The 144,179-nt window shown below is 35.4% G+C and overlaps 8 protein-coding genes, 2 long non-coding RNA genes and 1 other non-coding gene across 14 annotated transcripts; 3 read left to right on the top strand and 8 right to left on the bottom strand.

Annotated features, from left to right (window-relative positions):
* Positions 1-6,070: 6,070 nt before the first annotated feature.
* Positions 6,071-6,652, bottom strand: LOC110883278. The gene is made up of 2 exons (XM_022131077.1): positions 6,536-6,652; positions 6,071-6,421 (listed from the first exon to the last, which is right to left on the bottom strand). Exons 1-2 carry the CDS (start codon positions 6,650-6,652, stop codon positions 6,071-6,073), a joined length of 468 nt encoding a protein of 155 aa, XP_021986769.1.
* A 7,178-nt stretch (positions 6,653-13,830) lies between these two features.
* On the top strand, positions 13,831-15,500 carry LOC110883454. Its single transcript, XR_002560473.1, has 2 exons — positions 13,831-14,052; positions 15,077-15,500. It is a non-coding gene; the product is annotated as an uncharacterized LOC110883454 (long non-coding RNA).
* Positions 15,501-29,597: 14,097 nt separating this feature from the next.
* On the bottom strand, positions 29,598-30,686 carry LOC110875166 (F-box/kelch-repeat protein At3g23880-like). The gene has a single exon (XM_022123366.1). It carries the CDS (start codon positions 30,684-30,686, stop codon positions 29,598-29,600), a length of 1,089 nt encoding a protein of 362 aa, XP_021979058.1.
* Positions 30,687-35,019: 4,333 nt separating this feature from the next.
* On the bottom strand, positions 35,020-35,512 carry LOC110918081. The gene is made up of 2 exons (XR_002581058.1): positions 35,405-35,512; positions 35,020-35,326 (listed from the first exon to the last, which is right to left on the bottom strand). It is a non-coding gene; the product is annotated as an uncharacterized LOC110918081 (long non-coding RNA).
* Positions 35,513-35,540: 28 nt separating this feature from the next.
* On the bottom strand, positions 35,541-35,985 carry LOC110918901. The gene is made up of 2 exons (XM_022163179.2): positions 35,749-35,985; positions 35,541-35,684 (listed from the first exon to the last, which is right to left on the bottom strand). Exons 1-2 carry the CDS (start codon positions 35,962-35,964, stop codon positions 35,541-35,543), a joined length of 360 nt encoding a protein of 119 aa, XP_022018871.2. The 5' UTR covers positions 35,965-35,985.
* Positions 35,986-75,276: 39,291 nt separating this feature from the next.
* LOC110917983 (zinc finger MYM-type protein 1-like) lies at positions 75,277-78,160 on the top strand. Its single transcript, XM_035983155.1, has 2 exons — positions 75,277-76,607; positions 76,697-78,160. The coding sequence occupies exons 1-2, from the start codon at positions 75,277-75,279 to the stop codon at positions 77,262-77,264; spliced, it is 1,899 nt and encodes a 632-aa protein (XP_035839048.1). The 3' UTR covers positions 77,265-78,160.
* Positions 78,161-90,661: 12,501 nt separating this feature from the next.
* On the bottom strand, positions 90,662-95,546 carry LOC110918300 (scarecrow-like protein 30). 3 transcript variants are annotated; one of them, XM_022162636.2, is made up of 4 exons: positions 95,398-95,546; positions 92,788-94,988; positions 92,600-92,693; positions 90,662-91,044 (listed from the first exon to the last, which is right to left on the bottom strand). In XM_022162636.2, the coding sequence occupies exon 2, from the start codon at positions 94,986-94,988 to the stop codon at positions 92,847-92,849; it is 2,142 nt and encodes a 713-aa protein (XP_022018328.1). In that variant the 5' UTR covers positions 95,398-95,546; the 3' UTR covers positions 90,662-91,044; positions 92,600-92,693; positions 92,788-92,846. The 3 variants fall into 3 exon arrangements, with proteins under 3 accessions (XP_022018328.1, XP_022018329.1, XP_035839384.1); XM_022162637.2 differs by having other exon boundaries at positions 92,793-94,988; XM_035983491.1 differs by lacking the exon at positions 95,398-95,546 and having other exon boundaries at positions 92,788-95,389.
* Positions 95,547-116,855: 21,309 nt separating this feature from the next.
* On the bottom strand, positions 116,856-121,038 carry LOC110914996 (telomere repeat-binding protein 4). 2 transcript variants are annotated; one of them, XM_022159614.2, is made up of 10 exons: positions 120,794-121,038; positions 119,666-119,772; positions 118,857-119,577; positions 118,623-118,784; positions 118,456-118,518; positions 118,295-118,374; positions 117,938-118,182; positions 117,535-117,846; positions 117,378-117,441; positions 116,856-117,289 (listed from the first exon to the last, which is right to left on the bottom strand). In XM_022159614.2, exons 2-10 carry the CDS (start codon positions 119,747-119,749, stop codon positions 117,104-117,106), a joined length of 1,917 nt encoding a protein of 638 aa, XP_022015306.1. In that variant the 5' UTR covers positions 119,750-119,772; positions 120,794-121,038; the 3' UTR covers positions 116,856-117,103. The 2 variants fall into 2 exon arrangements, with proteins under 2 accessions (XP_022015306.1, XP_022015307.1); XM_022159615.2 differs by having other exon boundaries at positions 119,666-119,775; positions 120,794-121,037.
* An 8,508-nt stretch (positions 121,039-129,546) lies between these two features.
* TRNAR-CCG lies at positions 129,547-129,619 on the bottom strand. Its single transcript has one exon. It is a non-coding gene; the product is annotated as a tRNA-Arg (tRNA).
* A 2,517-nt stretch (positions 129,620-132,136) lies between these two features.
* On the bottom strand, positions 132,137-136,195 carry LOC110918182. Its single transcript, XM_022162532.2, has 10 exons — positions 135,896-136,195; positions 135,759-135,824; positions 135,185-135,265; positions 135,055-135,108; positions 134,916-134,984; positions 134,759-134,821; positions 133,997-134,079; positions 133,857-133,922; positions 133,306-133,400; positions 132,137-132,351 (listed from the first exon to the last, which is right to left on the bottom strand). The coding sequence occupies exons 1-9, from the start codon at positions 136,052-136,054 to the stop codon at positions 133,358-133,360; spliced, it is 684 nt and encodes a 227-aa protein (XP_022018224.1). The 5' UTR covers positions 136,055-136,195; the 3' UTR covers positions 132,137-132,351; positions 133,306-133,357.
* Positions 136,196-138,834: 2,639 nt separating this feature from the next.
* On the top strand, positions 138,835-141,053 carry LOC110918181 (expansin-A4). The gene is made up of 3 exons (XM_022162531.2): positions 138,835-139,044; positions 139,270-139,588; positions 140,486-141,053. The coding sequence occupies exons 1-3, from the start codon at positions 138,882-138,884 to the stop codon at positions 140,793-140,795; spliced, it is 792 nt and encodes a 263-aa protein (XP_022018223.1). The 5' UTR covers positions 138,835-138,881; the 3' UTR covers positions 140,796-141,053.
* Positions 141,054-144,179: the final 3,126 nt, after the last annotated feature.

The raw sequence follows: 144,179 nt of genomic DNA, 5'->3' as shown, positions 1-144,179 counted from the left end.
AAATTATACATTTGTGAACAACAACTGTAAAAAGTGGTGACAATGTGAATATGTTACAAACATGTGTGAATGATGATAAACTGAAAGTGAAAAATGAGTGTTTTTAAGGTTGATGTAAGAATTATAAATAAAAATTTGAAGTTACATGTATCGAAGTAGCTATATATCAATGATCAATTTAAGTATTTGAATGACTATGAAATTATTGTTTTTTTTTTCATTATATTAATCCGAATATATAAATATTAAAAGAATACTATATTAAATATGAATAAATTTCGTTATGTAGAAATAATCTTGATTTTTAAATTAGCCGCTACCGAACTTAACATAATTCATTGAAAGAGTGGCTTATCATTAATAAGTGACTAAATGAATATAAAAACCACTAGATTCCTCTAATCTGTCTCATATGCGCCGTTTAGACTTTACAATTAGATAAACAATTAAGAAATTTATTTAGTTAAGATGGGGAGATTTGTTTTTTCTTCACAATTTGGAATGTAGTTGAAGTTGTTTTTTTTTTTTTTTTTTTTTTTTTTTTATTATAAGTATAAGCCAACCGCCTATCAAACAAAATGAACGATTGACTTTTTCATTAGGCCTATTTAAGGTTTGATAAAATTAACGACTCTTTAAAATTTTAATCATACGTTTGTCTAGGTAACATATGAAACTATAAACAAAGAATCTTGCTACTTTAGATTGGGTTCGGGCCTTGAAGTCGTGTTAATCACATCTGGCCGTCTTCAAGCCATTGATAGACTTGCAACATACATACAATCCGCTAAAGTGAGGCTGTAACCTCCAACAACCAAGTTAGTGTGGATTACAGATACATGTATCGTATAAGTAATATATATTTTAGAGGACACAAAAATAGTATAATATATATTATATAATATATTAATACGTGGTTATTTTTTTATCTATAATTTTGAGACCTCGAGCTGGAATTGGAAATTTGAACCTCTTCATTAATATTAATCCAGTAACAAAGACAACTAAAAGCCTAAAAATATTTGGAGACATACATCTAAGTTATCTAACTGAAATCCTAACATATATATTTTAAATGAATACAATAATGAGGTGTATGTTTGAAAAATTACATACGAAAAAAATATGAAATAAAACCATAAGTCCATGAAGGGGTATGGTCCCAAAAACCCGCACAAAACTTCCTCCGAGTTGCGCGAAGGACCATACTCCTTAATCAATTACATTTTTTGACCTCAACCTCACGCGGGTAGAGCAACACTCGCCAACGCCGCGCGGGGTCTAAGCAAGACAAAGCAACAACTTAGCATTCTGAAGTCGAGCCTCCAAGCGCCCATACCTTGCGCAGGCCAGTTCCATGTGCAGCTAGAGCCGCGCAGGGATGCAGCGTAAAGACGTCTTAAAGTACAAAGGGTACAAGTGTCAGAAGAAAAGAGCCAATCCACATCCTCCAGGCTCTGCACAATCGTGCTCCACGATCATCTGACGTGCAGGAGAAAAAAGTACTCAAGGACGCCCACGTGGCACCAATCACGGGACAGAGACATCTGCACCACGATCTCCACTAGCTGGCTGATGACAGAGACCGACAACAGTGACACGTGGCTCCACTCATGGTGCGCCAGCATCAAGAAAAGTCCAGAAGACACTAACGGTCGACACCAGTGAGACAAAAGGCATATCCATTCTATTGTCGTCTTCCGGCCCAAGGCCCATCAGCCCACATCCTTTACACCACTCCGGCTATAAATAGAGCATTTCATCCACAGGTTAATTCATTCTATTCCCTCTACTCTCACTCATTACTCACTTTAATCTCCTCGAGATAGTTACTTATTCTCACGCCGGAGCCTGGTTAAGAGGGAAACCCCTATATTTCCCTCTTAACGAGCTAACGGTGTTCTGTTTTGTAGGATAATCAGTCACTAAGAAGCTCAAGAAATCAAAGAAGATTAACTCTTATGGTAGAAACATAAACCAAACTAATTATCCCTAAGATTAGTTACGTGTTTCTTCAGTCCACAACCAACCCATATATTTGTAGCAAACTGAAATATGTTTTGTCCCCCAACCACCATTTAATAAAGATATAAGTTTTTAGTATTGTCTCCCTTCGCTAATTATTATTTAATTAAAAGGGATTTCTTGAATATTTTGGAAACATCTCCCACGAGACATGCATTTGGGTGTGAAACTACTATCTTCGACTAGTCGACATTATCCACACGATTACACGAACATTTTCATTTTTAAATTTCAATCACACCACCCATATTTTATTTTATTGAAAAAAAAAATAAAGAAATAAGTAGTTAGGATTTGAGGATTTTGAAGGGTATATATGCTCGTGAGGTAGCAAGCACCTCACGCCTCACACTATCATTATTCATCCGAATACAACAATATGATAACAAGGAATCTCACCTACAAAAATTTAAGACTAGATGTTTTTCGTTATAAGACCATGTGTAGTGGGGCGTTTTCTTTAAAAAATTTCAAAAAAAACGCCCTATAACGCCCTAAGGACCATTACAGTAGGCGTTATCTTTAAAAAAAATTTCAAAAATTGGGTTTTGGCGTTATGAGGAAAACGCCACTACACATTTGACTATCCAATGTTTGCTTTTTCCTAAGTTTGACTATCCAATAGTTGTTGGCAGTTGCTTTTTCTTTCTTTCTTTTTTTTTTTTAATAATTGAAAGGGGCATTATTTGGGCATTATCCCCACTACACCACTTTATGCTATAATGCCTCATGCTGACTGGGTTGCCACGTGTCGGATAATGTCCCATGGTGGGGGCATTATAACAAGTTACCACTACACATGGTCTAAGACATATAGCCTAATAAATCATTCTTATTCATTACATATTTCTTCTTCTATTTTTTATTCATTTTATTACACGTCTATATCATATTCTAGTGTTGATTTTTAAGCGCTTCACACGTTTGAAACAACTCTATCTAGAGTACCATTAGCGCACGCCCTCCGTGATTGTTTGTATCACATGACTAGACTTTGACATGAGAATTAGAGGTGTCAATCTTGTCGGTTCGATGGGTTGGCGGGTTGCGGGTTGGTGGGTTGAAATGTTCAACCTGAATCCGACCCATATTATTATTCGGGTCAAACATTTCAACTCTAACCCGCATTCTTATAATTTTGGGTCAAACATTTCAACCCTAACCCGCACTCATATAATTTCGGGTCAACCCGAACCCAACAGTGGCGGATCTAAAAACTTTTTTTACTGGGTTCCTTTTGGTAGATTCTCACTATTTTTTTCCAAATCATACGAGGTTCTCACTAATTTTTCATGTTTTTCTAAACTGAATGGTTTCCTGGGAACCCACAAAAGTGACCTAGATCCGCCCCTAGAACCCGGCCCATTTAACCCATATTTTTAAATGAGTTCTACAATTGACGATTTTAAGCGAGTTGTTGGGTTTTAAATGAGTTATTGATTACATGTTCAATGATGAGTATAGATGTGACAAGTAAATAATAGTTGTTTGACAACATCTGAATGGTTAATTGCTGAACCAGTAAGAGGTCTGAACATTAAGTGCTGAACCAGTAAGAGGTCTGGACTATTAAGAGCCTGTATAATGCTTAACCGTTCAGAGGCAAATGTCTGACCAATTCAGATTAGAGACCATTCAGATTTTGTATAATGCTTAACTATTTAGAGGCAAAAGTCTGAATCATTCAGACATTTGTTCATGAAACAAACAGTCTGAACCATTAAGAGTCTCATTAAGAGTTAAACAAACAGCCCTAACAATATTATGACTAACCATATAAAATAGAAACGGAAAAAACAAAAATATAAGGTTTTTTTAATCTAAATAGTTAAATGGGTTGACGGATCAACCCGTTTTTATACTGGTCAACCCGAACCCGACTTGTTTTTAATACGGGTCAACCCGAACCCGGCTCATCTTAATAAACGGGTCGTGTTAGTTGATCCAAACCTGTTATTTTCGTGTCGAGTTGGCGTATCGTGTCAAGAATTGCCGCCCCTAAATTGGGAATAGGTAATGTACTAATGTGTGACTGAGCAATGATATTAAACTCTGAATTATTTACAGTCTTGGTTGAGCATGCATCAGTTTTTATTTGAATTCATCTATCAACAGTCAATTTAACGAGTAACCACTCAGAGACTTCTAAATTATTCTACTTATGTAAGAGAACCTTTATAACAGACAAATCCAAGTTTGTTTAAAGTTTACAACACAAGTTCGTACACACATGTGACAAAAAACGATATGACAGTCTTAAGATATTCTATTAACTATGCAACTACTCAGACTAGTAATTTATATATAAAAAAATAAAATACGATAAAAAATATCTACCTTTCAAGTTGTTTTAGTTTTATTGCAAAATGTTTGACCAAGATTAATGGTGTAGAACCATAACATGCAATTTGCACATGGGATCATGCATGCAAATGCTCCTCCTCTCAAAACACAATTCTAATTTGTTTTTGTTTCTATTGTTTAATTCACACTCATGTCAATTTAAAAGGCCACCTTTGATTAACTAATTAGACTGACCTGAAATTACAGGAAAATTAGATTTCTCCATTTACAATGGGCATGTATAATGGTATCAGTCAATGAACTCTCACTCATTGTATTTCACTTTTAGTGTATAAGACTATGTATATTGGTGATTCAACCCAACCCAACATTTTATTAAAAAATTAATATCTTTTTCTTTTCACCTACAGAAGCTAACCCTACTCAATTTTTAAAACACATTCACAACCCATCCCAACCTAAAAATATATGTTTGTGAATGAACTCGGTTTTTTTAAAAAAAATTATATCAGGATGTTCACAAAAAAAATTAAGAAATACTGTGTTTTTAGTTTTTTTTTAAGTTTAAATATTATAAGTTATTGGATTAATTAAATTATTAGGGGTATTAGTTTGGGTTGCAACAAGGTTGCTTCACCACCCTGGTTGTCAACATTGGTTGGTTTGAGTTTCTTTTTAAATTTTATAATTACTCAAACTTTTGTCTTATTGGTGACCAACCTAATACTAGGTCACTAATGAACATAGCCTAATAGTTTCATAAATTTTCACTACTTATTAAAATAACATTCAAATGAAATAAATAAAAAAATAAAAAAGAAATGATTTGACTGGTTGATTACATTGAGGCCCACCAAACCTCCTCCTTCAGAGGCGTAAACTGACTAACGCTTCATCCTTTCACGTCCTCTAACGCCACCGCTATACAGATGATGACGCTGACCGCTCATGCTTTCAACCATTCCCTTTAACGTTGGTAACGCTGACTGCCATGTTAGTCGGTTACGGATGGCCTAATGTACGAGAGTTCGACCGTGTATTTAGTTTATTTTCTTTTATAATATTTTTTACTCTAAATCGTAAAGATTTGAATATTCAAGAGAACAAGGTGGGTAAATAGTGTCGATTCCCTATTCGCATAGTGTCACAAAGTTTTTACCCCATCAAAATGGTGTGAGTTCAAATCACGTAATGTGACAATAGGTAGGTTGAGGTGTGTATGTTCCCTGTTAAAAAAAAGAGTGGGTAAATAGTTTAATTTCACCTTGCTTATTGGAACATGGTCTCCGGGTCGAGCCTTTATGTAAAGACTAACACCATACTTAAATCCTGATAAACTGGTTATATATGTGTGTGTTTACTAGTTCGGTCCAGAATTAAACGACGAAATACCCAATCTTAAATTTCAGTGTTTATAAGACCATACTAAGTAAGGCCCGTTAAATGCAGGAAGCTACTATGACAGGCCCAGCCCAGACCAATTATCCATAATCACGTATGATATGATACGGATATCATATATACTCCTGTGGTGTCAAAAAGTGTTACCAAAATTAGTATATAACCTTTTTCTTTTTTTTTTTTGAAAATCAACTTTCATTAACCAAAAACCGGCTAACTATCTCCAAGGCCTCCAAAGTCGAACCAAACCAAAAATTACATAAAGTCAAATTTCCACCATTTCTCCCAATCAACCAAACCCGTTTTAAATCTATGCTTATACCGTAACAAAACAATCTCTTTAATCTCCGCTGCCACTTGAACCACCGTCTTCTTTTTGTTCGAGAATTGCCTTTCGTTTCGTTTCCTTCCAAATACTCCAAGCCGTTATAATAACAATTCCTTGAAAAACCTTCTTCATTACCGCCGATCCATTTATATATGTATGCCTCTCAACCAAATCCTTTACCGGGAACGCATATACCAAAGGAACACCACACCACTTCGAAATATATTGCCAAACTCCGGAAGCGAAACCACATGCTATTAATAGATGATCAATCGACTCTTTCCCGTCCTCGCATAACACACAAATGGCGTTCACCAAATGAATGTTCCTCCTTCTTAGCGCTTTCTTAGTCGGGAGTCTATCCTGTTCCGCTCACCATAAGAATATGTTGCATTTGCTCGGCGTCCACTTACACCACTTATAAACATACGCTCCTCATTAGTCCCATTAACATTTATGATTTAACCATTGTTTTACCGCAGCAATAGAGAAATTACTACCCGCCTCCGCATTCCAATTCCAGCCGTCCGCAGCTGTACCTAAGCGGACCCCAATCAGCAGCTGCAAACAACACTCAAGTTCCTGCAATTCCATCTCTGTACTCGGTACGGCTAACCAGTCCCACCCACCGTATTATTCTCCCCCTACTGGAACTTAGCTGCCACATGCTATTAGTAGATAACTAGATACAAATAAGAAACCTCTAAACCATAATTTCTTTTTGAGTAGTTTCTAATAATTGTTAATGGAAATACAAATTCATGTAAAGTGATCCAGATCTTTAAAAAAACAACAAATGCTGCAGGAAACAGAAAAACGAAAACAGGACAAAATTATTGCTACTTGGTTACATTATATTTATTTTAAATTTGACTATAAAGTATTGCTTTATTCTTTTCATTAAAAATATCGTTCTTTTTTTTAATGTTGAAGTACTAATCTGACTTTGAATAGGAATGTTTACTTTAAAAAAAAAAAATTGTGACACTAACAGTGGTGCATCCAAATTCTCATGATCTGATGCATGAAGAGATTATGCGATATGATGATGTGTCCTGTAACACCCAACAACTTTATATTTTGAGTAATTAGATGATAAAGACACTAATGGGCTTAATATTAGTTAAAATGTGATTATGAGTTAAAAGCCCAAAAATGAAGGAACAAGGAAGCCCAAAAGGTAAAAACATGTAAAAGCTCTCATGTTTTCATGGATCCATGTATGTTATGATGTTAAGGTGTGCTTTCAAATTGTTTTTCATCATAAATTATGAACCCTAACGTTAAACTTAGCACCCGAACGCGAAAAGCTTCTGTGGGTGAGTTCTTGGGGTCTACGTGAGGTTGCGCGCCATTATTTATGAGCAACCTACGTTGCGCTTCATTGTTCAGGAGCAACTTACATTATGCGTCACTGTTCAAGAACAACCTATGTTCCGCATTACTGTTCATAAGCAACCTATGTTTAGCGAGAAAGTAATTTGTGATACGCAAAAGTTGTGCGAACCTTTAACCAAGCCAGTTGACATTGTCATAGGGTCAAGAGAGTTCGTTAATTTGTAAAGTTCAAGCATTGGATCACAAGTGAGTTCGATATGCGATCTTTTATAGCTTTTAGTATTTCGGGTTGATATGCATGCTACCTTAAATGGTTATACATCCATAAATGATTGATAGTTATTACGTGTTATTTATTGATGATATACGTGTAATAATGTTTTATTAAAGTTTAAAATTTTGATGAATGATGATTGGCGATTTTATGATTGATGTAAACGATCAATGACTAGCATTTGTTGCTAGTATTTATTTGATGGTACCCTATGAGCATCACGATGTAGCAGTTATGGATGGAATGTTATATTGGTATAAGCATGTTTGGCTTTGTGTCAAGCAGTTGATCGTGAAGCTTGCTTCAACGTTTAATGATCTAATTCATGATTGAAGTTGACGTGAATGTTTGATGTTAAAATGTGGTTTGATGACAACTACTTAATGTTTTACGTTAACTCCTTGGATTTTTAAAAATTGGGATTCTTTAGCGTATCTGAATTTATAGCATTCATGTCAAGTTGACATGTATTGATGCTTCATAAGAGGTCCGCGATGGATTGAAGGCTACCCTACACAAAGGACAAACATCCTATTGACCATAGATGACCTATTATGCTATTTGATTGTTTTGTATGAACTCAATGACTTGATGTACTTGATATTTGATATTTTCTTTGCTAGGTATGGTATTTATCAGTTTAAAAAGTATGTTTTTGATACTTAAGATCCAACTCTGAGGTCTCCCGAATTTTAGGCTTTACATGTCCACAATATTATAGTGATGTGTCGAAACTATTACAATAGCACATGGGTCACATATGAATACTTGATAAGCTTTACACACATAAATCGCTCTGCACATTAACATGCCTAGTATATATCGCATTTTTGTTTCAAATTGTTAATCTACTCTTATTAGGGTTGCAAACGAACCGAACAAACACGAACACGACCTTGTTCGTGTTCGTTTGTTAAGAAATATATGTGTTCGCGAACCGGTCACGAACACTTATTGAACGAGATTTTATGTTCGTGTTCATTTGTTAAGGAAATGAACTTGTTCATGTTCGTTTGTGTTTGTTAATTTTAGGCAACGAACAAAAACAAATGTTGACGAACACAAATGAGCACAAACTAATGTTCATGAACACAAATGGAAATAAATGAACACAACCAATCGTTCATGAAGAGAATATATAATACACTGACACCTATTAAATATTTAATTTGTCGGAATTCTGAAGTATTTAAATACATATAAAACCTAAAAACACTAATTAACTATCGAGCACATTACCGAACGTTCACGAACATAAACGAACAAACATGACCTCTGTTCATGTTTGTTCATTTAACTAAACGAATGAGATTTCTTGTTCGTGTTCGTTTGTTTAATAAACGAACGAACACAAACGAACTTCCCGCCGAACGGTTCACGAACGGTTCGTCGAACGTTTGGTTCGTTTGCAGCCCTAACTCTTACTTATAGTGGATCAAGCAAGGTGGTGGTGTAGCATTCCCTTCATGTTTCAAGGTGACGAATCATGTCCCAACCATAACCCAACACCCTTTAGCCTAATAAGTTTCTTTTTTTTTATATTTCATGAATTAATAAATTAACTCTAACCCTCTCAATAAGATAATGACGTGTGGAGTATTTCACCTATCACCGAATACTATATTTAAAAAATTGAATATATGTTCCTATTATTTTTTTGAACGGCAAGGAACGACATGCGAACCATCGTTACACCACCAGGTGTTGTGGCCAAGGTCGACTATTAGACTGCCGCCAGCCCCTTGGCTCTCCCAGATTCGCAGAAACCCGAACTCCACCCGCCCGAAGGCACGACAGTGGAATAATCGGTTTTACCTCGTCTCCCATCCAAGACGAACCGGCGCCACCCGTATTCGCCCTTCACCCGGATGCCGGAGAAAATGATAGGGAAAGTGGGAGTCGAACTTGGGTCACAAGGAACATCAACTCTTTCCCCAACCACTCCACCACGACCTCATATGTTCCTATTATATTAGATATTAGTGGTGGCCACGGGTATTTAAGTTCCACCTATGGTTGGCTCGAGTGAATTTTCCCTTCCAGGTCTCAAGTTCAAGTCAGTTCAAGTCTTGGTGATAGGGGTTTTCTCATTGAGGGGTTTAAATAGGGATCTATTATGCGAGAGGGGCTCTCTAGCGCGGATCCGGTTAAGAGAACGTATGCTATACCTCCCGATATTCACGAATAATTCATACCTTTTAAAAAATAAAAAAAACCCCAGTCTTCATACTTGATTTCTAGAATTAGATATTCACTTATATTCTATTTGTGTTTTATTAAAACCCCGTAGGAAAAATGGAACTCGTCAAAAAAGCCTACAATTATTGGTATGGATTATCATGATACAATTGAATTTTTAAAATCATTTCTTTTTTTTTTTTTCTAACTTCGAGTAGACTGTTAGCTGTCCTGAAACTTTTGTTAAGAATAAAGACTATTTCACCCTCCTTTTGAAAGAATAGTCGGCTCACCAAAAGGCTTTTATGTTTCGGTTTTCCAAAATTAATTTAAACTACCTCAAAAAGATTCAACAAAAACCAAATCACCTGCTCCGAAAATAAAAATCATTGTAGCCTTACATGTAATTTAAGCAAGGATCTAGAAAAAATGAAAAAAATTAGGAGTATCCTAATTTTTTTTAGGAGAAAATCTGAATAATTTATTAATCAGGGCAAATTACATAAGAATAACTGGTAGACGAGCAACAAACTACGCCGTCATCCCCTTCTGAATAGAAAATTCTAATTTATTTTTAATTTTAGATTAGGGGTATTCTAATATTCACTCACGGGTAAAATATACATAAAACGAAAAAGAAAAAAAAATTACACTAATACTATACTTCGCCGACAAAGTTGAAGGGTAGTACAAACTTCCACTAACTTACTAAAGAAACACAAATGAAATAACAAAAAGGGGGGCTACAATCTAATAACGAGAGTCAAGCAGCTACTAAAACTTGTATACAATTACAAATCTAACTTATTACAAACTAACAATTCAAGAAAATATGAACAACGATGAAGAAAACATAATACCGGAGTCAATCAATGGCAAAACCAGAACTTCTTTAGTCAGAGTCATCATAAGGTTTTCTTTTCTACCCACAACAACCAAACGGTCTAAATCATGTTTTTTTTTTCAAGAAAACTGAAGAGATTATATATATAAAAAATCCAACGAATCTCTATGACCGCAAAGTCAGCAGACCCTCTTGACTGCCTCTGGTTTCGCCAAATGCTCATGCACAAGCACCTCTTCTGCATGCCATTGCAAAGAAAATCTCAATATCTGGTGACTGAAAATACCCACTTGCGGGAGGCATCTTCTGCTTCGATTTAACAGTTTTTTTCTTCGGCGCCGCCGGACATTTCATCGGAACACGAAACCCACTACGTTTGGGTGTCCGGCAACCGTCATCCGCCGACAAATAACCACCGTCAACCTCCATGTATTATCAAAAATATAAGAAAAACAAGATTTAAGGTAGAAGAAAGAATGAAAGGGGTTTTGAACTTTTGATTAATTAGTTCATTTATTTATGGCTCGTTTGTTCCTGAAGCCGCTATTAAATTTGAGTCTGATCCTACATGGAGAATAAAAAATGGAATATATTTTATGGGATAGTTACACGTGTCGTGTTGTCATAAAGGGAATGGTAAGGGAATTTATTCGAATCTGGGCCACAGTCTTCTTTTCCCGCTTCTTTTTCATTGGGATAAAATCACCGTACCTTGTAAAACAAGTTTTTACTTAAAAAAGATAACGTTTTTTATACCGGTTTATTTATCTTTTATCCATTTTTTTTATTTAAGGGTGTATGGGGAGCAGGGGAGGTATGCGGGGAACCCGTTAAACGAAGAGTATTATTGTCAATAACAATAATATCCTTCATTTTCCTTCATTTAACCTGTCTGACTTAACTGAGTTTTAATTTTTAAACTGAAGTGGCACGTTTCCAGTTTGTCAGGGAGGAAACTGATGCATTTTTGAAAATTGGCCTAAAATGACAAAAGTAAACAACGCATAGCGACGAAAATGACAGTTAACTCGAAATATTAAATATTAAGGCTTTGGGATCATTGGGTTCTGAGTTCCATTTCCACAAGTGAGTTTTTCCTAGATTTATTGTGTTTTTACTTCTGAATTAGTATATAGTCATTATTGCCTTGTGGACATGGATATGATCGGGTGGTTCCGCTGGTGACACGATAATATTCAGTGATCCAAATTTGCCATTTAAAAAACGATTTATAAAACAATATGGTTTATTCCTGTTATTTTTTGAATTAACAAATATAATACGAATCTAACTTATAATAAAAGACTACAAATAATGTCATATGGCATTCTCTTCTTCAACCTTACAAATTTTATTTATAATTATTTAATAAATTTCTTTTAGTATTAATATTAATAACTAATATATAGATATCATTTATTTTTATCCTTATCTTTATCTAAGATTAATAAATAACTTCAATCTTTCAATTTAGACCCTTTGTTTTTTTTACTTTTAACCCAAAATTTTTCATCTTTTGCAATTTAATCTCAACTCTTTTTTATTTTCAATTTTGGTCCACAATACTTATCATTTTTCCCAAGTTTTTCGTTTCGTTCTAAATTTTGTGAGTTAATGCACCGTAACGTGCGTGTGGGGTTCAACATTTTTTTCGTATATTTTTCCAGTTTGACTGGCCGTCACAGCACATCTATTTTTCTCCGTTTAACAAGTTCGACCAACGCGCGGGTTCTGGATTGACTTAGTTATTTTTTTTCTATGTTTTACGTTTCGGTTTAATTTCTCTGCAACGAGCATTCGTGATTCAAAGATTTTACGTCTGCTTTTCGCTCGACATTATTTTTTTCGTTTTTATTTAATTTGTTTTTACGAGCTTTTCCGATGTTGGTGGTAGCTGACAGTGGTATAGCATTGGTACTACTTGACATAGTTTTACACCAACCGCTGCAACGCAGAGGCTTAATACTAGTGTATTAAATAAAAGAAACGAATCACATAATTTTATGCTTACATATGTATAACATGTGGTACAACTAGTTATCTGTTTATTAGGTATAGATAGATAAATAGATATAGATCCTTGTATGTTTACTCTTCTTACAAAGATATGTAAACTTTTTTTAAATAATTTTTTTTTCCGTTTGCTGAAAGAGGTTGAAAAGAATACAGAAAAACAAGGTGACAAATTATTTGTGGAGTTGCTTTTTAATTTTATTCTATTATTTGATGCTTATTCTGTATTGGTATGTGATCCGGAAATTCTGCAGATAAGGGTGATTGTGGCTTTGTTTGGTTTTACCCTCTGCAGATAAGGGTGATCAGGAAATTCTATCGATGGGTTCATCGAATCAAGATTTTTGGTTCTCTGTTAGGACTTTTTCATTGCGAATTTAAAATCGAAATGAATTCAAATGTGAAAACCAAAGAAACTAGTTTAATACCCGTCCGTTGGACGGGTTACGCTAAGGTAACAAACAAAGACAATGTATATTCATGGTTTTTCGGTTTACTTCTCCTTTTCCTCGTTTCCATCTCCTATTTGAAAATAGTACAACAATCGAACTTTTTTTTTAATTTTAAAACCAGTGAAACATATTTTGCAAAAACATTATCCAAACACTACAGAAATGACATATTAAATTTTAAGAAGCCAAAAACTTAAAAGCAGGTCAAAATAAAAATTACAAACGCACACATTAAGTGAACACAAAACTAAAGTGGGGATGAGCGAATACCGATCCCGTCCCGATCCCACCCCGACACCGATAATTCCTATCCGAAATTTCATGAATACATGATACAAATACAGAAACATGTCGGTTCGGTTAGATATCAGAATTTTAAGGGAAAATATCGGTATTTTACCGGTACAACACCATACCGATAACGAAAAAACCAAAATGTGGATACCAGTTCCAATACCGAAACATGTCAGGATCAGAATTATCGATATCAGGATCGGGATGACATCAATATTTTATACCATTTGTTCATGGCCGGTCTAAAGAATATTATAAACAAAAAATAACAATTTTAATTTATATACAAAAAACAATATTTACCCTTATGGATAAACATCACGTTCACCATTTATAATCTACCCACCGTTTGGGTTTCTCCATGCACCTCAATAGTCAATAGGCTATTATAACAGCCACCCACTACTTCCATTTCTCGATACACATCAAACCCCCTCAATCCATCAGATCAAAACACAGAGAGAGAGAGAGAGAGAGAAAGAGAGAGAGGAAGAGAAGAAGCACAGACACCACGACACAGAGAAGACGGTGAACTTCCGATCGGCGAGACCACTCCGGCAAATGCACATCTTCAACTGCTAAATCGCGGAAAGCTGCAAAGGTCAGATTCGTATATGGCATAATTAGGGTTTCGTGGTTGGGTTGTGATCAGAAAAAACAATGAACCTTCATTTACTTTTGTTTTGTGTTCATCTAGGTTCTTCAATACACAAAGAGAAACCTGTTTGTTGGTTTTCTTTTTTTTTTTCTTTTTATGCTTATTATTACTATTATTTGTTGGATGCAAATCTGCGATTAAAGTCTGAAAAAGTATTAGTACGATTCATAGATTTGATATTTGTTCCTGTTGTACGCCTTTCTGAGCATACTCAACTTTCAAAATCGTTTATATCTTGTGTTTTTACATGAAGAATGTTAGATGTAACATATGGACTACTATTTGTGAGGCAGGCGTTTATGTGATGAAAGAACATGAACTATTCTGTTGATTTTGATTATATTGAACTTATGACTAATTTTAAATAGTTGTTTAATTTTTAACTAAATACATGTTAGTAATCTCCTGTTGATACATTATATATGAGTGTTCTAATACTTATGGGCTTATTCAATAGTTGAACTTGCTTCTTTTGACATCGGTGCATAGTTAGTAAGCTTGTTTTTTTTTTCAGGTGCATAAATGTGTTTTAAGTGTGTCTACATGGTTAAGTATTATGCCTCTGTGTCTACTTTACTTTCATCTTTGTTTTTAATGTTGTTTAACAACACACCTTGTTGAGGGGTTTGAAGCCGATAACACACCTTCACAAGATTCTGGACAAAGGCTGTTGTTTAACTTATTCTAAACCCACAAAGATTTTACCTTGATGCATACTACTATACTAATAGTTGTAATGAACTGAAAAAAGTTTACACAGGAAATAAAAAAATAAACTAAAGTTTAACTTATTAACTTAAGAACAAAAAATAAGTAGTTTTAATATTTGATCAACGGTGAAAAAAAAATAACATCAGCCATTAAAATAAAAGGTTCATTCGTTCATTTCGTCATCACAGTAGGTATGAAAATTTATACCAGCACATGAATTTCGGTTCGTCTTACTATGGATGTTTTTATTGTACAGAATGGCTGCGGATGTAAAGATACGCAAAAACAAACTACGAAGGCGAGAACACTTGACAACCTCCTAGAAGATTGTGCGGTGCACATAAGGAAGTGATCGATGAGAACGATCAATTGCAGCTGAATGAATATAACCCTAGTGGTGGCAGCTACGTAATTAGCGAGCTCTGGAATTTCAAGGAAAACCGAAAAGCTACACTAAAGGGGTTATCAGCTACATTCTGAAGTGCACCAATCAATAAAGATCCACAATTTTGTTACACCAGTACAGCGCCTTGTTTACGTTGTATGTTACGGTGTATGTTACAGTGTATGTTACGGTGTATGTTACGGTGTATGTTACGGTGTATGTTACGGTGTATGTTACGGTGTATGTTACGGTGTATGTTACGGTTTTTTGATATCAAGTCTGAAAGTTCTGTCAAGATTACCAAGTTTTACTTAGTAATATGTTCTGTCCATGTTTGATGCTTGACTATTTAACTTTTAGTCTTGAGCTCGTTTAAGCTCGATTGGAACGCACCGTGAGTTAGTTTTCTTGAAGCATTTCAAAGGAGTGGTCTTTGCATTTAAGTAACTTATAACAACCTGGTATTAGTTGATTAAATTTGATTAAAGTAAAAAAAATTCGTCTTATATCTTACCTTAATGTAGAAGAAACTTAAAATAGTAAACCCATTCTCTTCGAATCCAACTGAGGTTATTTTACCATGTGATTATCGTTGAAACTGAACTAATTAAGCTTCTTTGAATGTTTATTTACTTACATTTGATGAATTGGAGTGTTTAAAGTTTTTCATGTGAAACTAATAAAGGGGTATCATATAAAAATAGGGTAACATGGGAATGACAATTATGTCACTACAATGGATTTTCTGAAAATAATTTTTTTAATAACAGAGGACTCAAACTGTTATGAATCTATAAGCTCAGCGGCTAAAAAAACCAAATAATAAATTTACGAGCTTAGGTTGATGTTTCACACATATCAAAAGGACGCAAATTGCATTTTGCTCTAATTTATAAAAGGAAAACCTACGTGAACGGTGTACAACCAGAAACAATATAAAATAAAACTGATAGAGAGATAAAACTTGAAATATTGTCGTTTTAATGCAAAAGTAAATGTTAAACAACACGGTGGAAAAGTGTTATAACAATCAAACGTAGTTTACTGCTTCAATTTTCTCGGCTTTTGGATCGTCCTCTTTAACCTCGAAGATAGCCTCTTTTCGACTTGTTGAGTTGATGCACGATGCTCATTTGTCAAAGATGGGATATTTTTGGCATCGTCTACTGACACATCCTGATCGTTCACATCAACAACCACTTGAAAGTTAAGTATGAAAGCAAGGAATAGAAAGTATAAATATGAAGTTTGTTTACATGTAAAAACAACTACCAATTCTTCTTGACTTGTTGCATTGTGAACATCTGATGAAGTTGGTGTACATCTAGCATCATCTACCCGGGAACATTTAGAATTGCCAGTGTCGACCTCATGTTCCACATTATCAACCACCTAAAGTTGTTACACAAATCTGAATGTAAGCAATATAAAGTATATGCACAAAGGTTTTTAGATATAAAAAACATTACCGATGACGTATTTTCTTCTTGTTGAGTTGTCGTCTGCTCCGCATCTGACAAATTTGGCGTATTTTTGGGATCATTTGTTGGGGCAAACTGAGAATTAGCATAACCAACCTCATGTTCCGTATCAACAATCGCCTAAAGGTATTACACACGCATTAAGAATAAACAAAAAAAGTATATATAGGAAGTTGATTTACACGTGAAATGAATTACCGATGACAACGACGTTTTAGATTCTGTCGGCAAAATACGTGGTCCCCATAATGACTCGTGTATCATGTCCCATTCATCATCATTGATCCGACATAAAAACTCGCTAGCTTCGTCATGGAGAAGATCACCAGAAGGACATGTTGAAGGAAGTAAAGTGGTAGCAAGATTATTAATATCGTCACCCAAGTATTTTGATACGGTGAAGCGTGGACTGTAAGTAGGTGCCAAATTGTAATCATCAACTCTTATCCTAAAAATCACATGCCGAGCACATAAAGCGTCCATCAGAAATTCATATATCCAATACGGATCATTAGCACCCTATAAAAACACCAAGACACAGTATTATAAATTAGAAAAAAAGATAACATAAGCATGAAAAAAAAATCATGAATGAGTATATAGATATGGCCATTTTTAAGTATAAAGATCCGAAGACATATATGTCATAATTAGTACATGATAATATATAAAAATATACCTCTGATAAGGTCTTTATAATCAATTGTTCAGCCGTAAGTCCGAGAAGAAGATTTGCAGCATCGTCAAAGAGAACACATGTAATCTCTTTTTCTTGGTTCCATAATTGAACAGCCAGTTTATACCTAAATAAAGAAAACGATAACAATATATAACAATAAAAAAGTCAGATCCACGAATAACAGTCAAAACCCTTTGTGTGTAACACCACAGTATTAAAGTATCAACCGGAACCGGTACCGAATGTCCGAATCAACTGAACGGGTACTTTACCGGTACCAATTCAATACAAAGGGACGACACTTTTCCGGTGCCGCCTACGTTATTGGTCGAAACCGGTTTTACCAATTTATGTCGACAAATATATGTGCCGATCAGGAACTGAAACGTACCGTACCAAGTACATTAGGTATCGGTACCGCTACCCAGTTGTGGGGCTTTTAGGTACTGTTTGTTACCGAGGTGATCCCTAGTTGTAAAATCCTACAGAAACTTACGAATGACGGGGATTGACGACATATCTATTGCATTTCAAACAAAGGTAGCGTGCATCTGAAAAAGTCGTCTTCTTACGACATATGGTACACCGAACGTACTTCCAATCCTCCTCCAAATCAACACCAATTATTGTGCCCTCAACATTGTACATTTTTCCCTTTAAAAAGATATGAAGAAATTTAGGCGTGACCATGGTAAAAGCTGCTGGTTGTAGACTAAAAAGCACTAACAATACCTTAGCAAGACCATCTTTAATATAATTATAGATGTCAAATACACTAACAACAGACATGTCCTCGTTGCTTTGATCATCCAATGTGAACATAACAGGCGGCACTACACTGTTAACATAAATAAATAAATAAAGTTAGTATTTACAAGTAGACTAATCATTTGTTACAATGAACAGAAAATTAGGAAAGAATTGTTGTACATGTTTTTGAAGGCCTCAATGACAATAGGGAAATCCAGATTGAGATAAAGTTCAGTCGCAACCGTTGACACTAAACACGGACCCCCTGGTAAAATTTGACACAATTATATATAGGTTGAAATATTAACTGATGAAAATACATAGTATTTTAGAAAAAACATACCGTCGAACATTCGGACCTTGCAACCGGTCAAAATAACCAAAATTTGATTATTTCCATAACTGCGGATAGCCTCGTCAGTAAACTTGAGAGCAGCTTTGCCCCATAACGTAACATTAAGTTTGTTGCCACTATATTGTTTAAAGAAACAATGAAAAAAAAACATAGTCACATTATATAACTAACATATACAAAGACAAATTACAATAAAATTTACCGCTCATCAGATAAAACTATGTGACGAATCTCCCGATTACATGATTGAACGTTTGAAGATTCAGTGTTAACAGGACCCCATGCGCGTAGTGCACCAAAAACATCTACATTTAAAAGAAAGTTACACATAATGATGTAGATTAAAACAAATGATAGCGTCGTCGGTAAAACCTGTCAGATAATGATCATCATTTATGCGTTTGGTGAGATCCTCAAATGGAGCCAAATCAAAAACATAGCGTTTAAACAACCACGGTTCAATAGACGAAGCAGCGACTCTCGTCCACCGCGAAAATTCAAGATACTTACAACGTCGCAAAGGACGGTACAACATATCATAGGGATGAACAAAAAAGTTATCAATCATATACACACAGCCCTCTTCCAAACGGTTCTTGAAAATGTAAATCAAATTAGCAGGTATCCTTGCATGAATTGTAAAACCCTAAAAAGAAACAATGTTAAGTCTTAGAAAAAAATGTTATACCGCTATCTATGCACCTAAATATTAGAAGGGGCAATCTTTACACAAAGGCTTCCAAGTGGGTCAATTTCGGTTACGTTTAATATTATATTGGTTCACTTGGGTAAAGATATAATATCATTCGGCCCAAAACTCATACTGACCCGAAACGTTCCCATCCAAAAAACGTTCGGTCCCAAACCCGTTCCATCCCGAACCAAAAACAACCCTTTAGGTAGTTGACCCGGTTATAACAAAACCCGTTTCAAACTGAACTTTCAACCCATGAGTCGACCCAAATCCGGCCCGACCCGTTTGCCTGGTCTAAAAAATATGATCTTACACGTTCATCTGAAAAAATGATGTCGTTAGAAAGAACACGGTTTGTTTTGGGGTTGTATGTTGTCCATATGCGCGAGACCATAACAACTATTCTCCGGTTGTCAGTACGATTGCACCGTAAGTCTGTAATGAAATTATAAGCCATGCTATGGTGATGGGAAACCTGAAAAGTTGGTGAAACATCAGTAAACACAAATATGGTAAACATGAAGACAATATTTTCAAATACACACGTTAAACGAATACATTAGTGACAAGAACAATAATATTGAGTACACAGTAAAATACCACCTTTTATACCATGAAAAGAAGATAGTCCATATTTATTCAAAACTATACAATTACCATCCAGCGACTACATTACACCACGTGTTGCTACAGATGGTAAATTGTAGAACACTTCTTTGTAAACAACATTCCTTGTGAGGTTGTTATTGCACTTCCCAGTATTGTCAATGTAAAACCTTAGGCCATCACGAGACGTGACACGGGATGCAACGACGTATAGTTGACCATGTGTAAAGACAGGATTTACCAAATACGCGCAAACATGTTTAAAAGTTTGCCCTTGACTTTTATTGATAGTCATAGCAAAGCAAACCTTTATTGGAAACTGCCTTCTTTTAAAAGAAAAAGGCCAACATGTATTCGTTGGAGTCATATCGATCCTACCAATAAATGCCTTTTCGCCAACATGTGTACCGGTAATAATTACTGCCTCAATAACACGCCGACTAATTTGTGTAACCACCAACCGTGTACCATTACACAAGCCCTTTTGCAAATTTAAGTTGCGCATCAAAATAACCGGTGCACCGATCTTTAACTGTAACCTATGGTTTGAAATCCCAGAAAAATTCAACGTGTTAAGAAACTCAGGTGGATACAAAGCACACATCTCGTCATAGTTGTTTGTGCTTTGACATATTTCATCAGCACTTAACAATTCTTGAAGTTCACCTGGCATTTTTTCAAGGACGTGAAGGTTGATCTTATCAACCTCATCATTCGTTGGGCACAAAATGCAGCGTTCTTTTAAATAGTGAATGTCATTGACTCTCTCTAAAATATCAGGAAAGGTATTGGAAACCACTGCACCAATCGGATTTTCAGAAACCGGGATTAAAAGATCATTAGGCATTTTGATCCACGTAGGTTCATCTTCCCCCACCAATGAAATTGTAGGCAAGCGACCGGCCCCCATGGCCAAGATCCAATTGCTGAACCTTTTCATTTTTTCAAGCGAATCTCCACTGATATTTGGATTGTGTAAGCGCATATTAGTCGTCAAATGAAATACCTTACATGCATTCCATATTGTGTCTGACTTGTTAACAACAGACGCGACAATCTGACTACGTGGGGCATGCGGAACAACCGGTAAAATTTGACGAAAATCACCTCCAAGAACCACAACTTTTCCCCCAAATACTCGATGCCGAGCGTCAACCATGTTATCACGACAAACATCTCTAAAGGTTCGGTCAACAGCCTCAAATGCATACCTGTGTTGTAAAGGTGCTTCATCCCAAATTATTAGATCAGCAGCGTTGATTAACTGAGCAAGGTTGCTGCCGTAGTCAATCGAACAACATGAATCATTTTCAATATCTATAGGAATGCGAAACCGTGAATGTGCGGTACGACCCCCAGGTAACAACATAGATGCAATTCCGGACGATGCAACGGATAATACAATTTTCCTACGTGAACGAAGGCAAGCAATAAGTGTTCTCCACAAGTACGTTTTACCTGTCCCTCCGCTGCCATATACAAAAAAAACGCCACCATTGTTGTTATTCACTGAATCAAGTATAGCATCAAACACTTGCCTTTGAATCGCATTTAACCCGCTATGTAACTCATTGAATTTCACAGCTTCTTCTTGCACATTATATGTTTTTTCAGCAATAATCAACCCATTGGAACCATCATCCGTTAAATGAGGATCAAGCTGAGGTAGAGTTGGAAAGTCGGCCAATGATTTGTTGTGATTGTTTAAAATTGAATTTATCTCAAGCAACGTGTAGTTAAGTATCTCCTCATCCGTGAACACGACAAGTTGGTTACCTAAAAGTTCTCTCTGTTTGAAAGCAACATCTTCGGATAAGTATTCAAGACAGTCATAAAATAACTTCGACTGATCACTAACTGTGCAGAATAAAAGAATCGTCACAAACAACTCACGCAATTGATTCCCTAACTTCCACTGGTAGGCTTCACGTATAGCCTCAACCCATTCAACATCGTCTCCAAGCAAACTTAGTGCTTTACAAGCTAACATATAATTTGGATACTCGACACCGTCAACCGTACGAATTTCTTTGAAGCTACGTGGACCGCGAACAACATTTAATAACAAACGAAGATAATACTTCTCACCCATAGAAGGATTCACATGATAAATGCGACCAATAGTATTACCACCATACCTTGGCATCCATTGCCTATCCTTTTCATGCCACGTGTAATGAGTTGGGTACTCAACGTAGGTTAAATTCCGACCCTCTGGGTGATTCCGGTTTGCCTCCATCCATGCAGTGAACTTAGAAAAGGCAGATGTTGATCGTTGTGCTACATCAGCAACATCAGCATCATCTCGGAAGTAGACTCTATTACAACCTTCTTCATGGAATGGTAGTCTTTCAACCGCAACTGAACGGTAATTCATGTCAAATGAAAACAGCTTCCAACACGCTTCTATCGCTGAAATGTACCGACAATTTATATATTCTTCAATTTCATTTTCGTTTCGTAACAACGATGCAAAAGACGTTCTACTGTTAGGACCTTCCAAGACTGCAGTTGCACGATCTGGACCTTTGTTAAGATACGTGAATAAGTACTTAACCAACATACCCTGGTTACACCACTCCACATTTATATGGCAACCATATTTGACAAGTAAGTCACGGTTATAAGGAACCACATATCGATTATCAAGCCTAATATCTTGACTACCAACCCGGACTGTTCTTGAATTGTTCGGCCTTTTATAACAGGGCCACCCATCATTTCTTATAAATGTTTCATCACAATAGTTCTTTGGATACCCTTTCGTACATTTCTGATTATGCATACAAGGACTGGATGGATTTAGTTCACCACATGGTCCATGCATCATTTGCTTGCTAATAACTGCAAAAGCAGCAGGATCTTGCAATTCAGAAGGAAGTTCAGCGGATATATATCTATCAATATCTTCCGTTGTACCAATCTTATCCACAGGTTCTAGAAAAAGCAAAGCATGACAATGCGGAAGTCCACGTTTTTGGAATTCAATTGTGTAAATAACTACAAATTAAGCAAAACATATTTTTTAGTTATGAATAATGAAATATATGTTCAATTAAAGAAGGTAAACCTAAAAAAATAAGTAACGTACCAGCCTTCGTCTTGCCAAAATGATTTTTTTTCCTTAAATCTTTAATAAGCTCATCAAGCCGAATTTTAAAAACGCGTGCAAGAATGTCTGGTCTATCTGATGCTGTCCGCCCAGGTGTGGTAGCACTAATGTGACGGTCAACTTCAGGCCATCTCGGGTTGCAAGTCATGGTAATAAAAAGATCTGGTGTCCCAGCCCAACGGCAAATCGCCATTGCATCTTGATATTGTTGTAGCATATACCTTGGCCCCCCAGTAAATGACGCTGGTAGAATAACCCTGCGTCCAACAAACTCACACGTTGTTTCTCCATTACATACATGATCATACAATCCGTTATATAGATCTGAACGAATCGTAGCTTGGTTTCGCCTATACCAATCTAATTCACTCTCTAGAACAGCACTATAAGCATCAACGACATACGTCTGAAACAAACGGCCAGATAAGTGCAACGTTCTAGCTTCAGTATCCCTAACATGTAAACGATACCGATAGTATTCCCTTAAAGATATGCTTTTCCTCCTTGCCGACGTATTACGTGATAAGGGAATGTTTGGATGGTACCCATCCTCTCCATAAGGAAAGAGCAGTGGATATTGCAAAGACATGTAACTTGGGTGCAGCTCCGAAATGCGTTTTGTAGTATAAGTATCTCGCTCTTGAATAAGAATGTCACGCGAGTCAGTTGGATTACCATCACTTGGAATTAATGCAGCCACTTCCGAAGCTGTGGGTAAATTATATTGACGAGGCTGTGTATTTCGTGTGCCAAGCAACCGAAGTCTAACTGGTTGCCTAGACGAATCGTCAAACCTTTCCCTAGCCATCCTAAACGCTTGTACTAATACATTATTTTCATCAAGCATGGCCAGCAAGTCAACCACCAACGAACGAAAAATGGATTCAGCAGAAGATGATGGAACACAGTTTCTTAAAGCATAAAAGCGATTATCAATTTCATGGGCCGTGTCATAAATATATAATTGCGCAAATCTAGGCCGACCATCATCATGAGTTGGAATCAGAGAGCCAATTCTATGATGGTTGTGTCCATTCAAGCGAAAGGCATACGGACCACGACTATCATTTAATTCCGAACATACTCTCCCACCGGTTGAGGTCATCGAAAAAAGTGAATTAAAAACTTTGATATGGTCTCTATAAACTGATGACCGTGGCTCAGAATTGTGATTCAGTAAACTTAGCAATGGCTGCGGAGCATTCATAAGTAAAGGTAAAATGACATTCCCCTCACCGCAACATAAGCTGAATCTAGGAACAGACGGTGCAAAATGTTTCAAAGTTCGTTCTGCATACCACACCATTGCATCACAATGCGAACATACATGATCTGCATCACCACAATCCCAGTATGATTGAACACGACCTTCAATAAGAACGATCAAAGTATAAGTGATGATAAAATTACGAAATCAACAAAAAAATATGAAAAAAAAGTTACATAATGGTAAAAACTTTACCTTGAGTGTTTTCATCTTGATACTGACCATATGCACCGTTTCGCATTTGGTTTTGAGGAGTACATACAGGGACGTTTGAATTCAAACTGATACAACTTGAGGGAGATGGTACTGCAGAAGTTGCTGGAGATAAAGGGCTTATTGCACTTCTACCAACAGCACGACGACGAATTTGTGAAGGTGTGTTGTCATTATTCAAAGAAAGTGGCCGATCTCGTAAGCGAGGACGACCCATTCGTCTCGTAGCTTGTAGTACTCCTTGTGAGCAGAAAATATATGTATTGTGAGACAACATGTATCGGACTAACTATGATAAACGAACATTTGTTACATTTGTGTAACAAAACCTATCATTTACCTTCATTAGTCATATTGATATATGGCACAAACATATATTTCATTTTATCTTATATACCTTGATTCACCACGTATCACACAGCTTATCCAATTCATACCTTCTTTCCCCACATGTCCAGCATCATATCCACTTCATCTTATGTAACTTTCTTAAATTTTATCACGTACAATATAAAACAAAGACCTGACCATCATAATCCGAATCCTAATCCTAATCCTAAGTACGAATATCATAATGACATAAGTATCTTTAAACACGTGTGTATCCAACTAAAAGATATGATTGATGAATCGAGGCAACGAATCAAATATATAACCTGTTTACTACTTTTATGAGTTCATATAATGATACTTTAAATCAAAATAGATGAACAGATAACACAAAAGATATAATCATACCTGTTAATTAGCAGGAAAACTGTAGATTGAATTGTAGAACTTGATGAACCGGCACTTAAGTAAATTCAACCTAATATTACACAACAACTGATTAACAAAGGAGTTACCAATACTAAAACACAATTATGAAAACACTAAACAATATATACCTTTTCGAAGCAACACTTGGAATAGATCAATGTATCTTTTTTTCTGAAAATAAAAATTATATGCAGATAAGTTTTTGATTACCAAAAAAATAGGATATAATGAGGAGTGGAACCATAAACATAGAAGTTAATTAAATGTCTGAATAACCAACTTGTTTAAAAAAAAAACCATGTTTTGTAACTTCTTTACATGGGGAGTGGGTTTCACTGATGAGAACCTTAAAAACACAACTACAAGTCAAGTGTCTTCACAGGTGGTTTCGAATAAGGTGATTAAGTACAAAAAATCAAAAGCTGAAAAGGCTAAATTGTAATTAATCTGTATACTTATTATACATACCTTAAAAATAATCATCGGTGGTCAGTGCAGATGTCCTGGTCTTCCCTCTTTGCTTTCAACATGGCAGTTTGCCTAGGCCATCCCTGTTATCAACGACCCTAAAATCGAAATATTTGTATAGTTACAGCTTTTTTATTGGATTGTTTAATCACAAAATTACCCTTGTTTTACCCTGATATCAATATCTTGTTCACACCATACACCCAGCTTCTCATTCTTGCAGGTCTGATGTTGAACATATAAAATAAATCAGGCAAACACCATATAGTTCCACCATTAAAAATGTGCCCTTCAAATTCACTGCCCATCGCCGATAATCCTCGTACCCCACCCCCAACGCCACCCAGAGCATATCTATCCGACTAACTTACCATATCCGATTATCTAGGTATAGAATCCACCATCATTGCTTGAATCATTTGATTTTGGTAACGAATTGAAAAGCAACTTCAAGGCAGCCGCCGACTGAACTTGGACCCCATACCATCACCACACACTTGGTTGAAAACACTGATCTATAACGATTCAAACGATTTTCAGAACAGATATGTAATAATCCTCGCTTCGTTTTTTAATTTCTCAACATTTGATTTGATTTCAGACAAATGTAGAGCTGTTTTGTAAAGACAGGTAGGTAAAATTGAATGTGAACGATGACTCAGTGAGTGGTTTTGGAACATGATGATGATGTGAAAATCCAAAATAATTTTTCTATGTAACAATATATATAAGAGGTTGTTTTATTAAAAATCATATATCAGTAAAAAATTTTTATTGTTTGGTATTGCCTTTTCTTTTATCAATCACACTGTTTGGGTTAAAATTATCGGTACTTATCAAAATAATTTAAATTTAATACCATTTTTTTAAACAGTAACAGATGTGTTAACATTCTTTCGAATGAATGTCAACTATAAATGAGAACCACTAAGACGGCCCTTTAGTGGGACGTTTTTGTTAAAAAAAATCAAAAAAAAAAAACGCTCAAAATTGATATTTGTTTTGTATTTGTTGACCAATAGTAAACACCTCTTTTTATTCGTATATACAGTGGCAATATCAAGTAATATCAATCGGAACCCGTTTCAAAGAGCAAATAAACCCACTGGTTTACTAATATCAACTAAAGCTTGATTGATGAATAAAATTTCGCCTAATCAACGCAAATCAACCATTGACCCAAATTTTCACATATGAAATTCCATTACAATTACATTACAAATAATATTTATTTAACATTGCCCTAATAATAACAACACAAAACATGAACGGCCTCTCAGGGGTAATTTTGTAATTTAAACATTGAACGATTATTGCTTCACATCTGGTCTTCCCTCTTCACCATTACAACCTAGCTGTTTTGTGTCATGCTTGGCATTGACTACATCTTCAGAGACATAGAGGGTGAGCCCGGCAAGAGATGATAGTATGTTTGGTGGGTTAATTTAACGCCGATGAAGATTAGGGAAATTGATTCTTTGGGCGAGCAGATCTGGTAGCAGAGATGCAGCTGGAGGGTAGGGACACCAACAATCGATCGTCAGTTGTGGAGTCGTCATTGACGAAAAAGACGGAACCTTCTTTCACTCCTCCCAGTGATCAGGTACATATTTCTTTTCTTTGGTAGGGTTTACACAACTTAGAGGGTGTTTGGGTTTGATTTCAGTTTTGGGAGTTTTGAAATTTAGGGTATTGGGTTTTTGACGAAAAAGACAGAACCTTCTTTCACTCCTCCCAGTGATCAGGTACATATTTCTTTTCTTTGGTAGGATTTACACAACTTAGAGGGTGTTTGGGTTTGATTTCAGTTTTGGGAGTTTTGAAATTTAGGGTATTGGGTTTTTGATGATCTAGACTAAACACGAAGTGTATCAAAATATTTATCTCATCAAAGGGTTTTTGAATGGTGAGTTGTTGTTGTATTTGTTGAAAAGTTTTAATCTTGAAGATGGGTTTGGTTAGGGGTTTGGGTTTTCATTTGTGTACTCTAAACACGGATGTGTATTAAAAAAGAAATCTTATCAAGGTGCTTTTAAATGTTGTCTTCTTGCTGTATATGTTGAAAACTTTTGATTAAGATGATGGGTTAGGCATTAATTTTGTGGAATTGAAAATCTAAGTTTTGGTTTTTGGATGGCGGGGGATCCAGGTTATCCAGGATACAAAAGAGACTGATCAACAACGTGGTTCTAAGTTTATCAACTTAGTGAAAAGTGAGTAAGTAGTTCGTTGTAAAAAAACTTTGTCACAGAAACGGTATTGAAGCCCTGCATTTTAAAGAATTACATATTATGGAAACGCACATTTAAGCAGCTTAGATGTGTGAAATAATTTTTTGAACATTGTGTGTGTTCATTGAAATTTGAAGTTTGCAGTAGTTTTTATCAAATTATTAGCCATTACATATTATGGTTACATTTCATACTTGTCTAATTACAGTTAAATGAAGAGGTTGGCTGGCGAGGCATTTGTTTGCAGAATTTGGCAGAACATATCTACTGTCACAGGTAATAACTATGTGTTTTCTATTTTTTGATAGACTCAAAAATTACTTTTATCTAAAAGAAAAAAAAATTAAATTCAGAAGATCAATCATAATCATACTGAACAAAGGAGAAACATAAACAAAACATAAGAAAAACATTTTTCAACTGATAATTATAAGGAAAAACATACTTCAATTGAGAAACCAAACAACCACACAAAAACACTCTTCAAAAAATAATGAAAAAAACCATCGTTAAATTACCATTTAAAAATAAACAGTCATCTTTGGAATCTTCGGAATCTTTGACTTTTTCCTCACTGACCAGATTGAATCTGCCGTATCAGCGTACTCGTCCTCGACATCATTTTCTTTACCCCTGGTGTTGTTAACAACTTGACAACTTTCATTGGAACTACTAATGTCAATAACATCATCCCATTGCCAAGTTAGTATAGCTCTTGCCCGTTTGTTGGATCGATCACACCTTCGAATCTAGTACAAATGAAAGGCTTGGTTTAGTCGAAAATAGACAAAGAATTTTAAGACAAAAAAATGAAATTAAGTTTTACACAAAATCATACCAACTCGCTAATAGTTTCCTCAACTTTGTCACCATGCTGCCACATGGTAAATAAAATAAGATTTGAGCACAATATGTTAATACTCCATGAATGTTAGAGAAGGTGTAAGAGTACCTTTGGCATTGGTTTGACTGTCTTAGTTACCTTCTTTGTTCTATTTCGTGTGGTTTTCTTCTGTTGAGGATGCTCCATTCTTACCAAGACGTAACTGACAAAAGCTAAACAAAACAAAATACCAGTCTGATATGTATAGGGTAAAAAATATAAAAACGAAATGAACCACCACTGAAATCGGTTACACATACCATAAAAAATGGAATATGGCTAGACCCCCACTATCAAGAAGTAATTGAGGTGATTACCCACATTCCACATATCGTGGTATGGTGGTTATTTTTTGATTAGATATTATAAATTATATAGTTTGTAAAAAATAAAGGTAACCAACTTTGTAAAATGTCTCAACTAAGAAATACAAACTATTTTTTATCTCTAAAGTAAATAAACTTCAATTTAGTGTTTCAATAGTGTGTAATTAGCAGATAATCAACTTATTCTTTTTAATTCTATTAATTCTTATATAGTTATTATATATATATATATATCTTACGTGGATTTCATATAAATCAAAACTTAATTTTAAACTACCAAGTGTGACATTTCAACCATCAACCTTATTTTTAAACCTGGTCAACCATGAACCTTTCGTTGACCAACAACAATTGACAATTATTTTCTCTTATTTTATAATTGATTGTAAACTAATCTAGGTTTTGATTTTACACTTGTATGAAACAACAACTGACCAAATACTAAAAAACAATAATAAACCACATATAATGTATAATCAATTCAATGCAAATAGAATGCACGACTAAGAAAACGAAATAAGGTAACAAACGGTAACGTGAAAATAAAAAAACAAAACACGTAACAGAGCTACATATTTGGTGACACCAGAGTTTCCGTAAATACCGCGCCTGCCAACATCGAATAGGAACCTAACACAGGATAGTAACAATCTTCGCCACTTAAAGTTATGTCTAGTTCATTAACGTCTCCATAATCGTCTACGACAAGAAACTTGCCAGTACTAATCACGTATGTAATCGTGCAACCTAAAAGAATCGGCCGAATTGGAGGAAAAACCCAGACTTTAATCCAACTGTCACCGTCCAACCTCCACAAATCTACTGACCAAAAAGGCATCCCGTGAGTAAGAAATATGTGCAGATTGTTATGTATAAGCAATAAATGCCCTTCCAAGTCATCACGTGGAACGTTTGGATAGCGTATCTTATTAAATTTTTCCAACTTCACATCAAAACCAAGTAGCATACTTCCCGAGTGAAAACGATTTTTGATGAAGTCAACCGTAAAATAAACAACACCTTTGCAGAAAGTTCCGTTAGACCATTTAAGCTTCCTTTTGAAATACTTTTGTTCGTCAAGAAAACCTACTTTCCGCCACAACTGACGCCTCAATGAATATATATAAAGCCACATTTTACCACCAAAACGCTTTAAATGTAAAAGCATGTACCCCTTCGAAGAATCTACATAAAAAGCAACAGCATCCAGTCGTGGGTTGCATAAACCACGAATTTTTGAGTTAGCCACCATGTTATACACCTGTGTTAGCGGGTTCCAAATAACCATCTCACCAGTATCACACAAACAAATACATAATAAACCTTCAAAACTCGCAAGAATCCGTACAAGACACGAAGAACGTTCGAATGGAAGTGAAAGTACAATTTTTGAGGAACGACTTAAATGGTCAAAAACAACAGGATAAACGTAACCCGATAACGATCCGATTAATATGAACTTTTGGTCGTAAGTAGTCGATATGTGGCGACAATGCGTGATAGCAAATTGTTGCGTCGATAGTAAAGAAAGCCATTCCCTGCACACACACCTACACTGACCCACACACCTTGCCGGAAGCCTGACTAATATATGAGACACAAGTATGTCAATACCAATATCGTCGATGCACGTCCTACTTTGTGCATGGCGTCTCATATGTAATTTCTTTCTAACTGGATGCAGACAATCCATGAGAAGTATTCACTGCACTTAATATTAATACAAATCAAATAGTGAGTGGAACTATGAATATAGGGGGAGTGGAATTATAAATATAGAAGTTATTTAACTGTTTGAATTGCCAAATTTTAAAAAAAAAAACTAATCCTTGTTTTGTAACTTCTTAAGTTGCATTGGAGAAGTTATACTAACTGGCCATAAAGAATTGAGCGTGGACATTTGATACGGCCGGTTGATTTTGCAATAAGGGGCTTTAAACGACAAGAGCCTTGCTAAGCTATAATGTAAGTATACGAAAACCACATATTTTATCAAATGGACTGCATATTCTATTTAGGCATCATTGTGACCAGGCTAGCGGGGACCAGCATTGAATTTTAACTGATATTTCTGAATGTGTTTCTACTTTTCACAATTGTTTTAAATAGAGGTTACCCTTTACCATCAAATATTATGGGTTTCTACTGTTCACAATTGTTTTAAATATGTATATCAGTATCGAAATGTTTTTTACTGGATTAAAAGGCATTTTTTAATCAAAACAACGTACTTTTGATTGGGTTTTCGTGTAACGTTACACGTCTACCATCAACGTATACAGTTCCCCCTTTTATAATATCTTAAACATCAATGATTTTTGTATACTAAAAATAACACACACAAATATCACATTGCAACGTAATATAAATCCAAATGAAAGATAATACCATAGTTTACATAGAAGACGAAAACACACAATACAAAAATCAAATACCTTAACATTACTAAACTCTATTGATAAACAGAGTCCAAAAGAAATAAAAACATAAGGTAAATGGAAAACCTAATGATAATTGCTTCTAAAAAGACGGTAGCACTCGCCACAAAACGGCATCATTAGAGGCAAATTAACATAAATTTGGCACCCCATACAGGCTTGACCAGCACCAGCAGCACCGTCATCACCCTCACCGTGACCCCCATCATTGTTTGAAGGCCCCATATTTTCTTCAGCCCCAACATTCTCTACAGCCCCGACATTCTCTACAGCCCCAACATTCTGTTCAGCCCCAACATTCTCTACACCCCCACCATTCTCTACAGTCCCAACATTCTCTTCAGCCCCAACATTCTCTACACCCCCATCATTCTCTACAGTCCCAACATTCTCTTCAACCCCCACATTCTCTTCAGCTGCGACATGATCTTCAGTAATCTCATTAACATTACTTTCACCTTCCATGTTATCATCCCTTACCCCTTGCACCATCATCTTTGCATGCTTCTTCCCTCTCAAATGAGCGTCAAGTTGCATAGAACTTGTACAAAAAATATTGCACAAACCACAATGAAAATCGATGAAAGGAAAGGTAGCTTTGTCTACCTGTCACATCAAAATATGAATGAAACGTTATATTATGTACGAATGCAATATAAAATGAAAGATTTTAAAAATAGATGTACCCTGTCAAGATGTTTGCGTGAAGATACATGCACATTATATTGGTGCATGTCAAGGCATATTATATTACAAAGAGGGCAACCTACGAGATCTTCTTCATTGGCACCATTTGCTAGTAAATTGTGTAACTTGGTGTACATTGCCATTGAGATTGAAATTTTTTAGATGATGAAAGAGATATAAAACAATAGAATAGGGTATAGTTATGTAGGTTATGAAGAGAGATTGTGGGAAGGTGGGTAGGTTATGATGAAAGTTTGTGGGGAGATGGGTAGGTTTTGAGGAGAGATTATAGGAGGTGGCTAAGTTATGAGAAGAGGTTATGAACAGGTGGGTAATGTTGATGGAGAAGAAGGTATAAAATTTTGAATTCTAAATCTTTTGAAAATCGATAAAATAAAAAGAGAAAAAATAATGGTATGTTTTTTGCTCAACATTTTAAATTCCACTAATTTATAATTTAATGTTTTATATTTTTAAACTAATCACTATTTTTAATTTTCGAAGAGTGGACAGATAATGGTATGTTTTTTGCTCCACATGTTCAGATAATATATAGTGTTTCAAATTAATCATGCCTGTGTGTATTCATCTAGAATGAAACCATATCATATTTGCCAAAACTCTTAAAAACTAAAAGTATGAGAAGTATTGTTAACTATTTATGAAGCATAACCAATAACTTAGATTATATGGATTGTCACGTGCCTGAAACATATGATGTAACTGACGTGATATTGAATGTAAAAACTATGTATTTATATATCGAACATGACAACACCAATTATATTAGTAGAAATAAAATCGGGTTGTTTTTACCATTATCTTCATTTTGATACATCCCACATAACTCCACACATGACATTATTTGGTGCGTTTGAGAACCGAAACTAAATAGACATAAACTAAAACTTATAAATAGACATAATCCACAAATTAAAATGAAAGAAAAGCCACAAAAGATGCACGGACAAACATAGTAAACAAAACACGAAAAAACAAAAAAAAACAATAAATTCAAAGACGAACAACCCGAGAGCGACTGTGAATTTTAACTGTTGGAATCTTCAAATTCTTATGGAAAGTTTCTAGCGAATCAGCAGTATCATCAAATACACCTTCAGGATCAGCATATTCATCATCATACGGAGTAGAAACCTCATTCCCATCAACATTGCTAGTCATATCATAAAAATCCATTTCTTCTTTAGAGCTGCTAATTTCTACAACATCATCCCATTTCCATTCTAGCAAGTCTCTTTCTCCTTCTCGCTGCTTTTCAAACTCTTGCATCTAAATAACGGAAATAGGTTGAATGTAGCAGTGCTAATACTCTAACAGGAGAAATAAAACTAAACATAATGATGTATTCATCGTGTATTACCTCGGCACTGAACTCACGAGCTAAATGTGATTTGAAAGGACTAAATGGACCGAATGAAATAATCCCTACACTGTCACTACATGACTGAAATAAAAAACAATAAAATTTTAAATTAATTTGACGATAATAAGTAAAAACTGATAAGATAATTGAAAAAAACCTTTGGTAGTTCATTTGGCTGGGGGATCAACTTCTGATCCACGTCCTCAAAGACAGAGATAGCTTTGACAACCTAAAAGACAGAATTAGTAATGGTAGACCCAAACTATTTCATGTAAATAGACAAGACAAACATTAAAGAAAAAGCAAGATAAGTATTAGATGCATATTACATTGACAGATCGATCACTTGTTTTATTTGTGTATTCGTCCATACTTTTAATCGAAAGTATTATTAATTTTTTGGGTTGTGAAGGGGATCCCTATTATATAGGCTGAAAGACAAACTGCTTGTAGGAAATTGCAATCAAAACATATCTTGAGTTGTAAACTACCCTGTAGTTAGTGGACTCATGGGTTGGGTTATCGGTTATCTTAAGAAAATAACTACTTGCAGGGAACAGTAATCAAAACATAACTTATGTTATCAACTACCCTATAGTTAGCGAAGTCATGGGGTTAGTGGAGTGATGGGTTGGTTAGTCGGTTATATTACAAGAAAATAAAAATGTTTACCAAACAGCCAATTACTTTCTTTGTAAAGACCAAGTCAACCCAAATTAGACATTTGGACCAAAACTGCCAGATCAAAGGTCTACATTTGGTTTTTTTTTTATTTTTTTTATTTTAACAACTCAAAATAGAACAAAGGGCTAATAATACACTGGAAGTCTGGGACAGTAACAAACAAACGGGTAATATATTAGATAGCATAATCTTAAAACTTTTGGAAGCTAGGTTGCATATTCTCAATTCTTTAAACTGTGATGGAAGGGTGTTAAACTAATAACATTTTTTTACAATTTGCTATTTTTTTTTGTCTAATTTGACTATTTTATTTCTTCTGTTGTAATTCCAATAGAACAAAGGGCTAGTATAGCTGATATCTATTCAATATAACCTAGGAAAACTTTATTTAAAGAAACACAACAATTAAAGACGTATGCAATATTAAGTACATGAATACTGGGTCAAACATAAATGTTATCCAAAAGATTGTACAGTAGTATATAATAAATAATATAATCTAATTGCTTACAACAGTTGAAACACGAGCCGAATTCTGATCCATTGCATAGCAATCTGATTGTGATCCCATTAATTAGTTGACTCAAGCTTTTAAATACCAAATTACGATAACATAATTACTTTTTACTCAATCAAATAGAAGGAATTCTCCATATAATGTAAACAAATGCCACTAAATCGAAATAACACCTTCCTATATAGCACAAAGGCTAGTGTTACAAAGTCAATCCAATAAATGTTAAACGAATTAACCAAATTAGACAAAAGTGCTAAAAGAGAGGTTAACTTAAAACAGGTTGAACCTTTAAAAGAGGCATTTCATTCAATACAATAAAAGATACAGCCACATGGTCCAGCCTAGGAAAGGAAAAACACAAAAACAACAACGTACAATTTCTAACACCACTACAAGACCCATTAAAAACATTTCTGTTTCTACCCAACAACTTTTGATTCAACAACAAAAGCATGCTTAGCTCTTTTTATCACAGGTGTAACATCCTCTTCTTCATCTTCGGTTTCACTATCAATTTGTATCACTTCATCCCACTTCCATGTCTTTAAAGCATTTGCCCTTTTGTCCAATCTCTTAAACTTGCTAACCTAAAAAAACATTCAAGTAATGAGAATAATAGAATATTAATACGTGTACAAAAGTATAATTTAGTATAATGTATATACTTTTGCCAATTCATAGAAAGATTCACAGATGCTTGCTTGCTGGCTATCCTCGAAACTGGATGAAATGTCTTTGTGACCACCATTCGATGCCTCAAACTCCACGTCATCAATTTCTTGTTTTTTAGACAATAATATATCACTTGAATGATAAATTATAACAATAAAATAACAGGTATAAAAAACCTATCAAATTGATTATAAAACTCCTACTTACCTTATCCGATTCATTTGTAGGTTTACACACGATTGGGCTAAAGAAGGAGTTGTCCATTGATGCAACCTGAAAGAAACAAAAAAGTGGAGATTACAACCAGCAGAAATAAACAGGTATGTCTGAAGCTTACTTTAACAGCTTTATCCATTGTTGCATCTTCAACCTGCTGCTCCATGTTCAGCAACAAAAACCCAGGATGCTGCTCCATGTTCAGCGACATAAACCCAGCGACAGAAGGTAAAGAAAGAAAGCAGGATGTACTGTTGATCGGCAAGGTTTCAATATTTATAAGCACATGTATAACTGCAACGGAGCTAAAATATAGGAAGGTGGAGAACATGGCCATTTTTTTAGGAAAAATAAAAACCATTAATAACACAGGTTTCGGAGGTAACTTCCAGCTAAACAAAACTGTGATTTCCTGAACATAACTTCCACATTTATCGCGGCTTTAATTATTTTGAAAATCCTCCACATTTATCGGTTGCAGGTAGATAATGGGACAAAAATCATGGAGCAAAACCACCAGATCATGGGCCAGAAATATATGGAACGAAACCACCACCGGAAACTACCAGGTAACTTCTCTGAACCGCCGGTGGTAGCGGTTATTTATGCTAGTTTAAACGGACAGGATTTAATCTCAGCAAGTTTAAACGGCCAGGATCGATTTCAAAAACGGTTAGACTTAATGGGTTTAATATATATATATAATTAGGATAATTAATTATTAAATAAGAATATGTATTGTTATGTATACTTTCGGTTTCATTTGAAAATCACAGATTCATAAATCAACTTGAAAACCAAAATTCATAAACTACTAAGTTGAGTAACATTGAATCCGTGTCATTCGATTAGGTTTTGTACCATCATGTTAATTACAGCAAGATAAAACACATATGTTTATAAACATAATATATATGTGTTATTCAGTTTCGGATATACCTATATTATAAAGATAAATAAAAGCACGTAAGAAAAGTGTTTTTATTTTTATTTTTATTTTTTTTTAATATTCTTCGCAAGTTTATTCGCTTTACTAGCTTGGCTAGAATATATTCGAATAACCCACATACTGGGCCCGCAACTAGAACTTGGAAAACATAGTTGAAAAAGAAAATCATTGCTCTTCAATATTTTAAAAACTCGATATTGAATATAACAAGAATATCCATTTAGAAAATATTACAATATTCCAAGTAAAGACATAATTCAAGGTTTGGGATTGTTCATTAATCATTAGATGTAAGTTTTTGCGTTTTGCTTTCAACTATAATATATAATATATAATGGCCATGGATAAATCACTAGTTTTCATATTTGTTTTTCATACATAGAAATACTGTTCATCGTCTTATTATTAATTTTTTAGACTATTTGTAGTGATTAAAATAAAATACTCATTTTATTATTATTTCTATTATAGCTATGAAGGGCATTAACTAGAAAATCATCCGTAATGGTTAATGCCAACTATATCAACATCATATCGTCTTGATTAAAGCCCTTTAATGTTCTTTCGTTCATTACTTTTCATATTTTCTTTCTTATTAGGACATTATTCAAGATACGTTCCCCACTCTTCATGCCCCTATAATACCCATGAGTGATGATATATGGACGGTTATCAAACTCTTTCACACCCCTATAGTCTAATAGTTTAGTAGGCAAATAGAATGAGTGGCTTCGAAGACTCCTCAAGCGTTTCTATTATATAATAAGAAAATTCTTTTGTGTATAATGCATCGAATGAATTAGAAACGTGAATTTGATGTAGGAAATGTTAAAAGTGATATGAAGTGTTTCCATTTTAAAATTGAGGTGATGGTAACATCGTAATTAATAGAGAGTTAAAAATGAATGTAACAACAAAAAGAAAAAAAGAAATATTTATTTAGTGTAATTCTATCGGGTTTTGAAACTCAAGTAGCATCTATATTTACCCTATATAATTTATCAAAATTTCTCATATACACAAAAACACTGTTTAATTTTTTGTCTTTTTATTGGTTCAGCTCATCTTGTTTTTTTTTTGTCTCATCTACTGTCTTTCTTTCACTCTTTTTTCTTCTTTACCCTATATAATTTATCAAAATTTCTCATACACACAAAAACACTGTTCAATTTTGTGTCTTTTTATTGGTTCAGCCCATCTTTTTTTTGTCTCATCTACTGTCTTTCTTTCACTATTTTTTCTTCACCACTACTCTGTTAATTCTTTCCCTCTTAAGTATTTCCTCCTCCAAAAGCAACACACCAACATGCACCATCGATACCTCCTCAGGTGTTTCCCGTTACACAAGACGAAGCGGTGGCGGCATGGCATAACATAGTCAAGATCTACGTTGGTAAAGATAGATGGATTTTGGATTCGCAGGAGATGCGAGTTGGGTCGGTTATGAAATGTAGAAATTCTTCGGCCGGAGGTTACCTCTCTGCTCCACGGCCCGCCGACAGCTAGGTAGTGGTGCTGCACTAGTGTGGTGGTTGTGGTGCCAAGGGGGTTTAGTGCTGATGGAGTTGGAAGTTGGCCGATGGTGGTTGCGGAGGGTGGTGGTTGTGTTAGGTGGCGATGACGACCATGGTTTGTGTATATTATTGTTATTTAAGGGTTTGTATGGATAAATCAACTGAATATTTGTTTGTTGTAGATATGATGAGATGGTGCTCACGGTTGGTTTCCGAGCAGAATTGTTAGAAGGGGATTGGTGCTATGGTTGTGTTATTAGCATTATAGAAGATGTTGGAGATTAACATATAAAATGTTAACTTTAGTTAAGAAAATGTTTGATGTCCACTTTGAGAAAAACAAAGGACCTACAACTCTAGAAGTGTATACACTCATAGATAGATAAAAGAAACAACATGGTATAAAATATATAATGCTTCAATCCAGTATGTTCATTTCTTTAAACCTCTTTAAGAATAAGTGTACAATTTTAACTTTTTACAATAACTATAAAGAATTTAAGTTAATATAATATTCATAATAAGTTGGATTGGAATTAATCTACTAATACTATTCAAGATTAAATGAGATTAAGATCTGTTTAGGAAGATCTTTTAAGTTACAATTAACACATAAATTCAAATCCAATATTATTATTGTCATCATTATTATTACCAGATTTTTAATTGTAGTCATTAACAATTTTTCTTTGACGTGAATTATGTTATGGTTCTTACTTAGCTGTTATTTTCTATGATAATGTTTAAGTAAACACTTCGTAACGCACGTATGTAATTAAACGTTTCAACGTCTACGTTTTTGTTTGGTTTAACGGTCCCGCGGCATAGCGCGGGTCCCAAAAACTCGTTATTATTAAATTGAAGCGACCCACTATACCATGTCCGTGTGTTTGATTTGGTAAGCTATGAAAACCACATACAACAGTTTTATGGTTTGCAATATCGAGATAGCTACATACGAGTCTTATGTCTAGACAAAGACTATGTATTCTTCTGTCACTCGTCACTTAAAAATAATTGAATTTTGTAGAGTTTTTCCTAAACGATAGAAAAAATATTTAATAAAATGGTGTTCCTTAAAAATTATTTATTACATTGGTATTTTTTCTATTTATTTTACGTTTATCTTTTATTCTCTAATCAACATATTAGATTCTTATATATTTTTTCTGTTATTCTTTCATCTATTTTTTATTATACTTATTGTGTTTTTATTCAAACCAATATTTTTTTTCTTCCAAAATAGTTTTTTTCTTCCAAAATAGTTTTTTTTTACCGACTCATTATAATTTTTTTCTTTTTGTTTTCTTCAATCAAACCATCTCAAACATGAACAATAAGAATAAGCCCAAAAAAACAATTAGATAAGTAAAAGGAGTTTAACCTTCGTTTGGTTTGGTAATGACAAAAAAATCTGCTTAAAATTCAAAATGGTGCAAAACAACTTCATATGTAAAATAAAAGATAAACACACAAAAAAAAACTAACATCATTTTATCAATAGTATTATATTTACTATACATTTACATTTACAAGTTGGAAGAATAGTGTCAGGCAGCTTGCTTGCAACTTCTTTATTGATCCAACCAATTTACGATTTTATTCTTAGTTTAAAACTATGGTTTCGCCCTCAATTCACATGCCCTCGGTTCAAAACAAAATTATGTTTTTGCTCCTAACTCAAAATTACGATTTTGCCCTCAGTTCAAAATTAATTTTTTCCCCAGTCCAAAATAAAATTATGCTTTTCCCCGCAACTTAAAATTACGCTTTTGCCCCCATTTAAAAAATACACTTTTTCCACCGGTTAAAAATTGTGATCTTGCCATCGTTTTAGTTTTTTTTTTTTTTTTTTTTTTTTTTTTTTTTTTTTGCAAAACTATAGTAGTGTTTTATTTTACTTGGTTGACTCAATGTAACTTTTATTGTGTCAAGTAGTTGTATAGCACTCGCTCATTAGTTCTGACAAATAAGTATTTTATCCTAGCTCAAAATCACAGATTGACATCGTTTACTTTTTTTAGCAAAACTAGGGTGGTGTTTGGTTTAATTGGTTGCCTCAATGTATTTTTTATTGAGATCGTGTTATAAGTAGTATATACAAGTAACCTAAATACATGTGTGCATGTTATAAAACTAAGAAATATTCGATTTAACGCCCCGCAATGCGGGCAAGCATAACACTAGTTATTATTATTTTTTAATGTAATTCTTTCAGTTTTTGAAACTCAGAAAGCATCTATTATTATTTATACATATTAATTCGAACATTGTTTTTTTTATTATTTTATTAATTATTCATTATTTATAGAACAGTGTTTTTTTTATTATTTTATTAATTATTCATTATTTATTTAATTGTTTAGTAATAAGATAATTATTAGGTATTTGTTCTTTTTATTAGTAGCATTTTGTTTAGCATTCAGTTTGATTTTTTATAATAATTTAAGTTCGGATCACTACGATAGTGACACGATATCAAACAAAAAACCATAAAAATTAGAGTAAATTACAAGTTTTTTTTACATCAAATTTCAGGCGCTGTCCTTTAGGCAAAAAGTTGACAGGCGGTGTCCTTTACATTTCAAAATCTTATAAGTTTTGTCCTTTAATCCAAACCAGGTTAGAATTTTCAGTTAAAATACCTCATGTGTAAGGCACATGAGGGTAAAATGGTCATTCCCTCTTAAATCAATTAATTCCCATTTAATTCCTCATTTATATAAAAACTATTTCTTTCTCTCTCTTTCATATAAACCTGCATCTCTCTCTGTCTTCTCTCTCTCCTCACTCTCATCTGAATCAACCTCCATATTTCTCTTCTCCAGCCGACAATGTCACCTCTTCGTCTTCCCTTGTACAGATCCAGCGACTTCTATCCAGCCAGATCCGACTTTTATCCGGTCAGATCCGACGAGTTTGGTGAATATATTATAGTTTTATTATGCCTGTATCCTCCACTTTATGACTGAAAATGAAGCCAAAAGTGTCCAAATTGAAGAGAAGCTTTCCAACTCACAAAATGAAATCAAGTCTATCAAGAATATTCACGAATTTGCCATTGAATCTCTCCACACATCTATAGAAAATGATCCCGACCTGGACTTCACAGGTGTGTTCATTGCTTTCAATTTATCCTTGATTTTGGAATTAGTATTTCACTACAACCAACCACATATCTTTTGATTTGATATTTTTTCTTCTTCCGTTCAGCCTCATCATCTGAATAATCAATCCAATGCTAACCACTTTGTGAACAAGTGACTTTTAAGGGCAAACCTTGCACTTTCCGATTAAAATTTTGATATACATAAATCTAAGTCAAACCCTTTGTTTTCTTGACAATTCTGGCTTTCGAGTATGGTTCTTCCGATCCGCTGCTATAATTACCGACTTTTGGTGGTGGTGGTTGATGGTGTAGATGGTGGAGTGGAGGTGGTGGGTTGACGACGCAGGTGGTGGTGGTAAGGGATTAGATGTTATGAAATTCGTGTAAGGGGATTTGCAGATTTAAATCATTGAAGAAGAAGAAGGGAAAGTGTAAGGGTGAGGGAAATGACCATTTTACCCTCATGTGCCTTGCACATGACAGTTTTTAACTGAGAATTCTAACTTGGTTTGGCTTAAAGGACAAAATTTGCAAGATTTTGAAACGTAAAGGACACCGCCTGTCAACTTTTTGCCTAAAGGACAACGTCTGAAATTTGATGTAAAGATAAATGACAAAACTTGTAATTTACTCTAAAAATTAATACATACCGGTACCGATGTTGTTCAGTTCGGTACGGTGTGATAGCAATGCGATCTTAGTTTATCGAAAGGAAAAAAATAAAAATAAATCCTGATAATGATACAAATATTGTTCAGTCGGTTTCAGTTTGGGTTGGTACGATAGCGGCACAATAGCCGTTTTCCATAATGTTTATATGACAACGTTGAAAAAAATAAACATAGAATGCAAACCAACCAAACCGATATCAACTAAACAACATACAAATCAAATGATGTGTTGTGAGGGTTGATGTGTTGTATTGCTAGCAGCTGACGCAAGTTCGATTGTTGTTGTGTCCGATTCTATGTTTTGCCAATGTGGAGCTAGGCCACTTGGTGGAGACATATGCCTCTTAAGGGAGATGTTCCAGGTTCAATCCTAGGCAAGAGTGATAAATATTAGAATTATTTGTGAATAGAGCAGACCAGACATTGTCATTCAAAAAAATTGAACAACATCGGTACTGGTATGGATATTCGTTTTTATTGTTTTCGATCCATGTAAGGTTTTCTCTTTCAATTAGTATAACGAGTGTAGGTACCATAATGAACCAAACACGTACCAACCGAATTTTCGCCGCGAAGCGCGAGGGGAAAATTACTAGTTATTAATATTGAAACTCAAGTGTACTAATTTTAATGTTATTTTACTAATTTCGTGAAAATAACGTTAAAAGAGGGGGATGGTTAATCATGCATCATGTGGTGGCGTAGATAGCCGAAAGACAAGGGGGTACATGCACTAATCGGCAGTTGTCTCAGTTGCTAAGTGTTATGTGTCTTATGTCTAAGACTTGATGTAAAACTACTATCGAGTCAGGGGTCTCACTGGAAGCAGCCTCTCTATTCCTATGGGATAGAGGTAAGGCTGTCTACTAGGGGTGTTCATTGAATCAAATATCGAATTTTTCGAATTATTCGAATAGTTTTTATTTTCCCTTGAATTCATATTCGATTCGAATTCAATTAAAATTTACCGAATTCGATTTGAATTCGTATTCGAATAGAAAAACCCAATTCGTATTCGATTAAAATTCAAATTCGAATAAATTCGATTCAATTCAGATTCTTTAAAAACATGTAAAAACCTATCAATATGAAACATAAATTTTAAAGCAGCCATAAAGCATGATATCACGTTAAAAATTTCCAAATAAAGTACCATAAGTCTAAAATTCAAAACGAGAAGTTGGGAATAACCACTCCAGATTACAAGTTAATATTTTTAGGGTTATAAATCTATTAATAGATTTGTTACTTAGATTTTACTTATGGGCCATGTAGTGAGTTTGGTAATGGGTAATTTTAATACTTGGAAAAAATTTGAAAATAATTTATAGTATAGCTTAATAAAAGTTATATATGCATTATATATAAAAATAATAAATAAAAATGTATAATTTTTATTCGAATTTCGAATCGAATCGAATTTGAAATTATAAATTCGTATTCGAATTACTTGACTCGAATTGAATCGAATTCGAATTCGAATTCTTTTAATCAAAACGAATTCTTAATAATCGAATCAAATTTAAACGAATTTCGAATTTTTCGAATTTTTCGAATTCGAAACGAATTCTGAACACCCCTGCATCTTACCCTGCTCAGACCCTAACTTAGCTTTGCTATTGGTGGCATTTACTAAGTATTATTATTATTATTACTATTATTATTAAAATTTACAATATATATTCAAAAAGTTTATTATTTTTAATTTGAGTACTTTATTATTATATTTAGAAAACAATTTTTAATGTTGATATACTGTAATTACAATAGTGCGTCTAAACTGGTTTCAATGTTGCAACTAAATATGTGACAATTGTCAAATTTGCATGTATCCGTACAATAATTAGGCAATGATTAATGCTTAATGACTGTGCTGATTTAACATTTATGACATGAATGTTTCCTGATTATTGTTATCATACATACATGAGCATCCTATATTGCAAAATGTCATATCATTATTGCATGCAACACTTATTGATTCAAATGATGCACAAAACAAAGTTAACACAGTTATCAGACAAATCAGAAAAATGCTGACAGAGTTCAGTACATAGACAGACATGGTATTGAGACACAGAATGAGTCAGAAACCAAGAGTTACACTAGTATAGTGTACATGAAAGTAAGGATCATAAAACTGCCTTCCTAGTGATAGTTTAAGTGCCGGAAAGTGCCTAAAACTCACATAAACTGCAGAATTCAGCAAAAATCACCATTTAAACTACTTAATATCATGCAGAAATATGGTTAAATGGTCCAGAATGCTTTCCTAAGTGTCGGGAATCAAAACTGTCACAAAAGGTAACATAAAGCACACTAAACTGCATAGTTTAGCACCTTAACGAACCGGTAATCAACCGAACAACCGGACACTACTCGAAACACCAAATTTTCACTAGAAGCATTGTTTTATCATTTCCGAGCTAGTTATGGTCCCCGAATATCATAACACACTATATAACATCCTAATAACTAAACACCTAACTAAATCACTTAGATTTCAACTATAAACTAACTATACAATTACAAGCTACGCTAGACCCCCCCCCCCCTCCTATTTACGGTCACCATATGGTGGCCCACACTTGATTTTTTATTTTAATAGATTATCTCCCTTACTTTTTATAACATATTATCCACTAGATTATTTGTTGTTGGAAGTTTATAAGAAAAACCTCAAGACCATAAGCTTATCATTCTCAAACAAACCAACACTTGAACACTCTCTCTTCCTCCTCCTCTCCTCTCGGCCGTGAACCCACGCACACACAACCACCATCACCATCATCATTCAACCTTCATCCATTCTCTTGATATACAAAGGTGTAAGGAGCATAACAAGGAAGCTAGGAGCTCTTGGAAGTGGAAGGACCTCTTGCAAGTGCTATTAACCACCTCATTCATCTTCATCTTGTGTTCATCCCTAGCCTTGAGCTAGTAGTAAGATCATCTACATCTCATTTTACATCTTATTTAGTTGGTTAAAAGATGAAACAAGAAAATAAACATGAAGAACACTAATGATCAAGAACTTAAATCATAAACATAAGACTAAAAATCATAAGAATACATGTTGTTTAAGTGTATGTGTGAGTATTGATTGATGATTACTTGTGTTTATGATGTTAAACATCATATGAACTTGCTAGATGGTGATTAAAGACATAATCTAGCAAGATGAGAGGAGGATTATGTCAGAGATCAAAGTGATTATCCTTATGTAAAAGCATGAACTTGAAGTATAAATTGTTTTCTTGAAAATGATGATCAAAGTGTGATGTAAATCATATAAATGGATGTTTCAAAAACTAATTTCTCAAGAAACTAAGTTAAAATACAAGATTTACATAAACTTGGTTTTTAAAGAAACTAATCACATTCTTAGTGGTTAATCAAGTGTAGAATTATGTATTTAACAAGAAAAACTCAAGAAGAAATTTTTTTAGAAAAATATTTACAAGTTGTAAACATCTAAATTCTTCAAGAATGATGTTTTAAATAAACAACCACGCTTTAAAGGGTAACTAGGCTTACTAAACACACTACCAAGTTACTACAAATTTTTATAAATTTTTAAGTTCATGAAGTAGTGATTAATGCTGGATTTATGGCACTTGGTAAGTATTGTTTGATTTGTTGTTGATTGTGATGATTTATAAAAGCATAGAAACCTCCATTTTTAAGGGGAAACTATGGCAAAATTTTTCTAGAAATTTAATACTTAGAAAAATATTTTTAAACAAATATTTACAAGTATATTTTAATCATGAATTTTCATGTAAAGTTTACCATAATTTTTATTACAAAAATTACAAAGTATTGGAGGTTGGTTTTTGATAATAAAAGTGACTAAATATGTATTTAGAAAAATATATATTTAGATGTCATCATGTGTATGATTATCTGTTATTATTTGTATATTATTTTGGGACTTGAAATAATACAAAATGTTACCGAAATTCCAAGAGATAAATATATAAATTATACTCAGAATATTGGTGAAACCGAACAAGGAATATAACCTACAAAAATATTCTGGAATTTAATTCATAAGTATATTTTGGTAAATGGTATTTTGGACACCAAGAGAACAAAAACATGATTTTTACAACTATTACAAAATTATATCATATTTTTGACAAGACAAAATATATTATTTTTTAGTAAAGAAAAATATGTATGTTTTCTTGAATTACTAGAAAACATATTATTTTTGGGAGAAAATATATATTTTCTTAAATAAACATAGAATACATTATTTTTTGGGTGAAAAAAATATACTTATATATATATTTTCTAAGATAAACTTAGAATGTATTATTTTAGGAGAAAAATGGATTTATATATATTTTCTAAGATAAACTAATATATTATTTTTAAGGTTTAAATGAAAATACAATTATTTTTGCCAAGGGAAGAAGTATAAATAATTTTTCTATGAAAGTTTTCTTAAAATATATATTTTAAGAATATATATTGGTGAGTTTTTAGAAATATTATTCCGGAAAAATAAATACAAAAAATAAGTATAAGAAGACTTAATAAACACAATAAAAATATGTATTCTTGTACGTATAAATACACACCGGAATACGCCACCGATACTTGGTAAAAATATACAAGTTTAAGAATACGAGTATGAATACACCCATCCTTGGGAAGTTATACATGTACAAATACATAAATGTGTCAAGTTCAAATATATTATTTTAGGTAATATTCCAAAAATTTAATAAATATAATTTAAGTTAAAACTAGGATTGCGACCCGCCGCAATGCGGCGGGGATTCTTTAGTTATAACTAAGTCGATTTAGGACCCGCACGTTATGTTAAACCTGTCAAACGTGGAAAAAATAGACGATGTAAAACGTTCACCTACACACGCACGTTGCATAGTGTTAACTCGCAAAATTTAGAACGAAACGTAAAAAACGTTAAGCCAAAGACACACGTTGCGATGTATTAAGTCACAAAATTTAGAACCAAGCATAAAACGAAAAATTTGCGGAAAATGAAAACTATAAAGGACCGAAGTTAAAAGTAAAAAAAAGTTATGAGGATAAATTGCAAAAGATAAAAAGTTTTGGGTTAAATGTAAAAAAAAAAACAAATAGTTTTGGGTTAAAAGTAATTTATGAAATACTTTTGGGTGAAAAGTAAAAAAAAATCATCTTTTTTGGAAAACCCCCGAATCCAACGTTACGACAACCATATGCATAATTATTTTTTCTTTGAAAAACCCTCAAAGCACATCTCGCGTTGCAGCGGGGCGTAAAACGGTGTCAAATAGTACTAATGTCACACAACCGTCATCGACCACCAACACTGACTCGACCTAGGATATGCGTGTTGCGACGAACCTGTCAAACATGGAAAAATAGAGGCAAAAACTTTGAACTACACATGCACGTTGCGTCGTATTAAGTCGAAAAATTTAGAACTATACGTAAAACGAAAATTTGCGAAAGTTGAAAAGTATAAGTGACAAAAGTTGTGAAGTTAAATTGCAAATAATGAAAAGTTTTGGGTTAAAGTTAAAAAAACAAATTATATAGGGTTAAAATTGCAAAAGATAAAAACCTTTGGGTTAAAAGTAAAAAATCAATTTTTTTTTCGAAAAATGTGCAAAGCATAATGTACAACTTGTTGTGCACAAAAAACTTACTGATTTATAATATAATATATAATATATAATATTTATTATTTTAACAAATAATTATATACTTGGAATAATATTGAAGACACAAGAAACGTAACTCAAAGACACTAATTAAGACTAAGTCAAGGCACGACCCACCCGTCTAATAAACCATAATACGTTTGTAGGTAGTTTTGTGATGTGTGTAAAATGCAACATATAAATTACATCAAATGAGGCATAAAACTAACCCTTTTTAAGTATTAATGTTGGAAAAAGAGTGTTTTTGTCTTCCTTTTGTATTTTCAGGATTAAATGAGCTCAAATTAACAAAAGAAGCAAAAAGACAGCTAAATCTAACATAAATACAAGAAAAAAGACATAAGTGGATTGCCCGACCCCTCGACAGCATCCTCCCAAGCAAAATAGAGAAGGCAGAAGACTGAACACGCCCCGTGCTCAGCCAGCACGGGGCCGTGCCCAAGAAGCAGCAGAAAAGACAAACCAGTAGAAGCTTCTATTGCCCACCACGGGGCCGTGCCCAGTGAACACGGGGGTGTGGCGAAAGTACTGCAGGCGCATTAATTGTAATTGCGAATTACAATTAATGAAGAGAGAGAGTGTCAGACAGGCACGGGGCCGTGCCCAGCGGACACGGGGCCGTGTCCAGCCTTCTGTTCAGCCTATAAATAGGAGTGCTTGGTTTCATTGCAACTCATCCCTTGGCACACCACCTCTCTCACACTTCATCCACCACCCACCACCACCATAACACCATCATTCACCACCATCATCCATTGTCCATCATAGAGTGTGTGAGTCGTCTCGGGATCCAAGATTGATCGTAAGAGTTCTTGACAATCAAGGCCATGTTTGCCTAAGTCTCTTACATCACTTGGTGAAGACAAGTGTTTAGTATAATACTTTTTATTTTTAATCTTTTGCACTTTTTATTTGGTTTTGTATTAATGACTTTAATAACTAGTTGCTTATGTTGAAGGTGATCTTTCCTTATCGTTTGTCCGTGGTGTCTTGGCGTTATTTTACTGTCTATATAAAATAAAAGATTTTCACCATTCATATCTCCACGGTCTATATGGAGGTATGTTGGCTACCTGGTCGGGAGTTAAGGGAACGGTTTGGTAAGGGTCTTGCCCTTGTTCAGCGTTTAGAGGTCCTGCAAGGGACCTGGGTCAAATTTAGTAGGATCTCCTTCAATACCCATAGGTATTGGATGGCTGGGATTCAAACTCTTTGACCCCCTCATAAGTTAACTACTATTAATACTATAACCCGGCTATTTAGGACTGTATCCCTGCTGACTCAGACTACTTAGTCGAGGGTAACGTCACCTCCAAAAGAGGGGGCGTACCATAATTTGCATTAATAACTTAATTCATTATCTTTCAATAATCCGACCCTTTAGGATTGCATCCTTGCTGACTCAAACTACTGGGTTGAGGGTAACGTCGCCTTCAAAAGAGGGGCCTACTACAATAACTAAGATAATCTTTTAAACAAGTGCAAAAGTGCGAAAATAATCAAAGGTTATACTAATACACGAGTCGGATCCAAGTGATTCATCTTGTCTATCTGTTTTTATTTTTATTTTATTTTCAGCATTTAGTTAGTTTTTATTTTCTTAGTTTAAAAATCTTTTCTAACATTTTTGATTTGGTTAGACGTTGAGGATAAACCGGTACTTAAAGCTCTTGTGTCCTTGGACGACCTCGGTATCTTACCAACACTATACTACGTGCACGATGGTTGCACTTGCCCATATGTGTGTTTAGTGTTAGTGAATATCGTGTTTTATAAATTTAAAACTTGGCTAAAAGTGTAAAAAGGGCTTAAAATATACATCTAAAATATATTACACTACACACGCATCATTGTGCACACTAGAAGAAGCTTTTAGTTACATCGGATTCAAGACGCAAGATTGTGAGTTCATGTCCCCCTTCTCTTTTTACTGTTTTCGGTTTATAACTTCGGGGGTGAAATGCATGTTACAAAATGTTTACAAACGTTTGCAAATGGTATGGTTAGCTAAGGAGTGAATTGTTAGATCATGTGAATGGGTAGGCGCACACTTAAGACCATTAATCCTCATACAAGGACCGAGGGACATGAGTGATAGATCTATTTGGGTGTAGCGAGCCCCACCCATGAGGACCAGGATTTGGCCCATGAGGTGACTATGTCTTCCAGCCGGAAGCCCAATACAAAATCTGCTAGGTTTGAGCCTTCTTACGCCGTTGCACACATGTTAATGGCCTTGCAAACCATTAATTGATCTGTTTCCTTGTTTGCTTTCATATCGGGGTTTTACAAATACATACATACTTACAATGATCACAAAGTTTATTCGTGCACACATATAAAACACATGAACTCGCTCAACTTTTGTTGATGTTTTCAAACAACATGTATTTCAGGAAAGTAAATGTGGATCTGGCGGGCGCTGAAGTTTTCAAGTCGTGTCTTTGATAAAAGATGTCATCCGAAGTCGAAGGGTTTGAGTTATGTATTTTATCTTGGATAAAATACATGGCTCAAAACCAATTTTGTTAGTGTCTTTTGTGAAGTCCTATATGGAACTTAAAACTTTGTAGGTGTTGTATTTTGAACTTGAAGTCTGTGTTTGGGATTTAAAACAATGTTGTTTGTAATGTTTGAAACTATCTAATGGATGAATATCTTGGTTTTATCATATAGTTGTTTGTTATGGTTGAATGCAATGATATTAAGCAAGTCACACATAATCACGCTTCCGCAAAAGTCAGGGTGTGACAAAATAAGACAGTGTGTTCAACAGTTTGGCGTGCCTATGTTGTCTAGATCAGACGTATTAAAAAAATTATGGGATTACAATAGCACATACAACTTTACAAGGTTGTATCCGAAAATTAAAAAAAAAAATTGGCCCTGTGTGAAATAGAAAATTTGGGCCCTATTCGCAAATCTCCATGTAATTAATATAAACTCATCAATCATTCAATCACATATATAAAAAAAAGAAAAAACCCATAACGCAACGATGATTGTTATGAAATAGATAAAACAAATTAACAAAATTAGTGTACAAAAGTGATCGAACCTACTTACTAAGCGAACAATGTGGTTCTCCTAACGTTTTTTGAAGCAAGACTCTCGATCAACATTTGTAGTCCATTGTATCTTATATTTCACTTTCAATTGGATACTTGAAACCGCTATTGGATTCATTACAAATCACCCATAATTCCAGATGTTGTGCATCGATGATGATGATGATGATGATGATGATGATCTCCTGCAGGTTGCAACGATTGGCTCTTTCAAAACCCTCCAAGCCCCAGCGATTTGTAAAGATTAATAGATGATGATCCTGTAGTCCAGGTCTCCAACGATGTTCGATTTCTTTTTTACCGCCCCTACTTTAATTGGGTTTTGAATTAGATTGTTTATTTATTTGGGATATTCATCAATCCATTACACTTTCACACAATCACACAGTTGGACTTCTCAAAATGATTAAGGGATTTCACTTTTCAGACCCTGTACTTAGTGGATAGGATTGAGTGTTACAAAATCTAGTTTTTTGAAAAACCGGTTCCGGGTATGGACCCGGGTTCGGGTAGGATTAGGTTTTACAAAAACTAGTTTTTTGTAAAACCGGGTCGGGTCTAGGTCTAGGTTTTATACCAAAAATGTATACCCTATATACCTGGGTTAGGGTAGGGTCCGGGTCGGGTTTTCTAAAACCCGGGTATTATAATACCCTATTTTCGGGTTCGGGTATGCATCGAGTTGCGAAAAAACCCGCACCGGGTATTAAAAAACCCGACCGGGTATTCAACATAATCGTGGTAAATTTATTAAACATAGATTCAAAACTGTAATATAACATACTACGTGCAGACCCCATGCAATTGTTTCTCAAGAAAAGATAAATGAATTATTTTGTATAGAAACATCAACAAAGAAAAGATGCATGTGCAGGCTGTTTGTCGTTGCTATTTGTAATTATAAAACCTGGTATTTATAAAACCCGGTTCCGGGTATTTATAAAAACCGGTTTTGGGTATTTATAAATGTCACACCCCCAAAATACCACTTGCGGAAACACCGCGAGGCGTGTGACGTACCAGGATCTAGCCACCAATCATATTGAACCCAGAAATATATTTAAATAAAACTTTCATTCATTAACATAAAGTGCTACAAAACGTTACATAAAATTCATTGTATACATCGGAAGCATAACTCATTTGTTAAGTGTTTTATAAACCACATCTACAAAAACCATTAGACTTGTATCGCGATTCCATGTATCTCGACCCATGACCACTCCAGCCTTCCTGATAGCAAGTTCCCAATGCTATAACCCTATAGATCTGCAAGCATGCAGACAAGTGTGTCAGACGACGCTGGTGAGTTCAAAGTTTTGTTAACACGTCTAGTTACCAGATATGAGTGTAAAACATTTCAATGATTTGGTGTTGTTATTAACCCGATTACTCCAGATGGCTCCAGATTATTTGCCCAAACCCCAATGCTCTATCAGACGTTGGTCAAGTGGTTAAGGTAATTAGTTCACGACCGTCCTCCCCGGTATGGTGGGACTTAATGATAGAAATGAGTGTAATAACCAACATCCCAATAACCCGACGTTCCTCCCCGGAACGATTACCAGATGTCCCTCCCCGAGACGCATGCTTAGAGAAAGAGCGGTGAACTCATCTTGGATTTGCTCGGTATTTAACAAATTACCCGTTCAAGTTAATCAACCAACCCTACCGTGGTTAACAACATTATGAGTTTTGTAAAAGACTAAATCACGTATTTCACGCAGACTGTATTGATCACCAAGTTTACCATATGACATGAATCAAGTACCCAGTTTGTATACACAGCAACACATAACAGTTGGGTCTACTACTACCATAAGTGAAATCAGGTTTCTCATCACAAGTAACAGTCATTCCTAATGAGAAATGCACGTTGACATCTATCAACGTGTGTATCATAATGGTTCACACAACACAGCATTACATGTAACAGGTATTTAGTTTCCATACAGGTCATCATATCCACCCGAATGTTACACAAGTCAAAACAGATTCCTTATTATTAACCAACATTATCATGTACCCAACTAATCATGCACACATTAATATTCACTATTATGATCTTTACAGTGGCACGCCAACGAAAAACCCTCCCATCGACGAAATACCCCTCGACGAAATACCCTATTTTTCGTCATAATCAAGTCGACGAAATACTCTATTGTTCGTCGACTTGGGTTCTTCGTCGGGAACCTTTTTCGCTGAACAGACGGTTTCACTAATCCTTTAATTCAGCCGAAACAGATTCTAACCAGATTGACAGTTTCTAATCAGATCAAATGACAATATATAACCAAGTTCAATAAACCCTAAACGTGTGTTCATCATCAACTAGTAACACCTTAATATCAACATCAATTAAATGCCCAAAATCATAGAATAACCATATCCGATCAGGATTACTAACGTATATATATACTCAATACTCAGATTAGATCAACAAAAGATACGTGGTTTTATCGCTAATTCATATTAACATACAGTCCTAATTCATAATCGTTACCCACGATTAATAAATATTATACCTCACAAGGTCATCGAAAACCTATTGTCATGCAAGATCATCAACGAGTCATCAGAATACTTAACATCAAACAACACAATCAACCATCGTAATCCCAAATCAGTTTATCAGATTTATAAAAACGTGCAAATATTCCTACAGCATATCATATATACATGGATGAAATCACAAGGGATTCAAGTCAAAGCAAAACTAAACACTAACCGAGAGTTTGTGTATCTACGAGTGCCAAGACGAGGAGAAGAGATGGCTCCAGAGGAAGAGGGCTGCCATCAAGGTAGATGGGAGGATCTAGGGTTTGCATTACTGTCAAATATGCGACATACTAAAACCCTCTACGTAATATGTATTTGAGCAAATGGATTGGGCCGTAACTACTTGGGCCTAAGGCCCTTATGGCGAAAAACCCTCATTGACGAAAGATGTATTTCGTCGAGTCTCTGGGTGACGAATATCTAGGTTTTTTGTCGCTAGGGGTCTGTAATGGAAGTCCCATATTTCGTTGGGGTTGACTAGTGGCGAATAACCAATATTACATCTTAATTACACTATAATTTACACCACACATAACACATAACTATAATCAATCACATACACTACACATTTAACATTTAATGCCCAAACACAAAACATTAGTCATTCAGATAAACTACACACGACCCCACGTAAATCAAATTGTAAAAACAGGATGGTGAAGTCAGTGATGTGTATGGGAAAGACCTTGAAATCTTAGATTTGGTTAAACTAAAAGGCATAACAACGAACTCATAGTGGTCGTATCTAGTGCGAAAAGTGGTTTTGGGTATATCCTCCTCTCGGGTAAAGGCGATGCTCAGTGCATTGCAGAGTTGAATTTCAGAAGCTGAAAAGACGTCCTCCTGATTTGTCTCCAATGAATTCACAGCACCCCGCCGTGCTAAAGAGGTTACTGCGGCGCAATCTTCAGAAGTCCTGTGATGAATCTGCAATAGTATCTAGCGAGACCAAGAAATTGCTGTATCTTCGAAGGGATCTTTGGTGTCGATCAGTTTCTAACAAAATTGATCTTAGCGAGATCCACGTGTACTCCTACTTCGTTGTTTATATGACCAAAAATTGTACCTCTCGAATCCAGAAGTTACCTTTTACAAGACTTCGCGTGAAGTGGCTCCGCCCTCAGGGGCTCTAAAATAAGATACATATGCCGCCCATGTTGTTCCTTTCTCCTGGTAATGATTCAAAACGTCGTCAATAAACACGGTCGATTCATGTGGCCCATAAAAGTTGTTGGCGTGTTGATTAACCCAAGAGTCATGGTATACAAAGTCGCAAGGGCCGTATTGCGTTCGATATGCCGTTCCAGTAACATCCCCCTGGACTTCCATCTGATAATAGTTGTAACACCTCGGAATTTTGTGTCCAATAAATAAATGGCACGTGTCGCATACGACAAAAGTGTTGTAAACCGGATGTAATTAAAATGTACGGTAGGATTTTTGAACATGTCGACATGTTAATTTTACCTCTGAGCGACATCTTCATTATAAATCCCAAGACCCTAAGCTTAATTAATAAGCATCTAATATGTCTTAGTCCGGTAATTACTAATAACCAAAAGGATCCAAGTTACTAATCTAAATCCTAAGAAAATAATGCAATGCAAATAATTATTTATAAGTCCATCCTTGTGCAAACCCATGATGCATTATGATACTGACCAAGCATGGGTTAAGAAGAGCCTCATACTGACTTGTTCCAAGCACAAAGATTATTTATTACAAATTGACCATTCAATGCTTGAAAGGTTAATTTTTTTTGCCTCTGTTAAGCTCTTACGGACCGTAAGGGTCCTGTCTTACGGACCGTAAGGGGGTGAAGGGGTAAAAATGTTTCCGCCATAGGCTTACGGACCGCAAGGGCCATGCCATACGGTCCGTAAGCGACAGAAAGTTGGCTGTTGGCTGTTTTAAGCGGTAAAACATTAATGCAAAGATTTTCCAGAGATATGGGTGACCCCTAATCATCTTCTAGCACCAAGGGACAGTTGTTGAGCATCAAGGAGCATTGGTAGGCCTTGTTGTAATGATCTTAAGGATCTACATTGCCTATAAAAGGCCACATTGTGGCAACAAGTTCCTCACACCTTTCTCTTGCACTTCTGATCATTTCTGGAGCTCTCAAGCATTCCTCTAACATCCATAGTCGTGCACCAAGCTTCTGTAAGTGTGCCTAACCTTTTGTGGCTTTGTTTTTGCTTAGTTTAGCTTAAAAGTCAATCCGTCGTAATTAACGATTGACTTTGCGATAAATCACAAATGGTCCAGTGGTTTGTCGAATCAAAGATAGTTATATGATGGTAATCATGTGGGCTTTAAACCCCTAAAGGGGCACCCTCTGATTCCCACTCTAACTAGTCCAAATGTCGAGTCAAACGTGCTTAGAAAAAGTCAACATAAATGCCATTTTGCGATTTAATGCATAATCAGTAATGTAGATGATGTGTAACCTGTTTAAACACTCATAAAACATGATAATAAGTATATTAACTAGTCTAAGCTTGTTTGATCCGACCATTTACTGTTTTGACCCGGTTCGGAGCCGAAAGTCGCAAAGCTTTGACTTTTGCTTTGACTTCAGTTCTGACCCGTTAAAGTATGATTTAGATATGCCTTAGGACTCTCTTAGGACCAGGTTACATGATGGTATAACCCTCTGTGACCGGTTCGTTGTTTGTCCGAGTCTTTTACACCTTTCCGTTAAATGCTTAAAAGTTGACCGTAACGCCCTTTTTAAATTAAAACGAGAATTTCGGACATGTGAAAGGACCATAACCTTGGTTACTGGATTCTAAGCATGTCCCTAAAATTTCACGTCAATCCGAGGTCCAGAATAGGAGTTATGCTAAATAGCGCAATTACGGAAACTTTAGTAATTTAATAGCGCAATTAGCATAACGCCTATCTAAACCCGGATTTCGACACCAAACATTTTACTCACTGATGTAAAATAATATTTTTGGATTTTTAAAGATTTTTTTAACTATTTTTAACTGCTCATAACCTGTGGTTATGGCAACGGTTCGGTAAATATCGAATATACCCTTTTCGGCCATAACTTGAGTTCTACAAGGTCTTTTGACCCGATTCCAGTTGCTACTGATTTTAAATAATAAATAAAGTATTTTAGACTTTATAAACTGTTCGGGAAACTCAGATTTCCTGTAGAACTCAGAAACCTCTTTTATAATCTTTAAAAAGACCGAAATACCCCTACAGGGCATAATATGAACTTAAACTCGTTACGGGAATTATGGAAGGTATACTACTGATACCACAACCTCTTTAAAGCATATTGACTTAGGAAACCAGTGTAGGACTCTTACGGTTAACCGTTACGCCTTTTTGCGCGCATGGTTCGGCTTATGTAACTAGTTTACATAAACTAGCCGAAACGGGTCAAAACCATATTGTTTTGACCCCAAAATCCAGAGTGTGATTATTATACCCATATAAAACAAGTATTCAAACTTGTTGGGTCAAAATCACATTCCATTCCCGGTTTTCGCCTTTCACGCGATTAAACCGTAACTATCCGTTGAAACTGACCGGTCTAAGCTACGGCTAAATTAAAGAACCGTTAGGATTCTAATAGGTTAATTTAAACCTTCGTTCCAGATTAGGAGACCAGTAAAAGCTATCTGCAATTTATTTCAATTAAGGATTTATACTTGCAAAGGTAAATACTTTTAACTTATTTTCCGTTATACGGGCTTGGGTTACGGTACATAGTATACCGCTTGATCGGGCATCAAATTCTCCACCGATTGAGTGGGTAACTGAATAAATTTGATCGGCTTGTTTAAACAGTCTTGTTACTTAAAAGCCTTTGGGGGGTTAATGACCATGTCCCGGATATCCCTGGCATCATTTTACGAAATGGCCATGACCTAAGCGCGGAGTGTAGGCGTACACTCGTCTGTGCATAAATAGTCGCTGTGGTGTGTCTATTGATCTTTAACCCGGACTTGATCCGGGCTACTGAACGCATAAGGAACATGTAATTCGTTCACAAGATTATATATTTAAATAATTCTCCCAAGTTATAAAAGAATTTGTGCCTTGTGCATTCAAATCAATTTTAATAAACATTTTCAAAAGTGTCGGTTGAATGTATTTACCAGTGTAAACTGACGTATTTTCCCAAAAAGACTAAATGCAGGTACTATGCGTAATTGGCTGGATATAGCTCCTTAGCATCTTAAAGAGTCTCGCAAGCTTACGATGCCTTCGTCTGTTGAACAATACTTTTATTACTATTTTGATCCCCTGTGGATTTTATTTCAACAATGGTGATACTTTGATATTACATTAAACGTTGAAATATATTTATCTTTATGCTTCCGCTGTGCATTCATATATTGTGTGGTTTGACTATATTGTTGCCAACTACGTCACGGTAATCCCCCACCGGGCCCACCGGTGAGACACGTGGAAATCGGGGTGTGACAGGTTGGTATCAGAGCCAACATTGAGTGAATTAAACACTATCCTTATGTGTTTAATCTCAATTACACAATTGCACATACTTGAGTCTAGACAAGAACATAGGACAAATTCGAATTGTTATTCCAGTTTGTCTTTTTATTGTTTATTGTTATTTAAAGTTTTGAAAGCAGGAAATATGCCACCAGCAATCAGACGAGGAAGAGGAGGAAGAGGCAAAGGAACTATCATTACTCACAATGATCACGAGGTTGGACCTTCGAACATGCGAGCTCCTTCTAGTACAAGAAGTGAGGAACCACAGAGACGAAGAAGAAACCTCTTTGAACCTGCGAGACATTCTACCTCGCACAGTTCGACACCCTCATACCGTCATTCGTTTGGACCAGATTCGGAAAACAATCCCAATAACCCTCAACCATCCTTTATACCTCTCCAGCGATCTGCTTCGCACCGTTCTTATGGCGATCCTTCACCTTTCTTCGTAGGACAGTTTAACCCGGCGGATTATGTCCAAGAGCCAATAGGGTATAACCCTTTAGGACCAGAGGATCACTTTTCTGAAGACAATGCCGTGGATATGGACGAGGATACAGATCCCGTCGAGCCTGCACGGGTACTCCCAATCATCCAATTGAGATCTCTGATGGGTCATCCTTTCATGGAACACCCGATCAAGGTCCCGACAGCTACCAGGTGAGGTTTGACCAATGTAATTGGTACTTCACACCATCTCATCACTTCTCGCCTCATGACCAACAACAGCAACAGGATCCTTCTGAGGATTCGCGGTTTGTGGCAGTTACGCCACCGCCACCGCCACCGGTACAACCAGTAATTCCAGATCCGCCAAGGCGTAGAAGATCAGGCGCACGGATGTCCACCCGAGGAGGGGAATTCCACTTCAGCACCCCTCGCCACTCGAGTGCGAGTCATTTTCCGTTAGTACCTGAAGAAGAACCACAATTAGGGGAACCTTCTGGTCACCCTGCAGAGGTGAATTCTGCACCAGTTGCACCACCTCCGCCACCCTTCAGATATGACAATCCGATACCAGCGTACGGCGGTTCCACCGCGTACAATCCGTTTGAGCAGCCGACTCACTCGCACTACAACTATAACTATGATGCCGATCCATACGTGGTAGCGGCTAATTACAATGCCCTCCATGGAACCTCTTGGAGACCAGATTACTCAGCTCATGGGTACCCAATACCTCCCAGACCTCCGGTTCAGCAACTGTCGCAGCAGCCACGTTTCTCTCCACCGAAGCAAGAAGAAATACTCCACCGTTTAAACCGTGTGGAACGAGACTTCAAACAATAACGTAAGAGTAATCGTGGATTTCTCAAGGGCCTAGCAAACATGTTAAAAGGGAGGAAGAAACGAGATCATTAGTCTCCTTATATATTGTTGTATTTATAATTTAGTCCCTGCGTGGACATTTGTCGTATTTCAGTCCCTACGTGGACTTATCTTGTATTCCCTACGCGGACATCTATCTTATATTGGTCCCTGCGTGGAATTGTTTTTCTATAAACCTCTGCGTAGGTATTTATTTATTTATTTATTTAAAAAGTCCCGTTTAGGGCAGCGTGTAATCATATTTGAAAATTTGTGGAATGTTATGTTATAAATTTCATTTTTGTTATTATTATTATATATGAAATAAATCAAAAATCATTCCTTTTAAATTTAAATCTGCCTAAATAAAGAATCTTAAGAGTGAAACCTAGCCAGCTGTCTTTATAAGATCCGGCCAAGATGGTAAGACCTGATTAAAAGATTCAGATTCCCAGTTAACCTCTGTAAACATGTTAACGTTCATGGCAGATGTGATTCGTTAAAATCGCACGCGTCATTCTTATATAAGAATCCTTTTAAGGATTCCAAGGCCCGAATTAATGATTTATAAATCATGGGTTAAATCGTCAATGAAGACGATAACTTATTAAACATCCATTAATGATGTAGTGCCTACGTGCCAAACCTATTTAAACATCCATTAGTGATGTAGTGCCTACGGGCCAAACTTATAAACATCCATTAGTGATGTAAAGCCTACGGGCCATAATTATTGTCATATAAGACAAAAGGCGGTGGTAGTCTATGACTCCCTGTCAGAAAAGATAAAAGGACTACGGTTCAACCCTTCATGCCTTGATTCTCTGTAATCCCGGCTAATATTATAAAAACATCCTCGTGACTAGGCTTTCATGCCACTAACAATATTGTTTGTAATTAGGATAAGTTATATTCAAATAAAAAGTGAGTAACAAATTAACCAGATATGGTCTCTGTTTACCATGGTTAATGAATTGCAATAAAAGACAATTCCATAATAACTCCTAAATAAAACTTTTCGTTATCTTCTGTAGCAGATTCAAGTTACCATGGCTGATCCAAGTGGGGAGAATAGTCATTCGAAAGAAGACGAATACGATAACGCCCAGGTTCATTTGACGGGCGCTGAATTAAAAGCTCTTGTCGACGGTGCTGTTAAGGCAGCCCTGGATCGATAATACGAGGAGTATACTGAATCCCGGAGCAGAACCATATCTAAACCACACTCAAAGCCGAAAACCCACTCAAAATCTCACAGCAAACCACCGTCCAAGCCTAAAAAGGACGATGATAATCACTCATCCAATGAAAACAGTGTCCGTCCAGTAAAGGTGTATACTAATGCATCTCGCGCCAGGGGCTGCACCTACAAGTATTTCGTATCATGCAAACCCCGAGACTTCACTGGGGAGAAAGGCGCGGTCAATTGTATGACGTGGCTAGACGAGATGGACACCGTGGTGGACATCAGTGGGTGCGCAGAGAAAGATGTGGTAAACTTTGTTTCACAATCATTCAAGGGCGAGGCCCTGGCTTGGTGGAGGTCTCTGGTTCAGGCCTCGGGGAAGGCTGTCCTATACAGCATGACATGGGAGGAATTCATTTCTCTCATCAAGGAGAATTACTGCCCTCAACATGAGGTTGAAAAGATAGAGACCTACTTCCTATCGTTGGTTATGACGAACCTTGACTGTCAAGCTTACCTCACGAGCTTCAACACGATGTCCCGGTTGGTTCCGTATCTGGTAATCCCGGAGCCAAAGAGAATAGCTCGTTTTATCGGTGGTTTAGCCCCCGAGATAAAGGCAAGCGTAAAGGCCTCTCGGCCAGCGACCTTTAGATCTGTAGCTGACATTTCTTTGTCCCTCACTCTGGATGCGGTCCGACAAAGATCGCTGAGGAACAAAGAGGCTGAGAAGAGAAAGCGTGAAGATGATACTTCACGAAGGTCGGGCAAGAAGCACCGTGGAAACGGTGACAACAAGAGAGGGTCTGAGTCAAGGAAGGATGGGCAACAGTCTGGTGAGAAGCCCAAATGCAAGAATTGCAAGAGACATCACTTTGGAAAGTGTAGACTCGAATCAAACTCGCAGACTCAGTCGAAGTCATTTGCTTGCGGGTTATGCAAGTCCAAGGACCACAAGACCGTGGATTGCAAAAAGATAAAGGATGCAACTTGCTTCAGTTGCAACGAGAAGGGGCACATTAAAACCAACTGCCCTAAAAACGCCAAGAAGCCTGAAGAGACCAAGAAGACCAATGCAAGAGTCTTCAGGATGGAGGCGAAAGAAGCAATGCTAGACGATAACGTAATCACAGGTACTTTTCTCGTAAATGATATCTTTGCAAGAGTACGTTTTGATTCGGGCGCTGATAAGTCTTTCGTAGATCATAAATTTTGCAAATTTCTGAATATGCCTGTCAAAACCTTGAGTGTAAACTATGAGGTAGAGTTAGCAGATGGCACCATAGAAACCGTCTCTACTGTGTTAGATGGATGTGTGATATTCATTAAGAACCACTCTTTTCCTCTATCTCTGCTTCCTTTTAAATTGGCCGGTTTTGACATAGTGCTAGGTATGGACTGGTTATCTCACAACCAGGCCCAAATCGTCTGCAACAAAAAGCAAGTGGTGATAAAAACTCCGTCTGGTGAATCGCTTACCATTCGGGGAGATACCCAATATGGATTGCCTGAGCAAGTGACTATGCTCAAGGCTTCTAAATGTCTAAAGAAGGGTTGTGCCATCTGTTTTGGTCAAAAATTACCGAAGCAATTTAGTGATCAAATTAGTTAAGTGAGGTAGTGTGCTGAGAAAATGTGTTCAAAAATATGTTAAGTGAGTTATTTGCAAAAACAGTTTCAGGATACAGCTCAGGATATAGAGTCGTATCTGTGATCAAACAATGAGCAAAAAGGTAAAGTAAATGACACGCGATGTACGAGGAAAGCCCTTGATCAATCTAGATCGCCGGCATAAAACCTCGGGAGCTGACAATCGCAGCTGCCTTGTTCTTCTATTACTTCAAATATCAGGATACAGTGCAGGATGTGGTGCGGATCAACTAAGTGTTACAACGTGAGTTGGATACAAGTGTGGTGACTGCCGTAATCTAGAGAGCAAGAGTGTACGAGAGTGTTCGTGAAAAATTGTGTGCCTTAAACTGATCCGCCACATCTATTTGTAGTAAAGATAAAGTAACTAACTATCCTAAACTCCTGGGATCCAGCGAATATTCCCACTCGAACGTTGAGGACCAAGTCTTTCGGGTTCAACGGCTTCCTCACAACGAATTCACCCAAGTCTTAAGGAGAAGAAGTCCTGATGACCGTTAGTAGCTTTCAACCATTAACCTGCACGTGTTTAATTAATAAATCTCAGGATATCGCCCAAGATATTAGCAATATCCTCTTCCAGCATCCTGGTCACAAATAAACAAACAAAGGCAGGATATTGGTCAGGATATGTACGCTTAGAAAATGACCCATAACACCATCTACATGGCACAGGTGATTTTTGATGAGCCTAAACCGAAGATAGAAGACATTCCCGTCATTTCGGAATACCCAGAAGTTTTCTCTGAAGATCTACCTGGTTTGCCACTAGATAGGCAAGTGGAATTCAGGATCGATATCATCCCTGGAGCAGCACCTATTGCTAGAGCACCTTACAGGTTAGCACCAACCGAAATGAAGGAGTTAAGGACCCAGCTGGATGAACTGCTAGCTAAAGGTTTCATCAAACCTAGTTCGTCTCCCTGGGGAGCACCAGTCCTGTTTGTCAAGAAGAAGGACGGATCGATGCGTCTGTGCATCGATTATCGCGAGCTTAACAAGGTCACGATAAAGAATAGATATCCTTTGCCGAGGATCGACGATTTGTTCAATCAGTTACAAGGGGCAAGTTATTTCTCGAAGATTGACTTGAGGTCAGGCTACCATCAACTAAAAGTCAGAGATGAAGACGTACATAAAACCGCATTTAGGACTCGTTACGGTTACTACGAGTTCCTAGTGATGCCTTTTGGGCTCACTAATGCACCGGCTGCATTTATGGATCTCATGAATCGCGTTTGCAAGCCGTACTTAGACAAATTCGTCATCGTCTTCATCGACGATATTCTTATCTACTCTAAGAACCGAGCTGACCATGAGAAACACCTTCGCTGTATTCTCAAACTCCTGCATCATGAGAAACTCTATGCCAAATTCTCTAAGTGCGAATTCTGGCTTCGAGAAGTCCAATTTCTTGGACATGTTGTCAGCGAGCGTGGTATCCAAGTGGATCCCGCTAAAGTAGAAGCTGTCATGAATTGGCAAGAGCCAAAGACGCCTACAGAGATTCGTAGTTTCCTGGGGTTAGCAGGATATTACAGGCGATTCATAGAAAATTTTTCAAGGATTGCTGCGCCCTTAACTTCCTTGACCAAGAAGAAAGTAGAGTTCGTCTGGGGCCCTAAGCAGCAAGAGTCCTTTGATATTCTGAAGCAAAAGTTGAGCAACGCTCCGGTACTAACATTACCTGAAGGTACCGAAGACTTCGTAGTTTACTGTGACGCATCACACACTGGCATGGGATGTGTGCTCATGCAGAAAGGCAAGGTTATTGCCTATGCTTCAAGACAGTTAAATGTGCACGAGAAGAATTACACCACCCATGACTTGGAGCCGGGTGCCGTTGTGTTCGCACTAAAACTGTGGAGGCATTATCTGTATGGTATCAAGTTTGTGATCTATTCTGATCATAAGAGCCTTCAACATCTGTTTAAGCAGAAGGAATTAAACATGAGGCAACGCCGTTGGATGGAGACTTTAAATGATTATGATTGTGAAATCATATATCATCCCGGCAAGGCGAATGTAGTCGCTGATGCCTTGAGTCGTAAGGAAAGGGTGAAACCTATCTGAATCAATGCCAAGAGCATTGAAGTGAAGAATAATTTGATTGAAAGGTTGCTAGCTGCACAGAGAGAAGCTGTGTTGGAAGCTAACTATCCTAAAGAGAAGCTGGGAGTAACTGAGGAGCAGTTAACTCTTAGCAAGGACATAATTTTACGACTGAATGGGCGAATATGGGTTCCAATTTATGGGGGACTACGAGATGTTATCCTCCAGGAAGCCCATAGTTCCAAATATTCTGTTCACCCGGGAGCTGATAAGATGTATCAGGATTTAAAGGCAAATTATTGGTGGATAGGCTTGAAAAAGTCTGTAGCCGCTTATGTAGCCAAATGCTTGACTTGTGCGCAAGTCAAAGCAGAGCATCAAAAGCCGTCAGGCTTGCTACAACAGCCTGAACTTCCCGAATGCAAGTGGGAATGTATAACTATGGATTTTATTACCAAGTTACCCAAGACGAGGAAAGGAAATGATACAATATGGGTTATCGTTGATAGACTGACTAAGTCAGCGCATTTCTTACCCATCAAGGAGACTTATAGCTCCGACATGTTGGCCCAGCTGTACGTTGATAAGATTGTAGCCTTACATGGCATACCTGTGTCTATTATCTCTGACCGAGATACTAGATACACGTCTCATTTTTGGAAAAGCTTCCAGCAATCTTTGGGCACACGTTTGAATTTTAGTACGGCTTACCATCCTCAGACAGACGGTCAGAGTGAGCGTACTATTCAGACGTTGGAAGACATGCTACGTGCATGTGCTATCGATTTGGGTGGTAGTTGGGATAAGAACCTACCATTAATCGAATTCTCCTACAACAATAGCTACCATACCAGCATTAAGGCTGCGCCTTTCGAGGCATTATACGGTAGAAAGTGTAGATCGCCTGTTTGTTGGGCGGAAGTTGGAGATGTCCAATTATCAGGACCAGAGAGAGTCTTCGAAACGACGGACAAGATTGTCCAGATTCGAGACCGTCTCAAGACTGCCCGAGATAGGCAGAAAAGTTACGCAGATTCAAAGCGTAAAGATTTTCACTTCGAAGTAGGTGATAAAGTGTTACTCAAAGTATCGCCCTGGAAGGGGGTGATGCGTTTCGGTAAGAAAAGCAAACTAAGCCCGAGATACATAGGACCTTTCGAGGTTATCGAACGTGTCGGGTCAGTTGCCTATAAATTGAACTTACCAGAAGAGCTCAATGGAATTCACAATGTGTTCCACATCTGCAATCTAAAGAAGTGCTTCGCTGATGAATCATTGGTGATACCACATACAGATGTGCATATAGATGAGAGCTTAAAATTTGTGGAAAAACCCTTGTCGATTGAAGATCGACAGGTAAAGAAGCTTCGAAGGAAGCATGTACTGATTGTAAAGGTCAAGTGAGATGCCCGTAGAGGTCCCGAATTCACGTGGGAGGTTGAATCCACGATGAAAGAAAAATACCCTTATTTATTTCAGTAAATCTCGGGTCGAGATTTATTTTAAGGGGGTGAGGATGTAACACCTCGGAATTTTGTGTCCAATAAATAAATGACACGTGTCGCATACGACAAAAGTGTTGTAAACCTGGATGTAATTAAAATGTACGGTAGGATTTTTGAACATGTCGACATGTTAATTTTACCTCTGAGCGACTTCTTCATTATAAATCCCAAGACCCTAAGCATAATTAGTAAGCATCTAATATGTCTTAATCCGGTAATTACTAATAACCAAAAGGATCCAAGTTACTAATCTAAATCCTAAGAAAATAATGCAATGCAAATAATTATTTATAAGCCCATCCTTGTGCAAACCCATGATGCATTATGATACTGACCAAGCATGGGTTAAGAAGAGCCTCATACTGACTTGTTCCAAGCACAAAGATTATTTATTACAAATTGACCATTCAATGCTTGAAAGGTTAATTTTTTTGCCTCTGTTAAGCTCTTACGGACCGTAAGGGTCCTGTCTTACGGACCGTAAGGGGGTGAAGGGGTAAAAATGTTTCCGCCATAGGCTTACGGACCGCAAGGGCCATGCCATACGGTCCGTAAGCGACAGAAAGTTGGTTGTTGGCTGTTTTAAGCGGTAAAACATTAATGCAAAGATTTTCCAGAGATATGGGCGACCCCTAATCATCTTCTAGCACCAAGGGACAGTTGTTGAGCATCAAGGAGCATTGGTAGGCCTTGTTGTAATGATCTTAAGGATCTACATTGCCTATAAAAGGCCACATTGTGGCAACAAGTTCCTCACACCTTTCTCTTGCACTTCTGATCATTTTTGGAGCTCTCAAGCATTCCTCTAACATCCATAGTCGTGCACCAAGCTTCTGTAAGTGTGCCTAACCTTTTGTGGCTTTGTTTTTGCTTAGTTTAGCTTAAAAGTCAATCCGTCGTAATTAACGATTGACTTTGCGATAAATCACAAATGGTCCAGTGGTTTGTCGAATCAAAGATAGTTATATGATGGTAATCATGTGGGCTTTAAACCCCTAAAGGGGCACCCTCTGATTCCCACTCTAACTAGTCCAAATGTCGAGTCAAACGTGCTTAGAAAAAGTCAACAGAAATGCCATTTTGCGATTTAATGCATAATCAGTAATGTAGATGATGTGTAACCTGTTTAAACACTCATAAAACATGATAATAAGTATATTAACTAGTCTAAGCTTGTTTGATCCGACCATTTACTGTTTTGACCCGGTTCGGAGCCGAAAGTCGCAAAGCTTTGACTTTTGCTTTGACTTCAGTTCTGACCCGTTAAAGTATGATTTAGATATGCCTTAGGACTCTCTTAGGACCAGGTTACATGATGGTATAACCCTCTGTGACCGGTTCGTTGTTTGTCCGAGTCTTTTACACCTTTCCGTTAAATGCTTAAAAGTTGACCGTAACGCCCTTTTTAAATTAAAACGAGAATTTCGGACATGTGAAAGGACCATAACCTTGGTTACTGGATTCTAAGCATGTCCCTAAAATTTCACGTCAATCCGAGGTCCAGAATAGGAGTTATGCTAAATAGCGCAATTACGGAAACTTTAGTAATTTAATAGCGCAATTAGCATAACGCCTATCTAAACCCGGATTTCAACACCAAACATTTTACTCACTGATGTAAAATAATATTTTTGGATTTTTAAAGATTTTTTAACTATTTTTAACCTGCTCATAACCTGCGGTTATGGCAACGGTTCGGTAAATATCGAATATACCATTTTCAGCCATAACTTGAGTTCCACAAGGTCTTTTGACCCGATTCCAGTTGCTACTGATTTTAAATAATAAATAAAGTATTTTAGACTTTATAAACTGTTCGGGAAACTCAGATTTCCTGTAGAACTCAGAAACCTCTTTTATAATCTTTAAAAAGACCGAAATGCCCCTACGGGGCATAATATGAACTTAAACTCGTTACGGGCATTATGGAAGGTATCCTACTGATACCACAACCTATTTAAAGCATATTGACTTAGGAAACCAGTGTAGGATTCTTACGGTTAACCGTTACGCCTTTTTTCGCGCACGGTTCGGCTTATGTAACTAGTTTACATAAACTAGCCGAAACGGGTCAAAACCATATTGTTTTGACCCCAAAATCCAGAGTGTGATTATTATACCCATATAAAACAAGTATTCAAACTTGTTGGGTCAAAATCACATTCCATTCCCAGTTTTCGCCTTTCACGCGATTAAACCGTAACTATCCGTTGAAACTGACCGGTCTAAGCTACGGCTAAATTAAAGACCCGTTAGGATTCTAATAGGTTAATTTAAACCTTCGTTCCAGATTAGGAGACCAGTAAAAGCTATCTGCAATTTATTTCAATTAAGGATTTATACTTGCAAAGGTAAATACTTTTAACTTATTTTCCGTTATACGGGCTTGGGTTACGGTACATAGTATACCGCTTGATCGGGCATCAAATTCTCCACCGATTGAGTGGGTAACTGAATAAATTTGATCGGCTTGTTTAAACAGTCTTGTTACTTAAAAGCCTTTGGGGGGTTAATGACCATGTCCCGGATATCCCTGGCATCATTTTACGAAATGGCCATGACCTAAGCGCGGAGTGTAGGCGTACACTCGTCTGTGCATAAATAGTCGCTGTGGTGTGTCTATTGATCTTTAACCCGGACTTGATCCGGGCTACTGAACGCATAAGGAACATGTAATTCGTTCACAAGATTATATATTTAAATAATTCTCCCAAGTTATAAAAGAATTTGTGCCTTGTGCATTCAAATCAATTTTAATAAACATTTTCAAAAGTGTCGGTTGAATGTATTTACCAGTGTAAACTGACGTATTTTCCCAAAAAGACTAAATGCAGGTACTATGCGTAATTGGCTGGATATAGCTCCTTAGCATCTTAAAGAGTCTCGCAAGCTTACGATGCCTTCGTCTGTTGAACAATACTTTTATTACTATTTTGATCCCCTGTGGATTTTATTTCAACAATGGTGATACTTTGATATTACATTAAACGTTGAAATATATTTATCTTTATGCTTCCGCTGTGCATTCATATATTGTGTGGTTTGACTATATTGTTGCCAACTACGTCACGGTAATCCCCCACCGGGCCCACCGGTGAGACACGTGGAAATCGGGGTGTGACAGGTTGGTATCAGAGCCAACATTGAGTGAATTAAACACTATCCTTATGTGTTTAATCTCAATTACACAATTGCACATACTTGAGTCTAGACAAGAACATAGGACAAATTCGAATTGTTATTCCAGTTTGTCTTTTTATTGTTTATTGTTATTTAAAGTTTTGAAAGCAGGAAATATGCCACCAGCAATCAGACGAGGAAGAGGAGGAAGAGGCAAAGGAACTATCATTACTCACAATGATCACGAGGTTGGACCTTCGAACATGCGAGCTCCTTCTAGTACAAGAAGTGAGGAACCACAGAGACGAAGAAGAAACCTCTTTGAACCTGCGAGACATTCTACCTCGCACAGTTCGACACCCTCATACCGTCATTCGTTTGGACCAGATTCGGAAAACAATCCCAATAACCCTCAACCATCCTTTATACCTCTCCAGCGATCTGCTTCGCACCGTTCTTATGGCGATCCTTCACCTTTCTTCGTAGGACAGTTTAACCCGGCGGATTATGTCCAAGAGCCAATAGGGTATAACCCTTTAGGACCAGAGGATCACTTTTCTGAAGACAATGCCGTGGATATGGACGAGGATACAGATCCCGTCGAGCCTGCACGGGTACTCCCAATCATCCAATTGAGATCTCTGATGGGTCATCCTTTCATGGAACACCCGATCAAGGTCCCGACAGCTACCAGGTGAGGTTTGACCAATGTAATTGGTACTTCACACCATCTCATCACTTCTCGCCTCATGACCAACAACAGCAACAGGATCCTTCTGAGGATTCGCGGTTTGTGGCAGTTACGCCACCGCCACCGCCACCGGTACAACCAGTAATTCCAGATCCGCCAAGGCGTAGAAGATCAGGCGCACGGATGTCCACCCGAGGAGGGGAATTCCACTTCAGCACCCCTCGCCACTCGAGTGCGAGTCATTTTCCGTTAGTACCTGAAGAAGAACCACAATTAGGGGAACCTTCTGGTCACCCTGCAGAGGTGAATTCTGCACCAGTTGCACCACCTCCGCCACCCTTCAGATATGACAATCCGATACCAGCGTACGGCGGTTCCACCGCGTACAATCCGTTTGAGCAGCCGACTCACTCGCACTACAACTATAACTATGATGCCGATCCATACGTGGTAGCGGCTAATTACAATGCCCTCCATGGAACCTCTTGATCCCCTGTGGATTTTATTTCAACAATGGTGATACTTTGATATTACATTAAACGTTGAAATATATTTATCTTTATGCTTCCGCTGTGCATTCATATATTGTGTGGTTTGACTATATTGTTGCCAACTACGTCATGGTAATCCCCCACCGGGCCCACCGGTGAGACACGTGGAAATCGGGGTTTTGTTCGTTAATCAACCCTCGAATGAAAGCTTGTCCCACGTGACTAGTCAACAGGTTGTCAATACATGGTCGAGGCAAACGGTTCTTGACTGTCACCTTGTTAAGTTCTCGATAATCAGTACACATACGAAAAGGCTTATCTTTACGGATATCACTGGGGCTCCCCAAAGCGAAAAAGCTAGGTCCGACAAAACTCCTGTTCAACAGTTCCTGTGGTTGATTAGACAGCTCTTGTAACCCTCCTGGTGCAAGACGGTAAGAGTACGAGTAACCAGGGCTGCCTCTAGCATGAGATCAAACTGAGATTCTGCCTAACAGTTGTGGAAGTAAACCTGAAAGTTTCCTAGGTAGCACACCGAGAGGAATCACGAACAATTGGTGGATCCTTGATCCTCACCTCCTTAGCCTTAATGTCAGTAACGGTTGTTAACGTAGCGGGGTAATCCCTCCGTAGACACTTCTGGGCCTTCATAGCTGAAACGGTGCTAACCCTTGCACCACTCTGACGCTTTAGAATAGATAACGATTCTCCACTAGGGAGAAAGATACGCGAAATTTTCTTCTCACAGGGTATATCTACGCGATCTCTGGATAACCAATCCACACTAACTACTGCATCAAAACCATCAAGAATAGTAGAAGGAAGGTCGATGTCGAACACTTGTCCCACAAGGTCGAGTTTGCATCCCAACGAACATATGAGGGTTCATTTGTCTTGCCATCAGCCGATTCCACAACAGGTTCGGTTTCAAGAAGCATCAGGGTTAAACAGAACAGAGACGAAGCGTTTAGCTTCCCATTCAAGCTACCATGTTGCTATAATCCTGGCGTCGCCCATGCCAATCCTAAATGCCCTTCCACGAGCATCATTTCCAGTGTTGTTATTGTCGTCGTTCCCTTGGTTGTTGTCATCTTGATTTTAACAACAGCCAATCCATGTCGTAAGCACCTTCATTTCCATACTGTAGGCCATGGTTACAAATACCTTGATGTCGCCATGACTGCTGTCTCTAACGTTGTTGCTTAAAACGGAGCCCTACGATCTTTCACCAACCAAGTCCATCTTTTCACATTCTGCACCCCGTCCTATCGCGCTACTCACTGTGCTGGTAGTCACACATTCCACACTATAATATGTTGTCATCGCTTATGTCCCGATTGATTCTTAAGAGTTGACCCCCATAAGTCGCTGACTAGGGTTAGGGATTCGGTTGAAGTTAGTCTGCTGGTGTTCGTTGCTGGTAACCAGGGTCGTTCTAATACTGAGGTTGGTAAGGCACTGCGCTCGTCCTCTTGTACATTGTTCTTGCAAGTTGACTGGGTAATACACGGTATGTTTCCAGAGTGTTGCAGAAGTGATCGCACTTCGGGGTCTAAGACGTCAGTACATTAAGTTCCAGCAAACAAAGAAAGGTGAGAAAGGTATAGACCAATCATTTAACGTTGCGACGCTCAACTCAGGGGCGTCCATACAAGCACCTAACATTCTACACAGTTCGCTAGGCGTTCAGATGGGTGTTCAGGTAATACTCGATAGCATCGAGATTCACAAGGATTCAGTGAGAAGTGAAAAGATCATGTTCGAGTAGGAGACTATCACTGCTATGACTCCTAGAGACTGTTGCGTTTCACATCGATCAAATAACTGAACGGGACCCCTTTTTCACTTGTTAAGCCTCACTGGGACTCGCATGCACCCCACATTATTATTATGTGTGCACCCACAATAATATTGCGATTTGCATGCCCATCTCAGTTCCTCCTAACTCATGTCAAATGGTTCCTCAAACTCAGATGTCAAGCAGAGGTTATCGAAATGATAAAATCACAGAATTCCAGGGACTATGACATACTATCAACGCATCATAATGTAAGCAAGCAATTCATGTAATCATGCTATAGTGACAAGTGTGGGTGTATGTCCGTACGCTACATCATAAACAAATGTGTACTAATCATGTAATGTATGCAGTAGGTGAAAAGACGAACCTTGCGATCTGGAGTTAAGTGTCATGGTCGTATTCTCGTTTTCAGAACTGTTTGATTATAGTCTGGTTTTATAAAAACGTTTTTAAAACCAAGTTCACTATAACCACTGGCTCTGATACCAAACTGTCACACCCCCAAAATACCACTTGCGGAAACACCGCGGGGTGTGTGACGTACCAGGATCTAGCCACCAATCACATTGAACCCATAAAGATATTTAAATAAAACTTTCATTCATTAACATAAAGTGTTACAAAATATTACATATAATTCATTGTATACAGCGGAAGCATAACTCATTTGTTAAGTGTTTTATAAACCACATGTACAAAAACCATTAGACTTGTATCGCGATTCCATGTATCTCGACCCATGACCACTCCAGCCTTCCAGACAGCAAGTTCCCAATGCTATAACCCTATAGACCTGCAAGCATGCAGACAAGTGTGTCAGACGACGCTTGTGAGTTCAAAGTTTTGTTAACACGTTTAGTTACCAGATATGAGTGTAAAACATTTCAATAATTTGATGTTGTTATTAACTCGATTACTGCAGATGGCTCCAGATTATTTGCCTAAACCCCAATGCTCTATCAGACATTGGTCAAGTGGTTAAGGTAATTAGTTCACGACCGTCCTCCCCGGTACAGTGTGAGGGTGCCAAACCTAATAGCGCTATCAACTAATAACCCCGTTGCATCCCCGTCAACCAATCGGTATATGGTGGGACTTAATGATAGAAATGAGTGTAATAACCAACATCCTAATAACCTAACGTTCCTCCCCGGAACGATTACCAGATGTCCCTCCCCGGGACGCATGCTTGGAGAAAGAGCAGTGAATTCACCTTGGATTTGCTCGGTATTTAACAAATTACCCCTACCGTGGTTAACAACATTATAAGTTTTGTAACAGACTGAATCACATATTTCACGCAGACTCTATTCATCACCAAGTTTACCATATGACATGAATCAAGTACCCAGTTTGTACACACAGCAACACATAACTGTTGGGTCTACTACTACCATAAGTGAAATCAGGTTTCTCATTACAAGTAACAATCATTTCTAATGAGAAATGCACGTTGACATCTATCAACGTGTGTATCATAATGGTTCACACAACACAGCATTACATGTAACAGGTATTTAGTTTCCATACAGGTCATCATATCCACGCGAATGTTACACAAGTCAAAACAGACTCCTTATTATTAACCAACATTATCATGTACCCAACTAATCATGCACACATTAATATTCACTATTATGATCTTTACAGTGGCACGCCAACGAAAAACCCTCCCATCGACGAAATACCCCTCGACGAAATACCCTATTTTTTGTCTAATCAAGTCGACGAAATACTCTATTGTTCGTCGACTTGGGTTCTTCGTCGGGAACCTTTGTCACTGAACAGACGGTTTCACTAATCCTTTAATTCAGCCGAAACAGATTCTAACCAGATTGACAGTTTCTAATCAGATCAAATGACAATATATAACCAAGTTCAGTAAACCCTAAATGTGTGTTCATCATCAACCAGTAACACCTTAATATCAACATCAATTAAATGCCCAAAATCATAGAATAACCATATCCGATCAGGATTACTAACGTATATATATATATACTCAATACTCAGATCAGATCAACAAAAGATACGTGGTTTTATTGCTAATTCATATTAACATATAGTCCTAATTCATAATCATTACCCACGATTAATAAATATTATACCTCACAAGGTCATTGAAAACCTATTGTCATGCAAGATCATCAACGAGTCATCAGAATACTTAACATCAAACAACACAATCAACCATTGTAATCCCAAATCAGTTTATCAGATTCATAAAAACGTGCAAAGAATCCTACAGCATATCATATACACACGGCTGAAATCACAAGGGATTCAAGTCAAAGCAAAACTAAACACTAATCGAGAGTTTGTGTATCTACAAGTGCCAAGACGAGGAGAAGAGATGGCTCCAGAGGAAGAGGGCTGCCGTCAAGGTAGATGGGAGGATCTAGGGTTTGCATTACTGTCAAATATGTGACATACTAGAACCCTCTACGTAATATGTATTTGAGCAAATGGATTGGGCCGTAACTACTTGGGCCGAAGGCCCTTATGGCGAAAAACCCTCATTGACGAAAGATGTATTTCGTCGAGTCTCTGGGTGACGAATATCTAGGTTTTTCGTCGCTAGGGGTCTGTAATGGAAGTCCCATTTTTCGTCGGGGTTGACTAGTGGCGAATAACCAATATTACATCTTAATTACACTATAATTTACACCACACATAACACATAACTATAATCAATCACATACACTACACATTTAACATTTAATGCCCAAACACAAAACATTAGTCATTCATATAAACTACACACGACCCCACGTAAATCAAATTGTAAAAACAGGATAGTGAAGTCAGTGATGTGTATGGGAAAGACCTTGAAATCTCGGATTGTCACAATAAAACTGGGTACTTTGAATAACCGGGTATAAACCAGGTATAAAAAAACCTGGTTCCGGGTTCGGGTTTTAGATCAGAAATGAATACTCGATCCCTACCCTATGGGTAGGGTCGGGTTCAGGTATACAAAACCCGGTTTTGAGTTTTTATTTTCGGGTCCGAGTCCGAGTTCAGGTTTTTGTGCACCACTACCTGTACATTTTTTAACATATATCCAGGTCATGTATGTTTTTTGGGCACTGAACAGGGGCGCAACATGTGACGCCCGACCCCCCGAACTTTTCGGTTAGTAGTGTTATGTATGTGTTTTTCGTATAGAAATTTTTAGGGATATACGTTTACGACCCCCCGATTTTCAAAAAAAAAATTATGTATATACGTGTCCGTCCCCCCGGTTTTCTAAAAAAAAATATGTATATACGTGTTCGACCTCCCCGATTTTCTAAAAAAAAATTATATAACCCAAATAAAAATAGTAAATTAGCCCAAATAAAAGAGTGTTTTATACTTTTATGTATATTTATCATAAGCCCAAAATATCCAAATCAAAACTCATGGCCCATTTGTGAAATTAAACCCATTTATGAAATTAAACCCAAATAAGAAATTAAACCCAAATAAGAAATCAGTTGTTGCTTGTTGCCTTGTTCGACTGTCACTTTATCGCAGACAAGAAACAGAAGCAAAAAAAACGCAGGGGCTGGGGGAAGCGACTGGCTGGGCTGCTGCTTGTTCGACTGTTCAACTTCAAGAGACTTCAAGTTCGAGATTTTACTTGTTCAATCATCCTCAGGTATGTTAATTTTTATGTTTAGGTTTGATTTAGGGCTCCAATTTATATGAATTAGGTTGAAATTAGGTGTGAGTTTTAGCCCTAAAGTTGTTGAATCTTTCTCTAGATGTTAGAATTTTTGAAACTTAGGGTGATTTTTGTTCACTTTTGTTATTAGATTACCATGGGGAAGAATAAATGCATAACCTCTTTTTTCAAAAGAAAGAATGAAAGTGAAGAACAAGTAGAGGGAAATCAGGGAATTGTTGATGGAAACAATGAGAACAAACGTCAAAAAGCTTCAACAAGTGAACCGGTTAGTGAAGTGAATAATGAGGCGAATCAAAACATTCCACCGGTTAATGAAGCGAATCAAAACATTCCACAGGTTAATGAAGCGAATAATGAGGCGAATCAAAACATTCCTCAAAATCCGACTAACATCAATGAAGTGGATGTTAGTACTCTAGAAAGAGATCCCGCTAAGCGACTCCCAATGTGGAAATATCCAGTTAATATACGGGAACAAGTAAGACTAGCTTATATATCATTAGGACCGTATCAAATAAAGCTAGATGAGTATAAGCCTAGGGGTCCGAAGAACAATCTTCGTAGATTTAAATATGCTTGGTTTGATATGTTCCCTAATTGGTTAGAGTATTCTCCAACGCAACACAAGGCTTATTGTTTCCTTTGTTATTTGTGTAATGATAAACCGAATGAGAGCCACGGTCATAGTGCGTTTACTAGTGAAGGCTTTGACAATTGGAAAAAGGTTAATGATAGGGATAAATGCCCATTGTTGAAGCACATTCAATCTTCAAATCATAAAAAAGCTTTTCTATTGTATACGAACTTGTTGAATCAAGAAGCACACCTTGACAATTTCATAGAAACGAAAAATGAAGGGAAAATTCGGAAGAACCGGTTAAGATTAAAAACCATAATTGATGTAGTTCGTTGGTTGACTTACCAAGCTTGTGCCTTACGAGGACATGATGAATCTTCCACATCTAAGAATCAAGGTAACTTTCGTGAATTGCTAAAACTTTTAGCCCATTATAATGATGATGTTGCAAAGGTTCTTTTCCAAAATGCTCCATATAATTGCAAGTATACGTCTTCTGATATTCAACAAGAAATTCTTAGCATTATGGCTAATAAAGTTCGTAAGCATATACGAAGCGAAGTGGGGGATTCATGGTTTTGTGTCATGGTTGATGAGTCGCGGGATGAGTCGAAAAAAGAGCAAATGACGATAGTTTTAAGATTTGTTGATGCTGAAGGAGTGATACGGGAAAGGTTCTTGGATTTAGTTCATGTTACGGATACTTTATCAGCGACCTTAAAAGTAAATTTGTGGAATACACTATTGCATTACGGTTTTGATGTTAGTAAAATTCGTGGTCAAGGCTATGATGGTGCTAGCAATATGAGAGGAGAATGGAATGGATTGCAAGCACTTGTCCGGGAATATAGTCCTTATGCATATTATGTTCACTGCTTTGCTCACAGGTTACAATATTTGTTCTTTTTTAACTTTCTTTATTCGGTTTAACTACAATATTCTTATGATTATTACATTTTTTGTTTTTTGCTCACAGGTTACAACTTGCCTTGGTTTGTGTCTCAAGAGATGTGACTCCGGTACACCAATTCTTCTCATACCTAGTTTTTATAATTAATGTGGTTTGTGCTTCTAGTAAGCGCCATGATGAGTTACAAATGGCAAAGGCGGATGAGATTAAAAAGTTACTAGAATTGGGTGAAATCAAATCGGGAAAAGGACAAAATCAGGTAGGGACATTAAGAAGGGCCGGTGATACACGTTGGGGTTCCCATTTTAAATCTGTTTGTAGTTTGGTTAATATGTTTGATGTCACCCGTGCTGTTCTCAAGGGAATAATTGAAGACACGGCTCATGCTACTAGTTCTCAACGTGGAGATGCTAATATAGCTTACGGTTACTTGCAATCATTTGAGTTTGTGCTTGTTCTTCACTTGATGAAAGAAGTGATGGCAAAAACGGATACGCTTTGTCAAGCATTACAAAAGAAATCCCAAGACATCCTTAATGCAATGGAGTTAGTTTCTGCAACAAAGGCTAGTTTAACTAATTTTAGAAACAGCGGATGGGATTCTTTATTTGAAAAGGTTCGTTTTTTTTTATGAAAGGCATGACATAGATATGCCTGATATGAGTGCTCCATATACTTCTACTCGGTATCGGCCTCGTAAAAAAGATCTTCATGTTACATTCGAACATTATTATCGGGTAGATTTGTTTACAGAGACATTGGACAAACAACTACATGAGCTGGATAGTAGATTCAATGAGCAAGCGATAGAGTTGTTATCTCTTAGTGCGACTTTATGTTCAAAAAAGATTAATATTGATCAGATTGTTCTTCTTGTTGAGAAATATTATCCTAAAGATTTTACAGAGCATGAAAGGGAGCAGTTACGTGGTCAGTTGGATAATTTTCAAGTTGAAAGGATAAATAATCCTAAGCTAAGTGGGGTATCAACTCTATCTGAACTTTGCAAAACTGTTGTGGAATGTCAGAAAAATAACATGTACAAATTGGTTGAGAGAGTGTGTCGGCTAATCTTAACACTTCCAGTTTCAACTGCAACAACTGAAAGAGGATTTTCAGCAATGAAAATATTTAAGAATCGCCTTCGCAATAAGATGTCCGATCAGTATCTAGCAAACAGTATGGTGATTTACATAGAAAAGGAGATTGCTGAGAACTTTGATTCGGAGTCCATAATTGAAGAATTCAAAAATCTTAAAGGAAGACGAGCAGAGCTATAATTCTTCATCCAACTGAACCGGGTACCCACCTTCCTCTTCTTTTTAATATTTTGGTGTCTTTATTCAATTGTTTCTTAAACAATGTTTATGTTTTAATGTTTGAGAACGGCTTTTAATTTGATATTAATGTTTGACCCGACCCGAATCGAATCACCGACACCCTACCCGACCCGAATCGAATCACCGTTGCCCGACCGAACATAGAAATTTTTTTTAGGTCTAATGCCTTCCGACCCCCCGAAAATTTTTTTTAAGCTTCGCCACTGGCACTGAACATACATTTAGGCCTTGTACATCTTTTGTTCATAAATCCAGTCCTTAGAAGAATATATATATATATATATATATAATTTTAAAAATTCGGGCCCTATATCGATTTGAGCCCTGTGCGAGAGCCCACTCGGCAGTTACCCAGGGCTGACCCTGCAACTTTATCTCAATTCTCAAAGGTGTGTCTAGAATCACATATAGTTAATTGACATGTATACATGATATATTTCAATCCAGCACCCTTTGTACATAATATTAACTTGGTTCTCTCTCTCTCTCAATTTTTCCTTTTTTTGAAACATTAAATACGTCTTTGATGAGGCTCGAACCCTTGACTTTAAGAGAAGCAACACCTTAAATCAAATAATTTTGCTAACTGGGCCCAACCCCCCACCCCTCGATTGATCAATTGAACATCAATTCTAAATTTTTTTTTAGGATAAATACCCAGCCACCCATACTATTTATCACAGAACTTAAATGTATTTAATGTTCACGTACAAGTAAAAGTAGTTTATTAAATATACTAGGGGGAATACCCGTGCGATGCACGACATGCATAATAGTTATTGTTTTTTCCTGGAACGACGACTGATATAGATAGTGCGTGACACGGTACGAAAGTGCGAATATAGTATAGATTTTTAAAACAAAAACCGGGTTTTTTTAAAGTTAGCCGTTTGACCATGGTTATTTTGACCAAAGTCCATTCCTCATTCGGCGCTATGTGGTAGCACCACCAGTCAAAAAAGGCCCAAAACACCCGAGGGTACAGTGTTCCCCCACGTTTTTAAGACGCTTTGAGAGAGGTTTGCACCCCACCACATGTGGTCTCACAAAACTTCAAATCTATGGACGTGTGGTTTCTCAATCCTCTTCAAAAGACGTCACAGTTTTCAAATTTTTTTATTTTTTCTTTTTCATTGTGTTTTAAATGGTGTATAATAGATGTTATATATATATATATATACATATTATACTACATACACATATACATATAAATTTAGTTTTAACATCTAAAAGTCAAATTGCAGGTTTTGTTCCCTTTTATAGATCAGAAAGCAGTTTATAAACCAACAAAATTAACAAATCCTAACAGTTCTTCAAGTGTTTAGTTATATAATCTATATATTTATTTACTAAAATTTATTACAATTAACCCAATACTTAATAAATAGGGTATGCAGGACTTAAAAAGTGTTATCTGGATACGTATGTCACTCCAGCTTGCCAATCTTGTGTACCGACTCCAGGGTAACATTTTCAGATGCCTGCAACACATCTGGTTATAAAAGTAAAAAATAAACAAAAATGATGTTTTAGATTTTTACCCTGGTCTCAAACTTAATGTAGCTGTTTAGTCCATTTAATTAAATTTTATTTTTAGTTGACGCATAGGTACAATGTAGTCCTCTATTTGTGACAATTGTCATTGTGCTTATAGTCATGTGATGTTGTTTTAATACCCGTTAACCAACTCGTTTCGCCTCTATTTCTCAGTTATTTGAAGAAGCAACATATACATCAGAAGTAAATTTCTAAAGATAATGGTGAACCCTCAATGGTACAATAAACTTACCTCAAGACTACCATTTGCTAAACTGGTAGTGTATCCCAGAGTCCAGAAATCCCGTGCTAGAGCTATTTCAATTAATATATGGAGAAAAGGAAGAGCCGCATTGATTAAACATGGTCATAAAGGCTCGTACTATTTCATTAAAGTTAATTGTAATATTAAGTATTAGTTATCTAATAACCAATCAATCCTTTAAGGTGAATTGTTATGAAAAGTCTATAAACCCTAACTTAAACATTTTAATATATGGAGAAAAGGAAGAGGCTCATTGATTAAACATGGTCATAAAGGCTGGTACTATTTCATTAAAGTTAATTGTAATGCATTTAAAGCAACCATAAATTTTGATTTTAAATATAAGATATAGCTAAACTTAGAAATTGTTTACTGAAAGTTGAAGTTGAAATAAATCATATTCAGATAATTATTTTTTATATGCAAATTCAAACAGACCTATCAAAATATGTAGGAAAACTCCATGCAAGTCTAACTCCGTCACGCTTAAATTCATGTAACCTGAATGCGGTTCATTACTTATTTAACCCATTTATTTAAATAGGCGGGTGAGTAGTAATCGGGTTGGTGGCTTGAAAAACTGTGTTAATTTTACCAACATGGTAGAAGTCAATATTCTACCAGCATCATTACATCCAACTTTTTAAAAGTAAACAAATGGTTTGATAATATGAAAACTATTTCAAATGAATATTAGTAATGTATAAATTTAAACGAACATTCAAATGAAAATAAAGAATGGTTACAAACGAACGCAAATAAGAGAGAGGACAGACATAAACGGAAGTCAATCATCGAACATAAATGAACGAAAATAAACGAACATAACATTGAACCTCCAATTCGTTTACGGGTTGCACCTACTTCTGTTTAAAGCAAGATGTATAGATTATGCAACGTACCTTAACCACGCGTGTGTGTGTATGTGAATATATGTTTTTAACTTGATCCGCATAAATAGTTTTGAGTCAATAGAAAGCGAACCGGGGACTAAATAAAAAATGGAACCCAACTAAAAGTGAAAACCAAGGAAACTGAAACCAAACCTAAACGAACCAAAAAACAAAACCAGACCAAAATGAACCTATACAAACTGAATAAATTTACCGAAACAAATAAGCTGAGACAAATAATGTTGCTGAAATGAAAACCGAACCTGAACCAAAAACAAATAAAGCGAATCTAACCGGAAAGGAAACTAAATTTACACAAAACTAAAAAAAAGTGAAAATGGAACAAAAAACGTAAAAGATCTTACTGAAACAAACTCAAAAAACTTAGATCGAAACAAAACAATTGCTGGGAAAAATCAAAACCAAAACGATGCAAAAAAAATAAAACAACCTAAAACCAAACCGAAACCAAAAACTGATAAAAGTAAACAAAATTGATTCAAAATCGACCCGATAATAAAAACGGTCACGTTAATAAAGTATTCACCTTCAGACCTGGCATGGGTGATTAGTATGTGATAGTAAAACAATCAAATAGTTAACGAACAACAAAAATGCAGGTACCTTAACAACGGTAGTGACTCGGTTAGTGACTATCAATTGTTCGGAGATTACTTTGAATCAAGAGTTAGTATGCTAATGGGCTATTAAGCAGTTAGTAATAAATAACCGAGTCACTAACAGCTCTATTAACCAAAAATGTTGCACCAGTTCTACTAAAATTGTTAAATAACAATTGATAGTCCTTATTATTAACTCTAACAACATTAGCATACTAAAATTATTATTGACTATCAGCTAATTATTTATTACTAAAATGTTGTATTAACTTTATTCTGCAACATATTCTTTATAAACTATGCTTACCTTGACATAACCTAATAGCTATATGTCCTTATTAGAAGTCAATGATAATTGAAAATTAGTACATATTATTACCTTGCTGGTGAACACATTTACTCTATGTTTAGGGCACAATTTGATTAGGTTGCTGATACTGAATTGAATATCACACCAAATTACAATAGCAGTTTATATTGCTACTATTCACCCAAATCAAGCACCTTAAATAAGTCAGTGTTTCTCTATATTCAAAAAACGAACTATAACTGACGATCATTAAATTGCAACAGTCAATTCAATCCAAATACTGCAATAGAAACATAAAATCTACCACAATTCGTTGGTTAATCACGTATAGTTCTTAATCGATTAGAATCAGAAAAAGGAAATTGACTCACTGTAACTTAAAATCAGGAAGAAGGCGAACAAAGAGGTGGAGTTTTTCGAAATCAATGACCCCTGGCTTTCATTGTTATTCCTTGAATGAGGTAAGCAAGACCCCATACTACACACTGCATACACATACATAAAAATTGGGTTCAATATTATTTGTATAAACACTGATTGGAAACCCTCACATTGCATTTGATGAAACCCTAATCAATATAAACACACACACTAACACTCACGAATCGAATTTATAACAGGAAAAATTCGGGCTGTTTTTACCTCTTGCTGCTCCAAATCTTCATCACCATACATTATCTTCATCTTAGAAATATATATATATTGCACTTAAAGGTTGCTGGAGAGTCGGAGGATGATGTGTAATTAAAGGAGCAAGTAAATGACCCATTTTGATTCCAACTGAAGTTGCCGACTGATGGAGAGCCTGATGGAGAGCCTGTGCAGGAGATCAATCGAAGATATATGTCTGAGAATTGTGTGCCAAATCTATGAAGATCTTCAATTGGGGAGAAGTTAATTACGATTCCAATTGAGTTGCCGACTGATGGAGAACCTGATGGCGAGCCTGTGCAGGAGATCAATCGAAGATATATGTCTGAGAGTTGTGTGCCTAATCGATGAAGATCTTCAATTAGGGAGAAGTTAATTATGGATTGGAGAGCATATATTGAGAGGCGAAGGATGAGTATCACGGACTCCAAAGTCCCCACAAACGCCAGTTAAACAACCCTTTCACTTCCGGAAGTCCTCTTCTCGTCGTTGCATCCGTCTCCGGCGACTCCTCCACTACCTCATGTTCTTCCTTTGCACATTCTTCAACTAATGAGATGTCGTACGGAGGCGAAACCGAAACCTCTGACGGAGGATTTAAAGCTTTTCCGGCGAACCTCCGATGACTCGCCTTCTCTTTCTTCTGGTTAGGTTTACGGCCGCGACAGTTAACCTGTTCACTACTGGTAAAGTTTTCTTCAATAGCTTCAATTACTTGATGAATTAGCTCTCGGTTAACAGACGTGTCCCACCGGAACCAGTAGTTCGTGTAATAATCGAAGCAATCGCAGTCGAATACCGGAGATTTGTGTGCGGCCGGAGCTTTCTTCTTATTGTTATTATCAGATGATCTAGGATTTGTGGAATTATTTTTGTGGAATTATTTTTGACACAAATGATTAAAGTAATGTAACTTGTGATTATTAAACTGGAATTGTTTTTGACCCAAATGATTAAAGTAATGTAACTTGTGATTATTAAGTAAATTAAATGAAATTAATAGGATTCTTATAGGCTGGTGCATTTAAAAGGAATTTTTACATATATCCCCTTATTAAAAGCCTTTATTACATCTGTCCAATCTTTAAAATCAATTACATATTTCCCCCTTTTTTATGAAATTACCCTTTTACCCTTTTACCCTTTTTCTTAATTTCTTATCTCTTAACTTCAAAATCAATCTAGTCAATACTCTATATGTTGTGATAAAATCTTTAAAATATTTCTTTGAAAAAAAAAACGGTCATACCCATTTTATAAAACAAGTGACCTTTTATCATATCTAGTTACTGGTTAAGTTTAAGTTTACATATTTTTTACAACCGACCCATTATACATTTAAATTTTAGTTAACTACACTAACAATTTACGTTAAAATATCGATTATCTAAAATATCTGATATAAAAAAACATATTGTTATACAATATACGTTTGTTTTTTTCAAGTCGTAATCAATTTTTCTTTAGCCTAAATCTTAGTTCGATCATCAACATTTTAATTGTTTTGAAGCAGGAGCTAAATTTACATTTTTTTTTGTGTAATGCTATTTCAGAAATCTAATTGTCATATTTTAAACATTCAAAATAATATTGAAAAAACTGTTTTACAGCAAAAGTAAATTTTTAAATCATGGTCGCATGACTGTTTTCTTTAAAAAAAAATAATGCTTAAGAGCTATGACATATTATATATAAGCAAAACTTTCAATTTTCACATAACAGAGGCAGAAGCTTATAAAAAAATAGGCAGGGCTTATAAAAAAATGAATTCATATCATTAGGTTAATATCTTATTTGTAAACAATTATATTACACATTAAATCATAAAATATGTAAGTAATGGTATTAGAAAGGGGAAAAATGTAATAATCATTTAATAAGTTCATTAAGGGTAAAATAGTAATTCAATAGGAGTGATTTTAATAAAATGGGTAAATATGTAATATGTATGGTTTAAAAGGTGGAAATATGTAATTGATTTTATGGGTTGGGTATATATGTAATAAATGATCTTAGGAGGGGGATATATGTAAATGACCTCATTTAAAACAACCATAAATTTTGGTTTTAAAATAGAACATATAACTAAACTTTAGAATATATGTTCTATTTCTTTAGCCTAAATCTTAGTTCGATCATCAACATTTTAATTGTTTTGAAGCAGGAGCTAAATTTACATTTTTTTTTTGTGTAATGCTATTTCAGAAATCTAATTGTCATGTTTTAAACATTCAAAATAATATTGAAAAAACTGTTTTACAGCAAAAGTAAATTTTTAAATCATGGTCGCATGACTGTTTTCTTTAAAAAAAAAATAATGCTTAAGAGCTATGACATATTATATATAAGCAAAACTTTCAATTTTCACATAACAGAGGCAGAAGCTTATAAAAAAATAGGCAGGGCTTATAAAAAAATGAATTCATATCATTAGGTTAATATCTTATTTGTAAACAATTATATTACACATTAAATCATAAAATATGTAAGTAATGGTATTAGAAAGGGGAAAAATGTAATAATCATTTAATAAGTTCATTAAGGGTAAAATAGTAATTTAATAGGAGTGATTTTAATAAAATGGGTAAATATGTAATATGTATGGTTTAAAAGGGGGAAATATGTAATTGATTTTATGGGTTGGGTATATATGTAATAAATGATCTTAGGAGGGGGATATATGTAAATGACCTCGTTTAAAACAACCATAAATTTTGGTTTTAAAATAGAACATATAACTAAACTTTAGAATATATATAGATATAGATTTTAGTTAGGGCAAATACCATAAAAACCCAATATACTTTTTAAATTTTCTCATAAAAGTCTCTCAACAATTTTTTGCACGTAAAAAACCAACATACTTTTTATTTTGTCTCACAAAAGTCCCTTTACAGTTTTTTTAAACATTAAAGTCCCTTCACATGTTAAATTTGAACAAAATTATGACAAACTTGTTACATGAATTTATGTTTTAATCTAAGATATGTTTGAAAATTCACAGGTTATTGCTACAGAACCGAAAACAGTTAAAAATGAAAATCGAACAAAATGAATTCGGTTTATATGTAGCTCAGTAAACCAAGTAGCCAAAGCAAACCATACTTTTTATATAGTCGAATAAACTCAATGGGGAAGGTTCAAATGAAAACCACTAGTTATCGCGAAAACTCGAAAACTAACTAAAAAAGCCTAAAAAACATACCACAAAATTTTTTTTTTGCATACTAATTTTCGCTATTTAAATTATATAAATTTTTTTTTGTAGTGCACATGTGCAATAGTACACATGCGTATGTGTACTACACATGTGCACTACAATTTTTTTTTTAAAGAAGTTCTTTTTTATATAAAAAACTAGCGATTTTAATAAAAAAATTGAAAAAGAAAATTTGTGTGTTTTTTAGGCTTTTTTAGTTAGTTTTCGAGTTTTCGCGATAAAAGTGGTTTTCATTTGAACCATCCCCTAAACTCAATTATATGAATTTGTTATATTTGGTTGAAACCGAAAACCAAACCAAATTCGAATGCGATTTGTGAATCAGTTTTGAAGTACTTAAATTCCATTTAGTTTGGTTCCACTTTTAGATTGACCCAAAAATTTTCAAACCAAATAAAAGGAACCAAATAATCGAATACCGAAAAGAACCAATGGACCCACCTCTAACGGTTCCAAGTTGTTTAAATTATTTTTGTTCAAATTTTGTTCAAATTTAACATGTGAAGGGATTTTAATTTTTAAAAAATTGTTGAGAGACTTTTTTTAGAAAAAACAGAAAGTATGTTGGCTTTTCCTATGCAAAAAATTGTTGAGTGACTTTTACGAGAAAATGAGAAAATATATTGGTTTTTTGTGATATTTCCCCTTTCAGTTACCTAGTTACCTGTGATTATCTGTAATCCTTTTCTACTCGGCTATGCCTTTCAATTCTCAAATATGCATACAAATTTCATCCAAATATTTTTTTACTTAATGTTTTAACTTTTAATCTCGAACTATCTTTCAAACATCACAAACTCAAATAAAAACTAAAAAAGGATAATCATATAATGGTTAATTTAAACATAATATAAGCATAATGATTGATGATTTGATAGTTAAAGTATGAAAAATAATAAAAGAGATTGACATTTGTGTTTGTAAATTAGTATAAAAGGTAAGATGCCATTCCTTACGGTTGTCTGTTTATCAAATAGGACCACAACTACAACCATTTTCTTATTTATTAAACAGGTTGATGTGATCATATAGATCAATTATTTAAAGTTAATGAATTTGATTTGACCTTTTCAGTGGTGTTTTTTTAAATAAAAATCTTGTTGTATTTTAAATTTAATGGAATTTTGTAAAATAACCAAAAAGATTTTTCGGGTGCATGAAAACTTCATAAGGTAACCAGAAGTGAAGTTTCATCAGGTGTTTTAATCTTGTAACTTTTTTCGTAGAAGATTTAATATTTTTTTTAAATGAAGTGATGCAAATAAAACCTATATGAATCTTGAAAAATCTGAAGTCTCGCTAATAATAATCAACCTGTTCTGGTGTTTATCAGTGATGGTATACAATCGGGTTACAAACTAGTGAAGATCTTTATACTGAAGCTCTTTTTCTATTATTTATTTATGTCATATCTTTAATAGCGGGTTGGTTACACCTACAACCGAAATGAAATCAAATTTACACGCTGCTCATGAACCAAAATGAAAGTCGATTTCAATCTTCTCTTTCCGCTCAACCAATGAGTGCTTTATGAAGAATTAACCTGATTGATCTATTCTTGCCCTTGCAATGGATGGGATTGATTGATGTACCACTAGACACTAGTAAATGGTAGTTAGGGTGTAAGGAGTGGTTAAACATTTTGAAGTGGCAAACCAAAAAACCGACCAATCAGAGCGTGCCATGTCAATAAGTTAAAAGTGTTTAAACTTTGGTGAAAAGTGTTGGCAATGGTTTAAACACTTGGTGAAGTGGTAAACTATTTTTTTTTTTAAAAAAAAAGGAAAAAATTGTGATTGGTTGAGATAGGAATGGACCCCACCCACAATATCCCCTCTCTCTCTCTCTCACTACCCTCTCTCATGTTACCGATCGGCAATATGTTACCGAGCGACAAAGAAACCGACGCGGCAAAGGGGTTGGCGGCGGTGTTGCCGCGCGGCAAACCACTTTGCCACTTCCCTTTGCCGCACCACACCGTATACCCTTAGGGAATGAGGGTCAATACAACAATACAACAAAGAAAGGGTATACGATAATATAGAGGATATAAATTATATCACTCGTGCCGGTGTTATATCGCTCAACAACAAGCACATTCTCCATAGATGGGGACTTCTATTGCACATGTCTCATGCTATTCATAGTAATTTTCCCTTATTTTTTCTTACTATTTTTTTATAAATTTTCATAAGTATGAATAAAATCTTTTAGGATAAAGTACAATATTATAAATAAAAATAAAGGCTTTATTACATTTCCAACTAACAAGCTTCATATATGTCTCATTTGTCTCAATTTTTTTTATTTGAACATTTCTAAAAAAATTGTTTACGATTGAAACACGTAATAAAAGTTGGCTAACTTTAGATTAAAAAAAAAAAAACTTTGAAAGACTTTAATGAAACACTTAAACTTGATTACTATTATGTAAATTGTTTCTATTTAAAACAACCTAAACGATTTTCTACTAAATAAATGATAAACCAAAGGGCATGTGGCCAAAGGGTATATGACCATGTGTAGTGGTGAGTGAAACAACTGTTCAATCTTTGGGCATGAAGCGACACATGGCGCCTAGTCAGCAAAGGGGCCTGAAGTTAAAAAGGGGTGTAGTGGGGCTTGAACTCTTGCAATGATTAGATATTATAATTGAATTAAATAAAAAATAATAAAAAAACCATCACAAAAGTTCTATTGGTCATCCAAATTGAATCCGGCGTTTTAATCAACACGCCCAACAAAAAAAATGCAAAAAAGCACCCCAGGGGGCGGTGCGCAGGCGTGGATGGGGAAAAAACGCCCAAACTGGGTGCCGCTACGAGTGGTCTAAAGGTTTGTAAATAAGACGTTACTCCCCAGGTAGTTGATGATTTAAAAATTCATAATGGATAAATTTTTGTAGATTTTGAAATAGGACTAAAGAGTGTTCGAGTTAGCCTCTCTCAAAACAAAATTAGATAAATAAAAAATGCAATACATAATTTACAAAAAAAAAAAAAAACAATGGATTTCCCGACGAGTGAATTAATTGATATAAATCCTGGCAAATTGATCTCCTTTTAGTCTTTTACTGAAGGCTGATCTTGTAGCTTTAGGTGATGGTACCAAACCTCCAGAATTAAACACTTACCTATCCAACATCCAAAATCAATATAAATTTGGTTATAAACATATTGTTGATCTCCTTTTACACAATAAACTAATTAAGTTACATACCATTGTTGCAATATAGCATTTTGTTAACAAATGACACGTGAATTCATCATTTTCCCCGCATAAATAACAAGTCTTCGAGTCGTGGTGAAGGAAAATTTTGTTAAAAATGGAGTTGTATTCAAATTTTGGTATTGTAAATTTAGAAAGAAAATTTTAATTTTGTTAATATATTATATGGGTAAACTTTATATTATTAGTTAAAATTATAAGTTATATTTAAAAATATTTCATAATACTTGATGACGTGGGTACTCGGAAATTCCATTCAGCAAAACAAAGACTAATAATAATCGCAATAAGTAACAAAGAGTAATAAACATAAACCGAAAACAAGAAGCTGGAAGCTCCCGATGAGAAGCTGATACACCAATAACTGTTGACCAGAAGCTAAAGTTACTGTACACATTGGAACTTGAACTCAGCATGTCAAAATAATTAGACTTCTCCCTAAAACACGTAAAGATGACCTCAAGACACACAAACCTGAATGTTACCCAAATAGGCAACGCTAACCCTGCAAGCAACGTCAAGGGAAGATAAGCATACCAATTCAAGAAGGTATGAGTTGGCATATGCTCCCTTGGGCAGAGCAGTCTGTCTATAATAGGGGAGTCTTGTTTAACCTAAAATAAGTTCACTTTTCCTATTCTCATTCTCATTTCTTATCCTCTACAATTTCGCTAAAACTCTTAAGAACCACCAATTGATTCTTGTGTGAAGGATAACGGTGTTCTTTGATTGCAGATTCCAATCAAGGAGCTATCTTTTGTAGTTGATCCTGGATCTTCCCCCTGCTATACTCTTGTTGCTTTAACAATACTACATACTAGAAACTAATATTATTATAACAAAGTTTCTTAGACTATCTTCACTGGGTAGACGTGGGAGGTTCCCGTAGCCGAACCACTTGCTGGAAGGGCTTGACTGGAATGGAATGCCCGGCGAGGCATCGCCTTTTTGCAAGAGCGTGAACAGACAAAAATTATGAGTTGGGATGAGAGAGAAAGGAAGGAGTGACTGGTTAAATATGTAGGAGAGATGAGAAAGGCTAGGCACCTGACATTTAGGCCATATAAGGCCATGTCCCCCTCTCACCATTGGAGATTTGGGATGAGCATCTGGAACTTGGTACCGGTATCGATTTTTTTCGGTGCCGATTCAGTACTCACTTTTTGGTGTTTTTGATTCCGGTATTTTGATACGGTATCGGTATTTTACCTAATTTACCATACTAAACGTTTTTACTACCGATACCCATACTTGACGAATTTCAGTACCAGTACCGAGCTCATCCCGATTGGAGAGGGTGGACTTCATGAGATTTCTGACAAGAAAGAACCCCTTTTTAATAAAAGAACTACCATCAACTCTGAGAACAAGGTTGCTCAAAGCCATGCTGCAAAGCATCATCACGCCGTTGATGTTATACATTTTATCGATTCGTCCATTGTATCACTCGATGTTATACATTTTATTGATTCGTCCATTGTATCACTCCAATCTTGTTAACTTTTTATTTTAATATTCAACTATTGATCTCTTTTTTTTTTTCCAAAATTATAATTTGTTGACTTTTAAAAGTTCAATATATTAACAAGTTACCAATTGATTTTCAGATTTTTTTTTTACAAATAAAACGTAGGATGCAACTTGTGACCACGACCTGATCTACTTGAGTATACACCAGACCATAGTCACCTAATTCGCGGTTCGCTCCGGTTCGGGTACGGGGTTCGGATTTGCAATTCGCTAGTTGGGACGAACGGGGTTCGGATTCGCAATTCACTAGTGGGGACGAATTCGGTTCGGAGGGGAGTAGGCATGAATCCGCCCCGTGTCGATACAGCATATATATATATTTTCCCGCTCTTTCACAAGCCCGCCAACATACGTATTGGCGCCGTATCCAACCCTAATACTTATTGACCCTTAAAATTCACTATTATTGCAAACAAATGGTGCAGGAAATTTGCAGAATTGAATGGAATGAAACGCTGAATTCATGGAGCGAATTTGCACCGCATTATACGAAAACGAATTCGGTATGGTACGGAACGTACCAATACAAAATTCGCCACTTTTCTAGGGAATTCTGCGACTATGCACCAGACACACATACCTAGCTAATATTAAACGAGTACACAATATTTTAGTTACCAATACAACCCCCTTTTTTCTTAAACAACAATTCAAGTTTAAAAATATTGAAGATGTTGATGAGGTAACTCGGTCCTTGCGCCTGTAGTTAGCGGTCGACTATATTTGGTTCAATTCCTGTTATCTGGCTTCTCTGATTTGCATCCTCCATGTTGGCCATTAGACCGATAAATGAGCCCTCGAAAGCATGTCACCCTCAATAACTAGATAAAAGCATGGATACAATTAGGCAACTCATATTTATTTAAACCATTGATTAAACCAAAATTGTCTTGTAAATTTGTTAACATGATAGATTAACTAATTTAATCATGTAAAAATGATAACATGATGTATATGCATGATATGAAAAAAAAAAGTAGCTTAATAATAATTAATAAAAACTTAAGGATGATGTACATATGTGTATAAAGTATAAACATAAACCCAAAAACATAAGAATGGAAAACCCACAAAATCATTATATAATAACTCAATTGGTATTAGTATATTGTAATAAGTTGGAAAACCGATATATTAACACTTAATTCGTATTAGTATATTGTAATAAGTCAGTAAAGATCTTGTAATACAAATATCTTGACTATAATATTATTGAATTAAAGATATTGTCGAAAGGGCATATCTGCTAATAAATATACTGACTATAAATAGATAAACAATACCCATTCTCCAAATCCCAATGGTATATTTTATATGCAGATACATTTAACTAAATTCTATATATAGTAATCCATGACGTTGCTACCGTATGAATCACAATCACCCCATGTGACATTATTAAAAAAATGCATTTCATAATATAAAACTTAAAATGGTTTTCATAATTTCAAGATCTTGTTATCAATCATAAGAGGCCTAAATGGTTTTTAAAAATTTAATATATTTGACCGATTTCAGCTGGGTGTGAAGTCAGTAACAGTGAATACTGTGCATATGAACGACGACAGATCAATAGACAATGATCTAATACCAATTGAGTTTCCCTTTTTAGGGCTGTAAACGAACCAAATGAACACGAACAATGCCTTGTTTATGTTCGTTTATTAAGAAATAAACATGTTCATGAACGGTTCACGAACACTTCCCTAACAAGATTTCTTGTTCGTGTTCGTTCATTAAAGCATGAGTATGTTGTTCATGAACACTTGCCGAATGTAAACGAATACAAACAAACGTTATATATACATTTTAAAATAAGCTGCATTTTTCATCGAAAAAATTACAAAGAATCCATCAAAAATAAATGAGTACTTAGCATAACTATCCAAACATAGTTGACATAATTATTATAATCATAGTTAACACAAAAAATAAAAAATTTGTCAAGCTTTAACACAAACCAAAATTAAAATGCTCAAATGAGGGATGATGGCAAAGGCGCGTAGTATAACTATGGTTTAAAATTTTAGAAACCAAAACTAAAAAAATAAATATATAACATAAACAACCTTTAAATAAACCTTTAAATGAACGAAGACAAATGAACATAAACGAGCGAACATAAATGAAAACATTACGAATGTTCAGAAACATAAATGAATGCAGCCTCTGTTCATGTTCGTTTGTTTAACTTATCAAACAAAATTTCTTGTTCGTATTTGTTCATTTATTAAACGAACGAACATAAAAGAACTTCCCACCGAACGGTTCACAGACTGTTCGTTGAACGTTGGTTCGTTTACAACCCTACCTATTTTTACAAATGTCGGTATTGATGTAATATGATGAATGCAGTATGGAAGTTGATATACGTACCCCAGAGAAACAAACACGGATGCTACATTTGTCAAATCTCCATGTATTGCTGGTTTGGCCAACTCAGGAGCAGGCAACTAACTTCTTACATACCCTGCTTGCCAAACACATAATATATCATTTTACTTCATCTTAATTCCACATTGATAATAAAAAAATAAAAATGTAAACCGAAAGATAAAAAGTACCATATATCTTCTTGACAAATCAGGACGCATGAGTTGTAGAAGCATTCGATAAGTTGTTATCAAACGGGCTTCCATGAAGATAACGCGTATATAATGCGACCTTTCCAGCCTTGCAACAACCAATGACCATCTTCATCAATCCCGAAATCTTTATGGTAGCATGATTTTACTCTCTCTTTAGCCAACTTCAAGATGTCTCGATTAAGCGGTAGCTGGCGAAATCCAGCTCTCAAATTACGAACCTGCCACTGTTTATATGTTTCCGGTCTTTCGATTCTCTCGCCACCTTCACAAGCAATGACATTCATTGCTTCACGACCCCAAAAGTTTTTCTCGATAAGCGTTCTCTCTGGCGTCTCACGAGTTGCATTAGCATCAATCATATCAAACATAGACGAGAAGAAAAATAAAGCTTCCCTAAACCTTGTGATAAAAAAGGGGGCGTTGTAAGACCCGTTAATAACACCTTGAATAAACATGTCGGGTTTAATTTTCCTAATAAGGTTCATAACTTTATTCCTCGGACTATCCACCATTACTGTCTCGTCAAGCAAGTATCTAAACCTATACGCACAGTTTACAACTAACGTTTCATCACTATCAAGCTCAAGATCATCGATTGTTATCGTTTCCCACGTTTGAGCTATGGCTTTGAACTTAAACGGAACGTTAAAAGTTTCTGCGTAATTTGCTAGCCGACTTCCGGTCTCCTCAACCCTTTCGGACGGTCTAAAACCGGGACAGGGGAAATCAATGCCGGTGATTCTAAGTTCGGGGGGCCCACCAGGCCTTTTAGAAAGACGTTGAATAAAACAAGGCCATTGGAAGCCGTAAATAATACCAAAATCTATTATATGCAGCTTCTTCTTATTCTCCGCGACATGCAAAATGGTTTTATTAGACAAGAAATTGGAGATTTTCAAAAACGGGCAGCAACTAAGAAACAAATGGTAAGCTTTCAATATATCTACGGCTGATGTATGTCGGGAAAGGAGAGCTTTGTATACTTCTGTTCCCGAGCCAGCCATTCGGGCTTCGAGCCCACCAGAAAAGTAATGGGCCAATCTTTGCATACCATCACCTGTCGGTGAAGCGTGTTCTCTTATCTGTTTCAGTAAATCGACTGCACTCCTTCGGTCATTAGCTGCAACAGCTTGTGCACAGAGGCTTAAAAGCGTTCTCAAATCCACCACATCTTTTTTCACGCCTTTTTTACCGCGTCCTTTACCCGTGCTACCCTTCTGTTGCACTCTACTGACCCCGCTGTGGACAAAACTACCTTGTGGTAGGTTTTTCCCTCCACCGCAAAGCAGCACATCATCAAACATCTTAGACCTCACAGTCGGGTCGTTATAAACAGCAGATTGCTTGAAAATTCTCCCGTCTTCATCAAGATCTTTGGGATAGAGGTTTTTCTTTCCTCTTGATTCTTCTGTGATGGATGAACCGACTTCGTGTTTCTTCTCAGCCTTTGGAACTATACTTTTAGTCACGAGTTGATCTAAAGTTTTATCACTGCTGAGAGGAAAACTACTTGATTCTACAATACCTTTTTGAAAGTGCATATCAGATACACTTTGAAAACTCACAGGTGAGTCAGCAAAATAATCGGTAACACAACTGTTACCACTTGACGAGCAGTAAGACGACTGAAATCCGGGTGGTGAATCATGATTTACAAAAGCAGTTGGTACAAGCGAAGAACCGTAATCACTAACATCACAGCTAAAACCTGTACCACTAACGGATGTATCACCGACAAAATAACCGTAGTCCCTAATCGTAGTACCCTTATTATCATACGGAGGTACTGTAGGCTGGGAACTAGAGAACGGAGGCTCGTTTACCATAAGAGCGTCATAAAACGATTTCTCTGCAGCTTGCAGAGCAGAAGACTCATGAAGCATAGAAGTCTTCTCCTCTATGTTTTCTTCCATGAGCATCTGGTTTATGTACTTAAAAACCACATCACTAAGGGCAAAATCCTCATGTAGCTCACCTTCATGGTTTGAGCTAGAAGGCGGACTAGACCTTCTAAGGCTCCAATCAGGCACCTCTCGAATATGATTCACAGAGTTTCGACATAATAACGTTTCGTCTAGATTCATTGCGTTAAGCAACTTTGGATCCGACAGAACCGCCGGAGTACCATTGTAATTTAACGCGTTCAGATTCAATACCGCGTAATCCTCCATGATCATCTATAAAAATCACATCTCAGAAATCACACCAAACAAATTATATGCTTTTATGTAAATAAGTTTCTATACTTTGCATATCATCTATTTACCACATAAAACAAATAAATTAACATAAAAAATCACATCTCCTCCTCAGATATCAAACCAAAACCAAAACGGATTACATGTTTTTATATTATATTAGACGACTGATTTGTGAACGTATAGGAAACGAAATTGCGTGTTGGATTCAAAACTACTTATACAGATCATCAACAAGAGCTAAAATGATAGCAACAACAAGTAATCAACATGAAATTGTGATGCTCGAGAGTGTTACATATTGTAGGAAATTGAAGTTATCGTGGAATCTAACAAGAAGGAGGAAAATCATGCAAATATATAGAAAGAATAAAAGGGGGAGGTGTACCTGATGGAGAAAAGCCCTAGAACGGTGTAGTGTGTGTGTAGAATATGAGAGAAGGAAGACTCACACTTTTATAGGGAAAATCTCCACCGCTCAATGTTACGATACATGACTTGCTAAGAGTCAATCCGATAGGAATATTCATATTTCATTTAAATATTTAAAAATATTAGGCTCGTTGGTGGTTTAAACTTTAAACTTTAACATTTACATCTCCCTCTTTCTCCCTCTCGCACTCGTTAAAGACTTGGTGGAGCCCCCTTAGCGCACCCTAGACGGTGTTGTGGAGTTTAAAGCGTTAAGTGGGACGGGGGTACTAGCCTACACCATCCAACTTTATAAAGGTTTTCGTCCTCAAGTTAATAAATTTACAAATACTTAATGTATTATTAAAAGAAAAACCCACCACAAAAGACGTTTGCTGAACCGGCGAAATTTATGAGAATTTTGATCATGTAATTGTATGCTCTTGTGATTACTACCCTTATGAGAAAGTTGATGATACAAATTCTTGAATCGATGGAGGAAATGCTTTCAGATATATAAACTTGGTAAACATCAAACATTTCTGATTATACACGACATAAAATTTATTCAGGCATCTGAAAAACGTCTCAAAAATATCATTTTATAATTCTTAAATTTCCATTATTGATTTTTTTTTTTTTTTTGCTTTATTAACCTGGTACATAATACGTAAATAATATATAAAACAATGGTGACTATGAATTTAATATCATGCATATATAAAATAGTAAAAGTTTGCAGTGAGAGAATATTTAAACGACTTAAAAAGATTGGATCTCAAAAATATTAATTAAAATATGGGGTAGTCAGTAGAGTGCTAAACTTTTCTTATAAGCAATTCACATTTCTTGCTAGGATGAGCAAATCCCGATTCTATCTTGATACCGTCCTGATCTTGAAAATCTCGATCCCGAATTTCGTCAAAAGTGGGTACCGATAGGGGTGCAAACGAGCTCGTTTAACATATTAAAGCTCGAGCTCGGCTCAATTCGAGCTTTATTTCTAAATCTCGAGCTCGGCTAGAAGGTAATTTTCAAGTTCGAGCTCGGCTAGAAGGTAATTTTCAAGTTCGAGCTCGGCTCGGGCTCGACTCGTTTAGTATTTATTAATTATTTTATATTAATTAGTATTATACATATAATTTAGTTATTTTTTATATTATATAAATGGTAATTATTATTATATACATATATGTTTAATATATTAATAAAAGAATATATAAATAGAAAGCTCGATTAGGCTCGCGAGCTGGCTCGAGCTCGATAAGCGAAGCTCGGGCTCGGGCTCGTTTACTAAACGAGCTTGTTTTTAGGCTCGGGCTCGAGCTCGAGCTCGTTTAAGCTCGGCTTGTTCGAGCTTTTTTTTCGAGCCGAACTCGAGTAGCTCGCAAGTAGCTCGGCTCGTTTGCACCCCTAGGTACCGATACCGATACCGAAATATGTCGGTATGGACCGTATGGTACGGTATCGGTACGGTAGCGGTATTTGAACGTAAAATTCGGTATTTTACCGATACCGTACCGACACCGAAAATGCCAAAAAGTAGATACCGTTGCCAGTACTGAAAAAATTCAGTACGGTATTTTCGGGATCAAGATTGTGCCGGGATCGGGATTTGATACCAGATACTCATCCCTATTTATTGTTGTTGATGTTCCCTACTATTATCCTATGGCATTATATGCTTATTTTTTTTTTCCTGGATTGACAAGGTTGTAGTTGTTTCATTAAAATTAAATTGCGTAAGTAAGCTATGGAGTATGTACTTAAACCAAGTTGAGTGGTGACTAGCTACTAAAGTTCTATCGTTAAATCGAATTTAAGTCTAAGCTCAAGCATAGGGGCGTAGCTTAGTTGATACCCAGGGATGCATCCTCAATTTTTAAAATTATAAAGGACCCCCCCACACACACACACCCCAATTATTTGGCCTAAATATTTACATAATATATAAATTGGGTCACATGACTTTCCGCACCCTCAGATCTTTTGGTCAAGCTCTGTCACTGTTCAAGCATAAAGTGTCACTCATTCAATAAACGAGTGTGAGACCGGATTTTTATATGTCTAGCTTATCAAGACTCACGAGCCTAAACAAATATATTATTTGTATAAGTACGATACATTTTATTTAATATACTAAATATATATTACATAATAAATATTAGATAGAGATAACTATAATAAAAGTAACTAACTAATACGTTCTCTGTCTGTATATTATAACTACAAATATATAAAAGCAAAAGCTAATTATATAAAGTATAAACTTTAGTAATATAATATAAACGGTGCCACATCAACTGCCTAGAGACCACAACTCGCATACCACTCCACTAGCAGCGGTGTTCCAGTCTAGAAAAACACATACTTGCATGTCTCACTCTCCTTGCCACACACATTACACAACATACTCGCTTCGGTGACTACAGGCTGCATCCTCAACCCGCACAACATACCAGTGGCACCGACGACGATGTTATTGCACGATGAATCCTACGTGGACAGGGGTACCCGCAAGCGTCCCCTCCTCCCTAATTTCTAAAAAATGTTGGAAGTTTTTTGCATGGTGATCTAAACTTTTGATATGATTACATATAAAAAAAAGCTAATAACACTACCAAATAATCTGTAAGCACTATCCATCATTATATTTGTGATTTTAGTACACAAACACACTCAACTGTATGGAGGTCGTCCCCTACCCGTCCCGGCTCGTCGCAGGCATCCCACACTGCCCCCCCTCCTTGGCGTCGCGTCTCCGGCGTTGTGACAACTCGTATTTCAAACCTCTCTTTGTACTTTGATGTAACCGGTGTGAACGTTACGTGATTATGTGAACTTTGATGATTAATGGAATGTTATGTTGTTATGTTATGTGATTTTGTGAAATGCATGTATGTATGTAATATGATCACACAAAACGAGCCCGATCGCACAACACTTGGCCGGTCGCACAAGCCCATTCGGTCTACACTTATTGTACTCGAAAACCAAAAGGGCTGCCCATGTATGGGTGTAACACCTCGTAAAATCACGTCCAATGATGTATTGAAACGTGTAAGAGTCAATCCGATAGGAATATTCTTATTCATTTAAATATTTAAAAATATTAGGCTCGATGGTGGTGGTTTAAGCTTTAACATAACGTTACGTCACATCTCCCTCTCGCACTCGTTAAAGACTTGGTGGAGCCCCTCTTAGCGCACCCTAGGCGGTGTTGAGGGGTTTAAAGCGTTGAGTGGGATGGGAGTACTAGCCCACACCATCCAACCTTATAGAGGGTTTTGTCCTCAAGTTAACAAATTTACAAATACTGAATGTATTATAAAAAAAACCCACCACAAACAACGTTTGCTGTAACCGACGAAATTTATGAGAAATTTGATCATGTAATTGTATGCTCTTGGGATTACTACCCTTGTGAGAAAGTTGATGATACAAATTCTTGAATCGATGGAGGAAATGCTTTTATATATATAAACTTGGTAAACATCAACGGCATAAAATTTATTGAAAAGCGTCTCAAAAATATCATTTTATAATTCTTAAATTTCCATATTGATTTTTTGTTGTTTTATTCAACTCGTGTAAGCACGAGTTATAACATAGTACATAATACATAAATAATATATAAAAGGGTTCTTGGTGATATTATGCTAACACTTTGTGAATTACTAATGACCGCGGTTGAATTTGGTCCTAAAGACAAAAGGGGAGTCAAAAACCACTCAACCAGAGTGACACAACACACTAAGTGTTTAGTTGGGAGTGGTGGGAGTTAAAGTGATAATTAGAAGTAGCAGCAACCAATATTCAATAATTGGGAGTGATAACATCCGATAACTCTATATAAAACAATTGTGACTATGAATTTAATGTCATGCGTATATAAAATAGTAAAAGTTTGCCGTGAGACAATATTTAAACGACTTAAAAACATTCAGAATTATGTGATTGGATCTCAAAAATATTAATTAAAATATAGGTAGTCAGTAGAATGCTAAACTTTGCTTATAAGCAATTGACGTTTATTGCTGCTGATGTTCCCAACTATTATCTTATGGCATTATACACTTGTTTTTTTTCCCTGAATTGACAAGGTTGTAGTTGTTTCATTAAAATTAAATTGCGTAGGTAAGCTATGGAGTATGGACTTAAACCAAGTTGAGTGGTGACTAGCTACTAAAGTTCGATCGTTATATGTAGAACTTATCAAGACTCACGACTCTAAACGAATATATCATTTGTATAAGTATGATACGGCATCACATCAACTGCCTAGAGACCACAATCCGCATACCACTCCACTAGTAGCGGTGTTCCCGTCTAGAAAAAACACATACTTGCAGGTCTACTCTCCTCTCCACACACATCACACAACATACCTGCTTCAGAGACTACATGTTGCATCCTCAACCCACAGAACATACCCACGGCTCTGATGACGGTGTTATTGCACGGTGAATCCTACATACGTGGATAGGGTACCCCGCAAGCGTCCCCTCCTCCCTAATTTCTAAAAAATGTTGGAAGTTTTTCGCATGGTGATGTAAACTTTTGATATGCCGATATTACATATAAAAAAAGCTACCAACACTACCAAGTAAGCTGTAAACACTTTGTAGGAGACGGCCCTGATTAGATCATATCGTGACGATACATCCGTAAATAAAAATCCCATAAGATTAAAAAACAACTATATAATTGCGTCCATTTTAAGGTATTGTGAACACCGATATCTCCAAAGTAAAAAAAATTCCTTGGGCGCCCACATATGCTTGATTTCCTTCGTAAGCTGAACCTAGTTTATAAATATGAAGATGTACATTACCCATGGGTATGATGACTTAGTACAGTTGAGTGTGTTTGTGTACTAAAATCACAAGGGTGTACCTATTGGCACACCAATGTGCCTATATGCACCCTAAAAAGGTGGTTTTTTGTCCTATATGCACACCCAGCAGTGTCGAGCTGTGGTCATAGCGCGGCGGTTTGGTCCGGTCAACCAGACAAAGACTGACGGGTCTGTTGACCGGACCAAAAGGTCGAGCTTTGGCCGCGTTTTGACCCTGTCAATCAGACACCCGGTCAATCTTTTTTCTGGTTGACCGAACCAAAACGCGGCCAAAGCTCGGCGTTTTGGTCCGGTCAACAGACCCATCAGACACCCGTCAGTCTTCGTCTGGTTGACCGGACCAAAACACCGTGCTTTGGCCACAACTCGACACTGCAGGGTGTGCATATAGGACAAAAAAAACACTTTTTTGGGTGGCTATCTACACACCAAGTGTGTAGATAGTTTGAGCCAATCACAAATACAATGATGGATACTCGAAATTGCTCCAAAAGGTTTGGGCCCTGATCGAGTATAAGAAAACGGGCCCTTATAATATAAAGTGAATAACTCAATTTTTTAAAGAAATATAAATATATTTGAATTATTACATATTTACATACTATAAAGAGAAAAATGCCCGGATAGTCCCTGTGGTTTCGCCTTTTTTCACCTATAGTCCCCAACTTTCTAAAACTACCTGAATAGTCCCTAAGTTTTCATTTTTTGTTCCCGGATAGTCCCTGGGTCTAACTTCAGTTTGTTTTCTCTGTTAAGGAGGGTGTGAAATGACAAAAATACCCTTTCCTTAAAAGGCCAAACCATAGGGACTATCCGGGCATCTTCTTCATATTTATTTATAAAACCCCATATTATCCCTTTCTCTTCATCCCTGCTCTCTCTGGTACCACCACCACCGTCACCGTCACCTCCACCTCCACCGCCGCCAAGATACGGATCGGGTCTTCATACTCCTATTTTGCTCAAAAATCATTTCATCATCACCGCCTCATAACAACATTGTACTAGCAAGGGTGCCAGATTACGATTCGTAAACACAGAACAACATGAGAATAACACAATGTAACAGGTTTGGTGCAACTGGTCCCTGTTTCAAACCGACCACCGGTTCGAGAACTTATCCCTTGAAACCAATTAATAACCATAACTAGTTTCAAACCAAACCGATCCTTTTCCACTTGTAAATCGGTTTCACCAAATACCGGTTTTGACAATTGTTGACCCAAACCAAATCAAAACAATTCCAACCTGAACTAGTTTGGGAAAAAACCGAAATGTGCACCTCTAGGTAGATAGATGTTCTTATCTCCAAGGATAAAGGTTATCATCGGAATTTATTGTCGAAATCCGCCATGGCTGCAAACACCATAGCCTCGCTATATGGAACAACAACAGTAGCAGCAGCATCAAATAATTCCCATCACCATAGCCTCTCTATATGGAACAACAACAGTAGCAGCAGCATCAACATAATCACCGGAGTAATCTGCGGCTTCTTCTCTGGTCGCATACAACACCCCAGACCCCCTCCCTTTTCACCTCCCGTTCCCTCTTTGTAAATTCCGGTGAATAGAACGGAGCCAACCAACGATGAGCGGCGGCGAAGGTGTGCTTGCAGACGAGATTTCTCCGACATCTTCCGTCAGCGACATCTCTCTCTCTCCTTGCACTCACTCTCCTCTCGCTCTGAACAAACGGCCGACCACCATTCGGTGGTGGCGCCTCACGGTGGATATTGGCAGCAGAAGATGAAGATGATAGTGCTCGGTTCCACGGTGGCGTCGCACGACGTCACACAGCAGTATTCAGGTAGTTTTTGGCTGAGTTGTGGTGTGTCTGTGGATGTATGTGTGTATTTAGATTAGAGTTAGAGAACTAAGGCCATTTGAAGAAGATGCCCGGATAGTCCCTGTGGTTTGGTCTTTTAAAGGAAAGGGTAGATTGGTCATTTCACACCCCACTTATCAGAGAAAACAAACTGAAGTTAGACCCAGGGACTATCCGGGAACAAAAAATGAAAAGTTGGGGACTATTCAGGTAGTTTTAGAAAGTTGGGGACTATAGGTGAAAAAATGCGAAACCACAGGGACTATCCGGGCATTTTTCTCTACTATAAAACATAATAATAAACGAAAAAACTGGGCCGCTAACTTTTTAAAAAGTACATATACAAACTATATATATATACACACACAAACACTAGTGGGATCAAACCCGCACATTGCATCAAACGGGAACTTTGTTTGTTTCGGTGCACTCGTTATAGCGAATGAAAGTTAAAACCCAAAAAATACATGCCCAAAACGTGTTTGTTTCATCACTTTTTGTATAAAAAAAAGCAAAAAGACATTTCAAATATTGTTTGTTAAATTTAAGTTTTGAACAAAATAAAAAAAGTAAATTAAGTTTTAAACTAGAAAAGAAAACATAAAATTGAGATAGTTAAAAAACAAAAAAAAATAAGAAAACCGGAAAAAATAAAAGGGAATTAAAGAAGCTTAGAGTATCCAACTTGAGACATGTAACCAAATAATTTTCATGCGCATTAAAGGAAGCATGCGAAGCTACACTTTGTTAAACAATTTAGAAACTAAACGTTTATATATACACTTTAATATATATAGGTAGAGGATCCTGTAAAAAGTGGGACTTTTGTGAGAAGTGTGAGAAATAATTTGGGAGTGACAAGTGTCCTTTATCCTAATTAATTCAAAAGGGTATATTAGTAATTTGACATTTTTATCATTTAATTGATTTCCAAGAATAACTGCAAAAAAAAAAAAAAAAAAAAACTGTCGATGAGTTTTATAAGGTTTGAATCGAATTTTGAATTAGGAGAAATTTTAGGAAACATTATACATCTGATTGTTTTATATTCTTCATCATCTTTTAATCGCAACATCTTTTAATCATACATTGTTCATGGCGTGGTGTTTTAAAAAACTGGAGACATTGACTATGATTCAAGTCATGGTGTTTTATCTGGAGACATTGTTCATGGCGTGGTGTTTTATCTATGACTTGAATCATAGATGTTTAAAACACCACGCCATGAACAATGTCTCCAGATAAAACACCATGACTTGAATCATAGTCATGGTGTTTTAAAATCTGGGAATGTTTTGTTTTGATAAAACACCACACCATGAACAATGTCTCCAGATAAAACACCATGACTTGAATCATAGATGTTTAAAACACCACGCCATGAACAATGTCTCCAGATAAAACACCATGACTTGAATCATAGATGTTTAAAACACCACGCCATGAACAATGTCTCCAGATAAAAACACCATGACTTGAATCATAGTCAATTTTATCCAGTTGTTTTAAAACACCACGACATGAATCTGATTACAGTTCTCTTTATGATAATGTATGACGAATATGTAACCAAAGACCTCCTACAATTAAGGTGAATCATTAATTCCTATATTTAAGGAAAAAGGAGTGAATGTAGGAGGTTTTGGTCGTGTATGATATGGTTACCATCTTTCAAACATTGAAAAAGACACTCTTGCCCTTCAATTTTACATAAGGTCCCTCTAATTAAAACACAATTTACATTTTTATACCCTATTGATCTCAACCATTAGATCAAATATCCAATGATTTAAAACACTTCTTACCCTTCTTACATTTTAGACACTTTTTACCATATCCCTACCCTATATATATATATATATATATATATATATATATATATATATATATATATATATATATATATATATATATATATATGGAGCCGCTAAAATGAAAACCACCCCTAGTTGTAAGAACCATGACAACCAGTCTCCACCAATCAAATAATGACACATATGCACTATTAATTTAAAAGCTGAAGGGTAATATAGTCATTTTCTAAATCAATCAAATCATGTCTGTCTTCTTTAAAGTCTAATTCAGAGACCTTCTCTCTCAAAACTATCACACATCCCAAAAATTTAAATCCCACTAATTTCTATCTCTCTCTCAAAGTTGTTCAACACCCATCTTCCCTCATCTTGATTCACAGACCTCCGGCGGTGAAAGGCAGTTGTGGTAGTGGGGGGGGCTGTTGATCGATGGTGAGGAGTGACGGTGTTGGTGGCTGGTGGAAAGGGGGTGACGGTGAATGGTGGCTGGTGGAGAGGGGGTGACGGTGAATGGTGGCTGGTGGAGAGAGAAAGACTGGCACCGTCGGCGACGGGCTGACGGCAGCGCCGCCGTGAACAGCGGCGATCCTGGTCTCCCGACGAGCTGTGAATGTAGAAGATGATGTTGTTTCAACTCAGAGTTGTTGCTCGGGTCGACTTTGGAGGTTATGGGTTTTGTTGGTTCAAGACTAGTTCATCGGATTCTGTGTTCGAGTAAGTTGCATATTCGGTGGATTTGATCTGTTGATTTTTGATATGTGGGTTTGATCTGATGATTTCTGATATGTGGGTCACGAACAAGAATCTGATGAACTTTGTGGGTTTGATTTGTGTTGATTTATTGATCAGTGAACTATGTTCTTTGCTTTTCTAGTGATTTTTGATTGTCTGCTGATTTTTTTGCATGTGTTTTTGATTTTCTGGTGATTTTTTATCAGTGAACTATGTGGGTTTTGATCTGTTGGATTTGGGTGGCGATGATGCAAAAAAAAAAAAAACTAGATTTTGATGACGATGGCGCGGCAACGATGGTGGAGGGTAGGTTTTTGAACCTGCAACCCCACTTTGTAGCCTTTTTGATTATCGGAAAATCTGAGCCAAACCCAATTTTTTTTCGAGATACCCGTTGTTTTGATGCTGTTGGTTTTTTATATTTTTTTACCCTAGTCGATGACGATAACAATCTATCTGAGACACCTACCGAGTTTGCATTTTCTGGATGCGGTCGTGTTGCGTAAAAATTTTTTTGTAAAAAAAATGTTAAACCTTAAACTTTTTAACGTAAAAACGTGAAACGAAAAAACGTAAAACGAAAAAACGTAAAACGTAAAAAGTTTTACGTAAATCGTAAAACGTAAAAAGTTTAACGTAAATCGTAAAAAGTATTTCGTAAAACGTAAAAAGTTTAAAAAGTTTAGCGCAAAACGTAAAAATTTTAACGCTGCGTTAAAATGGGATGTAAAAACGGCGCTTTTAAAAAAACACCGCTTGAAAAAGCCAAGCGTAAAAAACAGCGTGAAAGAAACAACGCGTAAAAAAGTCGGGCGTAAAAACGGCTTGCAAAAACCGGCGCGCAAAATAAATTGTTTTGTTAAAAAATCTTAATTTAAAAATGATTTTTAATAAAAAAATTATGTTTAAAAAATAAAAAGTAATATAATAAAAAAATAATACAGACTAAAAGACAAAAAAAAATAATTTTACTAAATTTCTCTTTTGGATTAAAATTTTAGAGACATAATAAGAAAAAAAACTATTTAATATTAATATTAACTACTTTTAATCTCATCCATTGATCTTGAAGATCTAATGGTTAGGAACTGGTTCTCGCGGTTCTTACAACTGGAGGTGGTTTTCATTTTAGCGATCCCTTATATATATATATAGGTCCAGGATCATTTCAGAACCATAAATATTTACAGAACTCGCAGAACTCCTAATAAACAATCTTTTTATTTATATATTTTTATGTTTAGGATAATTTTATCATTTATTATGTGTATTTTTACGATTACATACATGTTAAAAGTAATTTTATCATTTTTTATATGTAATTTTATAATTACACACATGTACACTAGTTTTTTTTACATATATGTAATTAGTTATGACACATATATATGATTGTGACAATTGAACATATGTAAACTACTTTTAACATGTATGTAATCAAAGATATACATATAATAGATGATAAAAAGATCCTAAACACAAAAACTTATATATAAAATGACTGTCCATTATGAGTTCTGAAAGTTCTGTAGTTATTTAAAGTTCTGAAATGAACTCAACCATATATATATATATATATATATATATATATATATATATATATATATATACATATATATATATATATATGAAAGAGTTAAATGTCATTTTAGTCCCTGTGGTTTGGGGTATTTTGTCAGTTTAGTCTAAAGGTTTCATTTTTTGCCTGTGGGTTCAAAAAGGTTTCACTGTTGCCATTTTAGTCAACTGTGTTAACTTCATCCATTATTTCTGTTAATGAGAAGGGCGATTCGGTTATTTTATATGGCCGAATTGCCTTTCTAGTTAACAGGATTACATATAAAATGACTAAATTGTCCTTCTGGTTAACAGAAAAAATGGATGAAGTTAACTAAGTGGACTAAAATGGTAACGGTGAAACATTTTTTGGACCCACATGATAAAAATGAAATATTTGGACTAAACTGGCAAAATGCTCTAAACCACAGATCCTAAAATGGCATTTAACTCTTTAAAAAAAATAAACCTTTCGGGCCCTGGGGAGTTTGGGCCTTGTACCGTCGCCCACTCTACACACCCTCCGGGCCTGGATCTAATTCATATTTTCTTCACGATTGGACTTTGACAAAACATTATTTATGAATTATGTATGTATGCATATCAATATATGTTGTGACTTATGTACATATTTGATGATTTAATTGATTATCCATATACCTAAATTAATTATTGTGACCACAAACATGAAAATCCTGATGCCCTCAAAACAACTTTTAATATTATTGTATAATGTAATATCAATGATTTTGATGTGTACATATTGTTGTTAATGCGTCAACTTCTTGCTAAAAATGAGTTTACACCAATAATTTTGTTAATAACTTAAAACTGTAATTTTCTGATCATTCACAAACCAACATCAAAATCAAAATAAATTATATACAAAAATCTTGAAAAAAAAATCAAAAACAATTCAACATGTCAAAAATAATAGAAAGAAGCGTGGCAATGCTTTGAGAATATCATGTATCTTGGTCAGCACTTTGGCTCATTCATATAACTTTATTGCATCAGTGGTAGCATCCATTTGTGAAATATGAGATATTTCTGAGATCTTGTTTCTTGTTTAAATTTTCTATTTTGAGTGACGTTGGATTCACATGAGAAGATTTATCTCAAGAAACTCATTTAGATTCAAGCCTGCGTATCACTCAACAACAGCAATATAGATATCATGTGGTTTCACTCTATTCATTCTACATTTCATAGGTTTCTAACAAGTTTTTAGTCTTCTCTTTGAAACCAGTTTAAAACTGGTTAGACTTGAACTGAACCGGTCAGAACCGACGAACCCCGAATCAGTTTCAAACCAAAATCGATTTGACTTTTTATTAACCAATCTGAACCGATTTATGGCCCTCTACAAGCGCCCTTACACTTAATCCACTCATCTTTTGTAAAGAAAGGAAGTTAATCCTTCCTTCAAAACATCCACCTTTATATCTACTAGCATAACTTACATATCTTACTAGATTATTACCTCTCATCCTTAAAAATATAAGATAAGGATCATCATAAAATGCTTAGTTATTGTGATTAAGAAAAACAAATCTAAATCGTATAAATAGTTAATAATTTTTTATATTTAGTTTTTCTTACATATACACACTTAACTTATGTACTTGAAAGATCATCAAACTAATTTGATCATATATGTATTACCTTTAACATAACCTACACATGTGTGTAAGTTATGTACATAAAAAATAATTAAACTAATTTGATCATGTTTGTTTTTATAAATTTTGAGCAAAGGACTAAGGCTGCACGGTATGCATGCCGTCCTCCACCGGCGCCCCCCACGTCCTCCATCCCGCCCCCACGTCCTCCGTCTCGTCTTCCACGTCCCATTTCAGACGGTGGCGACGGTCTGAAATGGTGGGCCCCCTTTGTTTTGTTTGTTTGGTTGTGTTAGGGACTTGTACATTAGGCTTCAATACTTGTACATAGGGCATAGAAATTAAAAATAAAAAATAAAAAAAGTGGTCGGGTAGGATCATCCTCTCATACCCTCTAGTGACCATCCTTGGGAGGACTATGACGTGGCGCCTACATGGCGGATGATCCTCCAAGAATGGGATATCACCATACCCTCTAGCCTAAAGGAGTGAGAAACAACAACTATTACATTTATACCATAGATTTTTGTAACATTGGAAAAATAAATGATTCATTACACATACACATACTCATGCTTACACCACAGATCCTAAATATACATATAAGAGGATGGGGTGGTCACTAGTGACCATTTTTCCATCACTCATAATATGCAATCATGTTCCCCCATGTCAGCAACCCTTTTCCATTACTCACAACCTTTTTTAGTGGGGGTGGTCATCACTCACCACCACACCCAACAATTTCCCCCAACCAACAATTACACTCACAAATAAAACCATCACGCGTTGTAAAAATAACGAAATCATGTTTTCGTTAATATATAACGCGTTATATATGGAGGTGGGGGTGGGATTTCGTTATTTCCACGCGTTATTTTGATCTATCACTCGTTATATTATGACCACCCCGCCTGGCATAATAACTTGACTGTCAGATGACGATTCTTAATATTAGAGCATTCACATCTATTCCATCATATTTTTACCCTATATTACACTAAAAATTTCCTCTCTCTTCTTTTCAATTAAATAATTTTTTTACACCTTTATGATTACGTTTTCTCTCTTCTCTATTCACAGTCACTTTCAAAATATATTAAAAAATTATAGGGGATGAACAGTGTCTCCTCAAATATACAGATGAACAGTAACATTTTCTCTCTCGTACACTCACAACCACTTTTTATATTCTTTATATTATAAAAACTTCACTCATGTATTTTGGTGGAATGGATCTACTAGCAATAGCAATAGCATCTACTAGCAATAGCATAACTTACATCTCTCACTACACCGCTAGCTCTCATACAAACATATAAGGTAAAGAATCATCATACGTTTAGTTATTGTGATAGGAAAAAAAATCTCAAATAACCATTCTTGATATTACAACTTCAGGACCTATTCTAAGGCCGGCCCTGAGGGTGGGCGGGGAGGGCCACCGGCCATGGTCCGACATTTGAAGGGCACATTATTTAAAAAAAAATCCAATATGTATATGTAAAAAAATAAATTAATAGGGTATACTCATACAAACACCAACATAAACCCACTTACAAAACTATTTTTATGGTTTAAATTAGTTATTAGCCCATTGGCATTAGGTTAAGACCTTTAGTGAGCCCAATACCCAATTTCGTTAAGGACTAAAGACACATTTTTTCGAGCTTGAACAAGGTACACGAATTATCAGGGTTGGCTCTGCTAACGAGTTCATATTGTATCGACAACCAACTCCTAGTGCGGAAAAGCAAGGAGTGACCCAACATGACCGTCGATATCACTCCAAACCAAAAAAGCCTTATTCATTACACCCTAACAAAGAACCAACAATTTCTACACGGATATTGGCAGCCAAACAGACAATGTTAGTGATACCAAACATGCATAGTGCATGTCCCTCTCCTTACTCTCTATAGTATATATACACTACGTGTCTAGTTTTCATCCATTAAGTGAGATTCAACTTTGCATCTGTATGTGAAGTTCGCTTCGAATTTTAGTGGTATGGATGATTTTGATTCAGTTTGGTTTGAATGAATTTGTAGAAAAGTCGAATTCAACCAATAAAATATTAGTCCAAATGGAAAAATAAAATGATGAAAAATCAATTTATAATTGAAGCCATATATAATGAATCAAAAACCAAACTTCTTGTTCGGGTTTTGGTTTTTAGCTAAAAAGGAGTGAAGCACACCTACCTTTTAAACAATGAAAACTATACACTCATTATGATGCGACAACACGAGTCTAAAATATTTGTTATTGCTAATTCACTTAGTTAAAAAAAAAGTTATTGTCACAAATCAGTGAATCATGTTACCATATATTGAAAATTGTGATAAATCACCCCTTTCTTAGGCCACCCGTAGTGGTGTCAAAATTAGGCGTTTTTTTAGAAATTAACGCCCCAAAACGCCAAACATACGGCCCCCTGGGCGTTGTTTTTGACAAAATGGTATATGGCGTTCTTAATTCAACGCCCAAGATGAAAAGCATTTGGCCAATAACTGTTTTAATTGAATATTATTTGTTTTAATAATTAAAAATAATAATAATTGGGTAATTAAGGGAGTGTCACGTGTCGAACAACACCCATGGGTGGGAGTATTATCTTTGCTGACTAGGACGACACGTGGCGGACAACGCCCAAGGGTGAGAAATTATTCACCATAACCACTGCGCATGGTCTTAGATCTCTTGGTTCACGGAAAAACATTATCCTTGAGGATTTCATCAAACTTTAAAAGTTGACACCACAAAACAAGTAACATACTAATAATTTGATGGTTTGATTGAACATGAAGAAATAATTTTTACATAGTAATAACTATTTTATAGTTTTCATTTTTCACCATAAGACCACCCGTAGTGGTAAACAAGAATAATGCCCCCAACATGGGGCATTATACGACACGTGGCATCCTAGTCACACATGGGGCATTATAGCAAAAGAGGCGTAGTGGGGCATTATCCCAATAACGCCCCTTCCAATTATTAAAAAAGAAAAAAAAAAAAAAAGGGAAACAAATGGTGAGGCTGGTCAAACACATGGTCTAAAAGGATTGGCTGGTCAAATGCAAGATGAGCGTTTTAAAAACCACGCCTACAACAAATTTGAACAAAAAAACGCCCGGAAACGCCGGGCGTAATGGGATCCGGGGCGTTTTCCGGCGTTTTTTTTGAATTTTTTTTTAAAAAAACGCCCCACTACGGGCAGACTAAGACTAAAAGAATAGATTCTTTCTAAGAACTACCAAGTCACACACCTCCTACAGTTGTTTTTCATATGATTCGAATTTTCAATCTATTGGAGTACATTTTTTACACACGTTTTAATACCACTAGAATACATGCGTTTATAACAAAAAAAAAAATAGAGATATTAAAAGTACAACTAGAAAATGCAAATGATTTATTACCTATCAATCACCAGCCTATTAATAACTGCTAATTATGATTTAGTTTTAAATTTTCTTTCATTTTTCTTTTTTTTTTTTATCATCTTAATTTGAAGGTTTGTTAACATAACGTATTAACCTTTTCACTTTTTTTTTTTCATAATGATGTTACTTTGTTTTAACGACAAATTTCATTTTTAACTCTAGGAGCTTTATCTCATCATGCCTTGGCATGTCATTTCTATCTTTTTAGCAAATTAAACTTTATGAAAAAAAAAAAAAAAAAAAAAACACATTGAGAAATTGCTAAGAATTAATCAGAATAATTATGAAACTTTGAAGACTAAGTCACTAATAACTTACTTTATTATTATTACAGACTTAATCTAGTATCATAGGTAAGATGGTTATGTTAATCGATGACTTAAAGAGTTAAAAGTTCAATTAAAAATAATACACAAAACTTTAAAGTTTATACTTTTGATATTGGAAAATTTGAAACTAAAATAAATTGAAAAAGGTCTACGTCATATGATATGAGGGACCAAAGTTCATCTGGGCCCTTTCAAATCCATGTTCATTTCACATACGACTCATTTTAGTTGGGCCAATCTTTCTGTTTTTATAGGCATTGTATGCAATCTAAATACGAAGACCTCTAAGTTCTAGTATGATCTCATACATAAAAAATGTGAGCTATCGTGACACCCCAAGACACTAAGTTCTAGTATGATCTCATACATAAAAAATGTGAGCTATCGTGACACCCCAAGACAATAAATGTAGTCTGCTTTATCCTAGTGGCATACGGTTTTGTTCCCGGGTATCAGGGGCGAAGTATAGAGGGGGGTCGGGGGTGGGGGGGGGACGTTTCGCTCAATAGTGTTAATGATGTTTGTCTTCCCTTCCCAAATGACATAACGAGCTGCTCAAATCCCACATTGTAACACGCCCACCGGCCACCACACCCATGATAATGTGCTAGTTACCCAACTAGCTCGCTTTCTTAATTTCAGTGCACGAGCAAAGGTTTTCGATGAGGACACCCATCATAATAGTAGTACCATCCAAAACGCTTAACTACATGGCTTTAATGTGATCCGGTGTGCTTTGTGACCCTAAAATGTGGCATACCTTTAATAATCTTGAGGAGACAATTTGACATATATTGAGATCTCATAGAAGTTTTAGTTTCAAATAATTAAAAGTGTTTTTATCATCCAACATCACAACTGATATAAATAAAAAGAGACACATAGTATAATTTTAATACATGAGAGAATGTTAGAAATAAAATACTTTGTTAGTTTTAACAAAATATTAAGTTTTTTATTAACGTGTTTTGGATCACTTTATAAGTTCGTTTGTGTACTTACATTAATCAGTTTACATATGGTGCAACCATATCACTGATTCGGAATTAAGATTTGTGTAATATGTGGTATTTTCATTTGGTTCGATTTTGCAACTAATAAATCATGCAAACATGTCAGTTACATTTATTTTGTTATCCGTGGTTTTAATAAAAGTACGAAACTGATGAGTTTGTCATACATATTTGATGCAGGACAAATATCGAGATTCGAGCTCACATATTATATATATTAATAGAAAGTTGTGATGAATAGTAATTGAAAATTTTTAAGTATTTATTTTTAATTTTAGTAATCTTTCATCTATTATTTATTTTATTTTTTAGTAATAAATAGTATTTGAAAATTATATATTATATATATTAATAGAAAGTTGTGATGAATAGTAATTATATATATTATTATTATATATATTAATAGAAAGTTGTGATGAATAGTAATTGAAAATTTTTAAGTATTTATTTTTAATTTTAGTAATCTTTCATCTATTATTTATTTTATTTTTTAGTAATAAATAGTATTTGAAAATTCTTAGGTATTTGTTTATTATATTTGGCATTTAATTTTTTATACATTTGTTTTTATTTTTAGTAGTATTTTATCTGTTATTCATTTGATTTTTCAATAATAAATAGTAATTAATAATTTTTATGTAACTGTTTTATTAGACCATAGGGTATGGTGAGGTTAGTCCTCAAAGAGGCCACCTGCCACGTAGGCGTCACCTCACCATAGGTGGAGGACCATCCCCTTGAGAACTACGCAAGAGTGTGGAGGGGAAATCATGACTACCCAAGAGGGACCAACCAAAATTAAAGCAGCCAATCAAAATTAAAGCATGCAAGGAGAGAGAGAGAACAAGGAAGAGGGGGCCCACCACTTTGCTTCGTTGGAGACATCTTGGAGAAGACGGGAGGGACGCGACAACCCTCTAGGGGGCGGTGTGCGACGGGGCCGACGACCCGGGACGGGGAGGGGACGACCCCCACACCCGATGATCTTATTTTTCATTAGTAGCATTATATTTAGCATTTAATTTGTTTTTTTATTATTATAACTTACGTTCATTAACTTTAAAAAAAAATTCTAAATCTGCATTTATGTTTATTTATTTTGTTAACTTTCCAAGTTATTTGCTCGCGCATTGTGTTGGTACGTTAGCACGGACATTGGATGGGTATCGATTTGGTTCGTTACATTAGCGGTATGTTCATGCACTTGATATAGAAATTAACATGTGTTTTACATCGACCGAAACGATAAAAACGGTAGCCGATAGCGACACCGATGTTGTTCAAACGATATCGATCGGTTCAAATTATGACGGTACTGGTACCGATATTCAATTATCGTCATAGACAGAGTTGTATAATTTTTTTTTTTTGAAACCGGACACCATAAATATGAATACAGATAACAACGGTACTGATGTTGTTTGGCATAATATGCTAGTTGAGAATTAAAAAAAGAAAACACATATATAAACGAATAAAATCTACATGATATGACCAACTGACCATTAATGTGTTGGGCCATACAAAATCAAGTGAAAGCCCAACTTAGTTACTACAATTCTCTAAGCCCCAGCCCAGGAAATATTGCACTTTAGAGTTGAGTTAATTGCGTTTTTCCTCCTTGTAATTTGTTGAAAATAAAGAGTTCATTAGTTTAAAAGTTACTAAAACAATCTTTGTATTTTTGCTTTTGTAACAATTACAACTCATCCTTATTAACACCATTTAGCTATTTTGTTAGTTTATTTAAAATGACTATAATGCCTGGATAGTGATAGTGAAGGTGACTGTAATTGTTACAAAAGTGAAAGCACAGTGACTATTTTAACAATTTTTAAACTAATAGACTGTAATGACTACTTTTAACAAACCAGAAGGACGAAAAACGTAATTAACTCTTTCCTTTAGATACTTTATTTCATTTATAATCAAATACGTGTTAATTCAATTGTATAATAAGATGCTACATTTTTCTAGTAACCATAGGCGCAGGATAGAAGGGGCCCGGGGGGGGGGGGGGGGGGAGGGGGATTTTTTAGGTATATATGTTTTCGACCCCCGGTCGAAAATCTCAAGCTTCGCCACTGCTAGTAACCATAACATAAATTAAAAAAAAATACCTGTTTATCATATAGTTAGAAGAGTAAGTTAACTAATTTTTATTTTTTTGTTTATGAACGACAAATTTGGATCACTGACGAACCACTGGAGTATCATCGTGCTACCAGCAGAACCACCTGATCATATCCATCTCCACTAGGCAACAATGCCTATACACCAATTCAGGAGGAAACCCAATAAATCTGGGAAAACCCCCTTTGTGGAAATCAAACCCATGACTGAATGGTCATAAACCCTATCCCACCTCCAAATACCACTAGGCTATAATGCCATGGGTAACTAATTTTTAATTATATTAGAATATTTGGTTTTTATGCCCGGAACTAAAAGGAAAATACTGTTGTAGTTTTCTTATAACTTAACACTTAAATTGCACCCATAAAGTAGTTGCAGCAAAGGTATGTTATAAGATATATTGTTATAACCCTTTCAAAAGTCTATTGAAAGATTTAAAGTATTGATCATATGATATTGGATATTTCTAAACTAACTTAACGGGTCAAGTTATTCTACAAAGGCTTCTAATTGTAAGAAGTGTAAGAAGGATTTATAGAGTGACAAGTGTCCAATAACCTAAAACTAAACCCACTACATCACCACCAAAAACCTAAACACCCACCCCCACCCCACCCCACCACCACCCAAAAACCTAACACCCCCCCCCCCCCCCCGTCAAAAAAAAATCTATACCTCACCAAAAAACCTAAACCCCCCCTCCCCCCCCCCTCACCCCACCCCACCCCCCAAAAACCTAAAAAAACCTAACCCCCACCCCCCAAAAACCTTAAAAAAATCTAAAAAAAACTAAACCCCCACCCCCACCTCCAACCCCTCGGCAAAAAAAAAAAAAAACCCCTCCCCCCCACCCCCACCCCCCAAAAACCTAAAAAAAACCTAACCCCCCCCCCCCCCTCACCCCACCCCACCCCCAAAAACCTAAAAAAACCTAACCCCCACCCCCCAAAAACCTAAAAAAAATCTAAAAAAAACTAAACACCCACCCCCACCCCTCGGCACAAAAAAAAAAAAAAAAAAAAAAAAAAATTTAGGGTGGGTGATGTGTGTGTGTGTGTGGGGGGGGGGGTTTAGGTTTTTGGTGGTGGTGGATGTTTAAGGTTTTTTTTTTTTTTTTTTTTTTTTTTTTTTGTAGTGGGGTTTTTTTATGTAGTGGGTTTTTTAAGGTTATTGGACACTTGTCACTCTATAAATCCTTCTTACACTTCTTACAATTAGGATCCTTTGTATTTGATCCTAATCCCTAACTTAATATCCAGTCTAAAGTAAAAGATAATGTTACTTTGATTTTAAGAAAAGTGAAAATGTTGAAGGCAAAGGATGAGTTGGCGTGTGAATTGGACAAACAGAAATGCTTGTGTTGAAACTTTAAGAAATTAAAGCTTTCGTTGAGTATGCAGGTTCTTTCGGTAATTTTAATAATAGTTATAGTTAAATAAGCAATTAATCTTCACAAGATATATGCCCCTCTTTTAAGGTTGGATCTATGAATAATAATAATCACAAATATTTTAATAGGCTAGAGTTTTATATTTAGAGTAGATCCTATATTATATCTGGCAATATTTTATTATATCATATAGAAAAAGTTTAAGAGAATCTTTATTAAGTCGTATTTAATTTAATTTTAAGAAAATGAAAGAGACCCCAGTCCACATGCTCATGCCTCATCCCTCTAAATGCATTATCTTAGCAACGGGATCTACGTAGTGAATAATAATATTCCCACCAATCTCTTTATTTTCGTCCGCTTATATTATTATTATTTGTAGCCTGTAATTAGTCAATAAGGTCAGCTTTATAAAATCTTATCCTTTTGTTTTGATTTTAAATCCAACATTTAAATAATCATTGTTAGCCCCATGATCTTTTATCGTAGAGGTTATAGGTGCGAGTCTCGCCTGGAGCATCTTTCGGGCGATTGGTTTTCTCTGGAATGGTGGCAGGCTGTGTCATCTGCGTTGAAATCGGTGGATGGCCTTTTGCCATTGGGTTATCCTGACGACCGGGCTTTTGTTGGTCGTTCAAAAAAAAGCTAATTAATACAACAACAAAGAATGGTATGATATTTTTAACTGCAAACAAATAACAGACTTTATGAAGAAAGAAAACAAGAATCAATTACATAAAGATAAAAAAATGTTTACAGATTGCATACAAACAGTACAATGTGCAAAAGAATGGTATGAAACTGACAATTTCTAAAACATGTTAAAAACACCCTTATTTCCTCTCCACCAGCCACTTTAAGAGAGGACTGACTCTTTAGTAAGTAAATATATGAGATATTACAGTAATTTAAACAAGTTAAACTTTGTACACACCATCCCCAACTCATTTCCGCCTTCAAACTTTAACCGCTGGCAGAGTTTGAATGGGTTCGGTCTGATGTTTCCCATGTGGCTTAAGTTGATTCTGAGTCCAGAAAGAATGTGCCGCCAAGACTCGGTCCAGTAGAGCTTGCGGTACTGGCTCCCCCCTTCTTTGCTGAGGTGATATACTCGCTGTGTGAACCAATGTTTTCCATTTATCCTGTATATATATTGAAACTTTAATGATAAACTTCACAAAAAAAAAAAATAAATAAATAAATAAATAAATAAATAAATTGATGTATTACTTTCAAGTCCACATAAGTTCGGTGGTTTGCATCATCAAATGCACGGATTTTAACGTCGCGCCATCTAGAAACATAATAAGAATAAGCATTGGAACTATTGTTTACTGATATCATACTTTCGTTAAGTAATATTTGAAAATGAGCGGGATATACACACCTTCCAGTTCCGAGTGTTTCAACAGCTTCTACAAGTGCTTCTACTTCAGAAACAGAAAACGGCCTTCTAGTTCTACGTTGTGAAAGTTCGGTTTTTTTGCTCACTTTGTGGTTTAGCGGGACCATTGCGAGTGTCTCTGGATTCAGTTGTCGGATTGGCACGATAGCTTTAGTATCCACCGTTTCTTCTATCGATACCTGTTTACTTTCTTGATTATTCTCAGTTATGTTCTCCAAACAAGTTACTACAGGAGGATCTACATCTACCGAAGAGTTCAAGAAACCCACATCCATAATAGGACTAGCTAGAGAACTGTATACATACAAACAAATAAGTCAAATGCTAATATTAATAAAAGTCAACTAATGGGTAGTATATGTGTGAAAGGGGAATTATATATTACATGGGTGGTGGTGGTGGTGGTGGTTCATGATTGTCACATGGTGGCAATGATGGAGGTTCGAATTGTTCGATCTGAGAAGCTTCGGGAAGATTAGGCTCTAATATAAATCCCAAAGTGTCACTGTTTAACGAAACGCCTGTTTGTTGCAGCGTTGTGTTGTCATCGTTAATCTTTTCGCCTTGAAGAAGTACCCCTACGTGTAATTCACCTCCTAGAATCGCTGTTACAGCTTCCACAACCGTCCTCTGTGGAAAAAAGATTTCAACACAAACCACAATTCGAAATTCAAAATCGATAACTAATCAAATGATACTTGATCAACAAGAAACAGAATGCTTGTGTTAAAAGCGAAAGTACCTTTAAAGAACCTATTGTCGATGTCTCGGGAATCTCGATGTATAGTTCTGGCACTTTAAAGGAATTTATGCTAAATTTCACTGCATGAAGTAACATCATGCATATAAGAAATTTGTCAAATGAAAATATAATCATGTATACATGAGACGTCAGAGGAGTACCATGACCATCCTTAGATTGAAAGGGACTTTTATGGTTGATAACCGAAGACGTCACTGATTTTGCTGTATGGCAAATATACAACACAATTGGTTAACCATATGTTTAAACTTTAAATCCATGATAATGATATGTATTAATAACAAGAAAATTGAAGAAAATTAAAGACCTTTAGGTGTGTTAGATATACTTTCACTGCTCGTCTCCTGAACATAATCCGGTTTTGAGTTATGATGAAACAGCTTCCTTCTCTTAGCATCAGTCGCTTCTTGACAACGTTCTCTCATGTATATGTTTTTCCTGTCTTGGTCAAACGCTTTGACTCCACGACCTAAACGAACCATAAAGTGATCAGAGAAGAAAAAGAATCACACGGCATAAAATGCATAAACATTTCACTTACTGGTAGCATTAGACGGTTCATAGCTTTTCAGCTTCGGAGCTGATTTCCAGTGCCTAGTAGTAGTCAACAACTTCCGTATTCTTCTACATCCGGGACGTGACTGCCATCTCAACGCTCTCATTTTGGCGATATGCTGATTAAAACTAAAATAATTTTCGTCATCATCTCTAATACCTATCTTTACATTATTCCTATGCAGATGTGCATTGTTACATGAACTACTTAATACACGATGATTCACACATGATTTAACTGCGGTAAAATCTTCACTTAGTTTTTCTACTGCATTTGTTTGCACTTTGGTTTCCTTACTATCCATCATACCATCACATGAGGTTTCTAACTTCACATTAGCGTTAACTTCCTTCGAGAAATCTGAAGTGCTAACTATAGAAGCATGTTCTAAAGCGGAATCGTTGTCGGACTGTGGCAGATCCTTCACTGCGGGTTCTAGTTTTAACTCTAAGTTAGAGGGTACAGGAACAAACTCGTTCTCACCACAACATCCCTGATCAAGATAATCCAATCTTAGAGGATTGATTTTGACTTCAAGCGGTTCCTGCTTAACACCTTCTTCATGAACGGTAATCTGTTCTTTTCTTTCTGGACCAGTGCTAGAAACAGAAGTTTCACTCTCCTGCAGTAACTTGCCAGCCACAGCTGCCAATAGCTCAAAGGGGCAGATTTCGCTACCCGCTGATGATTTCTTATGTGAAATCCTCTAGGAAAATGAAGAATAATATTAGTCAATTATAAGTTCTCATGAAAATTTTGATTAAGGAAACAATGAAACTCGATGATTTACTCACTCTTGAGGACCTCGGAGCCTTAGGTACGACAGGGGCAAGAAAACCGTCAAATCCTCCATTATATAGTCTCTTCTTTGACACCATCTTTTAGGCATGCATGCCAAATTCTGCTATTAGATAGTAAAGAATCAGAAGCTTTATATCAGGTCATCTCTTAGGCAAACCGCGCCTTGAAAGTAAAAGACTTCAAGTCTCGAAAAATAGTATTAAATTAACGATACTTCACATTCGATACTTGGTGGAGGTAAACCACAATAATAGCAATAACATGATCAATAAAAGATAAAAGCTTAAAGAGACAATGACATGATCTTCTATTAAGGTTAGGTTATGCGGTAAGTTTACTGATTCGGTATTTCACTATTTCTTCAACCCGCAAACCTTTGCAAAACTCACCTACTACATCTACACTACACTGATCTTTAACAACAACAAGTCTCTCATTCTTAATAACAGCACAACTTGTTAGACGCATATCGTTGATCCAAACATTGATTTTCATTCCTTTTTCGATCCAAACCGGAACAACTTACAATGAATTAACTCAGCCATATAAGGAAAATAAGCAGAGAACTGATCCCATAGATTGGGAGGTAAGATTAAGATTTAAAAGTGACAAAAAAATAAAAATAAAATATTCATACAGATCTACAGAAAGCTGGCCTAAGTCCACACATAGAAATCACCGCCCTGATTAACAAATATAGAAAACAAGATGAAAATTGAAAAACGTTAAAAGTACTCAACACCATGCAATATCAAATTACTATTAGAAAAACCTCTTCCACAATAACACATAAACCATAAACCTCATAATTAATTAATTATTTAACTCACATTTAATCTAACAAAACATAATTTCACCTTCAATTAGATCTTATAACCGATAATTACGAAATTAAAACTCAAAATTCCACACAATTCAATAAATTAAACCTAGAAACACACGTTTTCCGAAATCCGATCCGATCTCTGCAATCAAATTCAACAATTCAGCTAAATTGAGTAAATTCCGATGGTGATCGTACCAAATCTCGAAATAAAACACGAATTCAGGCGAATCGGAATACATAGATTCAAATTCAATACTGATAACTTAAGGATAGATAGATCGATCGGGAAAGTTACCTGCGTTTGGATGAAAAATTGATCAACGTGATTAACTGTAGAAGAATTTGGAGTCCGTTTGATAGATTCGTGCAATCATAAACCACGAATTGTGAGAACAGAAAATGTGATAAATATTATTATTATGGAGGGAGAAGTTTAGATCAACAACAACTGAATAGAAAACATAAACCACAAGTGGTTTTGTAGAGAGAGAAAGGGGAGGAGAGAGAGAGAGAGAGATAGGGGGCTTAAACCCTTGGTTTATATATTTTTTGAGAGGAAGGGTAGAATGGTAATTATACAGGGGTGTGTGATGAGGGATGAAAGACCCATAAACATGTATGATCTGTTGAGGAGGGTTTTTAGGACCACTTTAACCTTACCTTCTTTTCCCAAGTTTGCGTGGATATGTGGATAGCTTTTGACACGTGGTCGGGTTTTACAAGCCTCCACTTTTGTTTTTCCCTCTTTTTTTATTTTATTTTTTATTTTTTGTTTTCTAATTTATTGCATATTTGCTTGTGGGCTTGTGGCCCTATGGGTTATGTATTTAAATCTAAGATTCATTTACAATACTAAATTAAGTGTATATCTGTATAAATGTTGAAAGATAACTATGAATTGATTTGTTGACATAATTAAAAAACGTCGTAAAGAAAATAAAATGTCAAATCAGAGTTATTGCTAGAGTCTATAAAGGATAGAACGGGAACACATTGTTTCTTTATCATTGGCGATAGACGTTTTAGCTGAGATCTTCGGTTTCAAAAGCATTACTTTTTTTATTTTATTTTTTTACTGTATGATATAGTATCTAGACGTTGTTTTAGCTGAGATCTTCGGTTTCAAAAATTTACTGTTTTCTTTATTTAGTGTACGATAGAGTATCTATATAAAATGTAGTTAAGAGATTTAGATCAATCATACAAAGTACTAATAGAAAGAGTGGAGGGGGTATTTAAGGTGTTTCTGTTTTTTTAATAGTTAGAGGTAAACTGATATTTTTATATCAGCTTAGTAGATTAACTAACGTGCTAGTAAAAATACCAAATGTGTTACTAGAGAGCAAACAATTGAAACCAAGTTTGTAATTTTTTAGAAAAAAAAAATAAAAAGAAAAATAAAATATGACATTATCACAAGATCATTCATGTAATTCAATATACAAATATAATAAACCGTTAAGAAAAAAGATAATAAAAAAGTACTTAATACAAGAGTCACGTTGTTGACAGATATTATAGTAATATTCTTAATTATAGTTAGTCTTATAAAATGATGACATGTTCTGGTACCGGTGAATTAAGTATTTGTAAATATTAAATAGTTTTAAAAGACGATGATTATTATATTTCTGTGTGAGAGGTCCAATAACATCTAAATAGAGATGTCATGTGATTTTTATTTATCTAAATAGAGATGTCATGTGATTTTTATTTATCAAAAGTGTTGTGAAGAGGTATGCTCCCAAAAAGCCGCGCAAACCTCAGTTGAGGTTGCGCGTGAGACCATACTCCTTATTTTAATAAACTTCTTACTGAGAGCCTCGCGCGACCTACACCACTTTCCGATTTGTGCCGCGCGAGGCATAGCCCACAAGAAGCTCAGATATCAGCACTTAGCATAAAATAATGGAACACATGGACATACTAACCCCGCGCGGGTTAGTTAGATGCCCAACAAGAACCACACAGGAGGGGAGCGCAAGGCTACCTCCGGTGGTACACAAGGTACAAGTGGCAGTGAAAGGAGCCAATGAGCGTCCAGCAGGCTCTGGTCAATCGTGCGCCACGATCGCCTGACGAGAAGTACATAAGGACGCCTACGTGGCACCAATCAGAGGACGGAGACAACTGTCCCACGATCTCCACTTGTCTGCTGATGGCAGAAGAACAGCAAGGCCGACAACAATGACACGTGGCTCCAATCAAGGTGCGTCAGCACCGAAGAACGTCTAGAAGCCACTAAACGGTCGACACCAGCAAGGAAAAGAGCATATCCGTTATGTTGTCCATTTCCGGCCCAAGGCCCATCAGCCCATATCCTCTTACACCTCTCCGGCTATAAATAGAGACCTCATTCCACAGGTTAAACATTCTATTCCATCTACTCTCATTCTTAGCACTTAATTATCCTCTCAAAGCAGTCGCTTATTCTCACGCCGGAGCCTGGTTAAGAGGGAAACCCCCACATTCCCCTCTTAACGAGTAACGGTGTTCTGTTTTGCAGGATTATACATCAAGTCGGAGCTCAAACATTCATTAGAAGATTAACCACTATGATAGGAACATAAACCAAACCGATTAGTAACCTTAATCAGTTCAGTGTTTCTTCATGTTGGGATATCATATTAGCATGTATTAGTTAGAGTATTATATAAGCATCTTTTTGTAATTAAGAGTTATGATTTGATTATATTTTTTAACACTTATTCAAAACCTATTAACCAAAACCACCGTTATCGACCGGTTATGGTTATCATTACTCGTTAACCAATATCTCAATTATAGTTATGATTTTATGTCAAAACCGACTGATACACACCCTTATGGATGGGTTCTATAATCTAGGTTCGAGAACAGTGCATCCTGAGAGAATGGAAGTGATGTATAACACCTAATTAAATGGGTATAACTCCTAATTAAATGTAGGAGTAAATTACTTTTTTAGTCTCTATGTTTTAGTGGTTTTAACCACTTGAATTCAAAATAAAAAAAAGTTTAAGGCCTTGAGTCCTTAACCGCTCATTTTATTAACGTTTTGAGTCCAATTTTTAACGCTTGTACTTTTGATTTTGGACTCAAGTGGTTAAAACCACTAAAACATAGAGACTCCAAACGTTATAAAATAACGGTTAGGGACTCGATGCGTTAAACTTTTTTAATTTTAGACTCGAGTAGTTAAAACCATTAAAACATAGAACTCGAAAAGTAATTTACTCTAAATGTAGAGTGAGCAATACATGGACTCAATGGAATGTTTTACTTTTGGGGCTTATTGGGCTTTAAGCCTTGAAGAATCATGTGGATATGTTGTCCATTAATTTTATCATATGGGTTAAAATGTTTAATGTTAGATACTTAGATGTGTGGTTTTTTTTATCGGCAAGCTGAAAAATCTATCTACTATAATAAAAGAAATCAAGTTTTGGACACAAAATAATAAAAAAGGTTATATCTTTAAAAACCATGTGTATTACACAGATTAAATAAATATAATTTTGTATATTAAATACTAAAAACGCTGTATCTTTAAAAAACCCGTGTATAGTTGGGTCGAAAAATCTACCAAATAATAAAAACATTATATCCTTAAAAACTCTTCTATTATACGTGTTGAATAAATCTAATTTTACATAGCAAATGGTAAAAAGTTATATCTTTAAAAACTTCATGTATTACACCAATTTATATTAACTTCGTGTATTACACGGGTTATATAAATGTAACTTTGTATAGTAAAAAATAAAAAAAAGTTATATTTTTAAAAACCCCGTATTTTAGACTTGTTGAATAAATATAATTTTGTATATCAAATAATTAAAAAGTTATATTTTTAACAAATTAGGATAACATTTAATATTAGTTTATTATTTATATATTAAATTTAAGATAAGTAGGAAAGAGAGGTACTTGTTTTAAAAATATATTAAATTAACAATTTAGATTTGAGGATAATATTTTATTAAAGTATGATAATATTTAATATTAATTTATTATTTATTTATTTAGTTAGTTAATATAAGATAAATATAAATTTGATGATGCCTTCAATGAATGACATGTGTCCAAAACTTGGTTTCTTTTATTATAGTAGATAGATTACCTTTATTTAACCCGTACAATATACGGGGTTTATAAAAATATAACTTTTTATTATTTAATATATAAAATTACATTTATTCAACCCGTGTAATACACGAGGTTCCAACCTAGTATAAACTATAGAATAATTGTCAAGCTGAAAATTTTAATCGATTGATACTTTTTTGGATTATCTTTTTATTTATATTCTTATTTTAAATGTTTTTAATATAAACTCCTTTGTTCTCTAAAACTCGATGTGAGAGAACTTGCTTCAATTGTTGATTTTTAAGTCGCTAAACTCGATGTGAGAGAACTTGCTTCAATTGTTGATTTTTAAGTCTCTAAGTTTGGATATAAAGTTCTAATTGGAGTTAATTTTGAATAAAGACGTAAAATATTGTTCCATGAATAATTTTATAGATACTTTCTTAAATATGTGTAATTAGCAAAAAAATATTAAAAAAAAAAACACTCAAATCTATACACAAGTGATACTTTTCAAATACTATTTTCTATGTCTATTATGTTTTTTTTTTTAAATAAACCTAATAATGTAACACTAAATTGTCAATCTCTTTGGATTAGCAACTAGGATAATAATGTAACACTAGTTATCTATCTGTTTGGAGGATAGCAAGTCATGACACATAAAACAAACATGACATAAATCAGACATACCATTAACGGGTTAGATTGGAACCTTATGCGTTCATGTCATAAATAAGTTAATACAGCTAATTTGTTTTATAGTCGGATTTTGGTTAAGTTGTCTCTTGCCATCCTTTATCACAATTATTTTTATTAATTAGTTATGTTAAAAAATGCTATACATTTTGATGAAACAATGGTTAACTAGAGGGTTAATTCACTAGTCCCGTCGAGTATGGTTAATCCCTTTTTTCCTCGATCAATGGTCGGGTCGTCCTCTAACATGTCTCCTGCATAAGGAAACACACCGTGACTCGTAACAAGGGATGAGATGTGGGTGCTTCTTGTTACCACTCTCCGGCGTGAGAATCAGTATTTGCTTAAGAGCAAAGTGTGTGTTTGAGTAGTATGTGTGTGAGAACAGATTAGCGTTATCTCAAACTTGGTCCGGGATAAGTATTTATAGTTGAAGAGTGAAGGAGGATAGCCAATTGGCTATACTGACAACGCGTAGCCTTTTGTAGGTGTGTTAGAAGCGCAGGTCACGGAAGCGTTGGATGCATCCAGAGGTGATGCCACGTCTTGCTGCAGCTGTCAGTCCGTCTGCCAGCTGACCGCTGTCAGTGCCCGGACAAACCACTTGCTAGCTTGGTCACTTAAGTCAAAGTGTCAGTTCCACTTGTGTAGACAATAGGATGCGGTTTTGGGCCGCATCCCTATGTGCGGTAACCGTAGTGATTATCGCATCCCTTGTTGTGACGAAAACTCCCGTTTTCATACACAAGGTAAGTCTTCTCATCATTTCCCGAGTGGGAAAGCAAACTGGGTTCGCGCAATGCCCGCACGAACGAAGGTAAATCCTTGTCGATAGGGGTAACGAGCTGGGTGATGGTCTCTCGCGGCCAAACCTGGTACAAAATTTGGGACCATACCACTTCACATTTAAACACGTTGTTGACCGTTATGTGACCACAAATTGTTTAAAACTTCCACTTTATAAACACATTGGTGGTTGCTGAAACATTTATACAGCCCCTGGTAGTTGACACTACATTTTAGCGTAAAGAGGCAACTTGTCTAGTCCCTAAGGTGACATGGCCCGCAAACCCGAACAAACATAGACATGTGACCGGCATTCTTGTAGGGAAACGAGTGTATCTTTAAAAGTTAAAAAAGTCAATTTTGATTTGAAACCCTTGACTATTCATATGTTTATTTTAAGGGTTTTCCTATTTTATAAATGGATAATTCTCTAAAAACCACTTGGAACATACCACTATAAAAATCAATAAGTTAAAAGATAACTTGAAAGGGTTGGTTTTGGTCAACCATTCAATGAAGTAGCTAGGGACCATACTTGCTCACTCTGGCTTGCTCTGTCCCATTGAGATTTATTCAATGTTTTAAAAACCGGTTTAAACCGGCCGGTTGAACCGGTTAAACCGGATACCGGATGTTTGGCCGGCACGAATCATACCGGTAAACTAAGGAAACGGCAAAGAAGTTGTACCGCCAGTAAATTGGGTTATACCGGTTTAAACCAGTATACCGGTACCGGTTTGTACCAGGACAAAGGTCAAAATTTTGAACTTTTAATTTTTAGGTGCCTAAAAAAGGTGATTGTTTACTTTCTTAGTTAAAGTGTAAAACTTAGCGTCCACAATTGACAATCCATATCGATCAAACTTCTTCCTCACTCAAAGATAAAAAATCATCGGGTTTTTCAAATTAAGTTATTCAACAGATCATCTAGGTTTACCTTCTTTTGACTTTTGTTCAATCATTCATGTTGTTAATTGTTATAGTGTTTGCTAATTGCTATATAATGGGTATTTAATCATAAACTTCTAGATAATTTTTTTATTATGGATTAACTTTTGGAATATTTTTTTTTTTATTATGGACCGATGTAGTTTAGGATTATTTTTTGAGTTGTAACTATATTTTATGGATTTATATAGTTAAATAGTCAACACGGTTGAACCGTCCTGTACAACCCGGTTCAACCGGTTGAACCATTTCTGATTCTAACCCGGTACGATTAAAATACCGGTTTTTAAAACATTGGATTTATTGTACACGAAAGCAACTTCCAAACCAACCAACACCAACAACCTTGGATGGTAATTATGTCTATCGAGCATCCCTCTCCCCTTTTAGTTTTTGTTTAAATGTGATAAGTTAAAAAAAAAAAAAAAAAAAAAAAAAAAAAAAAAAACTATTGATTATTACAAGTAACTAATTTTATTGATCATGGTTTATATTAAGCTCTTTTCTTTCATCAAGAAGAAGAAGTTAACTATTACTATTATTTCTAGTATTTTAAGTAAGCTATATGATTTATAAAACACTAATGCTTATTTCAAAAGAAGATTAATTTTGATCTTTGTATTACTAGCAAGAACGATGCGAATTTTAATAAAATATAGTATATTTTTGAGTAAATTACATTTTTTTTTGTTCTGTATGTATATAGAAACTTATATTTTGTCTTTAATCATCATTAATTACACTAATCTTCATATTAGAGTTTGTTATGGATTTTGTCCTTTTGATGGATGAAAGGATGTAAATTTTATTTGTTAAGTTTAGTCATTTGCAAGACACATAATGAAAATATGGTATTTGTATGCTTTTATAAACTATTTATGTAAGTAGCTAAAATATTTGAAATGGAATATTAATCTTTAACACATATGTTTGGGTTGTGATTTGGTCTACACGGTATATCTACAATTCTACATCACATTGTTTGGTTGTTAAAATATTATTGGGCATTCTGATATAAGAAAAATGTGAATATATAGTCATATAGGAAATTGGTGGGTTGTAAAGTTTTCTTAAAAGGGCTAAATTCATATGTCTTCCTCCTTACTTGTAAAATTACATATTTTTACAAAATAATGGTTGAAAAGGAGTGTACATTATACATTGAAAAATTATATTTTGAGAAAAAATATGTAAATTTCCAATTTAAAAGGGAAGAAATGAAATTTGCTCTTTTTGATTATAGCTCAACACATAAATGTGATAGTCCCAAATCTATACTATATAATAAAAGAAACCACTTTTGGGACACATGTCACTCATTGAGGCCATCTATTTTTTAGCCTATTAAAATTAAATAATTATTTAAAATTAAATAATTATTTATGAGATATACGTAGTGATATACTATTTAATATATATAATTATGAGATATACGTAGAGATATAGTATAAATTAAAAACTTATTTAGAAAATATACTATTAATATTAAATTATTATTTTTATAATATATTTCCTTAGATATAGGAATAGGTTACATTATAGTTTTATTATATCGTAGAAAGATTTTATTTTAATATTTACGTCTATACTTTTACATTCAAATTTAGGTAACATATTTAAATTGTCTATGACTCTTTATAATCAGTAATATGTTTTAAATATATTTAACTCTTTATAATCAGTAAATGTTTTAAATATATTTATTTTAAATAAAATATTATATATTTTTTAAATATGTTTTATAAAAATAAGAATATGACTTAAGATGTAATTTTAAGGAGAAAAAGTTATTATTATTTAATAGGAGAGAAAATGCAGGAAATCAAAATCTGAAATTAATCAGAACTCAATTCGTGTATTACACGAGGTTTTTTTAAAGATATAAGTTTTTATTTTTATTATTTACTATATAAAATTACATTTATTCAACCCGTGTAACACACGGGGTTTTTAAGATACAACTTTTTTTTTATCATTTACTATATAAAATTACATTTATCCAACCCGTGTAATACATGAGGTATTAAAAATATATTTTTTATTATTTGATATATAAATTCAACCCGTGTAATATACGGGGTTTTTTAAATATATAACTTTTTTTTTATAAATTACTATACAAAATTACATTTATACAACCTGTGTAATACATGAGTTTTTAAAAATATAACTTTTTTTATTATTTGATATATAAAATTAGATTTATTCAACCCGTACAATACACTGGGTTTTTTAAATATATAAATAATTTATTATTTAGTATTTTGTTTTCATTATTTGATGTATAAAATTATATTTATTCAACCTGTACAACAATACAAGGGGTTTTTAAAGATATAACTTTTTATTTTTTAGTATATAAAATTATATGTATTCAATCCATGTAATAAACAAAGTTTTTAAAGATATATTATTTTATTATTTAATATATAAATTCACATTTATTCAGCTCGTGTAATACACGGGGTTCTAATCTAGTGATATATATTTTTATGTTTAAGCTTAAATAAGTTTGTTACTGAATGGACTAAAAAATTAAAAAAAATACGATCACGGTGGGACTCGAACCCACAATCTCCCGCTCCGGAGGCGAGCGCCTTATCCATTAGGCCACGCGATCATTCTTGTTGGTAGATCTTTCATTATACCTATTATCAACAAATTTAGAGGACAAAATAAATATCTTAATGGTAGCTTCTATACCATATTAAATTGGATTAAAAACGGTATATATACATAATGAACGAATTATTGATAAAATTTATATGAAGTTAAGGATATAAGTTATTCATCGTGCGTTATAAACATGAACTAAAAACGTTTCTAAATCAATATGAACGAATTATTGATAGCCATTGATTACAAGTTATTTATAGTTAATGATATATGTTATTTACCGTGCATTATAAACATGGGCTAAAAACAGTCTAAATTCATAATGAAAGAACAATCGAAAACCATTAAATAAAAATTATTTGACGTGAAATATATAAGTTATGGTAACAATTTTTTTTGTTTGTATAACTTTTATAGGTTAACATGATGAACTTGTTTTTCTTCATTAGTGAACTATTATTTTTTTGTTTGTATTACTTTTATAAATAAACATAACTAGAATTACGACCCGCCGCAATGCGGCGGGGATTCTTTAGTTATAACTAAATCGATTTAGGACGCGCACATTATGTTGAACCCGTCAAACGGGAAAAAAATAGACGATGTAAAAACGTTCACCCACACACGCACGTTGCGTCGTGTTAACTCGCAAAATTTAGAATGAAACGTAAAAACGCTAAACCAAAGACGAACGTTGCAATGTATTAAGTCACAAAATTTTGAACGAAGCATAAAGCGAAAAAATTACGGAAAATGAAAACTATAAAGGACCAAAGTTGAAAGTAAAAAAAGTTGTGAAGATAGATTGCAAAAGATAAAAAGTTTTGTGTTAAAAGTAAAAAAACAAATAGTTTCGGATTAAAAGTAATTTATGAAACACTTTTGGGTGAAAAAGTAAAAAAATCAAAAAAATATTTTTTTTTTTTGAAAAACCCTTAAAGCCAAGGTTACAGCAACCATATGCATAACCATTTTTTTTGAAAAACCCCCAAAGCCAAGATTACAACACATAAGTAAAAAAAATCAAAGTGGTTAAATCGCAAAAGATGAAAACTTTTGAATTAGAAGTAAAAAATCAAATTAATCAAAGGGGTTAAATTACCAAATATTAAAACTTTAAACTTAAATTGTCAAAGATTAAAACTTTAGGGTTAAAAAGGAAACAAAGATTAAAAATTTTAAACTTAAATTGTCAAAGAATAAAACTTTAGGGTAAATTGTCAAATATTTAAACTTTAGGGTTAAAAATGAAACAAAGATTAGAAGTTTATACTTAAATTGTCAAACACTAAAACTTTAGGATTAAAAATGAAAATTTCCTTTTTTTCTGAAAGACTCCCAAAGCCATATGTACAATCAACATATGCACAAATTTGTTGATTCTTTATATAGGTTCTAATGGACTTGTTTTTCTTCATTATTAGTGAATTAATATTAAAAAATATAAAAATAGAGTATTGAGAAAGTAAGATCTACATATGGACCATATGATGCAAAAAAAAGGTGGTGGTACAAACTCTAAAATCTTGGAATGCAAGATATGAAAAAGGAGTAGCCATTGGGGTTTTTGTGCGAGAAGAGATTCCCAACTAAATTAAAGGGAAGTTTCTATAGCGTTATAGTTAGACCTGCTATGTTATACGAGATACAGTAGTGGGCCATCAAAAAGACACAAACATGCAAGATGAAGGTAGTAGATATGAGAATGTTGAGGTGGATGTGTGGCTACACATGGTTAGACCAAATAAGAAATGAGGTTTTTAGGAAAATGTTACAAGTGGCTAGTATATCGGATAAGATAAATTTAGGATGTGATAAGAGATGGTTTGCGCATGTAAAGAGGAGACAAACGACAACACCAATTAAATTAGTGGAAAATATAGTTGTGGAGGGGAGGATGCGTAAAGGCAAACCCAAATTAACTTGGGATAAGCGGATTATGCAAGATTTACCAGGGTTGCAGCCTCTCTGAGGACAAGATCCATAATAAGAGTTTGTGAAGTAGTAGGATTAAGGTTAAAGATTCTTAGGAGAAGGCGCTTTTTGTGTCTTAGTGTTGTTAGTAGGGGTGTAGATTTTTCTACACTTTTGGGGGACTGTCTTCCTACTTTTATGTCTACATGTTGTCAGTTTGTTACTTGACGTATATCTTTCTCTATTCTTCTATGTTACCTTTTCGCTACTTCTTTTACTATTTGTTAGATGTCTATTTATATATTTATGGTGTATTCGTTGTGGAGTCGTGAGTCTCTCTAAAAGGAACATTTCTATCCATAGTTAGGTATATGGGCAAGGTTTGCCTACATCCCACCCTCCAAAGACTCTACCAATGGGGAGATTTACATGGTACAGTTGTTCCACCTGAAAAATCCCTAACTGGTTACGAACCTATTGTTAAAAAAAACCACTAAATCGGTTACTCCTCAATCAATTATTAATTGGTTACGTTTCGATTTATTTAACTAGTTATTTTATGCACCTTTAGCTCTTGCTACTGCATCTAACATTACTATCTTGGATCTGCCATCAACCCTTCAACAACACATCAATAAATATATTTTGTACATTCAAGTTTAATATAATCACAAATAAATTAACTTGCAAATTCAACATCGCCATCAACCGAGTATCATGGGTATGATAACAAGTCTTGCCCTCTCTTTGCACATTTCAACAACAATACTAATTCATCAAATGTGTATTTCGTACACCTTTTAACCACTCGATATCTCAAGGCTACAGTGAAATAAACGAAGAAAATGAGTTAAACTAAAAGATTTAATTAAAAAAGGAAGCACATAAAATTGGTTAAAGATCATGCATGACCTTCTAAATTGCTGATCATAAATTTAAAAATAAAATACTATTACCTTGTAAGAAAATTTGGAATTTAACTATTTGTCAAATTAGAGTAAACTGCCAAAATGGTCCTTAAGGTTTGGTCACTTTTGCTAATTTAGTCCAAAACTTAAACCTTTTGAATCCGGGTCCCTGTGGTTTCAATTTTGTTGCCATTTTCATCCAAAATCAAAATCTGGTAAGATTTTTCAGTTAACATCCAGTTTTTTTGTCTTTTTCCTCCTTTTTAGTGAAGGGCAAAATGTTCTTTTAATGTTTTGTTATAACGAATTAAAAAATCTACTATTTTGCCCTTCATTAAAAGGGAGGAAAAGACAAAAAAACTGGATGTTAACTGAAAAAACTTACCAGATTTTGATTTTGAATGAAAATGGCAACAAAATTGAAACCACAGGGACCCGGATTCAAAAGGCTTAAGTTTTGGACTAAATTAGCAAAAGTGACCAAACCTCAGGGATCATTTTGGCAGTTTACTCGTCAAATTATAAATAATAGATAAAATAGTGTGTGTGGATCAGCCCATCCCAACCTGAGCCGTTTTTGACCCAACCCAACATGACTTGTAATCACAGAAGCCTTATTACTACTACCTTGGTTTTAAATGCAGCACGAGGCGAGTTGGAAAAAACATCATGTACTTCCGGTCAAATATGGGCATAATTAGTGTTGTATGTATGAGGCTATGTAAAAACAACCAAAGGGTACATAGAGCAACGCCTCGGCTTTTGGGAACTAAACACCTTAGAGCACCTCACGCTATTTTAAACCAAGTATCTCCCAACTCGTCAAATTTCCCATTATTAATCATGTAAAAATAAACCAAATGTGTACCTTCATTACATGCACAATATGTCCATGAGGAAGCTGGAAGCAACAATCCAAATTAAACTTTTCCATCGGCATGCCACTTTATGCTGCATCCAACACTGTTAAAAAAAGTAGATATTGTAAATATTGGTTAAGATTCTACTAAATGACAAGTGCTTTCATCTGATTACACAAATATGTTACAATCACATACATAGTTGTCAATAGCAGCTATAGCGACCGCTATAGCGTGCTATGTAGCGAAGCGGCCTAGTGTCGCTATTTGGGTCCTAGCGACCACTAGCGTGAATATCGACAGTTTTTTTTTATGTAAATAGCAATTAGATATAGCTATAAAATAGCTGGATTTATAGGTTTTTGTTAAATATACATGTAAAATAGCATGTATACAAGGGTATTTTGATGTAATATACATATAAAAATTTTCAAAATTCTTTTTCTAGTGTAATCGCTATTTATAAAATAGACGTCGCTATTTGTCGCTATTCGCCATGTAGCCTATAGGTGCCTTGTCGCTATTCGCTATCGACAACTATGATCACATATAAAGGTACCTTGGCTTTTGATTTGGGGGTACCGGTTGACCACTTAGAACACAGTCTATTGCTAAGCTCAAGTCCCTACAACATAGAGAATATAGCTAACTAACTTGAAATATTCTCGAGTATTGTTCGTAAGGCAGCATAGTACCAACCTCCCTGTGACGGTAACATTATTACTTGGTCGTGAATCATCAAACTGACCATGATATACAAGCTCAAAGGGTCGGCGCCCGTCCTGTAATGAGATCACACATTCAAACTGTCACCTTTTTCCAAGGAAATATTTACTTATTAGAGTCCCATACTCGATGATGATAATGCTTACTAATTAGGAGACTATTATTTATACGCATATCTTTATGTTTAAGTATGCCTCTATGCTTAAGTATGTTTCTATGTTCAAGTAATAACAATGTAGAAATTGTCATGTATGATTAATTTAGAGTTAAATGCCATTTTAGGGTCTCTGTGGTTTGGGCTATTTTGGCAGTTTAGTCCAAAGGTTTCATTTTTCGCATGTGGGTCCAAAAAGGTTTCACCGTTGCCATTTTAGTCCACTGGGTTAACTTCATCCATTATTTCTGTCAACCAGAAGAGCAATTCGGTCATTTTATATGTAATTTTGTTAACTCAAAGGGTAATTCGGCCATATAAAATGACCGAATTGCCCTTCCGGTTGACAGAAATAATGGATGAAGTTAACCCAGTGGATTAAAATGGCAACGGTGAAACCTTTTTGGACCCACATGCGAAAAATGAAACCTTTGGATCAAACTAGCAAAATGGCCCAAACCACAGGGACTAAAATGACATTTAACTCATTAATTTATTCGTATTATTTTTAGGGAGAAAATCACACAATAGTAACCAAGTTTGAACTATAGTTACTAAATCTTTTTTGCTAATGAGTGTACCTTTTTAAAGAGGTAAAACTCAGGTGTGCAAACAGCTCCATAAGCTCTTGCAACATCTTGTGACTGCAAAGATCCATAGCCAGAGCCCGATAAGCATACGTACAAATGAAACTGTGCATGTGAACCTAATTATAAAAGAAAGAACAAACTGCCATACAGGATCATATAGGTATGGGAATGGATAATTAAAAGTTCTTGCATCTTCTGCCATGAAAACTGGTCCATCCTGCCAAATAAATGATCATTCATTTACATATGCAAAACTGATGTTTCTAGAGTCGGAAATTGAATTGAACCTGTGGGTGAGTGACTATGGAGTTTGATGATATTGCAACTACTCCAAGCCCTTTCTGTTTCCGAGAAGAAAATGGCGATTAGAAGATGCAAAGACTAAAAGGAAAACGTATAGTTAGCTTAGCATCCTACCTTCATGTACAAGTTTGTAAGCTTGACAATGTCCTTTTTCAAGTGCTTAACAAATGGACAGTGATTGCAAATGAACATAACCTGCAAGACCTCCTGTGTTCAGTTTCCTCACTTTTTCCCATGGTTGTAAAAATCCCGACGAGTCTCAGATTAGTCGCCGATTAATGACAATCGGAGGTTCACCGATTAATGGCCGATTAATCACTAGGCGGTCAATGGCGGTCCTATTCTGGCCAGACGCCCGGCCAAATTTCGACCAAACAATTTCGACCAAACCTTATAAATTCCTTCCAATTACTTAAATAAATGTGTCAATGAGTCGTTAAAAAATATCTGCTTTAAAAAACTACATATAAAAATGTGTGTGTATATATATATAACTAAAAATTACATATAAAAAATCTCGATCCGATTAATCCCGTATTAATCCCGATTAATCGCTAGTGGGTACTCCACCACCCGACTAGCGCCTAGCGATTCTTACAACGCTGTTTTTTCCCAACCAAATATGTAATTCGGTTAGGTTTTTTCGATGGAGTGAATGCAACTAAGAAAGAAAGAGGTATTTAATTACCAGTAATGCAGGATAAGATTCAAAGTCGTCTAACTTCCACATATTTCCGGAGAGCGGCTCCTCCAGCTGACCAAGTTCACGACTTATTACCTCAAATAATTGGCAAATAATTCGGTGTATTAATTGAAAGAAAATACCTCAAAATGAGGAGCTCTGGAGCCCAGGGAAACGCCTTTGGATTCGGTTCGTGCGGCACGAACTATAAGTTTTTTGGGATTCCTCCGCAGCGCCGACGACCAGCATTTGTTGTGGCTGACGGACGGCAACAGGAAAGCTGAGGATGTAACGGACGCCATTGTTGCTCGCTCCCCTTCCTTGTACAAACCCTTTATCCACTACCAGGGTATACTCGTCCTTTCCACTATATCATCGTATCATATCCCACAATTACCCGCTCACCTACTTTTTTCTTTTTTCTCATGGCCACTTAAAACACCTTCTTCAATTTTCTTTAGATATTTATAAAATTTATAATATTAATTGTTATTGCCCAAAATTTATTCTTCAACCATTAGACAAATGTACGACAAGAGTATCTATTATAGAAAACAATTTACTATTATTTGTTATGTGTTTTAAGTCCATGTTTTATAGAGGTTAAAACAATTATTTTTATAAGTTAATAAAGGTGTTAAAAGATATAGTTATTATCAATTAAAATAATAGTATTTTTAGTTGTACAAAGTTAAAATCTTCAATATAATACTATTCCAGTAGACCTTATCATTTATTTATTTACTTATTTTTTTAACGGCTAAGAGAACACTTTCGAGACACCACTGAATCAAACGGAGTACTCTGAGAGTAACCCGAGTCCACCACCAATTTCGGAGAATATCCGGTAACCCACTCGCTCATAGGCACGACGATGAAATTACCGGTAAAACTAGTTTAGCTCAAGTATGAACCCAAGATTTCCTGTGTCTCCTATCCTTACCCACCGATGCCTTACTCTACACCAAGTAAGAGTTGAACCTGAATCTTCCTCCCAAAAGAAATGCATACATTCCCCCACTTGATTTCTTTCAATCCAAAACATGAATACAATTTATATTATTTATAATAACTTTATTATTATTATTATTATTATTATTATTATTATTATTATTAAAATGCCAAAGTAACAAATTACAAACAAGTGACACGTAAACCTTCATGAGCTACATGTATATCGTCTTCTTTCTTTTAATTTCCTTAACAATTCCTCCAAACATGTATATTTTCTGATTGATTTCTTCAAAGAACACATATAGTATAGTTTTATTGTTTGGAATAGAGATACAGTTTGTATAGTCTCACCATTTTCAAACCTTATAAATAGCTTGACTATAGGTGATATCTACAACAGGTGAATTAGATCAATGGGTACAGATACATAAACGGTTGTGTACATGGTTATGTAATCAATTGTTCATGTTTAAACGATTACATTTTTGTAAATGGTTTGGTACATGGATACATATATGTAATCAACGTGGTTATATATATTTAAAGGGGGCTACTAAACGTACCCCCACTTTTTACTTTTTATACCCCCTTTACATAAAATCACATTTAAACTTGTGTCATATTTACCCCTTAAACAAGTCATATTTTTTAAAGTATTCTTTTTTGTTACAAAACAAATTCAAAAATGTAAAAATAAATTATAGATGTTTTTTTTAAAAATGTTTATTTTTATTTTTATTTAAAAAACCATATTTTTTAAAAGGTTTTCAGATATTCTTTAAACTTTCTCAAAAAGTATTTTGATTATGTTTTCTCTTATTGAACATCTTTACAAATTACTAATAAGGTTTTTCATATAAAAACAATAATAAAAAAGTTTTGAATTTAATTTTTGAAAAAAGTCTACATTATATTTATTTTTCCTCGTCTAGTTTGTATTTTAAATGTCTTATATTTATTATTTTTAATATTTTAAAATGTTTTATTTTTTTTATTTTGGAAAGACTTGAAGTGGGTATCTAATGCGTGGTCAAAAAGAGGTGATTATTCGTAATTAAGTTTATGCTTTTACGTGACTTTTGGTTTCGAATGACCTACTTTTGATTACAAAAAAATCCACATATATTTTTTAAATCAACCAGTTTGATATATTTTTTGAATGAAGAAGAGAAAAATATTTGTGAATCAACCCTATCCATTTGTTTTTCTTTAGAAAAGTGTTCACTTCGATCCAAGTCTTAAACTGGTTTTAACTTGTTTATAACATATTCTTTACACTAATTAAATTTGAATTTATATAGATTGTTAACTTACATAGATGAGCTGTAAACGCTATTTAAAAGATTTTTTTTTTTTTACTTTTTTGATAAATAAAAATTGTTAATTATTTTATAAACACGTCTAAAGTATTAAAAATTATAAAAGTAAGACATTTAAAATACAAACTAGACAAGGAAAAAACATAATATAGACTTTTTTTTTTCAAAACTAAAGTTCTAAACCTTTTTTATATTATTTTTATAAGAAAAAATGTTATTATTTATTTGTAAAGATGTTCAATAAAAAACATAATCAAAATATTATTTGAGAAAATGTCTTTACAAACAATATATGAAAACTTTTAAAAAATATGATTTAAATAAAAATTAAAAAATAAATATTTAAAAAATGTCAGTAATCTTTTATACACTATTGAATTTGTTTTGTAATAAAAAGAATATTTTTTTAATATGATGATTTGTATAGAGGGTAAATATTAAAAGTTTTAATGTGATTTTATAGAAAGGGTGTATAAAAAGTAATAAGAGGGGGTATATTTAGCCTACCCCTATTTAAATCAATTGGTGTTCATGTGTTTGAAGTTCTAAAATCAACTTTCAAAATCTTTTTTCATTGGTGATTGTTGCTCAAAAATATAGTAAAGTGGTAATTAAGAGTTAAAAAAAGTAAGTAAATTCGAATATTATCTTGTTCGATATTAATCTTTAAAGATTTAAAGTTTAAATAATATAACACCAGCAAAGTGTCAATGTGAATCCATAAAATCCTCTCAATTCACATCTATTAATAATAAATATTTTAAATCGCTTTTTTCTTGTATCTCCTCAATAAGTAGCGGTTCCAATTTCATACTCTTCACACTTTCAACTCCAACTATTCTAAACTCTGTTCTTCATGTGTGTGAAAATGGTGGTCAGTGGTCATGTGGCTTACTTTCTACTTGTGTCTATAATTTTAACGTCCGTCAACGCTCGTATACCCGGAGTTTACACCGGAGGCCAATGGGAAACTGCTCACGCCACCTTCTACGGTGGCAGTGATGCCTCCGGCACCATGGGTGCGTCACCATTTCCATTTTAATAATAAACATGCTACAAGTTCATTATCATTTATTTAAGTTTCCGTTTTCTTAGATTCATACAAATATATACAATCTCATACGTCCAAATAGAAGGTAAACGAACAATAAGTTGTGTAGATACGTCTTTTTAAATAGTAAAAGTAAGTCTTTTAAACTAGTTACTTTTAATAGTTAATGGAAGTTGGTTTGATTGTGTTGCAGGTGGAGCGTGTGGGTACGGAAACTTGTACAGCCAAGGGTACGGGGTCAACACAGCGGCGTTAAGCACTGCTTTGTTCAACAATGGGCTGAGTTGTGGGGCTTGTTTTGAGATAAAGTGTGTGAATGACCCACAATGGTGCCATCCCGGGAGCCCATCGATTTTCATCACGGCCACTAATTTCTGTCCGCCTAATTTCGCTCAGCCAAGTGATAATGGTGGGTGGTGCAACCCTCCTCGAACCCATTTCGATCTCGCCATGCCTATGTTTCTCAAAATTGCGGAATATCGTGCTGGTATAGTTCCCGTTTCTTACCGCCGGTAAGCCTTCTTTTCCTTCTTGTCTTCCTATTTAAGTACAGTAGACACTAGTATCTGAAAATTTATGGTTTTAGCAAACATATTTGGTAGTGTTCCACCCGTAGATAGGATATGGGGAGGGTGAGACGAAGTGTAAGGTGACACGGTTTTAAATAACAACATTATCTTATATTTGACCAGAACTGGGTTGAAAACAAAGCTCAATCGCAAGGAGCTACCCAAGATTGGCTCGATAAAACTCGAACTGAGTCGAGTTTAAACGAGCTCGAGCTTTTATCGATGCTCATTTAACAAGCGAGCTTAACCGCGAGCTTCACACATCAAACCCGAGCCGCTCACAAGCCTAAATGAACCTTTTATTTATATAGCTTTTATTTGATTTATTTAATATATTTGTACAATACTTATTATTATATTTAAAATCATCATAAAAATAATTAGATAATATATATTACTTTATATATAAAACTTAGTTTTAAATATGCATGTAAATAATTATATAATAACAAGACAAGCTCAGACTTGAAAAACTACTCACAATCCGAGCTCAAACTTTAAAAGTAGAACTCTAAAAGAGTCGAGCTCAAAAACAAGCTCTCTTAATGTTAAACAAATTGAGCTCGAACATAAACGAGTTCAAGCTCAGTTCGACTCATTTGCACCCTACTAGAAACTTATTTAATAGAGCTACAAATTAAAGTTTAAACCTTTAAATGATATATATTATTTACTATATTTGGTGATTATGTATCAAATTTTCCAACATCTTTAAGACTTTCCCACCGGAAAAACCGGGCCGCGTGACCCTACCCTCAAAACCGTGTTTACATTTACACATATACCAATTTACCCTTGTACACTTACTAAATGGGAAAAAAAAACATTGTGTTCACATAGGGTGCCATGCCGAAAACAAGGAGGTGTAAGATTCACCATCAATGGATTCCGTTACTTCAACTTGGTTCTCATCACCAACGTTGCCGGAGCAGGGGACATAACTCGAGCATGGGTGAAAGGTTCAAGGACCGGATGGATGAGCCTTAGCCGAAACTGGGGTCAAAACTGGCAGTCAAATGCAGTGCTTGTTGGTCAATCACTTTCGTTTAGGGTCACGGGTAGTGATCGACGCACTTCCACTTCTTGGAACATTGTTCCTGCTAATTGGAAGTTTGGACAAACCTTTGTTGGCAAAAATTTCCGAGTTTAACCACTTGGTTATTAAATCGGTCAAGTAAACATTTACTAAAATTACACAAGCTTTATAATAAAGAATTTGTGTACTATACGAGCAAGTTTAGAAAGAGTGTGATTGGGAGGTGTGAAGTGGCTATAAACTACAAAGTCATGCCTCGAGTCATGACGGCCCGCAACTTTCTTTTTTTTTTTAAATATTTTTATGTTATCATCATTATGAAAAATGGGAATACATTTATGGTATTGATATATATTTTTAGAATTTTAGAAATTTATATGCTTGATTTATCCATAAGAAAAAAAATATATGCTTCAAACGATTAAGAGTTATTTTCATCTATCTTTTGCTTGATTTATCCATAAGAAAACACATATATGCTTCAAACGATTAAGCGTCATTTTCATCTATCTTTTGTTTTAACGACGAACACACGCATCTTAAAATCTACTCCTAAAATCCATCTATTGCTTGCTTGCTTTGTTGGACTTGGACCCACATCACTTTGGTGAGGACATACAACTTGCCACTAGGCCAAGAGGCCATCGATGATCGACCCAAAGGATGAAACCACAAGAACTTAGGAATAGTGACATTTTCATCAAATTGAGGGTGTGTGCCAACTGCCAAAGATTTCAAGAAGTTAGAAGCAATCACTAATCAACAACATGCAAGATAGTTGCTTGTTCTCGAGAATTATAGTTGGTGTTTATACCTAAAGTTCGGTTTCCGTATAAACAAAAGTGCAAGTAAGACCTTTAATCATGTTAAAAGTATATGTTGCAATATTTCTAGAATTGTATGGTCATTGCGTCTTTTATTTGGAGATTTTGCACTAATAAGTCAAAATTTAGATTGCGGTTAATCAGATCATAATTCGTGGAGGTAATGTTGTTCTAAGGTTCAAAAAAATGTTTGGGAACTTTTAATAACGAAACAAGTAATATCTTCTGTTTGAAAACCATTCAAATCATTTTAGATGCATTTAGATTCTTTTGATGATAATTTAAGTAGATATAAAAGGTGCTTGTATGAAGACCAAACTCCAAACATACTACCCTATGACCATTGTAAACAACTCAAATTCTGTCAAAATCATATAAATAAATGCTAACTTTGTTTAATGTGTGCAACCCTTTGAAATGTTGAATAGTGTAGTTCAATTATGTTATGGTTTCCTCAATGGGGTTAGTTGTCCAATGGCAATAAAAAACCGTTTAAAACACTAGTGTAAGGCCTTCAATTCAAGTTTCACATGAAGAAAGAAATTAGCCATTCAAAAAAAGTATGATATGGTTTCGTTGGCTAAATTGGACTCTAAATTTTAGTTAATCTAGTTCAGTGTTAAAATATCAAGTAGAAGAACCGTGTTGCGTATTAAATAAAGGGTTGTGAGACATTGAAAAGAGAATGACCCCTTAAATGCATTTTTAGTAATGTAAAACTCATTAATGTTTATATATTTTATAAATTAGTGGGTAGTGGTCGGCCAGGGCGGATCCAACAGTGTTTTGGACCCCTCTGTTCGGGAAAAAAATGAAAAAAATAGTGGAAACCTTGTATGATTTGAAAAAAAAAATTGAGAATTGGTGAAAATCTACCAAAAGGAACCCGGTGAAAAAAGTTACTGAATCTGCCACTGGTGGTTGGTCCACAAAAAACCCGAACCCATACCCGGACCCGAAAAAAAAAAACTGGAATCGGGTGTTATAAAACCTGGTTTTTTATACCCAAACGCAAACCCGGGTCGGGTATGCATTTTTGTTATAAACCCCGAACCCAAAACCGGGTTTTTTATACCCGTTTTCAACCCGGGCTTCACGAGTACCCGTTTTTTTTTAAACCCGCAACCGGTTTTTGGATATACCCAGAACCGGGTTTTATAAATACCCGGAACCGGGTTGGATCGGGTATTACCGTTACAAGCTAGCTGTTAAACACAACAAACGTTTTCTGCTCATTTTCAACGGTAATATTACCGTTTTGGGTCTTTTGAGGTTATTTTGGGCATTGGTTCTATGTTTGGGTTAGTTACACAACTCAATTTTACACCGAAAATCAACAAAAACCCGTTCAAAAAATGGCTTCGCAAAGTGCTACGTCTTCCGTTGGCGTGGATTCTACGGCTACCAAAGCAAGCGTCGTGGAGGTTATTCCTACAACTCGAAACCAAGAAATTTGGGTTCATTTTGAGTTATATAAAATGTCTTTTCGACCAAACAAAGCTCGATGCGTTCAGTGTCGAGATGAACAATAAACGAAGACAATCAATTTACTCGAAGCCATCTATGTTCATTATCTTATTCAACCCGGTTCTATGATTATCTAGGTGTCATGTATTTCTATGTTTTATGAAATAAAAAGGTTTTGCATTTTATATTTCTATGTTTTATGCAAAAAAATGAATACCCGAACCCTACCCAATGCATACACGAACCCTACCCGAACCCGGAAATAGGGTATTATAATACCCGAGTATTAGAAAACCCAACCCGGACCCTACCCGAACCCGAGCATATAGGGTATACATTTTTTTGTATAAAACCCGGGCCTCGACCCGACCCGGTATTATCAATACCCGATTTTGTAGAACCCGATCGTACCAGAACCCGATTCCATACCCGGAACCGGGTATTCTAAAAACCCAATTTGTGCATCACTATTAGTGGGTGGTGTGTCTTTCATTCTATGAAGTATGAATAAATTTATGTTAGTTATTTTGGAATATATGCGAGGATTGGGGCGGATTTACAACAATCAGACTGGATTAGCCGCACCCCATAACTTTTTTAGTAGTCATTCAAGTTTTTATAGAGCGACCCCTAAGCAAGGCCGGCTCAACCATTTTTGTGGTCTAAGGCGAAGCAAAATCTTGTGTCTTTTTTCCTAAAAAGATGTATGTAATTGAAAGTTAAACTTGAAGGGCTCGAGTGTAATTATTTGAAATATTGTGTTAAAAATTAAAAACAAGGAAAAAAAATGGTGAACCAGGGATTCGAACCCGGGTCTCACCAACATCCATACATACACAAAACCACTACACTACCAACCATCAATTTGTTGATAATCCATACCCTAAATCTTTTATAAATGGATTGTAGTTTCATTAAATTGTAGAGGCCCTATAGTTTTGATGGCCCAAGGCCCAAGCGTCATTACGCTTACTCTTGAGCCGGCCCTGTCCCTAACAAAAATTTAACACCAACTTCCATAACATGAAACTTTGATACCGACCCCACATAATATTTGACAGCGACTCCTGAGAAAAAAAAATAATTCTAGATTTTAAAATATTTGAAAATAAATATTAGAGTAAACTGCTATTTTGGTCTCTGTGGTTTGGGCAGTTTTGCCATTTTAGTCCAAATCTCAAACTTTTTAAATCTGGGGCCCTGTGGT

This window comes from Helianthus annuus, chromosome 14, assembly GCF_002127325.2.
Source record: "Helianthus annuus cultivar XRQ/B chromosome 14, HanXRQr2.0-SUNRISE, whole genome shotgun sequence".
NCBI classification, from domain to species: domain Eukaryota; kingdom Viridiplantae; phylum Streptophyta; class Magnoliopsida; order Asterales; family Asteraceae; genus Helianthus; species Helianthus annuus.
Note: the sequence above shows the minus strand (reverse complement) of the source record. Positions and strands in the feature narration are given on the sequence as shown.

Excerpts from the sequence above, each read along its gene's own strand:
- LOC110875166 (XM_022123366.1), bottom strand. The coding sequence starts at position 30,686 with ATGAGACGCCATGCACAAAGTAGGACGTGCATCGACGATATTGGTATT.
- LOC110917983 (XM_035983155.1), top strand. The coding sequence starts at position 75,277 with ATGGGGAAGAATAAATGCATAACCTCTTTTTTCAAAAGAAAGAATGAA. Across the intron at positions 76,608-76,696 it reads GTTCACTGCTTTGCTCACAG|GTTACAACTTGCCTTGGTTT; the intron begins GTTACAATATTT and ends TTTTGCTCACAG.
- LOC110918901 (XM_022163179.2), bottom strand. The coding sequence starts at position 35,964 with ATGGCCATGTTCTCCACCTTCCTATATTTTAGCTCCGTTGCAGTTATA. Across the intron at positions 35,685-35,748 it reads CAATGGATAAAGCTGTTAAA|GTTGCATCAATGGACAACTC; the intron begins GTAAGCTTCAGA and ends TGTTTCTTTCAG.
- LOC110883278 (XM_022131077.1), bottom strand. The coding sequence starts at position 6,652 with ATGGAATTGCAGGAACTTGAGTGTTGTTTGCAGCTGCTGATTGGGGTC. Across the intron at positions 6,422-6,535 it reads GTAATTTCTCTATTGCTGCG|GATAGACTCCCGACTAAGAA; the intron begins GTAAAACAATGG and ends TGAGCGGAACAG.
- LOC110918182 (XM_022162532.2), bottom strand. The coding sequence starts at position 136,054 with ATGGCGTCCGTTACATCCTCAGCTTTCCTGTTGCCGTCCGTCAGCCAC. Across the intron at positions 134,822-134,915 it reads TCCCATACCTATATGATCCT|TCACAAGATGTTGCAAGAGC; the intron begins GTATGGCAGTTT and ends GGATCTTTGCAG. Across the intron at positions 133,401-133,856 it reads CCCCCAAATCAAAAGCCAAG|TGTTGGATGCAGCATAAAGT; the intron begins GTACCTTTATAT and ends TTTTTTTAACAG.
- LOC110914996 (XM_022159614.2), bottom strand. The coding sequence starts at position 119,749 with ATGGTGTCAAAGAAGAGACTATATAATGGAGGATTTGACGGTTTTCTT. Across the intron at positions 119,578-119,665 it reads AGGCTCCGAGGTCCTCAAGA|AGGATTTCACATAAGAAATC; the intron begins GTGAGTAAATCA and ends TCATTTTCCTAG. Across the intron at positions 117,290-117,377 it reads GAACTTATGTGGACTTGAAA|GATAAATGGAAAACATTGGT; the intron begins GTAATACATCAA and ends ATATATATACAG.
- LOC110918181 (XM_022162531.2), top strand. The coding sequence starts at position 138,882 with ATGTGTGTGAAAATGGTGGTCAGTGGTCATGTGGCTTACTTTCTACTT. Across the intron at positions 139,045-139,269 it reads TGATGCCTCCGGCACCATGG|GTGGAGCGTGTGGGTACGGA; the intron begins GTGCGTCACCAT and ends ATTGTGTTGCAG. Across the intron at positions 139,589-140,485 it reads GTTCCCGTTTCTTACCGCCG|GGTGCCATGCCGAAAACAAG; the intron begins GTAAGCCTTCTT and ends GTGTTCACATAG.
- LOC110918300 (XM_022162636.2), bottom strand. The coding sequence starts at position 94,988 with ATGATCATGGAGGATTACGCGGTATTGAATCTGAACGCGTTAAATTAC.